The sequence below is a fragment of the Nothobranchius furzeri genome, chromosome 4 (genome assembly GCF_043380555.1).
Source record: "Nothobranchius furzeri strain GRZ-AD chromosome 4, NfurGRZ-RIMD1, whole genome shotgun sequence".
NCBI classification, from domain to species: Eukaryota; Metazoa; Chordata; class Actinopteri; order Cyprinodontiformes; family Nothobranchiidae; genus Nothobranchius; species Nothobranchius furzeri.
In genome coordinates, this window is record NC_091744.1 from 18,065,587 (window position 1) to 18,209,765 (window position 144,179).

At 42.2% G+C, this 144,179-nt stretch overlaps 1 protein-coding gene across 15 annotated transcripts; it reads right to left on the reverse strand.

The window, feature by feature from the left end:
• Positions 1–1,216: 1,216 nt before the first annotated feature.
• Positions 1,217–118,537, reverse strand: fat1a (FAT atypical cadherin 1a). 15 transcript variants are annotated; one of them, XR_008563865.2, is made up of 32 exons: positions 118,313–118,537; positions 112,292–115,581; positions 77,942–78,256; positions 65,691–65,752; positions 53,232–53,561; positions 49,128–49,344; positions 48,679–48,747; positions 45,221–45,360; positions 34,954–35,229; positions 34,610–34,820; positions 30,089–34,150; positions 28,857–29,053; positions 28,619–28,772; positions 27,345–27,578; positions 21,900–22,286; positions 18,721–18,935; positions 17,004–17,141; positions 16,686–16,829; positions 14,429–14,626; positions 13,283–13,879; positions 12,879–13,101; positions 12,658–12,789; positions 12,418–12,575; positions 10,949–11,417; positions 9,607–9,760; positions 9,412–9,522; positions 8,683–9,326; positions 6,387–6,524; positions 5,833–5,878; positions 5,292–5,351; positions 4,894–4,929; positions 2,741–2,841 (listed from the first exon to the last, which is right to left on the reverse strand). XR_008563865.2 is itself a non-coding variant. In XM_054743792.2 (31 exons), the coding sequence occupies exons 1-30, from the start codon at positions 118,465–118,467 to the stop codon at positions 4,911–4,913; spliced, it is 13,485 nt and encodes a 4,494-aa protein (XP_054599767.1). In that variant the 5' UTR covers positions 118,468–118,537; the 3' UTR covers positions 2,627–2,841; positions 4,894–4,910. The 15 variants fall into 15 exon arrangements, 9 of the variants coding, with proteins under 9 accessions (XP_015819350.1, XP_015819385.1, XP_015819368.1 ...); XR_008563866.2 differs by lacking the exon at positions 5,833–5,878 and adding an exon at positions 6,166–6,205; XR_008563867.2 differs by lacking the exon at positions 5,833–5,878 and adding an exon at positions 6,139–6,205 and having other exon boundaries at positions 2,826–2,841.
• Between the last annotated feature and the right edge of the window lie 25,642 nt (positions 118,538–144,179).

Genomic DNA, 144,179 nt, shown 5'->3' on the forward strand with positions numbered 1-144,179 from the left:
CCGGGGTGTCAAAAATGCGGCCCGCGGGCCGAATCCGGCCCGCAAACGGGTTAAATCCGGCCCGCGAGATGGTTGTGTAAACTTTATTTTCATACTTTACAATGTAGAGTGAAAATAAACTTATCTTTGCGAGAAAGTTTTCTCTGTAATGAGTATAAATGCAACAAAGTTGCGCTCAAGGCTCACACAAGAACTAAAATCACATCCTGAAGTTGGCCGCCACTCAGGATGTGACTTCTGATATTGATGTTCTGATGAAAGCTAAAAGATGTAAAGTAAAATGAGTCAAATATACTTCAAGTGCTGCACGAAACTGATCTAGCCATGTGATCTGTAAGCTCTTTGAATCACTAAGGAATGTTTATTTATTTATTGATTTTTTATTTTATTTTTCAAAATTTTCAAGTACACTTCAGGTGTTGTACTTGTACTACACTGTCCTCAGGCTCCAGCCTTGTTTTATATTGATTGTATTAAAACAAAGAAAACAATCTGAAGTTTTTTTTTTTACTTACCGGTCCGGCCCACTTGGGACTAGATTTCCCTCAATGTGGCCCCTGAGCTAAAAAGAGTTTGACACCCCTGCTCTACATGGTCAAGTTCCTCCCTATATTACTGAACTTTTAAAGCCTTATGCTCCAACCCGAGCCCTCAGGTCCACCCACCAGAACCTTCTAGAAGTTTCAAAGACCAGATACAAAAGTCGAGGTGATCGCTCCTTCCTGACTGTTGCACCCCGACTCTGGAATGATCTTCCTTTATCCTTACGCAGTGTTGACGGTCTGGACACTTTTACAAAACAGCTAAAGACCCTTTTATTTAAAGCTGCTTTTACCTAAAACTTTTATTTTCTTATTTTTAAACTCCAATGTTTAATCTTTCATCTGTTCATGAAATTTTATAATTTTACGACTTAGATTTTTCTGACGTTAATCTGATTCTGTTTTGAGAGCATTTTGATTTTATGATGTTAATCTATTTATGATTTTATGACTTAGTTTTATTTTGTTTTGATCTATGTGAAGCACTTTGTGATTCTATGTCTGTGATGAGTGCTATATAAGTCAAATTTACTAACTTACTAGATGAAAGAATAGAAAGCCGCACTGAGCCTTAATTAGCTCTCACCACTAGTTCTAGCAGAAACTCAGATGAATTCCACTCAAAACAATCAGTAGAACAAACAGAACAAATGAATGCACAAAGATCTTTGTGGTGTTTTTTAGGAATCATTTATTGCCAGTAGGAAAGCGTGAGCTTGTGGCAGTATTTGATAAAAACCTTAACAAGACCATAGCACTGATCCGACGCGCACAGACACATGAAAACGTCCCGTGTCTATGAAGAACTCGGCACTATAAATATTCTGGGTCCCATTATCTTGGTGGAAAAATAAAGACGCTCCAAAGTCAAAATGTACAAACAAATAAAAACAAAACACGAGAATATGCAGTCGCTCTTTGAAGACCCACTTTGAAATGAGCAAGAGACAATAAACTTTTAACGAGTACATTGTGTTGAGAAAAGCCACGTGCCTCTCTTTATTATCATTTTCTTTTTCTTGGTGAATGAAAGCACGAGAATGCTGATAACACACCATCGGACTCATTTTTCATTGAAAATAAAAGCATAAAATATCTACAAAACCTAGTAAACTTTCAAACCAAAACTGTACACAGAAATTTACATCGAAAACAAGGATTTGTATAAAAACATTTTGCTTGGTTTTATTTTTTATAGAAACTAAATATTGGTATGATTTTATTTTTTGTCATGGTGCCGTTTTTCTGTCAATCCTTCAGGAAATCAAAGTCATTCAAAGGGGGACGCATTATGCTCCGTTTAAACTCGACTACTTCAGCTGTGTTTCTGTTTGAGTAGTTGTGCTTAATATTAAAAAATGCTACTTAAAAAAGAAAATTGGGTTTAAAGCCAAAGTTTGTGTTAACTGTTCAGCTTTTCTCTATTTGACATTCCAGCATTAAGTTTCTGACAGACAATAAAAGCATAATATGTCCCCTTTAACTCAACAGTAACACCAGATCGAAGGGTCAGGAGCTGAACTACGCTACAGAAGACCTCCCGTACCTCTCTTGACCGTGTGTGCACGTGTGTGTGTTTAGTGTTGGTGATGAGGGCTACCATAAGGTGTAGCTGCGGGTTCAGGCACTTTTGTTTGGATCCAGTGTCAGACTTCAGTGTGCTGCTGGGAGCTCAGCATCGGGATGTTCAGCTGTTCGTCACCACTCTCGTAGTCGCTTATCATCACCTCAGACTCCTCGCAGCAGGCTGACATGTCCGAGCAGGAGGCCGTGGATGTGTACAGGGACATGGACATGTTGTCCAGAGCCGAGGAGTCGAAGTCCCGAATGCAACCTAAAGCAAAGCCCCCCCGGTAAGCGCCGTTACCCATGGTGGAGGCAGGGGTGACTGTGGCAGAGGTGGAGGAGGTGCCCTGGCCCTCAGTGTCACCCCCGTCTCTCGGGTAGGAGTGATGCGGCAGGTACTGGTTAAGGCTGTAGAGCTGCGGCAAGGCCGGGCGCTGGTGTGCCGCCCCGGAGCTGGTCGAACCGGACTGGTCCAGGTCTCTGCTGAGAGACCGCAGCGTGTCGCTGTACTCAGGCAGAGGAGGCGGTGGTAAGTCGTCGTTGGTGGGGAAGTCCTCTGGCGGCGGAGGGAAGTCGCTTTCGATGTCAAAACCGCCTGGGTAATAGTCGGTGTCGATGGCGCTCTGGTCGCCGAACTGAGGGGCGGGAGGATCAATAACCTCGTAATGCGGAAACTCCTGGATTTCAGGAAGTTGAACACTTGGCATCCAATCAGATGTGTCCCAGTGATATCCTGTTGGACAAGCCGAAGCACACACACAGATTAGAGCTCTGCAGAAAGATCGGGTTATAACGGGTGCCAATCATCATCAAAGCATCATGCAGGGGTCACACAACATTACTTGTTTTATACAGTCGGGTAATCCTGAATCAGCAAGTTATGATCAGGAGAAGAGCTTCAGTGCCATAGCAGTAATTAGCTTGGGTTAGAAGTTTGTCACACATGAAGTGCATCTTTACAGATTTTTAGCCATGGGTTGAATAACGACCCTCCCAACCAGCTGAAGTCAGGCGATCCTTTTACACTTACTTAGACAGGAAATGACACACGAGTGTAGAGCAGCTACTGGTGACGAGTGCTTTTGTGTAAAACGCTTCATTGGTTGGAGGAGAAAGTGACAGAACATGGCAGGATTTGGAGTCTTATTTCCTGGCATTTGGATATCTGGCCTCCGATTGGCTAACAGCAACACAACTCTACCACTGACAACATTTGCTTTGCAATGTTGACGTTTTATCTCTTCATATAATTCAGGCCTGAAGGAGTTCTGCTGTGTGGTGGAGTTGCTAATGCTAACGGTTAGCTTTTACTAGCCGAGACGTTCTCTGACGTTTTCTAGATGCTAATCCAACAACGGTCTTCCATGTCGCAAATCAAGATGAGTGAGTCTGTGAATGTTGACAGTGGAACGTAGATCTCCTTCCCCAAATCCACACCGGAGGCATCAGCGGTGCGGAATGGCAGCGGACTATCGCTGCCTTAAATACAAACCAGCACAGTCCATGGGGTTGATCCAAATCGTCCGCAGCGTGGAACATTTCAGGCGCATCCTACAAGCCGTGCATCACGCTGCTGAAGATAGGATCAGGTTCTGTTTTTGCCACGAGCTGCTTCTGGGACACCTCAATTTCCAGCATAGAGCTACCAGACAGGAAATAACACGATTTCAGGGTAAAATGTTTGGCAAATTTCTAAATAAGTCTATTGCAGTGATGCGATTTCTTATCTATATAGATTACATTAACACATGTGACCTCATTTACTCCCAGTATCTTTCAAGAAGAGCCATGGCGTGTTTTTATGGCTTTACTCCTGGCAGTGGAAAGGAACATTACATTTGACATCAAACATGATCTTCTTCTTCCTGATAGTAGATGGCGTAAACAAACTGACTTTTGAAGTCTCAAGGAATTTTGTGATGTCCCACGTCCAGCAAGGAAGATGGCGGCGAAGCTGAGACACTCCCCCGGTGTGGCGCCGAGGCCTCCAGTGTGGATTTGGGGTCAGGCTTTTTAAATCCTAGTGTTTCACGGTTTGTTTTCTCTCACATGCTAATGCAGGAGTTAGGTGGAGAGGACTACAGCCTGCATGAAACACTCAGTGATTGATTATAATTAGAAATAATAACTAAAAAAATGGTTTTGTATGAAGTTGACCTTTAAAAATTGGGCTCTACTTCTTCCATCGTTGAGAACCCGCGCGACGACAGATAACGACGCTGCACGTGTCCGCACCTCCACAGACTGAGAATAAACATGTTATTTAAAACCACTTTTGATTAAATCTTTAGTTTGTTCATTTGATTAATGACCTTGGATGTATTTAATGATATTTATTTGTGTTTAGTCTTTTGATTTTCATGTGATTTTCTCTGTGAAGCACTTTTGTGATGTGTGCTAATTAAACTTTGCTTGCAGTTTGTTGTTTTTCTCTAAAACCGCACGTCGCACAGACAAGCGTGCTGCCTTTGGTTTAACTAAACAGTGGCTGGGAGAAAACACAGCTTCATAATCAGAGACCGTCACAAGAGCTGTTTAAAACTTGTCATCGTCACAAACGCAAAACGAGAAAAAACCTGTTATTTATCAAATAACTTCCATCACACACGGTTAGGCCACTGCAGATTTTAAACCATGCAAAGACGTTTGTTTAGGGACCTTACAGACACAGAACCCGGCAGCGTCGCAGCCTTTCAGAGTTAGTGGTTACAAGTTAGGAGGACGGGGATTGGGACTGGGGGCTACACCTGTGACCAACAGACAAAATAAAGATATAAAAAGTCACCTCTTGGGTTCTTGAGATCATGAGCCATAAAAGACTCTTTACGCGAGGCAAGATGGAGGAGACAGAGAGAGAAAGAACAAGTCACATTAACAGTCTAAGAGAATAAACAATCATGACGCTGATCAGGGCAATGGGACACGTACGGAAGACGGGTTCATTAATAACAGCTTTGCCATTTTCTTAAACAGACGTCAGCTGGTGTCTGATCAGAAGTTGGAAACAATCAGGGGCTCGAAGGCAGCAGGAAAAAGCTGCTTTTTTACTCTGAACTTTTACTTTCTGATCAGCTGAGTCTAAAGAGGTCAGAGCTGGGTGGTGGTGTTTAAGATAATGGCAGCATTACGGCCTACACTTGACATCCACACAACATGAGCAGCAGACAGAAGCTGGAAGAGTACCTTCTCCCTCCACCGTGTCAACAACAGAGGTGACAAAGTGGATTACTGTCACAACGGAGGCTTGTGAGAGATAGAGGAGGGGATGGAGGTCAGAGAGATCCAGCATTAGTCAAAAAGGTCTTGTAGAAAAAAGAATAACAGGAAATGTGGTGGGAGTGATGGAAACATGGGCCCACACATCTCACTGATCGTGTTCAGACGCCCACGCGTTAGGTTTAATGGCTGAGGACAAGATTGTGTGTGTGTGTGTGTGTGTTCTGAGGAGATGAAGGGGGCTCTGCTTTTGCTTGTGCAGGATAACACAACACAACAACATACGGAGGAGCTGTAGGGCGCCACTGACGGCACAGATGGAAGAATCGGTGAAATTCCCCAGAGACGCGACATTCCCACACACGAAGAAGTGCGTGCGTGTTTTCCAATAACAGAGAAGAGGCTTCAGTCTAGTTTTTAAATCTGGACTTCAGATAAAGGTTTTGATGACGGGACTATCAGAAGGATGGGAGAAATAAAAGGCAGGATGTAAATGAAGCATCTATACCTTTGTGTGATGCTCTTTGATGTTTGCGTTAAACATCCATTTGTAGCTATAGTTTGAGAAAAAGAGCAGAAAAAGGAAAGCACAGCACGTTTTAAATAAAAACAAAGCAAACGATGATGTGGGTGATTTTCTGAGACGGTCATCAAACTCCTTTTGAAGCAGAACTCGTATAAACTTGAAAGCCAGAACAAAGAGTGGCCTTGGAAATGTTTTCTTTTCATTTTGGAATCAACATTCCCAGGAGAATTACAGTGTACAGGTGGTTGTGATTGCTTCCGTCTGCATCGACAGTGACTGAGGACTTACAGGCTGGACCCCCCCCCAACTTAAAACCTTGTTCTGGATCTGTGGACTGATTTGATCCATATGGGAGCTGAAGCCCCGCAGCGAAGAGAAAAAAAAAGAGAAGACACGTGACCCCCACAGCCACAAATAAGGCCATCCAAACTGCACAGATTCAGAGAGTTAGCATTTAAATAAACCAGTAAAAATAAACCAGTTCAGTCAGATTAGTTCCTCTTGAAACCACCCAAAGGACCTGACTGAAGGCGTACCATTATCGTCACATGACTCTGACTGGAAGGAGCTGAGGGAGTGGACCTCGGACATGCTGCCCCTGGTGTTGTAGGGATGGCCGGCGCTTTCCTCCACTGGCTTCTTGTTCAGGCACGGCTCCAGGTCCACCACTTTGGCTGGTAACAAAAGCACAGCTGGGTGTCAAGATGGAAATCAACCAAATACATTCAGATTAAAAATAAAAATTTCTCCTGCCTCTTCTTGTTAGGGGATGCATTTTTCCTTGTTTAATCCGCTAATAATGTGTGTCTAGCTAGCTGAATGCTAATCACAGCATCACAGGTGAGGTGAGTTCAGAATATAAAGTAATAAACTCGTCCTCACTACAAGTCAGACGGTTTCACACTCCCGCCCCAGGTACATTCAAACGTGCAGCGCCTGTTTTTTGCACCACATATCTGCTTCTTCGATGTTACTGCTGCAGATATGCCTACTTAGATGAGAGCAACTAGCATGCTTGTGTCTTATTGCAGTTATCCTCGCCACACCATCTCTGTCACACACAAAGAGGAGACAGAATGAAAGAAAAGACGATACAAGGAGAAAGTCTCACCAGATGTAAAGTAAAAGGATGCCTAAAGAGCAAGTCACCCCCTACCAGAGTCTTAGTACACACACACTTCCTGTGTGAAAACTACGCCAAGGGGAGGAGCTGCCTTACAGACTGAGGGAGCCGCATAGAGCCAGTGACACCACCCCCGCTGCCATGTGTAGAAATTTGTCGCTAACTAAAACAAACGCACACACTTTGCTCAGAAAGACAAACAGCAGCATCTTAGTCTGGAGGATTTCTTTTCCGCCTCCTTCACCAGAAGGGAACGTTTGGAGGGGGTGAGCCGTATTCTTTCATATCTGCTTGTGGGTTTCCCAGGCAACCGGTGCCGACCCAGCTGGAGGCGCAGACAAGACTCGGCTACAGTTATGGTTGAATTCTTGACTATCATTGGAATCACAAGAATCAGTTTTCAAATGATGGGAAATACTCGGATGTACACAGAACAAGAGTCGCAAAAAACAGGCAGATTTGAGTTTGCTATGTCACATCTATGAGACGAATTCATCGGCATAAAAGAAATGATCGGCTAAGGGCTTGGCCAATCCCCGATGGAAGAATAATTCATCCAATCGCTCAACCTTAGTGGGGATTTTCGTCACACGCACAAATAACCCATTTACATGTGGGACAACTGCACCCCCACAGCCGCAGACACGTACGTCTTTTAAAAACTAGAAGTTTGAAGAAATTTTTTTCTAAGGAACTTTGGAATTTGGCACAAATTATCCTTATATCTGTTTTATAGACAAGGTGATAAAAGAAAAATTCTCTAAATCAGTGATGAGGGAAATTATGATAAAACATCTATAAACAACAAACTCAAAGATTCTCCCACGTCTGAATCTCAGGTCATTTAATTACCAATAACTCGTTAAACTGTCTTGTATTTCCTAAATAAAACATTCACGTTGTCATCTTTAATATTTTTCCCTCCTGGCCAGCTGGCATTGCCGTTCCGGTCTTTAATGTGCCGCTTGATGCAGTTTCCCTAAAGAACAGCAGAGTTATGCAGCTTTAGCAGAGTCAGCTGGAAGCTAGTTGTGGGGCGCGTTTGAAATGCATCGCAGCGCGTCTGGTTGGAGCTCTGCTTAGGCTGGCCTCAATCTAATCAACCGGAGTGTAATTCATTAATCTCCAGACTCTGTCCCATTACATCGACTTACGGGGTGTAAATATGTTTTATGGCCCAGCAGAAATGAGATCCCATACATTTACCAGGCTGAGATGGGTTGTGTGTTTTCATTCTACCAGTGGAAAGGAAAAATAATTGAAGATTCATTTTAAAATACATTTTTTCACCGTTTCTTTGTTTTTGTGGAAGGCTAATGGTCCATTTGCTGGAGATTCCGCTACAAGTTTCCATCTTAAAGTTCACAAACAGAATCATTTCATATTCGGACTAAATCTGTGCCGAGTGCTGCCTCTAAAATCTAGAGCAGGGGTGCCCAATCCTGGTGCTGGAGGGCCGGTATCCAGCAGGTTTGTGCTTTTTCTGCTCCAACACACTTGATTCAGTAGTTGAATCACCTGCAGCAGCTCATCAGGGTCTGCAGAAGCCCGTTAATCACCTGCTGATTGAAATCAGGTGTTTTGAAGCAGAGGTCAAACTAAAACACTCTGGGAACCGGACATCCAGGACCAGAATTGGGCACCCCTGCTCTAGAGGGTGCTTCTTAAAAGTAAAAGGCGTCTGAGATTCCGGGTTAAGGTGGACTTACTGTCGTAGTCGTAGTCCCAGTTTGGTTTCTGGATGGAGTCGCTGTCGGACACGGAGTTGGATGGTGGAGGAGGGGGAAGGTTGGGCGCCACGCTGCACACCGCCACTGTCTTACGGTGTCCGTGCACAGAATCTGGGTTGAAGGTAGTAAACTCTGGGTGCTCTGGGATGGTTGACCCCTCGAACGAGTTTCTGTCCAAGTTGTTCCGCGAGTCGCTCGGGATGCTGGGAGTATAGGAGATGGGTCGCACCGGCACCTGAGGAGGGATGTCTGAATAGATGTTTTTGTTGAGTTTGGAGTCAAAGTAAGGTCTCTGGAGAAAGGAATGGGGCACACCCGAGCTTCCCGCGTGTTTGTCATCGTCATCGGTCTTCGACCTGCTGCGGCAGGCTCTCTTACGAATAAGGATGAAAAGGAGGACGAGTATGAAGATGCTGGACAAGAAGACCACAATGCCGACCACCTCCTCCAAGCCAATGTTCCATGAGGTGGAGACAAATTCGTTGGGAACCTCGACAGGGAACTCGCACACGTGCCCCCTGAAACCCAGAGAGCAGTTACACTTGAACGAGCCGTACGTGTTCTGGCAGTTGCCCCCGTTGGAGCAGGGGTTCTTGATGCACTCGTCGACGTCGCTCAGACACCTGCACACAGTAAGGACACTCAGGGGTCTGCTGCAGCAAAGAGGATGTAAATAAAATGGCAGGTGTTAAAAACAGACGGACAAACCTGTCGCCCTGGAAACCCGCCTCACACTCACACACTGGGCCGTCCAGGCTGTCAATGCACTTCCCGCTGTTTTTACAGGGGTTGTCTCTGCAGTACGGACCTAACTGGCACCTGCATTCAGAAAGAACATACTTGGTCCTACGCCTGAAAGGAAACAGAACATGTCTATAAGGAGATACTGCTGAGGGCGGATACCTTTGTCCTGAGTACTGGCCTCTGCACTGGCAGTAGAAGTCGTCAGCACGAGGAACACAGGTGCCACCGTACAGGCAGGGGTTGGAGGCACAAGGACTTAAGGTGACATCACAGTGTGTGCCCATGAACGAGGCAGGACACTTGCAGAAGTAGCCTGAAGAGTTCCCACAGAAAAAGGACGATGAGCAGAGCTGACTTGTTTTTTCAACCCATCTGCAGTGGTCGCTAGTATAAATGAATGCCCTGTGGGTCGATCTCTGTTGGACAGAAGCTCTGGCGCTCCTGTTTCAGGAACTATAAGCCACCGCAGCGGTGAAGTGAAGACGGCAGGATCTGGGGTCTTTACCACTGACTGTTTGCTCTGCAACGTTGATGTTTCATCTCCACAAATTACACAAGCCATAAGGAGTTCTTCTATGTTGTGAAGTTGCTAATGCTAACAGTTAGCTTCTGCTAGCCAACTCTGCTCTCTCCTGGACACTAAATCAACACCAGCTTTCCCCGTCACGAGCCAAGACAGGTGAACCCACAGATGCAGTCTTGACATTATGATATTTTGACGGGCGTTTCTAATGTGAGCATCTCCCCGTCTGTTGTCTACCGGCAGCTGTTACAGGAAACAGGTAGATGAATAATTATTAATATTATTATTATTATTAATAATATTAATAAACATTCATGTTTAGTCTGCATGTTAAACTCAGAGTGACCTTGTCTTTAATCATCACTAGGAATGTAAGCAAACATCCGCACTGGAATACTGAGATATTTTACATTATGATACTGTACTTGTATTTAAAAGAAGGTTATTGTTATTTTACTGAGAATTTAAATGCTCACATTTATTATATTATTTCTGAAACAATTCAAACTCTAGGTGGCAGCAGTTTTCACCATCTTCATTCTGATGGAACAGATCTCTTGATAAGGCTGGATGTGTCTTGGGAGAGTCTGGCCTGAATTTCCTAACTCAGTTCAGCCTTAAAAACCACAAATATCCTCAGGTTTTCACTATCGTGACACATCGTATCACCAGACACGCCAAGACACGCCCCTAATCAGAATGCTAATAATTTATATAGGAAGTTTGGCATTAGAATTACAAAATATTTGCAAAAAGCTGCTAGTGAAGGAAAGTAATAGTGCCTTAGTAGTACTGTTGGTGGGTCTAATATAAAATTAATTCAGAGATGTATTTGTTTTTTAAACCGATCTCTAGTGAAACTGCACTAAATGTTGTTGCATTATAAAAAACAAAAGGTGTACATTAGACGCCCTCTTCTATTTAAAATGCATGAAATCTTTGGGCAAAAGGAACGTGTGATGAGTGAAGAAGGCTCACCTCCATTAGGCAGCGAAGTGCAGCTTCCTCCGTTGGTGCAGGGGTTGCTGGAGCAACTCTCAGCAGGTGGGAGGGCACAGCCTGGAGCCACGTCCACAATGTCTTCCAGCACGGCGTGGGCTCGCCGGGCTCTGGTGTTGAGAGGCAGCTCCTGACCGTTCAGCGCGACGGCCTCCATGCAGCCTCGAAACCCGTTAGAGATGGGCAGACTGCGCCCAAGGCGGGGGGAGCTGTGCTGACGGAAATAGCCGCCAAAGTACATGGTGTTGTCCAGGTTGAGTGTGCGCAGAGTGCCGGGGGCAGTGCCGGAGGCGGCGTGCACGCGGTCCAGCACCAGTTTAGCGTAGTTACCATCCACTTCCAGGGAAACGGAGTGCCATTCGCCATCGTTGACCTGAGCGCTGTGAACGGACACCAGGCCCGGCCCACTGCCGCAGTCGAATTTATACTGCAGACGACCGTTCACGACCTGCATCAAAACAAGCGCTTCAGTCAGAACAGAGAAAATCTGATTTTCTGATCATAATCAGACTTCATTAGTATTACTCGTGCTGACTGATTTAATCAGTCACAAATTAGACTTTGACAGTCCTTCAGTCAACAACAAGCATTTCTTCTAATTTCACAAAAATTCACATTTGTCAGAAAAACATCAATATTCCAGCGTATTTTTAACCATTAACACAACGACTGCAGATTTATATGGCAGTTACTAATCACCGACGCTTCTCTGGTGCAGTCACGGTTTGAGCCTGGCATGCAGACGGCTTCGCCAGACCGACTCAAAAAGGAATGCTGTCCATTTCCCCACCACTAAAACAACTGGTGCTGTTGTTTTTCTCTCAGCTCACCACCACATTCCCATCGCCCCTCGTGTGTGTGTGTGTGTGTGTGTGTGTGTGTGTGTGTGTGGGTTGGGGAGAGGGTGGGGGTGGGGGTGGGGGGGCACAGTGTAGAATTATCAAAGAGGTTAAATGAAACAACTTTGCTTGTGAATTTCTCTTTTTACATGCTGAGAATCAGCTGTTTGTGTCATGACAGCTCCGGCTCTAAGTGACATCACACATGGGACCGCCCCTTTCACCATGATGGATGGCAGAAAACTGTTAATGCACATTGAAATTCCTGTGAAGCTGGTCAGAACAAGCCAGCTTGTAGCCTTAGGCGGATCATAAAAGACCATTTTACATTAAGGGTCCCTTTTATTAACGTTAATTAGTGTGTTATTAAGCATTAATAAACAAAGGAACTCTTTATCGACAATCCCAGTATTGTTTACTATTAGGTGTCCTTAAGGTTAGGACAAAGGGCCAGGAGGGTGTCTGCTTATGCATTACATAATATGGTTATGCAGTTGTTAATACATTAATAAATAGTTTATTACTGCCTAATAATGCACTAAGTAACATTAGTAAAGGGACCTTTATTGTAAAGTGTTACCAAGGTCGTTCCTTCTAAGCAGCACACACCTCGAGGATGCTGTAGTCAGTCCCTTTAGCGTACATGACCGTAGCGTGGCTGGAGAAGGTCCTGAGCCTCAGAGACAGTTTCATCAGCTCCTTGTTCTCGTTCTCCATCAGACGATACTTCACATAACCGCTTCCGCTGAAAGTCAGCGAGTGGCCATCTGACACGGTGAAACAGGTGGGAATACGGGTTACAGAGGACACGAGTCTGATTGAGTAAAAACACAGGAGATGGCTTCTTACCAGAGCACTTGCTCTTTTTGCCCTCAGGACACACACAGCTGTACACGGTGTCTCTGGGATCGGCCACGCAGTCCATGCCCTCTGGACACAGGTTGTTTTCACACACGTTGTTCAACACAGGGCATTTACCACCTGCGAGCCAAAAAACATGTATGAAGAAGGAAACGTCTGACAGGAACAAGTGTGTGTGTGTGTGTGTGTGAGAGGTTTGACTGGAGTACCTTCACACTGGCAGGTGGCAGCTCTCTGGTGTCGCGGGGTGACAAAGCTGAGGCGAGCTGTGCTGTAGGTGGACATGGTGCTTTTATCCAGCGAGATGACCTCATCACAGAAGTGCAGCGGGCAGTCCAGACCTGCACACAGCTTCTGAACCACACGCACGATACGAACCCCCGTCATCTCCTCGATCACACTGGCAGACGAGTTCAGCTTACGGAAGACAACCTGGACATAAACCAGAAGACAATAACTCAGGAAGTAAAAGCCGCCTTAATTATTTGACCTGAAAGGCAACAACGTGTTTATTTTAAGCGTCTAATTATTGATTCAATGATTCTTCTCACACTGAGACACAAGTAAACACTGGCTGCTTTTGTCCAGATTTGTTTCTCTTGTCTGGTCTCACCTCCTGGGACTGATACGGACTTCCAGATCTCTCCAGAGTCAGCAGGACATCCAGATCCCCCTGCTCTGAAGGTTGTAGGCTCACCAACTGAACTTCACTCCTCCGGACCCCCGCGATGTTTCTCAGCGCTCGCTGGAAGTTCCGCCAGTAGTCTCCGATAAATTCCTCAGGAGCAATGTTAGCAAATCGCACAGCGACGGAGTTATCCAGGGCCTGGCGCGCCGCTTGGCGCATGTGCACGTTAACGTCAGCGGGCGTTGTGAAGCGTCCGTCGCTCACGGTCACGTTGAGCGAGTAGTGGCCCACGTCGAGCGGCCGCAGGGCGATCACTTTCCCATCGGAGGCTGAAACTGAAAACAAGTCACCGCCCGGGTCCATGGGTGAGGATGAAGAAGGGGCGAGGCTGTAGGTGAGGGTGTCGTAGACGTCTTGGTCAGTGGCGTGGATTTTGCCTAAAACACCCCCAGGATACTCATCCCCAGCGATGGAGACAAAAATGTCCAGCGGGAGAACGGCGGGAGGGTAGACGCTCTCTTCGATCACACGCACGCTGATGAAGGTAGTGGAGGAGAGCTGAGGTTTGCCGCTGTCACACACCTGGATGACAGAGAGGAGAACATTTCATCTCGCTTGTCAGCAGCAGAGGGCAGTCTCGCAGCACTCCAGAGTTGTGCAGCATCCACACAGCGGAGAGAAACACACAACAACAAAACGTCCACATGATCAAACATCTCAACAAGCACCCTCACAGGAATGGGCTTCAGTTCAGCAGGAAAAACAACAAATCTGAGTGTGAATCTCTTGTGCAGAGCGACATCACACGTCCCTCCTGCCCACACGTTTCCCTCTCCGCTCCTACCACCGAGGTGACACGTGATCAAGCCAAATCAAAACCAGTGTGTGTAATTTAATCTGTATGATGCTCTCTAAAGCAGACGCGTTACTGTACGCCCACTTTAGCTCCACGTCTCATGTGGAGAAGCTCACAAGCTGCGTTTAAAGAGAACTTCAGGACGCTTTAGAGGACGGAGATCCTTAAAGAAATGAGAAAGAGGAAGAGGGACGGCAAGCAGCAGACAGCTGTGGCTTGACAGTTAAATCAATGCAACCTCTTGATTCTGGTCTGCTCCTGCTTCTGTGACTCACCTGTGCTTGAAGCAGGTACAGCTCTTTGTGTTTCCTGTTCAGCACCCCCACAGTCAGAAGAGCTCCATGCTGGTTGATGTGGAAGGCATCGTCCCCGTTCCCGTCCACGATGGTGAAGGTGAAAGGTGGGCCATTGTGAGAAGCATCTCGATCGCTTACTGTGAGCTGAAGAACGCTCGTTTCTTTGGGTCGATTCTCCTGTAGGAGGCAGGAGAAGGTAAGTGGGCCTATTAGCCCTCCTTTAGGTTTGGTTCTCTGTTACAAATATGCACTAACAGAGCCTCGCTGCAAGGATGACCCTCTGAAACAGATCTGCTCTAAAAGGTAAAACTCACATCTACTTTCTGGAGGAAGTACATTAGACTGACTTTGGTCTGAACCCTAACAGATCTTCTAGAAATCATGCAAAGGGGACATATTATGATAATTGATTAAATGGTGTTGTTGTCTACTTTCTTTGCACTAAATCCCTCTCACCAGTTTTATTCCAGACAGTTTCAGTACCTTCCAGAATGAGGCGTTTACTGCTCTCTCACATTAAGCAAACAAGCTGGAGCCGATCATGCCCGCCCATCCCCACCTCAAGCTGCTATAAGCTGAGAAGCTCAGATATCCAGGAGCAGCTCTCTCTCGCACTTGATACGTGGTTCTAATTTCCCCCGTTTGTGACATCACAAACGGGATCTTTTTGAAAGGGCTTGTTTTAGGCACATAATTCTTGAAACCAAACACTGACAGAAAATAGATCCGTAGTTTTTTTTCATGCTTGGAGTGTTTCTAAAGGCAGTAGAGACCCACATGGCACCACAAAAGAATGCAAGTGTGAGCTTTTTATAATGTGTCCCCTTTAAAGTGTTCAACCTGAAATGCCACAAAGCTAGCAATCATCTTATTCTTTCAGCTAGCATCAAAACTACCATTGTAATTACTGACTTTGAGTAAAAGAGCTTATAGAATGGAAAGACTTGGACTAACTCTTTAGACTCTGATAAAAACACAAACAAGACAAATTTATTGCCAGATTTTTTTTAACAAATATTATTTTTTTTAAATAATTTTCACACGTTATTCCAAGACCAAAGCCATGTCACTCATCCATCCATCCATTAGTCCAACTCCTTTTTAACTGTGATCATTTCTAATAACCTTTACAAGTTTAACGAATCAGCCAAAAACAAAGATGGCTGCTACTCCCGCCGCTGGTATTTACCCTCATGTTCTCACTGAACTGATCTTTGTGTGTTTGTGCTTGAATGTGACTCAGATCTTACGTTCTGTTGAATCTCGTTTTCTTCTCAAGAGTAAAAATAACCCGCCTATTGATCTTCCTGAGGGTGTGTGCAGTACGTGTCAGCTGTGTCTCCTTGCTTTGATTTAAGGAGGATTTGGTGTTGTACTTTGATCAAGCCTTGATGGTGAATCTATACAACCAGTAAGGATGCACTTCAGCTGGTTGTAATATATCTTGATCACATTTAATATAAAGTCATCAAATTAAAAAACATGAAGCCAAAGTTAAATTATTTCATTGACGGATCGAATCTAAAGTGATGACATTTAAACCGGGATTTAGGCCTCAGCATTTAGAAATGGTCCTGCCACTCAAGCAGCGCATCGCCCCTCCACCCGAGACAAGGACGTGATAAATACTTCTAAACCCAAGGTTGTTACACATCCTCCTTCTCTTTTGATGTGTGATTTTTCCCGAAGACTTCATGGTCTCAATCACTAACTTCACGTCTTCATTAATAGGGAGTGCTGACGAGGGCAGGACGCTGAAGCAGCTGAGTTGTGCTTACTATCAGCTACAGCAGCTGCCGTCAGGTCCATCGCTTTATTTGAACTCCTGGTTTCAGCGGAGGAAACAGAATCTTTCAAGCTTACGGGTGATGCACAGCGACCTCTGTTTGGTCAGCATCTTCTCCGCTATCCTTTTAGGTGTATCACATTTTATTTTCAGTCATTTATCATTTTTCATGTTGGTGCCATGCAGACTCAACTCTCCATCTATCCTGTTAGGTATTTCCCTGATCTACATCTGCACCCTCTCTCTTTCCCCTCCTCTTCTCCTACCTTTGTTCCTGCTTCATCCTTGCTCCTTGATATTCTAGTCTCACAGCCTTCCATTATTCCTCACTGTTAATCCCTCTCTGTGTCTGCGTCAATCCCTCCTGCACCCCCATCTCTTTCTTCCTCTCCATCTATCTTATTCTCTCTAATCAGCTATCTTCGCCAGCCGCCCCTCCTCCCTCCTCACCTGGATGATGAGGCTGTAGTTGGCCTGGGAGAAAAGAGGCGGGTTATCGTTGACATCTGAGATGTCGATGTTGATGGCAGCGCTGCTGGAGAAGGGAGGTGTCCCGTTGTCCGAGGCGACCACCACCAGGGTGTAGCCAGACATCTGAAGAAGAGCCCAAATCACCAAACATCAGCAAAGACCAGCAATGAAGCAGTGATCACTAAACAAGCCTCCTTATTAGGTCTGACATGAGTTTGATTGGATTTTGCAGAAACTGCAACTAGTTTATCTCTGGATGAAAGTGAACGAGGACAGTCGGCGTTATCTCTCTCTTACTCGCTCCCGGTCCAGCTGCCGAGCGACTTTGAGTTCCCCTCTGACAGGGTCGAGGGTGAAGGGGCTGCCTTGGTTACCGTCCACGATGGAGTAGTGGATGTGATTGTTGGAGGGCCCGTCAGCATCCTCGGCCATCACCTTTGGAAAAAAGGAAAGCAGAATTTATCAGTCATTAAGCAGCAGGGCAGCTTTGTTTCTGCGTGTTGAAAGAAATCCACTTCCTTCATGATCTGCTGGAAGCTACAGAGGTGCCTAAATATCAGCCAAAAGTATAAGAAATCTGTTTTTTCACACCTTTTATTTTCTGTTTTATTGATTCAGAAGCTGTGTGAGCTATTTGAAGCAGCCGGATAAACCCATTTCTGCCCTTGGGCCAGTGCACATTTCAAAATATCTAAACTGAAATCTGATTTTTAACACAAACCCACATCTGCACCTGCAGGTCACCTGAGAATTTAGCTGCCAATCAGTGTAATATTACTGCAACGGTCTAATTCATGTGCCATGCTGGCGTGGCAATGCACGACATTAGCAGCATTCGTTTCACCTCGCTTGGTACTAATATACCGATAACTGACTTTTAAATGCCGATTGCACCTTGGCGCAGCAGAGGGAGGAATCACGATCACGTGGGGAGTTCCTGCTGAGCTTCGGCTGCCAACTATGTTGAAACTGAAAGTAAACGCGGGCTTTTGTAAACAGAACCAGCTGAAACGGTAAACTGGAACGATGCAGAGCCTGAGAGCGTCTCTGTTACAGCTGAAGCTCAGATCACCAGAAAGTGCACGGGGACTGTGGGGGACAGACACCTTTAGGAGCGGTGTGTTAAAAAACTTAGAAAACAAGTTATGTCCAAGTTAAATGAAAGTCCTCGGCACATTGACGGCATTGTTTTGTAAAAACGGCTTCTGCAATAAAATAGTAAAAAACACTTCTTTAACTCAAAGTAACTCGAGATTTGATCATTTTACCTTCAACTCTACTCTTATTTGTATATGCTTTAGAGACAAGTTGATCAAATCATCAAAAAATATCATATCTGTTTCATCAACAGTGACAGTACTTGTGGGTTGTATCATTTCCACCATCCTAGCACACAAACAGGCACACACACCATCTTCAGGGCCAATAACTGTCAGATACTGACAGAAACCTCTGGGGAAATTAGGAGACAGTGAGGATTTACAGGTATGAAACAACAGCGAGCACTAAAATCTAATTTTCTGATGGATCATTTAAAATCAGATAGCTCAGATTCACAGCTAAATGGAGACATTTGTCTCCTGAGAGGAGAAGAGAGAAGAGGTAGTAAAAATGAGATGCTCAGGTGGTTGGAAATCCTTAGCCTAGATAAGAGGCTCAATGGGTCTAAGGGTATTTAATTATTCTGTTTGTGCATGTGTGTCAGGTTCTGCGCGGGAAACAGGGCCGCAGTGAGCATGAAGAGCATTTAGCTTCTCCACCAGATGGTGGTTTGCCACAGCTGCAGACATGTGATAGAGTGTTCAGTGGATAATGGGAAGGAGGGAGACGGGTCGAGAGCAGGGGAATGGAGGTGGATGAGCAGATGGAATCGGCTTCATGGAAATAAAGAAAGATGGGAAAAGCAGAGATGTGAAACCTTTCATATGGTTTTAGAGTCATTCTGGTTATTTCACCGTAACAAACATCTGCTGTGTAGTATACATAAACATGTCCCTGGAGACGGCATCCTCACCGCTAACACCGTCTTCCCCAGCTCCACGTCCTCACTGATGACCGTCGTGTAGACGTCCTGGCTGAAGACCGGCCGGTTGTCGTTGACGTCGGTTAGGTTGATGTTCACCGTGGCAATGTCGCTGAGCGGAGGGGAACCACCGTCTGTAGCCTCTACGGTGATGTAGTATTCATGAGAGAGCTCGTAGTCCAAGCCTTCAATCACAAAGATGTCACCTGAGAGCAAAGACAAGGAGAGAGGAGGGGTTAGCACCCCGCTACCACAGTCCACTTTAGCCCTGAGATTCCCCCTTGTTGTACAAAACAATTCATGTACCTCTACAGAGCAAATACACCTGTCTTCAGTCTAATAGTTTAGCTTAACAAGGAGGACCAGCTGGCTGGTTCATTAGCACAATATTGTTAAGTTTAACAACAACGAGCATTCTGAGTCGACTGAAAGCAAGAATAGATGAGGAAAGAACCTCGTTGTTGCAACATTGAACCCACATCCTTTAGTCGGTGTGATGTGCTTGTTGCGATTCAGCTGGAAAGAATGATGCTACATCTTCTGCTAATCTGGTTCCAGGTCAAGGGATCGGGAAGCCCATACTATCCTCTCCCCAGCCGCTTTCACCAGACCCTCTGGTGGTATTCCAAACTGTTCCCAGACCAGCCAAAATCTAATCCCTCGGCCTGGATTCATCCATCAATCTCCCACTCCATCTTTCTTCCACTTGTGAACATGACTCACTTAAGCTCCTCTAATTGAAGCGGGACCATGCCCCAGACCCTGAGCAGGTAATCCACCTCATGTGTATCAGTTATAAACTGTTGTAGGTATGGGCCAAGACTTATGATAACTGAAAGATGTAGGAGAATATAGATACACTGAAATATCGCAATATTTTATGTTGTGAAACTGAATCGATATTTAAAAGCAGTGTATTGACATTTAGTAAAAATTTACATCTAGACATGTACTGTAATTCTTTTATGGGGTTCAATAAAAAATTTGAATGCCTTGTTTCTGAAAGAAGGAGATCTAGCGATAACACCGGACGTGTCTAACCTGAGTTTTCTAATTAACTTCAGTCTTAAAAGTTGCACAAATCATCAGGCTTTAAAAATCACAATAAAACGCATCTTCTTCTCTGTACTGTGATTTATTTCGTATCGTGATCCACATTAAGCGATTTATATTGTATCGTCTCCCCTGTCTTGTGATACATATCGTATCGTCTCCCTATGTTGCGATGTATATCGTATCGTCTCCCCGTTTTGTGGTATGTTGGCAGATTCTTGCCAATGCACAGTACACCACTTATGGTAATCATTGTCTTTACTTATTAGTTGTCAATTCTAAAAAGGCTAGAACGTTTCTCAACAATTAGAATAAGTAATGTACCTATTTAGCCTTAAAAATATCAGGTGGTAAATATATCCGTTTCTGTTGCCACCCTGAAGTAGAGGACATTGAGGACTCGTTCTGATCCTACAAACTGCAGCATTTAGTTGGTTTCAGTTTTCAGCTTTGAATTAAGACATAAAACCGGGCCTTTATCATTTTCTCACTTTGCATTACACTTAATGAGCAGGAAAATTAAAACTAAGTCAAACACCACATTTGTAAATCTTACATAGCTCAGCTTTGTGAGTTTAATTAGCAAATGTTTTAATTGGTACATATCTGCCCTTCAATCGGTGTTTCAAGTTGGAAATTGTCTTCCGGCTCTTGGAAAGTACAGACGCTTTTTTTCTCCCTCCTCTCTATCTTATCCCAAGGCTCTTTGTCTGTCGTTGGGTGTACGGTGCTTCTGCATTTTTCTGGAAACTGGAAATTATTAGAAATGGACCTGGTCAGTTGGTCTCTAAGCGCCATTGACAAGATTTTTTCAACGATGAGAACGGGAGAAGGGGCTCCTGGATGCCCCTCTGGGACAGAGCCAGCCGGGTATATCATAGACTCCTGGAAACAGTGGAAGCTGATCTGCCTGTCTCAACTGTCTGTAGAGGATTCTGAAGACGTCTGGATATTTGTTATGTTGGTGTCTGGATTCCAGCTTTTTGGCCTGAGCCGTTACCTGGCTTACTGGAAAATTAATGAGCTGTCGAGGAATATTGGCTCAATCCTGGAGCTCAGGGATGGATTACACCGCACTGTGAACACACAGACTCATATAATTGTCGAGATGAGTCGTAAGCTTGGAACTTTGGCTGAGATTCAGGCTCTGGCACAGAAGGTGGATTCGATCAAGGAGCGAGTTGACGTATCAGCACGGATTGGGATAGATTAATTACACCATTATTGGATCTAGAGAGGTTGAGGACCAACGGAACTTTAAGGCAGAGAGGAAATTATCTCTGTCTGGCCCAAAACAAGTTCTTATCTGAATCTGGTGCCCTTGAGCCTGTGAGGCTGAAGTGATTACTCCCCCTCAGAAGAAATGTGGAATGCTGCCGTCACCATGGCAACTCTGTCTCCCTATCCCAGTCTGGGTGGGACTGAGACCGGTGAAGGCCGTTGAATCGTTCATGGAGTCACTGTGCTCTCTAAACCCAACTACCTCCCTCCCCTTTCCAAACAGAGGTGACGAGCGCTGCTCATTGCGGCTGCATGCACTGATGTGAGGAGAGTCTCTAACCCTACCTCCCCACCTAGTGGACACTTAGGTTGTGTGATGTCTGAAGTCTGTTGCATTTCTGTCTGAGGTGTTTTTTGCGTAGCAAAGCTGCCCTCCCTGTGGAGGGTAACTCTGGCGTGCCTTTTTTCCCTCCACCTGACTCAATCCTCATATAAACCCCTCTGATCTCTATTAAGGTAGCGCGACTCGGGTTGCGAATGACCACAGTCACCAATTCTTGTCATGTGTCTATGACTATGTATGTATGTCTGATCTCAGAGCTGTGTGTACTGAAACTCTAATTTCCCTCTGGGATTAATAAAGTATCTTTGAATTTGAATTGAATTTGAAATAAATGTATTTTATTCTACAAATATAGAAAAGAAGCATCTCAATAACAAAATGATGCTATTTTTGTTAACTTAAATTTGAACTCCTTTTGTTATTTCATTATTTTATTCATAATTGGTTCATTTCCAGTAAGACAGTTTGGTAGTTTTCACTCATAAAGCAATCAAAAACATCAACCATCTGCTTTCACCTCAGCAGAGAGCCATATGTTAACATTGACACATACCGGTATGAGGCTCCACGCTGAACAAGCCGTGCTCATTCCCACTGATGATGCTGTATGATATCTCTCCGCCAGCGTCTGCGTCGCGGCTAGCCGCCAGCACCCTGAGCACCTGAGTCCCCACGGCCACATCCTCGGACAAGGTGGCTGAGTATTCACGGTGCTCAAACACCGGCGGGTTGTCGTTGATGTCCAGCACGGAGATGACCACTTGGCAGAGTGAGGACAGACGAGGAGAGCCCTGGTCACTGGCCCGAGCCTGCAGCTCGTACACCGACTGCACCTCTCGGTCCAGGGGACGTTCCAGGCTCAACACGCCGGTGTGCTCGGCGATGGAGAAGAATCCATCGGCTGAGTCAGCCAACGAGTACAGGATGTCGCTATTAAGACCTAGAATGACATTTAAAAACAGATAACTCATGGATGTTTTTATTACACTCTTGACAGCCGTTTGTCATATTCATGATGTGACAGCTTTCAGTTTACAGTTTGTTTGAGTGCCTGGTCTTCATCACCCCCACCCCCCACGTCTCAGCCAGCAAGCTGCGGAGAATGATAACACTGGTGGCAACATCAACAGAAATACCCTCTTTTCAAGCCTGGGGTTAAAAATATATAGAATACAGAATTTTATTTAAGTTTATTGATTTTTTAAACCTCTTTTCATTCCAGATTGCTCATGATTCACAGAACCTCTGATGAACGTCTGATCCACCTCTCCCTCATAACTCACATACTCCCACAAGCACGATGATCCACGAAATAAGACAAAGACGGATCACAACAATAATCATAAAGCTTTTCTGCAGGTGGTCCCCATTTGGAATATGCTATTACAGTCCCATTTATCAGGTGAGCGCCCTCCATCCTCTCTAGATCTCATTATCGCGCCGGAGAGATGACCGTGGGGAACACTGCTACAGTTTCTCATCACTTTCATTTGGTCTGAACATTAATAAGGCGATTGCTTAATGATGGTTTGGAGATTTGCATTGAATTATGACTGCCTATATTGCCTTATATGCTGGCTTTAATGATGCTTATCTCCATCCCTGGGCTGGCTGGAATGTTAAATGTGAAACAGAGCTGGAAACATTTAGTCAATTTAACTGTTACTTCAAGGACCAGAAAATAAATCGGCAGCAAAAGCCGTATTTCACTAAAGGAGTTACAGGGGCTTTCTGAGAGGGGGAAGGCCACAGGGAAAACACAACGGCTGAGAGTCTCCACATATAACCGACCTTCTCAGGACGTTGCTGAGACGTCAGCGTACCGCGACCGTTTCAGCAGTGAGTGATGTCACTGACCAGTGCAAAGACATCTATGGACATTAATGGCATAATATTCTATCAATGCACACAATGTCATTTAAATCCATCCTGAGGACCTAGAGAACAGCTTTGTGATGATTGTTTGTTTGGCTATGTCTGCCAATATCATTTCCTACTGAGCCACAACCAATCAGCACCAGTTAACCCAGTTTAGCTACTGGGTTGGGCCCTAAAGATGATCGCACATGCACGTCGGGAAAGTCTAGTAAAATTATCTGGAAGTTCTGATAATGGAAACAGGCCTAAAGCTTTATGATGAGGATTCTCAGGAATTAATGCCAGAATTATTTTTGTATAATCTAAATATTGCAGATGGTTAAATACCCAAGAGATTAGCTAAAGAGCTACAATAGTAACACTACTTTATTAGAATCTAGACAGACCGCTGAAGCAAAATGATGTTGCACTGCATGTGGGTCTAACCATGCTGCATCAGACCAGTACTGTGTCTTGCCAATCACAGCGCTCTGTCGGGTTAATGGGCCAATCACAGCGCTCTATTGGTTTGGTGGGCAGGATGATGCTACGGAGTGAAACAACTAAGATGGCAGCAGATCGTTTGCAACGGCTTTGGCGTCAACCTTGGACTATTTAGACTTAGGCTTTGAGTCAAGAGCAGACAGAGGTACTGAAAACCGTTATTTAGGAAAAGGATGAGTTTGCATCTTCTTCAACCATGGATGGGGGAGTGCCCTGTTGGCTGACATCTGTAGTGGTGCATCTGTCACATATTACAATAATACAAGTAAATCCTTTAAATGAAACTAAACATTAGCATGCTAAACTTATTATTTCATGAGCAAGTGGCCAAGCCTTTTTAAAAACATCTTTCTAAATGCTTTCTGTGACCATCCTGTGATGCACAGCATGACTTTGACAATGCAACAAAAAAGACAAGGCACAAATCGTCCAAATGCCTCCAAAACGGTGGAACTTTAGAAGCCAAATGAGGGAAAATAACATGGCAGAGCGGCGCCGGGGGGGGAGACAGAGATCCACTCCAATCCAGGTGGTGAGATAACGGGACAAAGCCAAATCAGAGAGGGGAATTTAGAAGTTTATCGTAGATCAAGGGCACTAGTCTGGGTCTGCGCCTCTGTCTGCTTCATAACCATTCCACGCTGATGAGTACTGCCTCTCATGGATCGTAACGGGAGGCTGAACTGGGGAGCTGCTATGTGGGTGAGGATCAGACACCGTGGAGGGATCACAGAGGCTGTGTGTCACAGCAACCGCAGCCAAAAATGCGAGTCCGCCCTAAAATATGCAGAGAATATGGAGGAGTAATGAAACCATCTTGGATGGAGGGTTGCATTAGTTTTTAAAATGTGATGGTTGGCTGCAAAGACCAAAGCCTGAAGTAACTGGGTCAAAGCTATGGCTTTTCACATTTTACTTGTGCATTTATGCCCAAACTGCTGTAATTCAAGCTTTAAACTGAAATAATACCAGACAAACAGAGAAGAAAAACATTTTTATGTGTGAAACAGAGATCACAGCCCTGTAAATGATAGCTGCTGCCTAAAAGCGGTAGGCTTGTCCTGCATATGTAAAAGTAAAAAGCCATTTCTCTGCAGAGAGACGCCTTAATGCTAGCTTTCCTTACACCGTTTACCGTTTGTTACATTCCTTTCACTCTGTCAACCGGGGCCTGTTTAAAAAAAAGGGAGGAAAAAGAATAGGAGGAGATAGATGGTGTCGATTCTCTGTCAGTCAACAATCTGAAATGGGTCTTAATGCCTGGGTGTCCTGCTTCACTTAACACAGAGAGCAATCCGCAATAGCAGCTCCTCCGGTCTTCAAAAAGACAGAAAAAAAGAGAAAACTCTCATGTGATTCCAACGGCTGGTAAATTGCGAGGTTTAAGCTCTCAGACCCATCCATGTGTGAGCCTCTTGGTGATTGGCGATGTTTGCTGAATGGAGGAGACGCCTGAGATAAATACGTGGCCCCGCGGTGATGCGCTAGGTAAATGGAAAACTGCAATTCTCCCTGTTGAGAATTCAGCTCGAGAAGAGAGAGGAATTTCATTAGAGTGTAATAGAGCTTTTAATTTCAGGGGTTGATAAAATTTCACTTTTTTCCCATCCTTACCTTCTTAACATTTTTAGTGGAATGTGGTTCCACAGAGGACAGATAATAAGTGCATGGTGAGTCAACACCGTCCAGATGAATATGCGAAGAATGAGCTGGAAATTATACTCTTGAGTCCTTCCAGTTTTATTGTGACCCGGAGTAATACATCAGCTGTCCGTTAATTGCATTTTAGGCCCATTGTACTGCTGTTTGTAGGCTTATTTTCTACCAATTAACCTTCAATTGCCACGGCCAAAACAAACTTAATTAAAACATATTTACTTGAGAATTTCCCATTTCACTGAAGCTGATTGAAGATGTAGCTCTAGCAATTAGTTTGCAGCCATACTCAGTAATAGACTTTAAGAAATTCCAAACTTTTCTAACTAAAAAACCCCGAGGATAGAGTCCAGAGAAGCCCTGTGCAGTCAGCGAAACAGCAACGTTTGGGTTATTTTTATTCAATAATACAAAACTGTTAAGTTCCATCTCACGTCTGTTTTTTTATTATTTTATTTGTCTGAAAACTTTCATTTGGCACTTGTTAAAGTTTCTTTAAAGAGTAACTAAACCCCCCCAAAACTTTTTTTTGCTAATTAACTGTACAATTTGGTCTTTACAAATGCAATCTTTCTGTTTCTGTGAATGTTTTTACAGGTTTGTGTAAACTTGATTAAATCTAGAGCCTATGTCTAAAAACGTCTTAGCGCTGCCCCCTGTTGGTTAAACTGTGGCTACTGCATTTTAAATTGTGACTGACTGGGGCTGTTACACTTTCACCTCATCGGTACAGTCTCCTCCCACTCCATGCCTCCTGGCAACGCCCACTTTCATGGCATTTTTCAAATCTTGACTAGGGGTGAAGTTACGTTTTCTGATGGTGTACAGTCGCTCTTTAAGTATTAAAAGTTCTAGATTTGGACCCAATGGAAGCAAACAATGAAGAATTTTCAGCACACTTGAATGTAAGTACTTAATAGGGCTGGGCAATAAATCCTTATCGAAATTTCTGACTCTTATCGAGATAATTTTTCCCGTGTCAATAAATTTGATAATAAAAAATGAAAACATGTGTAGGTCGGCAACGTTCATGTCCCTTTAAGAAGCTGTTCCACCTTGAGTCACATAAAAATGTGACTCTACATAACACATTTGACAGCCCCATCTAGTGGACAACTTGTGTTTCTGCACATACCTGTAGTTATTGTCCATTTATCGTTATCGAGGTAAAATCCTCAATATATCGTGACATTGATTTTACACCATATCACCCAGCCCTAGTTCTTACCCAGGCTTTCCACCAGATGCATAACATTATAGACGTGTTTTCCATAAAACTTCCCACGAGGAGTGTTTCAGACATGCATCAGCACCAAATCTGTTCTACCAAATCACAGCAGAATTGCAAGATGACACGCAATTTCGACAGTTCACACAATATCTGAAAACTGCAGGATGTTTTACACGCTGCTGTGTTTGACTTTCTGTCTGAAACCAGCTGAGCCCCCCCCCCCCCCCGGACATGTGGTTATTAGCTGGGTATAACGCTTTGTGGACATTTAACAAGAAATACACACCAGTGGAAAGCAAAAGCGGGTAATTATGTTTTATCCACTATGCATGTCTGTGTGGATCTAGATCTACAACTGATTAACTTTAGGGATCAGCTCAATGCCAGGAGGCTACCAAAGCTAATCCATGTTAGCATACACCAAACCTTTTACAGGTGATGGGTTGAAAAGTGACATGTCAGTAGTTGAGAGGCTATGTGCTAGTTTACCAACGAGAGTAAACATAAAACATCGTCTGGGACCCCTCTTACAGGATTTTCATTTTAAAACTAAATATGATCAATTCATGAGACACGAGTCAGTTTAATGTCAGACTAGTTTGATCGTTTCTTCTTTTCTATTCAGAAAAAACAACGACCAGAGGCTAAGAATAAAAATACCTGCGTTTATCTTTTGGGAACCCACGTTTATTTAGTTTCTTTTTGGAAAAGGTAAGACAAAAAATACAATGTTAGAATAAATCTCCTTACCAGTGTCCATATCATGTGCCAGAAGTTTAGCAACAAATGTGCCAATCTCTGTGTTCTCAAACACGGTGATGGAGTAGGGATCCGATGAGAACTGAGGTGGGTTGTCATTCACATCCTCCACCGCGATGTGGATTTCTGCTTCACAGTAGCGCCCTCCTCCATCGATCGCTCGCATTCTGAACCTGTGCTCGCCCTGCTTCTCTCTGTCTAAAGGCTGGAAGGTCTTCAGCTCCCCTGGACAGGAGAAAAACACACAAACCGATCACAGTGTGTGTTTGCAACCAGGTACTGAACGCATTTAAGAGTTTAGCACCAAACCACAGCAACTTTTAAAAAAAGCATTCAAACCTAAGGAGATGGGAAGAGGGGGGCACAAAACTGAAGCACAGGAGGAGAAAGGTGTGAGGTGTGTGTGTGTGGGGGGGGGGGGGGGGGGGTTGAAGAAAGAAATCAGAGTTGGCAGTAACAAGCAGCTAGAGAGTATCTTGGGAAGTGAGGGAGCCAAGATTACCACAACCTCACTGGAAAGCTCCAGAGCCTCTGGGCGATCATAATCGGCGATACTCCTGCTTGTCTGCACTGTAAAAACGAGATCCTTCTCCACGGCAGTGGCGTTGCTGCTGGAAATTCAATATTGGATGCTACCAGAAGACAGCTGGATGGCATTTTGCCCTTTTTTTCCTTGTCTTTGCAACAACAGATGTGTTGTAAATCTGCTGAAATCTACCAGCTTAGTTTGCTCTGTCTTTCTATGCTTTTATTCTGAAATCATCCTAAAAACAGGTTGGTTTTGATTAACTGGAATTGTTTTTTTAAGATGACTTTTTTTCTACCTACAACCAGATGGAAAGTCTGATGTAGAGCGTCTCCCAGAGGAAATAATTTGCCGGCGAGAAGTTCTGCAGACATTAATTCAATATAAGTGTGTGACTCTGTATTTTAATACAGGCGGGAGGCTTTCGGCGCCCAGCAGGGAAATGTTCTTGGTTCTTTATAAAAATGAATAAGTAAATAACATCTGGGCAAAACATTTAAGCCTCCTCTGTGGCTAACAATATGTACACATGGAGAAACAAAAGCATTTTGCACGGGAATCACTATTTCCACGTAAGATTTTAGTGCTGAACTGCCTTTTGGATTTGCTATCGATTCCTAAAGGCAACACTTTTCATAACAGCCTTGAACAAATACAACTAATCAGTTATTTAAATAAGATATCTCATGTTTTCTGCTGTATACGGTTATGCTGCTATTGCTACGACACAGACACACACCTGTTTCAGAGTCAATCATAAACAGTTCAGCTCCAACTCCCTGGAGCTCGTAGGAGATTTGGGCATTCGAGCGGATGTCGACGTCTGAGGCGGAGACCTGCAGGATGAGCCTGCCAGCAGGAGAGTCCTCTGGGACGCTTTCACTGTAGACGGCCTGCAGGATACAGAGTAACAGATGTAAAATGTACCCAATGCACATTTAATAAGATACAGAAAATATAACCAAAGTGAAATCTACCTTTTCGCAAACGGGGTCGTTATCGTTGGCATCCAGCACCTTGACTTCCACGATGGCTCTGGTGGTGAAGACGCCATCGCTGGCGGTGATGTTGAGCAGATAATTATCCGTCACTTCTCGATCCAAAGGCTTCCTGACGGACACCTTCCACTCATTCTGAACATGCTCGATGGCAAACTGGCCGAGAGGGTCTCCTCCTGTGTCATTTCAAAACATAACATTTGTAGTGCGCAGAAGCAGGAATCTCTCTAATCGCTGAAAAATCTGAGTATTACTGAAACAAACATTGAAAAATTAACAGCAACTTTCACAAAACAAACTGTTGATACACAGTTATGCAAAAGAAGAGTGGAATCCTGAAATAATGATGACTCCAACTCCTAATTCCTCTTGATATTGTAAACTTGGCATATTTATTCACACTTGCCAATTAGCAACACAAAAGGACATTTTCAGGCCATTTAAAAGACTTCTTTATAATGAGTTAAACATTTGTCAAGAGTTTAGGGGACATTCATATATATGTTCCTCAATTATGACCTATTGTTCAGTTCATGATACCTTTTCTCTTTTTTCTGTTAGTTAAAGACTTCTACTCAAAAACTTTTCAACTCGGAGCTAATTAGGCAGCCGAAACCAATAAAAAATAGGGCCGTGCAATCTGACAATATCAGATCGTTAAGGATTAGAATGTGATGATGATTTACTGAAGCTCGGAGATCGTGGAAAAGTCTTTTTTGCATTCTATCACCCATCTGTGCCATTATATCCGGATGTGTCTATGGTCATTACACACATGCTCAAGCATTAGCTCGATCAGTAAACCTCTGGGTCAATGTTCTGCTCTAAACTTTGCATTTGCATTTGTGGCTTGTATTATTTGGTTCCGTTCATTCATGTTGCAGCGAGCCTTTTCACCATGGCTGCTGACCCGAGTTCTCTTTTTCCTGTTTCTGTAGAGAGAAGCAGCCATGGAGAGCAGCAGGGCCAAGATACTGGGAGTGTAATCCTCTAAGTAGAGGATGAAAGATATTGAAAGTTTTAGGATTCTGGAACATTTGATCCTATTTTCTTTGAAGGGGTATGCTTTTAAATTGATGTATTTTACTGGTAAATATCTTAAAAAACGTCTGAGCTGTCGAAATGGAAAAAAGTAGTGATAAAAACTTGATTTTGCAAAAATAAATAGTGATTATTTTTTTCCATATCGCCCACCCCTAATAAAAACTCACCTGTTATGAAGTAGTTCACTTGTTTGTTAATGTCTTCAGAATCATCATCAGTGGTGCTGAGAATAGCAATCACCCCACTAGGTAGCGGGTCATCTTCGCTCACTGTTCCCTTGTAGATCTCTGCGGTGAACCGAGGTGGGTTGTCGTTCACGTCGGCTACCGTTACCACCACTGTAGCGCTGGTGGCATGGCGGACCGTGTCGCCTTGGTCCGTGGCCAGGACGGCGATGCTGTATTTGATCATTTTTTCACGATCTAGCTCTTTCAAGGTGGTTATCCATCCAGTTTCTCTGTTAACAGCAAACAGCTCGGCGATTTCCTGGGACTTCTGCTTAGGGTCGAGGCTGTAGACGACGTGGCCGTTGGTTCCAGAATCTAGGTCGTTGGCTTTGATTTGAATAACTTGTGTTCCACTTGGAAGGTTTTCAACAACGACAGCCTTGTAAGGGTCAGACTCAAAGACTGGTTTGTTATCATTGACATCTTTAACCTGGATGTTCACAATTACTGGTGCAACTACTTCATCGGTTTGAGCAAGCAGAGTGAGTTGGTACCATTTGGTCGTCTCATGATCAAGGTTCTTCTGAAGTTTTAAGGCCCCGCTGTCTCTGTCTAAAACAAACACTTCGTGCTCATTGCTCTCAGGTGTGTTGCCTTTCACAAGGCTGTAAACGAGCGGCTGCGTGCCCTCAGCCTGAATGGTATCAATCTCTGTGCCAATGGGAAGATCCTCAGCAACAGTGTAGCGATAAAATGGTTCAGAAAACTTGGGGATAGATGTCTCTGATGAAACAATGCTGACGTAAACCTTGACCACTGATTGTTTGGGTGGATTCCCAGTATCCTTTGCTTTCACAAAAAATGAGTAGAGCTCATTTTCAAGCCCAATGAGGCTTTCTTTGGTAATGATGACTCCTGAGGTTTTGTGGATCTCAAAATTCTCCCCCACATTTTCAACATCTGCTTCAAGAGAATACTCGATGTCTGCATTACTCCCCTCGTCCATGTCTGAGGCAGCAACTTTAAGCACAGATGTTCCTCTTGGGACGTCTGAAGCGATCGTGGCTTTGTACTCAACCGCTCTGAACTGTGGAGCATTGTCGTTGGCATCTGTGACAATAACGTTGACAACACAAAAGCCTACTTTTCCACTCCCATCTGTAGCTATCAGAGAAATAGGAATGACCTTTTCAACTGGATTTTCACGATCGAGGCTTTCAAGAGTGAAGATCTCTCCTTTTTCATTGATGGTAAATCTGTCTTTTGCAAAATCATTGACAATCTGGTAAGTAATCTGGCCATAGATGCCTTCATCGTCATCTATTGCCTGTGCTTCAGCAACCAGTGTACCAGCAGGTGAGTTCTCAACCACCTCCACCAAGACGTCCATCTGTGAGAAGGTGGGGTTGTGGAAGTTGGCACCAATAACTTTCACCTCCACAACTGCTGAGCCTCTGAATACGCCATCAGACACGGACACATTAAGACTGTAAAGAGGCTGCATGTGTGGCTGGCGGTGGTTTGAGATGACAATTGCTCCAGTTTTTTTGTTGATGGCAAAGTTCTGCTCCTCATTTCCAGATATAATTGAGAACTCCAACTTGTCAGCATCTGAACTGTCGGCATCAGACGCCTGAACTTGGCCGACAAAGTGTCCTCGTGGGGCTAATTCACTGATGGTGCTTTTGTATGTGTGCTCTGTAAAAACGGGCGCGTTGTCATTCAGATCCATAACATCTACTGTCACAACAATGTCACTCGAGAGGGCGGGCACTCCTCCATCTATGGCGCGGACTCTCAGCTTGTGTTGCTGGATCTCTTCGTGATCAAGAATTTGGGCTGTTGAGATTACTCCCGTGTCCCGGTCAATGGTAAAATAATCTGAACTCTTCCCTCTTTCCTCAACCAGCCGAAAAAACACTTCTTGGTTGTTACTGGTATCAGAATCTTTTGCAACCACTTGTAAAATGGATGTACCAATCACAGAGGCCTCAGAGATGTTTGCATAGTAGGCCTTGGACATGAACACAGGGGCATTGTCATTCACATCCTCCAGTATGATATCAACAAACACCTCAGAGTGAGCGCCAGTCAGCGAGTCTGTGGCTCTGACGTTTAACTTATAGGCAGGATGTGTCTCAAAGTCCAAAGCCTGAATCACAGGAATGACCCCTGTGTTAAAGTCAATTGAGAACTGTTTGAAAGGATCTCCCTCGGAGATGGTGTATACAATACGAGGGCCTTCAGAATCACTGGCCTGCACATGGAGCACAGGGGAGTGCAGTTGAATGTTTTCAGGGATTTCAATGCTGTAAAAAGGCCTCTCAAACACAGGCATTGCTTTGTTCACCACTGTTACTGGCACTTCAACTTCTGCAGACAGAGGAGGTTCTCCATTATCCTTAGCCACAACGACTAGAACAAACTTTGTATTGAGGGAGTCCTTCTCAAATTTCTTTTTGAGCAAGATCTCTCCAGATGAGCTAATATCAAAGTGCTCTTGATGCTCCTTCAAATAATAATGGATTTCTGCATTTGAGCCCCTGTCTTTGTCAACAGCCATAACCTGTCGAACGATGTGACCTTCTTCTGCATCCATCTGTACCGGAGCATGATAAGGAAGATTGACAAACATGGGTTTGTTGTCATTTACATCTTCCACGGTCACAGTAACTAAAGTATGGGCCGCATCTTCAGATTTGTTTTCCTCTGTGACCTCAACAATAATATCATACGTGTCCTGTGCTTCGTGGTCAAATGGAATCCCAGTGGTTGAGATAACTCCAGAGGTGGTGCTGATTTTAAACCTGTTGTCAGGGTTCAAAATTCTATAGAACAAAGGTTTGTTCACTTGGTTCCCTACAGCTGCAATGACAACCAGAGCTTTCTTGTCAGAAGAATTTTCTTGGATGTAGGCTTTGTATGACTCCTGGGTGAACTTCATCCTGTTGTCCTTGCTCTCCTTCACAGTGATCTTCACAGTAGAAACAGCAGCGAATCTGCCATCAGAAACTCTAATCTTTAATTCATATCTGCTCCTGAGCTGTGTGACATTCTGAATCGAGATGATGCCTGTGACTGGATCAATTTTAAACTTATCACCAATATTTCCCTCAGAGATGGAGAAGAGAAGTTTTGCGTTGGGTCCAGAGTCTGAGTCTGAGGCATTCACTTGAATCACTTCTACGCCTTTGTAGGTTGGCACAATGACAGCGGCCTCATACAGCTCTTGGCTGAAAACTGGCGAGCAGTCATTAACATCAATTACTTCAATGGTCACATTGGTCGGCGTCTCCGCAAACAGCCGCGGCATTCCTAGGTCGTGAACCTGAACTGTGAAGCGGAAAGCGCTCCTCTGTTCGTAGTCCAAAGCTGCTGTTATTCTGATGGCTCCTGTACTCGAGTCAATGGCAAAATAGTTGTGAGCAAAAGGTTCAACTATTTGATAAATCAGCCTGGCGTTTTGGTCAGAATCTGCGTCAGACGCATGAATAACAAAAGGGGTGTTTTCACGAGTCAGAACAACGCTGTTGATTGAGGCAAGCTCACTGATCACTCCCTTGAATTCCTTCTGGGTGAAGACTGGAGAGTTGTCATTTTCATCCTTGAGGTGAATGAGAAGGGTGGTGTTACTGGCAAGTCCGGCCATGTTGGTTCCCTGGATGATGAGTTTATATTGAGAGATGGTCTCATAATCTAAAGCCTTTTGCGTTACAACCACTCCAGAGTTTGGGTTAATATCAAACGCGTTGTTAACATTGCCGCCTCTGATTTGGTAGAAAACAGACGACTGGCTGATGGCTGTGACCATGTTCACAAAACTTCCAGGAGGGGCCAGCTCGCTGATCTCTGAGGAGGATTCTTTTTCAGTGAATCTGGGGGCTGCATTGTCAGAAACGGTTACCATAATATTTACAGAGGTGGTGGTGGACAGCGGTGGTGCTCCATTATCAGAGGCCTTAACAATGAGTTCAAATGCTGCCTTGCTGCTACAATCGAGTTCTTTGGCCACTGTGATTATCCCGAGAACAGGATCAATAGCAAAAGAGTTTCCAACATTTCCTGTAAGACAGAAAGATTAAGAGAATCACGTCATGTTTTCTGCATCCTGAATGTCTTTTATGGGTTTTGACTCTAAACAAAGCAAGCTGCAACAAAGTCTCACAGACATCTCAGCTATTTCAGATATGCATATCTGCAAACAACAGGCTATCTGCAGCAAGCCTCCTGCAACTCAGTGTGAGAGAGGAGCATCATGGGAAACTCAGAGATGTGCCCATCACCCACACAATGGAGACCCTCTAAACAAAGACGTCAATATTTTCCTTCTCTCTGTGCAACATTTCATTCATGATCAGGATTCAGTGGGCAGCATGAAGGATGATGACTCATACATTTTTAATGAGCTGAGTTTATTTGTTTTATTTCACAATGAAACCTTTGTGCTATGTGAAGGAAGAAAAAAATGATTAGGGAAGCTGTGACTCATTTGAAAGGCAACGTAACGCAGTGGGAAACTACCTGACTCGATGCTGTAGACCACCTCAGCATTGAAGCCCATGTCCTTGTCCAGAGCAGTGACCTGCAGCACGGCTGAGCCTACAGCGGAAGACTCAAACGCACGGCCAGAGTACGGCGTGCCAATAAACCAGGGTGCGTTATCGTTAGTGTCATCCACGTCAACGATAATGCGCACGAGATTCCTCTTTACTGGGATGTCCTGGTCTCGAACCTGGAAAAATCAAATAATAAAGCAACTCAAACAGATGAAAAAAGTGATTAAAAACAAAGGGAGAAACCATTTAAATGTTTTTCTATTTTATGATAAGGAGGAAAGATGAACTCCCTCTGAGATGGATTCGTACCATAACAGTGAGGATGTGGCGGTGCATGGTCTCGTGATCCAGCCGTTCGGTGGTGAACAACGTGCCCGTCCCCGGGTCCAGCCGGAACTTTCGCAGGCTGAAGGGATCAGTGCTGCTCAGGAGAGTGTAGGTCAGTTTGTTTTTCTCATCTCTGTCCGTGGCACGGACCTGCAGGACCTCCGTCCCCGCGGGTTCATCTTCGGGGATGTTCACAACGTAAACCTGATGGGAGAACTGTGGCCGGTGGTTGTTGGTGTCAATGACTTGGATGAGCACCTGAGGGGAAAACGTTTACGTTTTTTAAAGGAATCACTACAGATTTCATGCACAAAAATGTTATTTTTTAAAATGATAACCACCAAATATTTGAAGCAGTCAAAGATAAGCCCAGTGTTTCACATTTTTACTCAACACGTTTTCATTAAATGCAAGTCTAAAGCAGGAATTCATTAAAAGTGAACATTCTGATCAAATCGGTGATATGGCAACCGCTCAATGTAAAATCATTTGTATTTATTTTTATTAAACAAAGTAAATTTCAAGCCAAGCACCTAAAATATCCTTTTGTATTTTCTTTTCACTCCTTTCTAATTCACATTTGAAGCCTCTGAAACCATTTTTCTGGGTTCTGCAGTAGTAAATAGCATGATCAAATTCACCATCAGAACGATACGCATGAAAGCAAAAGCAGCGCTTTAACTGAAAGCCCACTTGATGCTGCTTACAGTGAAAACAAAACTAAATCAATACTGACTAACCAAACACCTCAGTGAATTCTGTGTTTTGTGCAGGAACCGATTATTCATCAGGGAAAAGTAAGAGTCTAAAACAAATGAGCTGCTGAAAAGATAAAAAAAATAGTCATTTCATCAAGATGGATTATGATGATTAAACGTGCTTTAGCGGCCCTGCTGTGGAGTTTTATTACTCTGACAAGCAACTGCTTAGAGTGAAATCTATAAAACCATTTGCACACATGTGTGTTTTGTGTCTGATGGCAAAAAGTGTGTATTTGTGAGTGTGTGTGTGTGTTTTTTTATTCATTTTGTTCACCCTCAAAACAAATAATCTAACATCTCCAAACTGTAAAATTCCACCGGGAGCGTGCTTTATCAACACTAGCCACTCGTCTGCTGGACTTCCGACAGAGGATTATGGAGAGCTGCTGGAATGCCATCTTTGCTTCCCTGACCAGCACGGGCCTTCTATTGTTTGCCAAACATGGAGAACAACGGGATCAGCCCAGATTAGACACCTGCATACCAGACAGCGGGGGGCGTGTCCTGTAAGGACACAGCTTCAGCCGGGCTCTTTTGGACACTGTACACACAAAAGCGCCTTGCCCAAGTGGCAGCTCACTTGCTTACCTGCAGATTGGTCAGACTGTGGTCAGATCAAATGCCAATTTGAATTTCTTGTCACAACAGCGTTAGTTAAGCTGCGTGAACTAATATCATTTTCTTGGACATTTTTATTCTAGTTTCTCAAGAAAAACGGTTAATTTTTTTGACATTCTACTTTTCTGTTTCTGGTGCTGTGACGCTTGGAGGACTTTTTAGTGTTATTTTTTCACTTTTTGAGCATTTGTTATGATGGGTAACCATGGCAACAAGCTGGTTTACAATAGGGAACAGCTTATCAACATTGGAAAGGCTGAAATAATACCTCAACTGAAGCCACAAATCCCAAATAAGCTAAAAAGTGTGGGTGCAGAAGGGGAGCAAAACGGAGACGGAGAAAGAGGAAATTCAAACCATCTCTTCCATCGATCATAATGGGCAATGTGAGATCACTGGCCAACAAGATGGAGGAACTCCAAGCCCTTTCAAGGACTCAGCCAGAATTTTGGCAGTGTAGTGTTATGTGTTTCACTGAGACGTGGCTGCAGGACCTTATCCCCGATTCCAGCGTCTCTCTGCCAGGATTCCTGACTGTACGAGCAGACAGAGATCTGAAGAGGAGCGGGAAAAGTAAAGGAGGTGGAGTGGCAGTGCTTGTCAACAACAGATGGTGCCATCCAGGTCATGTTTCAGTGAAATATCGTCTCTGCAGCCCAGATGTTGAACTCCTGGCAGTAAGTTGTCGCCCATATTATTTGCCAAGAGAGTTCACCTGTGTTGTCTTGGCAACCGTTTATATTCCACCTTCAGCCATTGCTGAAAATGCATGTGATGCCATCAGTTCAGTTGGCGCTAAACTACAAACCCAGCACCCCGGTGCATTGTGGCTATATCTGGTGATTTTAATCATGCCTCGTTCTCTGCTACATTTCCAACATTTCAACAGTTTGCCAGCTGCTCCACCAGAGAAAACAAGACATTGGATTTGTGTTATGCAAATGTAAAGAATGCATACATGTCCAAAACAAGACCTCCTCTGGGACAATCAGATCACAATCTTGATTCCTCTGCTCAGAATACAAACCACTTGTTCAGAGGCAACCTGTGACAAGAAGAACTGTGAGAAAATGGTCACAGGACGCTGAAGAAGCACTGCAGGGTTGTTTTGAGACCACAGATTGGATGACTCTCTTCCAAGGATATGAAGAGGACATCAATGCCATGCCTGGATGTGTCACTGACTATATAAACTTCTGTGTGGACAACATCATACCCACCAGAACAGTGAGATGCTTTGCTAATAACAAACCCTGGATCACCAGAGAACTGAAGAATCTGCTAAATGAGAAAAAAAGAGCCTTCAAGGAGGGAGACAGGGAATTATTGAGGAGTATACAGAAGCAACTGAAGATCAAGATCAGAGACAGCAAGGACGAATACAGGAAGAAGCTGGAGAACAAACTACAGAGGAGCAATATCAGAGATGTCTGGTCAGGGATGAAGAAGATCACAGGATTCAAGCAGAGGAAGGACGCCAATGAACTGAACAAGTTCTTCAATAGGTTCAGTTCAGGAACAAGCCCAGCATCCTCCTCGCCTGTCCCCAGCCAGTCAGACATTCCATCATCCCCCGATCCAACATTTTCCTGTCACACGCCAGCTCTTTTGTCCTCTAACGCAGTCATGGACTCTTCTTGTTCTATAAATCTGTCTTCAACCAGGTCAGGAGATGCTGCTTCCCCATTTACCTCCCCCTCCTACCTATCTGTCTCTAGAAGTCTCTAGAAGAGACAGCTGGAGAGACTGAACAGGAACATGGCTGCAGGTCCAGATGGTGTCAGCCCCAGGGTACTGAAGGCCTGTGCAGAGCAGCTCCTTTGGATTCTGCAGCACCTCTTCAACCTCAGCCTGGCCCAGGAGAAAGTTCCAGTCCTGTGGAAGACATCCTGTCTTGTTCCAGTTCCAAAGAAAACTCGCCCATCAGTCAATGACGACTACAGACCGGTTGCCCTGACATCCCACATCATGAAGGTCCTGGAGAGACTCCTGTTGGTCCACCTGAATAAGCAAACTAGAACATATCAGGGCCCGCTGCAGTTTGCTTATCGCCATGGAGTTGGAGTTGAAGATGCCATCATCCAACTGCTTCAACCAACCCACTGTCATCTGGACAAAGCAGGCAGCACTGTGAGGGTCATGTTCTTTGATTTCTCCAGTGCATTTAACACAATCCAGCCTGATGTACTTTGCCAGAAACTCCAGAAGACACAGGTGGGGGCCTCAACTATCGCCTGGATTAAAGACTACCTGACAAACAGACCACAGTTTGTGAGACTGAAGAACTGCACATCAAACCAGGCGATCAGTAACATTGGAGTACCACAGGGGACTGTACTCTCACCATTCCTTTTCACCCTGTACACCTCAGACTTCCAGTACATATCAGAGACCTGTAATCTACAGAAATACTCAGATGACTCTGCAGTCGTCGGGTGTATCAGAGATGGACAGGAAGCTGAGTACAGAGAGCTGGTGGAGTGCTTTGTGGCATGGTGTGGAAACAATCATCTGACCTTGAACGTGAACAAAACAAAGGAGATGATTTTAGACTTCAGAAGAAACAGGGTGGAGTCAAACACTGTATCCATCATGGGAGAAGAAGTGGAGGTGGTTGAGGAATACAAATACCTTAGAGTTCACCTGGACAACAGACTGGACTGGAGAAAGAACAGCGAAGCCGTTTACAAGAAGGGGCACAGCAGACTGCACTTTTGAGGACGCTTAGGTCCTTCAATGTCTGTAGCAAGATGCTGCAGATCTTCTACAAGTCTGTTGTTGAGAGTGTAATCTCTTCAGCCATCGTCTGTTGGGGTAGCAGCATCAGAAGCAGGGACCTGAAAAGGCTCAACAGCCTAATAATTTAGGCTGGTTCTGTTCTGGGGACGACCGTGAAACCACTGGAGGAGATAATGCAAAGAAGGATTCTCCAGAGAATCAAGAAAATGATGGACAACCCTGAGCATTCTCTTCACAAGACTGTCCGACAACGGAAGAGTGTCTTCAGTCAGAGGCTTCTTCAGTTTGGCTGCAACACTGACCGCTACTGGAGATCCTTCCTGCCAACAGCCATTGTAATATACAACAACTCTTTGATGACTTGATTATTATTATTATTATGAGCTACTACAGCAATCAATTTCCCTCTGGGATTAATAAAGTATTTTTGAATTGAATTGAATTGAATCTGAGACAAATATGGACCCAACCTGACAGGACTGATAACATTTACAATCTGCTGTGTGCTGAGATGCTGGCAAGGCCGCTGAAGCCCACAGATGTCATCTTGCAGGGGGAGCACTGGGACGTGCGCTGTCGGTCGGAGTTGTTTTCTGGCTGTTTGCCACAACTCTCCTGTCACCAGCAACCCATATCGCTCTGCTAATCAGGAAGTGTAAAAAGTAGAACAAGTACATTTTCGTAAAGCGCCATTAAAGCTGAATAAGGTAAACTATTTCCAGCGTCAGAGTGACAATCTCGTCTCGTTCCGTTGCGTCTTCTGATGTGAAGCCAGGGATCAGACAGCACCTGATCCCTAATGTCTTTAAATCCACCTTTTATGCGCACGCACACCGAGACAAGCTCATAAATTGTGCACCTTCTCGTCTGCATCCACACAATGAGTCTGTGCAATGGTTCTCAATGTGGCCAGCTTCAGATAACACGTTTTATGAAAAGAGAGAAAGGTGGAAAGAACTGATAGTGCTGTAAAAAAGCCAAAAGGAACGGAATCAGGTCTGCAGCGTCTACATCTCTTCGCTGCATACTATTCCAGTGCCTTTCTATAAGGCCCACAAAAGGCTATTTACCCCTCACAAATACACACACACACACACACAAACTTGCCATTCCCTTTGCAAAAAAGACTGTACATCGCTTCAAAGGAACTTTGTCTCCAAACATTACAAAGCAGCGTGACTGCAGCAGAAAAACACTGGTGTGGAGAAAAGAAACTCTGTTGTCTTTGTGCACGGCTTCCAGAGGGAACGCTTTGGAACAAGACAGGACTGAGAAACAGACGTGACAGATGGAAATACTGAAAATTTAAAAAAATGCTATCAGAGTGAGAGGAGAGTAAGAAAGGCAAGTGAGAGAAGAAACTCACCAAAACTCAATGAAACGGTCAGAGCTATGAAAACACACACGTTTGAATTTAGAATGAAAGGAATACAGAAACAAAGAGATCTGAATGAGTGTAAAATACAGCAATCACCTTTGAAAGCAGCAAAACGTGTAATTATGGTGGATTAAAGTGAAGCCTTAAGTGAGACAAGGCTTTGTACAGGGGACGAAGATAACATAAGAAACAGGACACCAGGAACAGATTGTGAGCAGAACAGCTTGAGGTACTTTCTGCAGAGCCAAGGGAGGATGTCATATAGCTGGAGACGAGGAGGGGGGCGGCCGGGCCGAGTGCCGAAGCTGCCTTGTTGGCTCGGCTTCTGGCTACGCGGTGCCCGAGCTGGAATGCGGCACCCCTCGTCTTCATCAGCTGATCCTTGAGAGACAGACGCCTCCACAGAGCTACGGTGGTCAAGTAGGAAGAAGCACACAAAACCAGGCCAACTGTTTCCATTCCATCTCCCACAGGCCAGGATCTGATATACAGACGGAAGCCTCGGGAGTTGTGGGCTTGATATAATCTCACATCTTCAGCTCAGTTTGCAACTGTAATTTGAATTTACACAGATTAACACAAATAAAAAAAACGTACAAATGACTCTTTGAAAGGTGAAACCTCTTTGTGCGATATTCAGAACAGGACATGAGGGAGCACTCATTGTGTTTGTTGGCCTCCTGTGCCCCCCCTCCCACAAACACACACCCCGCTGCCAGGTGGCAGGTTCCAGGCAAGGGGAGGCTGCTGGCATGGAGCAGCGATCAACAATGTTCCCAAAGCAGATGTACCACTGTCCACGACCCAGAGAGGTTCAGCCCTTCTGTTTGCACTTTAAACTACACAAACAGAGAAATCATCGGCCCTGGACATCTGGCCTGTCTATGCGGAAGGGTCTGAAATATTATAAAATAAAGTTTAGCAAAAGAAAACCACAAGGAAACACAGAGAGGACTGAAGCACACAAAAAAGAAAGGAAACATTCCTAAGAGAGGAAAAACTAGGCCAGTACGTCTGGTAACACAGGCACCACATGACTTTGATCTGAGGAACAGATACGTCTTCAGCGTTCATGAGGTGCTCTGGGTGGGCGACAATGGACATCTCCGTTGGAGAAAAGTTCTTTCAAAGTGAATTACATTTGGAGTGAGAAAATTCTAATTAGTTCTCATGAACAAACAACAGATGAGCCCTTTACATGCTTAATCTACGACAACACCCTTAAAGTCAGCTGCCTGGTGATAACGCTGTCCGATATGTATAGGTAATAACAAAAAGCAGATGTTCGCCAGTGTTTTCATCTCTTTTATATTATGAGTCAACCAGCTGTTTCCAGTTGTCAAAGCTTCTGTGCGCATCTTTCAATCAACACATCTCAAGCAGCCAATTTTACAAAGAAAAGTTTATAGAGCATACAAAATGAGTAAACCCTCTCCCTCAACAGAAAACAGCTGAGCTACAGTAATCATCTGGGTGTCTGTTATCACACACACACACACACACACACACACACACACACACACACACACACACACACACACACACACACACACACACACACACACACACACACACGCACACACACACACACGCATCTTTCTTTCTATCATAGTGAGGGCCACCCATTGACTCCCATTCATTTTGTGACTGTATTATGCCTAACCCTAACCTACCCTAACCTAAACTAAAAGTGAATTCACAACGAACCTCTAAGACCAAGTTTTTGGGGGCTTAGCATTGTGTGGACCAGCAAAATGTCCCCACAATTTAAAAATGTCCGCACAGTGCAGGTTAAAGTTAAAAATTGTCCACTTAAACCTATAAAGACAAGTACACACACACACACACGCACGCACACACCTCCCAACAAATCTGATATATTCTCTGAAATCACATGGCAGTAAGGAAAAAGCTGCTGTTTCTTCATGTTGTTGAGCAAATGGACGTTTTATTGCTGTCGTTGACTTATTCATATAAACCAGTGTTATTTTGCTAATTTATATGGCACAAGTTACCATCTTCCATTGGAAAACTGATCAAACCAGTTCATTTTTTATTAATATTTTCCGAATAGGACAATTTTTGCAGAAAATTTGTTTCACGGTTTATTAACGTAAAATATAGTGGATAAGGTTAAGTTATCAAAAAAAAAACTCACAAATAAATCTTGTGTTAAAACAAGCACTTTAATATAATTTTGATGTTTTAGGATGTTCCTCATTTAGTAAAGACACAAAGTTAGATAGGATTACATAGAATGGATGGGTGTATGTATCGACCATCAGTGACAGTCAGAGCCATTCACCGATCATTTATTCACTAGCGATATTTTTTGCACGCCTATGAATTGGTCTCACAGATTGGGCATTTGATACTTCCATGTCAAATCAGCATCTTTTTTGTAACACTCATCACTGAATACTAGAAAGCTTGGGTTCTTGGGATTTCTTTGGTATATCCCAACCAAGGGTTAGGGTTGGATAATCATAACTGTAGACACAGTAAAGTAGGGATGCACAATATATCAGCATCAATATCGGTATTGGCCGATGTTAGTCATTTTTTGAACATATCGGTATAAACTGGGCCGATATTAACAACCGATATTTTTTCCATCTTGTTTCCATCTGTTTCTGAGGGTGAGTGGAGTGGCGTGTATGTGTTTAGTCATGTGACAGTGAATGTAATCACCATCTGTGTTGTGTGTACATAATAACATAAATTCAGCTTTAATAATGTTCATTCTATACAAAATTGTTGATTTTTGAAGCATTAATGTCAGTATATTGGTATCGGCAAATATCAGTTATCGGCCATAACCGTGATGTTGATATCACTATCGGCCCAAAAAGTTCATATCGGTGCACTACTACAGTAAACGCTTTGTCTCACCACTCAGGACTTCTAATGATCTCTAACCTTGTATCGTGGTCGGAAGACAAAACGTCTTCTTATGTCCACAAGGATCCAATAAATGTACTTCAGTGAAACACTCAGACCACAAGTCTCAACATAATACACTGAAAATATAACATAATACACAGTTGGCATCCTCATATTAGATTCAAGCCCCAGGACAGAAGGAAAGGCGTTTCAGCTTCAGATGCACAGAAGAAACTGTCAACATATGTGTATTAACTCTCAGAGGATCTACACGCCCGCACTCTCCACAAAAAGGTTTTTTAGAGGAATACTTTAACCTCTTCCTAAGTTGAAGATACCAGTGGAAACGAGATTCAGCCAAATGCAAATGTGTAACAAGTTCTGTGTTCAAATTACACGAAGTTTTCACTTTGTTTATATCCCCCCAACTGAGCATGCACCGGGTGGCCTGCGCCTATGGAGAGCACGGTCCCCTTTAAAATCACAAGAGCTTCAATGGAACTGGACCTAGGGCTGCATCCGCCCCGACCTTTAAGAGAGAATAATCTGAGTTAAAATGTCACTTCATGTGTATTGTTGAGAGGCTCTTAAAGAGTGTTTTCTTGCCAATGCTTTTGAGAGACTGCCTAACAGAAGGAAAACTCTGCAGCGGGTTTTAAGGTTTGACACCAAACTGTTTTGGTGGATGAGCTCCAAAATGCCAGTGAAGGCATCGCGTCCACCAAGGCTCAGTGGAGCACAACAGCCTGATGATGAAAGACTTCATTCATACAGAGTGACAACAAATAGATTATTTTCCAGCTCCAGTTCTCTGAAGCTCTGCCTTAAAGGACAAACCACTCTGAATGTCACAGTCCTGTACGACCCAAACTCCGATGTGTAAATATCAAAAATCTCACGGACAAGGCATGACCATCAGGACAAAATCCAAAGGCAGCTTGCATACTTAAGGAGCTTTTATTGTCAGCTTTGCTATCAGCTGGGACAAAACACAGCTCCACATTTAGTTATTTAAGCTATGCAGAAATACCACAGAGGCTAAGTGGTTGGGGGGGGGCGCCTTTAGTGAGATTGCACTATCACCTAACCCTATCAGAATCAAAGACTCACTAGCCTCGTGCAGAACACAATGTCGCCAATTTAAAGCAACGCCGCACGTGTTTTTGACAAGCCGCTCCAAAAGGTGTCTGTCCTCCACGGTCTCTGGTGATCTGACCTCCAGTCCTAAGGAAGAGAAGCTGCTGAAGCTCTGTGTCGCTCTAGTTCATCATCTCAGCTGTATCTGATTACCAAAGCAAAACTTACTGCCCGCGTTTACTTTCATTTTCAATATAGTTGCCGGCTGGAGCTCTGCAGTAACTCCCCACATGATCATGAAACCTCCCTCTGTTGCGCCAAGGCGTAAAATGCATTCACAAGTCCTGTGTTGTGGCAATATAACTACCAAGCATGAATGCCGCAAAATTCCCGCAATGCCATGCCACTACGGCACGTCCATATGACACATGGTGGCAGCAGTATTAAGCCGATTTGCCGGCATGGTGTGTGCTACTGAGGGACAGGTGCTGGGCTCTGAAATCCTTACAAAGCACTACAGTAAACTGTGTTTCCTAAAACTTTTTCTTTGATAATAAATGTTTATGTTTCTAGAATGAATTTGTCTTGATAAACCAAAGATTAGACTAATAAAATGTAGTCTTAAACAGCTTGACTTCAGAAACATAACTCTAAGCTACTTATTTTCTTCCTAAAAGACACGAAAGCATAATTAGACTTCAGCAAGTCCTGCCTTTTCTTGCATGAGGGAAAAAAAGAAAACCATGACAACTGCCTCATCAGCCTCCAACCGTTTCATTAGTGTTTCAATTACCTGAGTGCTGACAGTTCGTGTCCCATCTGTGGCTTCCACTGTCAGGTTGTAATTTGATTTCTGCTCTGTGTCCAGGGGCCGAGCGACAATCAAGGTTCCACTGGCCTTCCCAACGTCAAAGCGGCTGTCGTAATTGCCACCTGTGATTTTTTTTTCCCATGCAAACAACCAAAAAAGACAGAATGTTAGAGACGGACCATGGCACGGTTGTGTCCATGTCACAAGGTCACGCAAACATGAGATGGGGGCACAAAGGTAGACAAGAAAACATCAATTGTTTGCTCTGTGGTGTCAATAATAATAATAAAGACAGGCATATTTACTTTTCTACATAATCTTTGTCACTTGAATAGATATTTGGAGCATTTGATCCAGAAAACACAATTTACACGATTCTCTTCTGCAAAGAAAGACTGAACTAGGGGTGTAACAATATTGGCAATAACGTAAAATCATCTTAGTAAAATGGCCACAATATCGTTGTGGTCTTGTCACGATATTGAACAGTATGTCTAGAGGTAAAAATTACACTTCAAAGTCCATTCCACCAGAGCATAGCAAGGTTAACTTTGCTTCTGCGTCATTGGCCAGTGTATCAGAGTAGGACTTGTATCATAAAGGGATCCCTATCTCACTATCTGCTTGTCCTTTGAAGTGGTGGAGGAGTGGTGCAGAACCATACCCACTGCTGTCACTGTTAGCCAAGATGTATCTTTAGCCATTTTTACAAAACAATGTCATCAATTAGCTGCAACGGCGTGGCGGCATCAGGGAGCCTTAGGTCGTTTATGAGCGGTCAGATAATGGAGGTAATGTGGCGCAATCATGTCCTCATCACAAAAGATTAGGCGATGGCAGCATAAAGGAGGTATGGGGGCAGTCCCTGCACTGCCACGGACTTTTGTTTCTCTTGAGCATAACTTGCTTTTTATGCTCATTAAGTTTTTTTAACAAGCTGTAGCTAAAGGTGTCTGTCCCCATTAGTCCCCGTGCAGTCTCTGGTGACCTGAGCTCCAGCTCTAACAGAGAAAGGTTCATGAAGAGCTGCAGCACTCCAGTTTGCTGTTTCAGCAGATTTTGTTCAAACAGCAAAACTTAAGGCCTGTGGTTACTAGGGATGGGTACCTTTGACATTTGAATCGATCCGGTACTAATTACCGGTACCTACGAATCGATACCGGTACTTAACGGTACCAATTTTCGATACTTTTGAGTGTTTATTATTTTAATTCTCTTTTATAATTAAATATATCTTTTTCTCAATATATAACAATACTTGATAAATATCACGATAAATAACATACAACTGTTTGTATTTTAACATAGCCCTTGTAGTTTTATAAGGTGATAATTAAACTGAAGCAAAAATCTTTACTGTGAACTAAATTTACTGTGTATCTTCATTCCTTTTGCCATCTTTTTTCATTAGATTTTTCCTACTGGGAAGTTAGAATTTCCGAGGAGAATGCGAACGCACCGTTAGCTGATGACAATAGTAGCAATGGAAGCTAACGTATCAAGCTAACGATATCTTAAACAGTTTATTTAGCTGCTGGAGCAGATTAAAACGATACCTCACACTTAGATCGTCACTGGTTTCGTCTTCACCCGTCACATTTAGTAAAGTGAAGCCAAACTTTAGAGCGCGTTCATGTTGTTCTAGTCGGAAAATCGGAGTTCCGAGGAGAAAGCGAACGCACCATTAGCGAAACGGAAGCTAACATATTAAGCTAATTACATTTACCTACCGGAGCAGATTAAGATGAGGATGTCTCACTTAGATAGTTGTCGCTGGTTTCATCATCCAGTTACCCATCACATTTAGTGAAGTGGACCCAAGCTTTAGCGTGCGTTCTCTCTACCATGCTGCTCTGTTTACAACTGGTTCACAGCAAGCGACGACAAAACGCTCTTGCGCATGCGCAGCTGTCTTGGCAAGTTCTCGTTATGAAGGATGGGTACCGAAACGAGGCACCGTTTGAAATGACGTGAATCGGTGCTCGGTCGGTTCTATGGAATTCGGTCGGTACCTTAAAAAGTACCGAATTCGGTACCCATCCCTAGTGGTTACTTTCATTTTCACTATAGTTGTCGGCCGAAGCTCAGCATTAACGTACGTCATCATGACACCTCCCTCTGTTGCGCCAAGGTGCAATGGCCGTTTATAAGACAGACAATTACTGCAATATTACTACCAAGAGTGAGGCAGCACGAATACTGCAAAATTCGCACAACGCCATGCCGTCAAAGCGCGTTTATAAGACACACTGCTGCGGTAATATTCTGCCGATTTGCCTTGTAAAAAGGGCTTGTGTATACAAGCTACCTCCATACCTAATGAAAGGGCATTTTCAACAGCAGGGGACATTGTAACTGCTTAGAGATCTGCCTTCGTCCTCTCAGATGCTGACGTGTTCATTGGGGATGTTCACAACAAAAAAACATGAAACTGGAATAGAACTATAGGCTTACTGTGGCTTATCTTCCAAATCTTGTCCCGTTTGGTATTGCCTGGGTACTTTTATTTATTAACTATTAACTCATTCACTGCCAATGACGACTAAAGTCGTCATTTACATGTTTTTACTGTGTGGGAGTCGGAACGAGCCCCCGCACGGTGAAAACAAACATCTCAGCTCTAAAGCCGATCTTCATCCACGTACGTCACACGTGATCAGGATGCAGAACATCCATGTTTTAGGAGATCGTTTTGGGCCGCTGCTGTAAAAAAAAGTGAGGCGCGAACCAGAAAAGCTTCTGCCGATCACAATTCAACAACGGATTATGAATGAACGGATAACGCTCGAAACGCGCGGATTCTTCCTGATGTAAGAGGTGAGTCTCTGCTTTGTTTTGGTAGTTTTGGCGTCGACATCATCCTAGCGCTCAAGGTTCTGTGACTCTTAAAAAAACTGTAAAAATGGTGAGAAACGCTGGCAGCAAATGAGTTAATGACTAGGCAGTTTTGTAGTGTCTGTGTACTTTTATTTATTGAATGGGCAGTTTTATAATGTCTTTATTTTGGCTGTTTATTCAGTACTTGGATTACCTTTTCTTTAATAAATACATATTGAGTTGTTACTTGAATTTAGCACATTAGCAATGGCTTTCAGGGTGTTTATAATGTCATAATGGTAATTAATTAATGACACATTTACGAATGACCGGTCAAAGCATTTTATTTTGTTGGTTTTATTATTGTAAGCCTCCCCACAATATTGCAATAAATATCGTTTAGTGAAGTTCATATCGTGAGAATATCGTATCGTGAGATTTGGATATTGTTACACCCCTATGAAGAACACAAAATAAAGTGAGTTAAACGTGTCAGGAGGGTGGGAAATATGTGGCACAACACCAACCCCGTCAAACACGAGTCAACCAAAACCAACAGGCAGTACCAACGAACAGACAATCTCTTAATACAGCAGAGCCTATTAAGAGATCCCAGCAGCTACCTTCTGCTGTACAGTTGTGGTCACAAGCCATCTGAAGGATGTAAAACATCTCAGCATCCTCTGACCCGCCTTGCACAAATCCAACCAAACAGAATTGTCCACAGACAAGGAAGAAAGCAATGAAAGAGCACAAAGACGAAGAGAAGAAAAGGAGAGAAGTGTCAGTTGGACATTGATTAAAAGGAAAACAGGCTGGGAGGAAGGGAGAGGAGGCAAGCATTTTCAAAGGGAGTCAGTTTAAATCTTATGGCTGTAGTAAGTTAAAACAAAGCACATTAAGACAGAGAATTATTAATGAACTCTAAAAGACCTAAATACTTATTGAAATATTGGATGGTGGTTTAATGACATGCAAAAATCTGGAAACTTTGTTTAGTTGTTCTAACTACAACAGAGACTTCACACAAAGTGCAGAAACACAACAGGTATGCAAGTTACAGAGGCCGTACCTGTGATTTCGAACCACACAGGGACATCAGAGGACTCTGTGGCGACGACGCCCACCATGTGTGCCACAGGGTCGCTTTCCATGACGGAAAACATGAAGGGGGACTCCTCAAAAAGCAAAGGAGACGCATCAGCTGGGACCTTCGGTTTAGGGATCCATTCGATGTGCAGACGACAAGTGGAGGACCTCTGTGGACGGCCATTATCGACAGCTTTGATCTTAGGGAGGAAGAGAAATAAAGTCAAGGTAACAGAATGTTGTCAAACACAGTAAATGGTTTTGTGTGTTTTAGAACATTCTAACATTTCTGTGGCGCTGCACTTGTGACTAAACTTGTTTTCGGAACCGCACCACAAATTGTGATGAGCAAAAGCTTCTTGCAGCCAAAAATACATTAACTGCATCAGCAATTCTACTAGCTTCCTGTGGGAAGTAAAAGCAGAGTCTAGAAGACTGGGAGAGGCTGCAGCATGCATTTTCACACAAGTAACACACTGATTTCCCAGTAAACATTGAGATTTTCCAGAACTGCGCTGCTCTGGGTGGCTGCATGTTGGACTAGCTCTGTTGGCTATATGTAAGTTTAGCCTTTTCTTGGACATTTTTTCTTCTAGTTTCTCAAGAAAAACTGTATTTTTTGGACATTTTACTTTTCTGTTTCTGGTGCTGACGCTTGGAGGATTTTTACTGCTATTTTTTCATTTTTTGAGCATTTGTTATGATGCATAACCATGGCAACAAGTTGGTTTACAATCGGGAGCAGCTGATTAACATTGGAAAGGCTGAAATAATACCTCAACTGAAGCCACAAATCCCAAATGAGCTAAAACGCAAGAAGCGTGGGTGCAGAGCGGGAGCAAAACGGAGACAGAGAAAGAGGAAATTCAAACCATCTCTTCCATCGATCATAATGGGCAATGTGAGATCACTGGCCAACAAGATGGAGGAACTCCAAACCCTTTCAAGGACTCAGCCAGAATTTTGGCAGTGCAGTGTTATGTGTTTCACTGAGACGTGGCTGCAGGACCTTATCCCCGATTCCAGCGTCTCTCTGCCAGGATTCCTGACTGTACGAGCAGACAGAGATCTGAAGAGGAGCGGGAAAAGTAAAGGAGGTGGAGTGGCAGTGCTTGTCAACAACAGATGGTGCCATCCAGGTCATGTTTCAGTGAAATGCCGTCTCTGCAGCCCAGATGTTGAACTCTTGGCAGTAAGTTGTCGCCCATATTATTTGCCAAGAGAGTTCACCTGTGTTGTCTTGGCAACCGTTTATATTCCACCTTCAGCCATTGCTAAAAATGCATGTGATGCCATCAGTTCCATTGTCGCTAAGCTACAAACCCAGCACCCCGGTGCATTTGTGGCTATATCTGGTGATTTTAATCATGCCTCGCTCTCTGCTACACTTCCAACATTTCAACAGATTGCCAGCTGCTCCACCAGAGAAAACAAGACATTGGATTTGTGTTATGCAAATGTAAAGAATGCATACATGTCCAAAACCAGACCTCCTCTGGGACAATCAGATCACAATATTGATTCCTCTGCTCAGAATACAAACCACTTGTTCAGAGGCAACCTGTGACAAGAAGAACTGTGAGAAAATGTTCACAGGACGCTGAAGAAGCCCTGCAGGGTTGTTTTGAGACCACAGATTGGATGACTCTCTGCCAAGGATATGAAGAGGACATCAATGCCATGACTGGATGTGTCACTGACTATATAAACTTCTTTGTGAGAAACATCATACCCACCAAAACAGTGAGATGCTATGCTAATAACAAACCCTGGATCACCAGAGAACTGAAGAATCTGCTAAATGAGAAAAAAAGAGCTTTCAAGGAGGGAGACAGGGAATTATGGAGGAGTATACAGAAGCAACTGAAGATCAAGATCACAGGCAGCAAGGAGGCATACAGGAAGAAGCTGGAGAACAAACTACAGAGGAGCGATATCAGAGATGTCTGGTTAGGGATGAAGAAGATCACAGGCTTCAGGCAGATGAAGGATTGCACAGATGGCAGCCTGGACACAGCCAATGAACTGAACAAGTTCTTCAATAGGTTCAGTTCAGGAACAAACCCAGCATCCTCCTCGCCTGTCCCCAGCCAATCAGACATTCCATCATCCTCTGATCCAACATTTTCCTGTCACACACCAGCACTTTTGTCCTCTAATGCTGTCATGGACTCTTCTTGTTCTATAAATCTGTCTTCAACCAAGTCAGGAGATGCTGCTGCCCCATTTACCTCCCCCTCCTACCTATCTGTCACTAGAAGTCAGGTGAAGAGGCAGCTGGAGAGACTGCACAGGAACAAGGCTGCAGGTCCAGATGGTGTTTGTCCCAGGGCACTGAAGGCCTGTGCAGAGCAGCTCCTTTGGATTCTGCAGCACCTCTTCAACCTCAGCCTGGCCCAGGAGAAGGTTCCAGTCCTGTGGAAGACATCCTGCCTTGTTCCAGTTCCAAAGAAAACTCGCCCATCAGTCAATGACGACTACAGACCGGTTGCCCTGACATCCCACATCATGAAGGTCCTGGAGAGACTCCTGTTGGTCCACCTGAATAAGCAAACTAGAACATATCAGGACTAGCTGCAGTTTGCTTATCGCCATGGAGTTGGAGTTGAAGATGCCATCATCCAGCTGCTTCAACCAACCCACTGTCACCTGGACAAAGCAGGCAGCACTGTGAGGGTCATGTTCTTTGATTTCTCCAGTGCATTTAACACAATCCAGCCTGATGTACTTTGCCAGAAACTCCAGAAGACACAGGTGGGGGCCTCAACTATCGCCTGGATTAAAGACTACCTGACAAACAGACCACAGTTTGTGAGACTGAAGAACTGCACATCAAACCAGGCGATCAGTAACATTGGAGCACCACAGGGGACTGTACTCTCACCATTCCTTTTCACCCTGTACACCTCAGACTTCCAGTACATATCAGAGACCTGTCATCTACAGAAATACTCAGATGACTCTGCAGTTGTCGGGTGTATCAGAGATGGACAGGAAGCTGAGTACAGAGAGCAGGTGGAGCGCTTTGTGGCATGGTGTGGAAACAATCATCTGACCTTGAACGTGAACAAAACAAAGGAGATGATTTTAGACTTCAGAAGAAACAGGGTGGAGTCAAACACTGTTTCCATCATGGGAGAAGAAGTGAAGGTGGTTGAGGAATACAAATACCTTAGAGTTCACCTGGACAACAGACTGGACTGGAGAAAGAACAGCAAAGCCGTTTACAAGAAGGGACACAGCAGACTGCACTTTTGAGGACGCTTAGGTCCTTCAATGTCTGTAGCAAGATGCTGCAGATCTTCTACAAGTCTGTTGTTGAGAGTGTAATCTCTTCAGCCATCGTCTGTTGGGGTAGCAGCATCAGAAGCAGGGACCTGAAAAGGCTAAACAGCCTAATAACAAAGGCTGGTTCTGTTCTGGGGACGACCGTGGAACCACTGGAGGAGATAATACAAAGAAGGATTCTCCAGAGAATCAAGAAAATGATGGACAACCCTGAGCATTCTCTTCACAAGACTGTCCGACAACGGAAGAGTGTCTTCAGTCAGAAGCTTCTTCAGTTTGGCTGCAACACTGACCGCTACTGGAGATCCTTCCTGCCAACAGCCATTGTAATATACAACAACTCTTTGATGACTTGATTATTATTATTATTCTGAGCTACTACAGCAATCAATTTCCCTCTGGGATTAATAAAGTATTTTTGAATTGAATTGAATTGAATAAAGCAACTGCTGCATCACTGGGACACTGTGGCAACAGCCAAATGTGTGATGTCACATCACTGGCTCGTGGTAACAAAACCCACTCAGAAATAGTTCTGTTGGCTTGTGTTGGGGAAACATTCGCTAGAGCTTGAAGTGAATGCTTTGTAAGTACTTTTTCTCTACACGGGATTCTCTGTGTGTGAACTGATTAATGTCAAACAGACACTCTAAAAATTGAAAAGGCAGAGACAAAGACGGCTGAAGGAATTCGAGAGGGAAAGGAGGATAAAGCAGTAAAACACCAAACAGATGTGCTGTAAAAGGTTCCTGCACACTGAGCGACAGGTCAGTGTGAAGTGTTGTGATTAGACACTCACAGAGAGAATGTTGTATTCCCCAGCAGAGGAAAACTTCTTGGATGACACAAGGCCGGTTTTTGGCTCGATAAAGAAATTTCCGTGCTCGTCTCCTTCCTCGATGCTGTAAGAAATCTCAGCATTCGGCCCAACGTCGCGATCGGATGCAATGACCCGATACACGGGGTCTCTCTTTGTGGCTCGCTCTTTCTCCGGCCTCTCACGCTCAGGGAGCTGGATCTTGTAGATCTTCTCCAGGAACAAGGGCCTGTGGTCGTTCTCGTCGAGGACCTGGACGATGACCCGGACGGTGGTGGACTTGGGAGGAACGCCTTGGTCTGTAATGGTGATCTGAGGGGAAAGAACGAAGGCTTTAAACCAGGAAGACAACAAGGCAACAAATGTTATCTGACGAAGAGAACTATGAATCCTATCCAATAACTCTAAAAGCCTCTTTTGTTCTTTTATTTTCTGGAAGCAGTCACAAATCATGCTGTCAGAATAGCCAGAGAATATGTAAAACCAGGAAGAAAAAAAGTCAAAGTAAAGCTTATTCTCTCCCTTTGTTTTCTTTTATTTCAAACAACTTCATTCTCACAAAGATAACTAGGAGGAACTCTCACTGAGATTTGCTGTAAGACAACTTCTTTCATTAATGCACAGTGGTAACAGGACGTCTTTTACCCTGTCATCAAACCATCCTTTTGTTGAAGAAAAGAAGAAAGTCATAATAAAAGTCCAAATATTATAAAAGGAAAGAGTGCCTGTCAAACAATTTCAAACATGTGACTCAAGCTAAAAAATACAGAACCAGCTAATAATTCCTGTGCGTACGTAAACAGAAGGTAGGTTCTGACAGCAGTTTGGTCCTTCTCCTGCACAACAAAAACTGAATGTAAATGAGCAGCACTTAAGAGCTAATTAGCTGAACTTCATGCATAAATTCAGATTGTTAGCATTAGCTTTCCTGTCTCAAACGGTTTGACTCACGGCTGTCAACTAAAGGTCAGGAGCTTCTCTGATAGCGCACATATTGTGAAGTAAATCAAGTTTATTTGTATATAGTACATAGCATAGTGTATAGCACTTAAAGTGCAACAATGATGCCCAAAGTGCTGAACATGGACTTATCAAAACAGCAAAATATAAGCAGTCAATTAAGGACATAATAAACAGTGTTGGGCAAGTTACTTCAAAACTGTAATGCATTATTTATTACTTGTTACCCTCATTTAAAAGTAATTAATTACAATACAATATTACTGATTTTAAAAGGTAAGGCATTACACTACTTTTGCATTACTCTAAGTTACTTTCACCAATACAACTTCAATATGAATCTGGTAATCTGACGCTCAGTGAGCTCATGACATGTATGTGGAAGGTGATGTGGTGTCTGAGCTAGGATTGCTGTTAAAAACAGTCAGATATAATAACAGAGCTTTAAAATGATTGTTTATTAAATTAAAGCAACAACAATCTGTACTCTCAGCACGCTGCCATCTTATATTAACTGAGCAGGGAGTGAGGTGGTGGGGGCTCCAAGCCTATATTTGCCTTGGTCCCCAAATGCCTTGATACGGCCCTGGACGTGGGACTGACTTCTGGGGTGATCTGATTCTATCACATGTATAAATATTAAATGCTTATACTTTCCACTGGTAAAAATGTGTATTGAGGATAAATCTACCTACCTACTACTTTTTTCTTTTTTTTCTTGATTTTATTTGAATAATTTCCGGCCCTTTCTCTCTCTAACCTTCCCGCATGCTGCATGTTTTCTCCGTCTTCCAGAAAAAACTGTTTCCTAGATTTCCTACATTCTAACTAATCAGCCAAAGGGATCTACCGAACACACACACAAAAAAAAATAAATAAATAAATAAAAAGCTTCATATGCGCTGCGCTCCAGCAGCAATGAGTTGAAATCACCGGGGCACAGATTATGAACTCAGCTGAAAAGTACATGAAGTACCAGAGAATATGGGCTGATACAAACGAACGCAAACAAATTACTTTGTTTTGGTGGAGCGATTTTGTGAATATAACAGCGGCTGCACGCAGGACACAGCTGGAGTATTTGAGCCATCACCGCTGCGTCCACTCTGCTCATAGAATGCCCGCAAAGCTGAGTCCATAAAAGACGTCATATATGTAGATACTGGATCTTTTTTCAGGCTTCCCGCTATTTGAATTTTTAAGAAACCCACATCTTGATTCTGGGTTTAAAAATGCATTGTAATTTCCGCGTTACTGACCATTGTACCGAGTAAATATTACCATTTTCTTTCCCTGTAATGCCTTACATTACCACATTACAGCAAAAAGCAGTGCATTACAGTAATTAATTACTTTTGTACCACGTTACTCCCAACACTGAAAATAAAATACAAAAAACTATACATTCAAAGACATCAGACATATGAAATGGTAAAAAGCAGGACTACCAAGTCAACTAGGAATGTTAAAAGCTGTCGAGTATAAATAAGTCTTCAACAGATTATGCTTGCCTAATGGAGATGGTAAACATATTCCACAAAGTATGTGCAGACACCGAGAAAGACCTAAAGCCTCTTCTCTGTAGCCTTGCCCCAGGAACACTCAATCTATGCTGATCAGCCGACCTTAATCCACGAGACAGAATATAAGGTACGAAAAGTTTGCATAAATAGCTAGGAGCAAGGTCATTTCTCTATCAACGGTTAATATTTCCTCTGTTGTAGATAGCTCTTGGGACGTTCTCAGATAGAGAATTGATGAGCTAAGTAATGCACGGCATAACCGATATATGGTTGATATTATATAAATTTAGTCACAAGGGTGTGTTGTTATTGGCACTAGGGGTGGGCCATATGAAAAAAAAAATCATATCGTGATTTTGTTGTTGCAAAATCACATGTACCCTTCAAATCTGAGACTGTCTGGTTAGTTTTCTACTGTGCCCCTAGTGGAACACTCCAGTATTACATGCAGTGCAGCAGCAGGTATGTGAACAAAGACACAGCCTGCTGCCTGCATGAGGTTAAAAATCAGGCATATTCCAGGCCTAACTATAATGGCAGCCTTTAGCTGAGGATTACGCTTCACAAATGTCATGCGATTATTACGCATCCAGTAAAGTTAGGGTTAGCCTTTAACATACTAATCAAATCATAAATATCGGCTTCTCCAAACTGAGGTCTTTAAATTAAGTCCATACAACAGGTAAGATAATAGTTGTGCATAACCTTTATCACAGAAACCCACTTTAAATGATCCTAATAATCATTTTTACTTCATTATCAAACTGAAAAAAATAACATCTTTCATTTTATACAAAACACCAACTGTTGTTTGTTGCCCTTCAAGGCATCTTTTAATTTATTCCATGACTTAAAGCATCAGTGTGACTTTAGACAGCTGAGTGCATGCACTGTGAAATGTAATGAAAAAAAAAGTTAAGAGCCACGGGCTGACCTGGAAAAAAAATAAAAACTATAATTTTTTATTGAGTTCCCCTAAAAAACTGAAGTGGGAGATTATGCTTTGGCACTAGAGGACATGCAAGCATTTCTTGCTTCAAGCTGAAAAATACTAGCCTAGTGAACTAGACCAAATTATTGCTTTGCAAAGAATACATAATAATACAGTTATTTAGTCTGGCTTGCCAGGCTAGAAAAATACAACATGTAGAACAAATGTCACAGTCATTTAAAACCATCTGCTAAGTGCTTCCCTAGAAACAGTCAGGAGTCCAGGGCCGGGTACACACCATTTGGTACCATACTTCCAATTACTAAAGTAATGTGTTTTTGCTTTTCTCGCAGCGTCTGCAGCTGTCCGTGCTGTTCACATGAGCTGAATCAATTATACGAGCTGACAACGAAGGTTCAATGAAAACGTCTCTCCAAGGATGTTTGTGCTTTTCCTGCTCAGAGTCATGGAAATGTTCACGATAAACAAATTGGCTTCAGGAGTGTCTAACGTCACTTACTGTGTGAAACACATATGAGCCATTGTTCTTATGATATGAAAAATGTAAATAGTGTATAAAGGAGTAAGTTATTTATTTATATTTGCAGCAGCGAGCATCATTGTTTCAGAACAGAACTGCTTTATTAAGCTTATAAACCAGTAATTGACTTATTTTACGTATCTAACATATTTGACTGGACAAGTTAAGCGAATGCAGGAAATAGGGTTAGAAGACTATTTTCATGTTTATCCTGCATGAAAAACTGAAAAAGTTGTGATTTTTTAAAATTTATTTACCGTATTTCTTGTGTGTGTGCAATTCAAACTCCTACGTGGCAGCAGTTTTACCACCTTCATTCTGATGGAACAAGATCTCATCTCACAATAACACTGAATCTGTTGGAAGTGTCTGGTCCGAGTTTCCAAATAAACTCATCTGGCTTTTAGTATAGGGAGCCCAAAGCCTGATTTATACTTCTTCGTCAGATTGAGTGTGGAGCTGCGTACATGCGGAGATGTCTTTCCTTAGGATCTCTCCGTTGCCTCGGAAGAGTTACAAAGCAATTCCCCAACTGGACAACAGAGGGCCTAGCATTTTTCTAGGGTATCCAGCCAGTCCATGAAGTCTGTGACATCACATATGCAATGTCTGATTTGTAGTAAATTCACTTACAATTTTTTACATACAAATTAGGGCTGTCGCGGTAACCGCAAAAATGAAATATTGCAATATGAAGAAACCCACCGCGGTGCATCATGGGCCACCGTGATTACTGAACTTGGTTCAACTCAATGATGCATGTTGAGAAGGATGGCTGCACTGGTATCAAAACGAAACGTTACTTCGCTCCTTTGGGAGCACTTTGGTTTTCAGTACGTCAGCTGCTGCGCAGCCAGATTCCTTGGCCGAGACAGAGCTGCCACCAGGGGCAAAAATAAATAAATAAATAAACGCTCGGAGACCTGCTGAAGTCCCGGACAAGCACTGCTTCTGCAACCGTCCTGAAGAGAGTTTGAGCCGAGCTGGAGCTCACTCGCTACCTGCAGGAGGAATGCATCCACCCTAAAAAAAACCCCCTGACATGGTGGAGCAACAACCGGGAGAGATTCCCTTTGCTCGCCAGAGTCGCACGCAAGTACGTGTGCGTTAGCGCAACGAGCGCACCATCCGAGAGGGTTTTCAGTGTTGCTGCAAATGTTGCCACCCCTCTCAGATCCTCTCTCAACCCGTTTATGGTTAACATGCTGGTTTTCCTTGTGGGTAACAAGGACGTGACCGAGCTATAAAGCACCGTCATTCGTGTGTGTGAAAGTGAAATGATAGTGCACGCGCCCGGTACATGTAATTTTTTATGCTTGATTTTAAACAACTAAACAAAATGGGGACTTGTTTCTTATTTGTTAGATGCTGCAGCCAAATTTGCATTTAAAAGTTTAACCTCCTGAATTTTGTTGTTTTTAAGTTCAGTCGGACTCCGACTGTCGGAGAAACAAACGTTACTGCGATCTGTGTTGTTACTGCCCTTTGATCTGCATTCAGTAAAGTGTTATTAAAGAAGGCACGGCAATTTTTAACCTTTTTTAAATGTGTAAACATTATGTTTAGATAGTACTGCAATAAAAAAGGGCTGCAATAATATCGCACACCGCAATATTAAGCCACCCTGAATCACCGCAGGGGGAATTCCTCAACCGCGACAGCCCTAATACAAATAAATCTAAAATATGTAACAGACATACTCAAAACTAGAGGTTGACCAGTATTTGTGTTTCCATTGCCAAAACCAATGCCAATATATAGGAGGTATGGTCAGCCAATGGTCGATATGTACTGCTGATTTTTGGGGGCCAATATTCAAGGCCAATGTCTAAATATTTTCCACCTTATTTTCATGTTAAAATGTCACTAATAACATCAGCTGATGCTCAAACGTTTGGAAGCTGAATCAGTTTTTTAACACCGAACTGTTCAGTCTTAACGTTGTGCACTGCTCAGTAGTAAAGTCAGACATCTAAATAAAGTTAATTTAGAGTGTTCATATGCAGATGTTAGGAAAATTAGATTTGAATTAAATTCTGCAACAGCACCGAGCTGCCCAAGGATGCGCCTGACTTTAAATCAGCTTTACTAAGGACAAATATCGGCCCGATGCTGATGTGTTAGAAATGATAAATATCGTCCCAATACATCGGCCGACCGATACACAGACCTACCCCTAGACGAAACACATAATTATTTACCATTGAAATAGAAGTACAACATGTGTGTGACTCAGGGAGTAAGGCAAACGCACACTCCTAGTAATTAAACTAATACATGGGAATGACGCGTAAAAACAGAAACGGGGCTTTTTTTTAGTCCCATTAAGAAGATTTTAATCAAATAAATATTACACTTTTTCCATTAGGCCAGTAATTTTCATCAAAATAATACTCAGACCAAAAGAAACAGGGGGGCTGTTTTAGAAGGAGTTGCAGAGAAATGGAAACCTAGAATCTGCATGGCAACAACAAATGCTGATGTGCAAAAAAAATCTAATTTAACAAGTTTCCTCTTATTTAATATGATCTGTGTAATTTATCCATTAAACAGCACTATGGTTGGAGGACTAATGGTGTCAGGACCCCCTCTAAGGATCTAACTATCTTACCTACTCTCTCTCAGCTGTGGCTTGGTGAGGCAGAATTTGGCTGGACAATTCTTCAATGATTATCTTCTCTTTTAACCCTTTTGGGTGTTGGTTGGTTCATTAATAAAGGTGGACTGTGCCAGATTTGAACACAGGCCTGATTAAACTCTGGCTGCAAGCTGCAGATGTGAACTGCCCATTTACGTCTGCTTTAACATTACAATGTGTTTCCTACAGACCCAAGACCTGAATACTCGGCATGTCCTGGCATGTCCCACTTTTGCTATTTACCCACCCCCTCCCAGCATGGATAACGGCCTCTGATCCTTCCGCGGAGCCCACACTCCAAATAAGAGCAGCAGCTTTGCCTTTTCTGAAATTCCCCCACTGTTCTTAGGTCTGTCTCTCTCTATGCACACACACACACACACACACACACACACACACACACACACACACACACACACACACACACACACACACACACACACACACACACACACGACAGCTACCAACCCCCATGTGTCTCATCGTAAAAGCTGAAGGTTCCCCGTGCTCCCCCTCTACAGCCCCCTCTTCTTGGCATTTGGTACAAACAATGCTGACACAGCCCCCCTCCCACCCTAATTGCTCCACTCCTTTCCATAGAGCTCCGGACCCCACGTGACTCTCAGTTAGTGGACGCCATTTTGGCATGCAAAAAAGGTAAACAAACACGGATGCAACCATGAACATGAACGGGATCCGCTTGGATTTTACTTCGTCTGAGTTTACTTCACACTTTAAAAAAGAAGAAATCGTTTTATATAGTCAGAAATTAAATAGACTAAACATCTCCGACCCTTACCGTGCCCCTGGGATACTTTTTAAAAACGCCAGAAGCTGTCGGAGCGGACTTCTTACCGGCACAACACCGGACCTGGCCGGGTTCCCCCGGCCGGAGGAGCTGGGGAGAAGGTCTGGGACTCTCGACTCTACTGCCCGCTCCGACGCCAGAAGCTGTCGGAGCGGGCTTCTTACCGGCACAACACCGGACCTGACCGGGGAACCCCTTGGGATTTACCCGGAGGAGCTGGCTCCGGCGGCTGGGGAAAGGGAAGTCACGCTACTGCCCCCGCAACCCGACTCCGGATACGCGGATGAAAATGGATGGATGGACGGACAAATAACAGATTTACACGTAAGTAGTCTCTGTGAGACAGATAATAGAAATCCAAAGTGCTTTTTATGTGTGATCTGACAATTGATCAACCATTGCTTAAAAATTAAATACAGCTTAGCCAGTTAATTGCTGTCATCATCAAACACGGAAACGGCAGCACGCAGAACTCACGAGGCAACGTTTTACGTGATGTTTACTTGCTGCTATGAGTAATAAGACAGAAAAAGCCACGCCAAAATAAGTTTAGGAAGCCCACTAAGAATCATAATAAAAGCATTTAAAATAAACACCATACACAGTTGAGGAAACATTGGTTTAAGTACCTGATATGAAGCGGTCGCTGCATAAGTGAAAACCTTTACTCTCGGGATCCCACAGCTTCATTTTCGCCCGGTCACTAGTGCGTTTTATTACAATGATCCAACGTTTGCGGCGCTTTGGATCTTGGGGAATCCTGTAGATGGCCCATTCCTTATGTCGTCCGCGTCTGTTCTGCATCCTGGGGCACAACAGGAATCTACCATATTTCCCGTTTGATTGAGTTTTCTGACAATAACAAATAGTCCAGCTGCCGGCTTCTGCCTGCCAATATGGCGCTGTTTCGATTTGAACTGTTGCATGCCGGGAGAAGTGACATCAACTCCCGGAGCTCTATAGGCTCCAATAACAAGTTTTTGTGCTAAAATGGGAGGTGGCCACCACCGCCATTTTGACCGTGTCACAGGTTCCGTCCAGCCCAGACAATTCCAAAAAAGGGAAGAGAGGTGGAGCTGAGGGTGGGGCTGTAAGGCTGGGATCAACTGACGACAACCGGTCAAACTAGCTACAAGCTAACCTGAAGCTAACCCAAAGCTAACGCGGAGGTGGGAGCCGAGCTAACGGATGTTGCCACCTAGCTACAACCGGAGCTAACTCTGTGGAACACCCATCGACCGCATGGAGTTCAGGTGGAGGTTTGCGGCGCTTTTTCATGAGAAGTACCTTTCTGTGAATAAAAAATATTAAATCGGTAAGTTTATAAGTTATTTCCGTAATGAAAATATATTTTGCTTTGAGCAAGTTTTCACTATTTTTCACGTACCGTATTTTCAGGACTATTAAGTCGCTCCTGAGTCGCACCAGCCATTAAATGTATAATGAAGAAGAAAAAAACATATATAAGTCGTATTTTGGGGGGAATTTTTATTTTTCTTACAAAATCTGAGACAAAGCGTTTCACATTGCAAGACAAGTACCGGTAACAATACCCGAATAATGCGCCGCAGCAGCGCCACGGTCTCCAGCAGAGGAAGGTGGTGTTTGAAACCCTCCCAGCGGGACAGGGGAACTCATTCTTGGGTCGGAGTCGGCCCGCAGCAGCACGGTGTAGCCTACAAATTTTGTTATATAAGTCGCTCTGGAGTAGCAGGACCTGCCAGACTATGAAAAAAAGTGTGATTTATAGTCCGGAAAATACGGTAGTTATTAGTATTTGAGATAAATTAGCAGGCTAAATAAATTTTATATATTTCCAAAATGTAATACTTGTTTGTATCTTGTACAGCCAACTAGCCTTTATTCTGGACTCAGTACAATTCACCAAAAGTAAAGAGACATTATACAGATGAAGTAAGCACAAGATAACTTACTGGAAGACACGGAATTATTATCATGAGAACCAGAACAAGACAGCCTGATAACAGTCATGTGAAAATAACAGTTAAAAAGTATGTATGTGTAATAGAAATAAAAATATATTAGCAATCATGAAATGAGGTCTGGGAGTTTTTAAGTTTCATTCTTTTATTACATTTTTTTCTTAGATCTGTTAAAAGGTCACCATGGCAGCCTGTGTCTCCAACATCAGCTACACAACGCAGCAAGTGTAAGTTCCAAATACCTGTCTTGACCACTTCATGTATGGTTTTGTAGTTTAAACAGCTAGGCAAAACCTGTTATTTTTTCTCCATAGCCATTTGGATCATCGGTGACAGCTGAGTGAGGCGTGGTGCCCAGAGAGCTGCAGAGACCCTGACGTCCGTGTCTCCTGGTTCGGTTGGGGCGGACTGAGGTGGAAAGACCTTCTCCCCTTCTTTTTCAACTCCATGCATGGAAGAGCAGCTCCTGATGTCCTTCTCATCCACTGTGGCGGCAATGACATGGGGGTGGTCAGCAGTGTGAATCTGGTGAACATGAAGAAGGACCTGCACCGGCTTCACCTTCTACACCCTCATATCACACTGTTGAGAACTGTTCTTCCTTCACAACCCAATGTTCCACTCACTCTGCAGCTCTCTGGGCCCCTTTTATTATTTTAAGTATTTTTTAAATGTCCCGACACTTTGTGTCCTGTTATTTTATAAAATGTGATGTAAAAAAATAAATGTTTTTGCTCAATTACTGGAATTTCTTTGGTTAAGACAAAAAAGGAAGGAAGAATCATTTATGCCAAGTTGTTTCTACAACAGGCCTGTTTTAAGTCCAACAGTTTCTTAGCAGCCAATAGAAATGTGTTCTTTACTAACTTTACTTGGTTTAAAAATCTTACTAAAATAAACAGAGTGCTGTATTGCAAAACCAAATCATACTTGTTATGTAAATATTAGCTTTGTAGATATTTTTTACAGATAGATATTTGTGTGCTAAAAAAAAAAATAACTGCCCGAAGGCAGTGCAGAGTGATATTAGCTAAATTAAGTGAACCACGTCTCTCAAACTTTGGACTCTCTACGAGTCCGAGAGCTCCACGAGCAGTCAGCCCCGTGCGAGAGCCGCGCAGCAGCTAGTAGGCGCCGCATCGGTCAGACATGCACCGGGCTGACCGCCGGGGAGAACCGGGTGGAAGAATGGAACACAGAAGTGTCCCTCCAAGCGCTCCGTCATATTTCAACCCATTTTTATGTTAAATGCACTGGGTTTTACCTTTTTACCCATCGACATATGCCCTATTCATTATTTTACCGTATTTTACATCTAAATTTCATGGTTAAACAGTACATGCTACATGTTAAAATGATAGTTAGCTAGCTACTTCGATATACTCAGCTAGTTTAAAGGCGGCAGTGACCTAAAATACATACATTTGATTTAACTTACCGAAAAAAATGAAGTGGAGACTCCTTGGATGCTCTATTAGTGCAATTAATGCCACAGCAAGTCATTTTGTCCAACAATTGCACAAAAAATATCCAAAAAAGAATACACAAACACAGAGACTCAAAATCCCGGAACAGTTTCCAGGCCAGACCGAGGCTCTACTGAGGCCTGTCCACGGAGCTAGCTCTGTGGTCACGTGGGTCTGATGCTCATTAATTATACAGAATTTTAGGCTTTTAATACACTTAAACAGAAGAGTGAGAAAAAAATTCACCCCCCTCAGAGTTGTCATGAGTGTAAACCAGATCATTTAAACCTAAAACATGTTTTGGTACCAGGCTGTAAACATGTTTATTTCTGCAGCGAAATTGGTATTTTTAACATGGGAGTCAATGAGGATTTGCTCGCTTCTGACACCAGCCCCTAGTGGATGAGGGTGGAACTGCAACTTTTGGTACTTCCGGGTTGAGACCAATTTCTGAGCCGCATTGTGGGGGCTTGGTTCCACACAATGCAACGTGTTTTTGTTTCTTCTCCTACAACACGTTAGCAAAGAAAGACCTCAGCAATTATTGACCTGCCATGCTAGACCTAACTGTGTGTTTTAAAGAACCCCGTCACTCCGTGAATTCTGCTTAGGTTCAAATCTTCAAGGAGCAGCTAACAAAAACGTTACTAGCTACAGTGGTCTAAAAAGAACTCCAAGCCTTTGTGTAGTTGCTCACTAAAACTCATCATCCTTAAAAACTTTTCAAACTTTCAATCAGGATATTTGTTCATAAGTTTGATTTGAAATTTAAAAGGAGAGAGAAGAACGGGCATGTGTGAAGCCTACTAAATCCTTTAATCAAGACTACACTTTGTGAAATCTGATCCTAGATTTAGACATTTATAGTTTTTACTCACATGCTGGAAGAAGGTCGGTTAGGGTTAGGGTTATACTTCTAGAAAACCACTGCGTAGCGGAGCTTAAGGATTTCAAAACATTTAGGTGTTTTTCTTGGGCAAAACAGGGAATACTCAATCCTATCATTCCCTCCCAGTCCTGTAATGCAATCAGCATGTAGTGGTGTAAAAGCAGAGTGTGAAATATGATACGGTACAAGGCAGCAGCACTAACCGTCACCAAGAGATTACTGAACTGTGCAATTTCTAACAATAATTAAAAGGTGATCAATCTGCTCCCCGTCTGAGCCGGGAACACAATTAAAAGAGCTATTATGAACGGTGGTTCTGTGGTGCGAAGGAGGAAGGGGACTGTTGGGAGAGGAGCTGAGCTCAATTAAATCCCACAAGTTTAGACATTGGCCTGTTGGTATGACAGCAGTTTCCTGTCTCTGCCTGCTCCATCCGTCCACAAGACGGAACATTGGGAAAGAACAAAGGAGCAGTCACCAGGCTCTCCCCCACACACACCTCTACCTCCTACCCTGTCCGGAAATCAGTAGGAGTGAGGATTCCAAATAAACGTTCCTGCATGTATGTGAAGACTTTTCAGTTGGCAAACGTCTGGAATTTAGTTCCCATTGAGTATGTTAACCCTTTTCGTTTAGGATCCTTATAAACACGTCACAAACTCTTTTTCACTTTAGTTATAGATCTTTTTTACATTTAGAAATTCACAGTGAGCAATCAGAACTCCTTGTTTTAGGCATTTACCTCGAGTATGTGCTCATCCTGCTGCTCCCTGTCAAGTTTCCTGGAAGTGGTTGAAACCAGACCTGTTGGAAGACAGTCAAGCACAATGAAATCAATCAGAAATGATAAGGCAAGCAAAGCATAAACCAAACAGAGTTTGGGACAAAACATGGAAAAACTAGGTTTGGGTTTTTTTTTAGTCTAGGTTCTGAAGAAAATCACAATTTCGTTTGTATTAAATGAACTGCTATCAGACATGAGAAAGACACAACAAAGCAGCAATATTTGACTGAAAGTACAACTATTTCAGTGTTATCACTCGCTGTAGGCTACACTAGTCTGAACTCTGATGGTTATCTCATCTGTCAGCCTTGAGTAAAAACACCCGAGTTCTGAGGCAGCACTTTGCTTGTGGTCTTCCCCGCTGCCAGACAGCCCTCCACGCTGTCTGACATGTGCGAAAAATCACAAAGATTTGCAAACAGCACCCCAACAACAGTGCAGCCTTGACACCCTACTTTTAGTTTCTCCACAAGCTGAATAAATAGACGACTGGATGGCATCAGCACTTTATAGTACACACAGAGACATTCCAGAAAAGATCCTGCTGTCTGCTCTAATGTTTTAAGTAGCCTGATTGATGTCAAGTGACACTAAAACCAAAGGGAATGCTGATAATAGCAAAAATAAAGCAAGCTGGGGTCTGTGAGTTCCTGGCTAATGCAATTTTACACCGCGCTCACAAACAAGGCCAGATTGGATCAGCAGTTACATTTCTCCATCATAGGCAGCATTCAGCTCTCACTCCCAGAGTAATTGCAACTTTGTAGATGCTCAAATGTAGAGTAGGCATGCCAGCTCAAACCGCAGCAGAGTTTTTTTCTGCTAGCCACACTGCGTCCGATTAGCATACGTAAAGGACTTCGGAAACCCAAGCCCATCAATGGCACATACGCCTGCATCAGGAATAGCTGGCCACGACTTGTGGGTCCACAGAAATAACCCTACCCGTACTAAGATTGAAGGATATGAAAGAGGCACCCTTGCTCCCTCTCCTTTTTTAAATCCACTTCAATTCCTCATCTACTTGGCGATCATGCTTTGGCGATCATGCTTGCTCACTTGCAGCCATTTTTATATTTTACATCTCTTCTCACTAAAGAAAATGCAAAAATGAACGGTAAAAAAGAACTATAAAATAAACCGGGCCCATTTACCTACAGTTACAAATTCTCCCACCAATCAGTGAGCAAAACAGATGTCCCAACACTGACATTACAAATTGGGGTAAATAAATTTTGCGTGTCCAAGGGGGATTATTCTCAGGCGTGCTGAGCGTAGTCTGAAACCTCAGCGTGGCTTACACGAGCGAGCGTTATCATCAAAACAAATAATTCTGCTGCGCCACATCAAAACAGGCCACACTGACCAATTATTCATGTGCTTCAACAGGGCCGGAGATGATGGATGATAATGTTTTTAAGCTCCCCTGTGTGCTGCGTTAGGCAACTCTTTACATGTATTCCACAGCAGAATACAGATCAAAGCATTAGCTTCAGCAAGTCTACATGTCTTCTTTATTATTTATCTTCAAATCAGCTGCTTCACCAAACCCATAATCACAAAATGTTGCCTTTTGTGCAGCAAGAAAACTATTTTCAGTGTACCCAAAAGTCATTCTGGGGAGGAGGAAACTAGGCTAGTTTTAGCTTTTTATGAAAAGTGTTGAAAACTCAAGCTGCTTACACATATTTAGGAAATTTGTGTTGGTTAAGGCAGGTAAATGTTTTCCTTCAGTTAGTGCTTTTGATATGGATGAGAAATTGTTTAAAGTACACACTTATGTGCACATTACAAAGGAAAATAAAAAGTAATTGGAAAAGTATTTTTGCAATAGGAAATTAGGCTGAAGTCAGTCTAAGGACAGCTACATTTATCAGCAGTCTGAGAACATTTAAATCTAACAAAAATTTCAAACAAGTGTAAAAAAAACTTTCATCAAGGTTCACTTCTCAGCTGAAAAAAATCCCAGCATAGCTGTTTTGGTGCTGGTTTAGCTTGGTGCAGGATGGGATGCTGGTCTAGCATCTAACCACCAGCATCCCATCACCGAAACACAACATATGCTGTTTTTCAGCAGGGTTAAATGATAGTTTACACTGTTATTTCAGTAGGAATTTTATAAAATTCTATGAATTTCCAGCAGAAAGTTTTCCAACACCTAGTATCTTTTCCCTCAGAATGATGGTGCGTTCCAGTTGTCCTCGGAACTCGGAATTTCTGAGCAGGAAGTAGGGCTGGGCGATATGACGATTTTAGACCGTTTTACGATCCACACATCTGACGGTCTGTCATTTTTGAGAGACCGTTTTATCACGATTCACAGCTCTGCTGTTGAATTTCTGCCTCTGAATGAAAAGGGAACTTACCCCAGGCGAATGACACGCCTTTGTTTGACCCTTAACCAATCCGAGTGAGTCATAGTAATATATTAGTGCCCCGCTTGTTTTCATTTGTGTGCGAACAAACATGGCTTCGCCGCGGCTGAGCGACAACGAGGTTTTCGTTCCGAAGAGGAACGCAGGGTTTCCTTAGCGCGCGGCGCTAACAACTTAGTGACGTGACATGTCTCGGAGAAAGCGTGAAAACACGTTGGACGCTTCTTCTGAAGCAGGAAAATAACACCGCTTCTTAAGCAGAGCACGACGTCGCCTCGGCTCGTTCACCCTCTGCCGAGCCGGTGTCGGTACCGGACTGAGCTCGGTCACTGGGTCGCTGGAGCTGCCCCGTGACTGGCTGATGGAAAACCAGAGGGTTTCATCAGACTCATAGTTTCTTGTTTTTGTTGGGGACCCCCTGTATTTTACCGCTCCCTCCTGCAGTCTTCCTCTATTAACATTTAAAATGATTCTGTAAACTCCGTGTATCAATAGAAACAATCTCCGCCTCTGCCAGCTGCAGTAAATGTAGTCTCCAAATAATAAGAGGTGCATTCATCTGTGTATCTCCTTTGATCCGCATTAGTGATATTTTCAGCACCAGAACAGTGAAGCAAAGAAAGATTCCTGAGTTTGTTAGTAATTTTATTTATTAGGTGCATCTAACCTGTTCTATTTTTCTCTGAAATGAGATCAAATCAGTGCTTCTATGGGTTGTCTCCAATCTGCACTGGAAAATTTTACTTTATTTAGAGACTTGTTGCAGAAAATATTCAGAATGCGCAGTTTTTTGCTACCACAAGCGATCTCTGGTCCAGCCGCACATCAGAGCCGTATTTGAGCTTAACTATCCACTACATGAGCAACTGGGGGCTACATAGTATTTTGAACAAGTTAATGTTTGCACAATACGTTTGCAATTGACATGTTTGCACTTTAAATAAGTTTACGATTTTAATTTATGTTAAGTTACTTGAAAAACGAGAAAAACTGATTTTTGTAATTGTTTCTCTCAGGGCTTTTATCATCTCTGGTGTGAGTTTAAAATATAAGTATGTTAGTACTGTGTTGATTATCCCTAATATGAATAAATGTTTGTTTATTCAATGTTTCTCTTCTTTAATACGCAATTGAGGTTATGCTATTCATGGATAAAAAATCGTGATAAAGTCTAAATCGTGATAAAATATTGGAAAAATCGTGATATTCTATTTTTGCCATATCGCCCAACCCTAGCAGGAAGTGACGTAACGAGCTCGTTTTGCGGTCCAGCTTCCAACTCGGACAAAATGGATGCCACCAGTGTTGTTGAGTGCTAAACCAAAAGAATTATAAAACCAAGTATTCTCAGCATCTAAATGATAGTGACACACATGCCTTTCGACAGTTGCCACATACAACCAGAAAAACATTGCAAATCAAATGTAAACAACGCCAGGAGAAGTAAAAGCCATAAACTACTGTCAAATTTGGTGACAATGTTACAATTTTCAACAACGTAACTATTGATAACAACAATAAACAATTTACCAGTGCTGTTAAATAGCAAAAAGAAAGAAAGCAGAACATATAAATGAGAAAAAAATAAAGACGATAACTACTTTCTGGTAGCACTGGGGGCAGTCATCTTTAAATTTGACATCTCGGGGTCCTCTGAAACCTACGAGCTTGCAGCTCGGAATTCTGAGTTCATTGCGTCATTTTTGACTAGCTTATCTCGAAAAAACAAGTTCTGAGGACAACTTGAACGCACCATGAGTTTGAGTTCCTTGAAGGTTGTTTTCTTCCTGCACAAAAGCTTACATTTTGAGATGCATTGTATTGGTCAAGCAGCTGATTTTAAGGTCGACATCTAGACTAATACCTTGATCTGTATTCTACTTGTTTCAAAACAACAGTAACAGCAACCCTGCCATGTTTAGCTGTTAGCTTGTTTATCCGTTAAGAGCTATTGTATAAGCTGTTCATGTCTAGTTTTTCAGATTACGTTTCTGACAATAAAACAATGATGGCTGCTTTAATCACACCAAAACACATCATCAATCCCACTTGTTTGTTGAAACTTTTCTAGATTCTGCTTCAGTGTTTTATTGGATAAATTCAATTTTTTCATAGCTAGCCATGTTTTTTCTTTTGGTTATGCAGGGCATTGAGTGGTTGAGATGTTTAATGGATTACAAAATAAGTGGCCTTCCCAAAGTCTCATAGGTACTGTAATAAATGTAAATTATGGCAGTCTTTTGAGAAGTGATAGAAGAAAATAAAGATTCACAAATATTTAATAGCATTATTTTAATCCAAGAAGTTAGATTGTACATTTTTGACAAATGGGGGCAATACAGGCTAATTTAGTAAAAAAAATAAATAAATAAAATAAATTGTTGCCCTGAACAGATAGCAGATGTCCACAAGAGGAAAGTGGTTTCTGTTGGTGTGAAATGAAATTATAGCAGAGTTAATGCAAATTTTCTCACCAGCTGTGGTTGTCATTATATGATGGTATTATGCTAATTTGTTTTCAGGCTTGTAGATGCTCATATCTCCATTATCCAGGAGACTTACTTTTAGGGGTGAAATTAGGTGATTAGTTTGTTGCTCATTAATGCTTATTGGTTACTGCATTGCTGGAAATTAATGAGGATGCCTCCATATGTATTTACTGTACTGGATGTGTGATAGATGCTTTTATTATTTACCACTCTGGGTATGTGGACTGAACTGATAACTAGTTTAAAGTAATTTTAGTCTTGCTCCAAACCAAGTGAGCTTAGCTTTTTAACAAGAAATTGTCTTGGTTTTAGCAGTGCAAATGTGTCAGTTAGTCACATCTGCGACATTTTTAATGTCTGCATTAAGACTATTGGATTGTTTTCATTAAAAACTGTTGGCAAAAAACATAGGGGGTTGTTGTGGCCTGAAATTATGTTCTTCATTCTGGTTTCACTTTGTTTGACATGTTCCCAGCTCGCTTACCATGTGGTTATGGGGCATGCCTTCCATTTTACCATCCAAACACGCATATCCCTTTCAGAGAAAGAATTTACAAAGACACGTTCATTTAGCCACACTGGATCATCACTGGACATGATCCCTGGGTTCTGCTGGCACTACAGTTTGTCAGAGATGGTGCATACCTTTCTAGTACTACCTAAATGTTAAGAAACTGTCAAATAACTGGTTAGTGAGCCAGAGTTGGCCAAAGAAGAACACACACACAAACATTCCACACACTCACAGGCGTGGGCTGAGCTGGGCCGACAGTAATTACAGCCATGCTGTTTTGAGACTGGGAGTAAAGCAACAGCAAAGAAGCAGTGGCACTCTCAGCACTTCAACAACTGCTTCAAAATTGAGACCCGAAGGGGATTTAAGAGTTCGGAAGACTGTCAGTGTGGTTCACATTTGTTTACCGTTGCAGTGATTAGCTAAGGGAGTAATACAAAATAAAACTGTTGTATTACAAATAAAGTCCATACATGGATTGCCGCTGGTACTTTAGGAGAGGAACAGTTTGTCCTCCTTTACTAACTGAACTGAACAAAACACACTGATAACTGACTCCACTGAAAGGGAATGCAATGTTGGGGCTTCCCTTGAAACGTCTGTGTAGTACAACAAATATTCTGTCTCATATCAACTCAAGCAGAGTAATATACAAGCTAATTTAAACTTATTCATGTATAGATGAGACCTTTGCAAAATGAATAAAAAGTATTAAATAGGAGGATCTGTGTTCATCCTGGGATTGAACTACCTCAGCACCTTAACAGCTGCAAGACTTATCAGTAATTTGAACTGACAGTCATGTTGGTACAGACAAGTCTACGGTGGATTAGGGTTCCTATGTGTGAATATAATTAAAACTCAATGAATGGAACTTATTTTAGTGCAAATACACTTTTGACTCATGTTCAAATATGCATACATGAATGAAATATGGAATAAGCCAAGAATCATATTTTTATTCCTTTTTTGTTGGCTGTTTTTAGTTTGATGCCCTTGTTTTTATTCCACTTTGTCTTGTTTTATTATCTAGACCACTGTTGTAAAGCTCTTTGGTGCAGCCATGTCTGTGTTTAAGGTGCTTAAAGAAATTGACATTGACAAACAAAGTATAAGATTTCTAGCGTAGAATAGAAGCAGAATAATTTTGCTTGCATGTCAATCCCAAAATTCTCCATTGGAACCTCCGCAGCCCCGCCCATTATTGCAGATGGCCAATCAATTTATTTATTTAGAAAAAATTGTAATTTAGTCTTTTTCCCTGCTTCTTCCAAGAAGTATGGCAGACTGTCCTATTGATAGACATCCTTAGCGGTCCAATCACAGCACTCTCTTGGTTTGGTGGGCCAATCACAGCAAGATGTTGCGACTGAGCAAAACTAACATGGCGACGAGTCCGTAGCTGTCCAATCGGTCCTATATTGGTTTAGATGGCACAGCACTGTTGGTGGGCAGGATGTTACTGTAAAAACCCTAGATGGCGATAGGTTGTTTAAAACGCCTTCATCAACTTTGGAGTATTTTGACTTGGGCTTTCCTTTGAGTCAAGAGCAGATGGATGTATTTGCATCTTCTTTGGTGTAGTATGGCGGACTGCTCATTGACTGACATCCATAAAGGTGAGTTGTTTGTTATCCCATAGCATACAGAGAAAGAGTGACCAGACTATATTTTCACATAGGATGGGTTGCCAGGCTATATGATTTCAGCTTTCTCACCACTAGTGATGATTATAAAAAGGTATCTAAATTTATGGAAAATGCCAAGCCTTTGGTATAAGACCAAGATAGCATTAGTGATAATGATGCTGTTATTATTCAGAACCACAACCAACCAAGACACATTATTTGGAAAATTTTTATCGCCACTTTTTTATGACCAATAATCCACATGAGAGTTGCGACAAGTGTTTGCTCTGAAATCACTGGAAACATCAGGAAGTTGTTGGAAGTATCTGTTTCCTATCTCACTTCCTGTGATAGCAGCTGGGGCGTTGGTAAACCACTGATAAAACTAGCAAGCGTGTGTGCTTTGTGTCCTAAACCAAAAAGCCTGTACTGAAAGTTTATTTCATCTCTGACTGAAAAACTTCCCTTTTTTGGCTTCAACAATGAAAAATGCTCATTGACCAACATTTAGCTGGTTAGCTTTAATAAAGATTCATGTCAATAGTTGTGAAAACAAGACAATTTGCCTTCATTTCAGCTGATCCACCAAAACAATTTACTGCAAAATAAATCTTGTACAGACAGCCCCACCTGTTTAGTACTCCTGTAAAAGCTGAAACTACGTCATTTATGACCACAAACGTAGACAGGGTGGAGTTTTTAAGCATCAATCTACTCATCATAAAATTATGATAATCTACTTTCAAAAGTCAACGAATATTTTTGCAAAGTTCACGTACTGAGTATGTAGTACAATCTTTGCACTAGCTGTTCTTCCTTGGTGCAGGCATGGAAAACTTCCTGTGCCGTGAGCGTGTGTGTTCTGACTTCTTGTTCTGCCTGGTTGCTCTTTCCTAACACATTTGTGTTCCAGCATGAAATCTCTAGTTAAAGTCTGCAGCACAGCAGAAGCGTTTCGGAGGAGGCAGGAAATGATTCAGCTGGTAATGAACACGCCTCGCTCTCCCACAGAAAAGGTGGGAAACTCTAGGGAGACAACGTAAAACTGGATGGGGAACGAGCCGAGTGTCTCAAGTGATGCGTATGAAAATAATATTGTACTTTAACCTTTCACACACACACTCATACATATATTTATATGTCTGGATCCTGATGTGATCTATTGACAAAGAGCCTATCGCTCTTTATCCAGGAAATTCGATACTCTAGCAGCCAAATCAAGGCTGAGGAGGAGCTTAAAACAACTGTAGTCACGTCCCCGTGTAGGATACCATCTCAACCTGACAACTGCTTCATCTTTTTTCATTCTTTCACTTGAACGGTATTATTCAAATTTCATGATCTCGAGCTGATTTTGAAAACCTAATTCCTATGCTGCTGGCAGGCATAATAATCTTTTCTCTTTGCAGCTTGCCCTGGTTTATTTCTACCCACTTCAATCCTTTCCAAAAGAAGGTGATGTGCAAAAGTGCCTTCGAGATTGGAAGGCTGGCCTTGCACTTAAATGACAAAATCAGGCAACATCCGAGACTTGTTTATTTGGCAGAAATATAGTAGACCTAAGCTTTTGATCCTGGGCTTTACAGAACCAATGTGGGAATACGTGGAAAAAGGGGGCAACCAACACCACCCAAGGCGTAAAATTAAGTCTTTTTCTGTATTTGTTTAGGGGCTGAGCATTTCCCACCATAGATCCTGTTAGCCTGGAAGAAAAGCCTATGAAGTTTCATAACACACACAAAAACACAGGCCTCAGCATCTTTTCCTTTGGCCCCACCACTTTAGAGATCTTCTGTAGACGTGCCAAGATGGGGCCTATGCTTTCGATACCATTTTAGAACATGTAATTAGAGAGCCTTGCATGCTGTAAATTAAAACATTTTCACAAACGTGTAATATGTGGTGAGCGGTGTTGTATTGAGTTTAAAATGCAAAGAGATGCAAGGCTATTTTGAGCAGTTTCACACCACTGATTTAAGTAAATAAATCTCGTTTTATGTCTTCGCCAAATTTTCGAAAAAGCTACGAGTAAAAATCTAAACTTTCAAGCACGAATTCAACAAAGTTTTCTCTTTTCAAACTCGTCTTAGCTCTACATGATGCAAGCGGCAGTGATATCCCAGTGATAAAAATTTTAACACGCTTTGATATGCATGAATGTGTCTCATCCTTCTGCCTCTGTGTATTTCCCGCTTTTTTGTTAACTGAGCTCCACTGACAGTCATAAAAAATAAAAGACATATCAAAATTTCACTGTAAAGAGCTGCTGCCTAACATCAAATGTCACCATAAGCATTATTAAATAATCTGTTATCTATCGGTGGGGTAGGAGAACCTTATCTCACTACTAAATAAGCGATGCATTAACGGTTTACTGTCAGCTTTTATGAAAATCTGTATGCAATGAGAAAATAATACATTGTTTAAGTGCACTTCATCAAATAATTGAGTTTTAAAAATTGTGCAGTGATTGTAAGGAGTTTGTTGGGTACACAGAGACAGAAAACGGGGTGTGTCTGTGACATCATACAATGAGTTTTCTTTATTGTGTGAGATCTGCTCGTGTTTCAAAACTGTTATTTATGACTCCTCTGTTGGAAGATGTATAAAAATGAATTCATAGTGGTTTTCCTTTTTAACATAAAAGACTTCTTATCAGCCTGAGTAAGCACATCCTTTCATGCATGCAGACAAAACAAAAACCATATGGGCATACCACCGTTTTTTTATCTTTTCTTTTTTCTGTTCCTGTATAAGAGTAAAGACACTCCATGGGTTTTATTTTGGAGGAAGCTTAAACGATGAAACCTTATTTGGTCAGAAAATTCACATAGTCACTTCCAACAAAAATAACTCTAGTTTGGAGATGGGACTACCTTGGGAAACAAGACCACCCACGTGAAGTTGAGACAGACTGGAGCAACTGCTGCTACAATCCCCTCCCCATCTCATTTTTGGCTGAATTCAGAGAAGTGACCTGTGTAGCTCAGGCACAGTTGCCAACTTCAACTGCCTCAATTTAGAAGCATCTTAACTTCTTTTAAACTTTTTTGCTTTAGAAGTGCAATAAAAGCTGTGAACGTACAAAAAAAGTGTCACTGTGCACCTATCACAAAGATTTCTTTCTGCCACACCACTGAATATGGCCCATTCGATCCACTTTAAAAGATGTTAATGAAATATTAATCATCACATCACTTTCAGAGGACCACGTGAGGACACACTTTAGAGTGTTAGAGTGCAACTCGCCAAATATGCTGCTCATAGTGTTTAAAGGGAAACAGGAGCCCGGTTGACGCTTGTCTCTCGTCAGCCAGTCACAACAACGTAAAGAGACCTTTGTGCTTGGCTCATAGTATAGTTTAACCTTCCTGACCTTCCACTGCATATTAGGACCTCTACATCTGTGGTGGTTTTTAAAGCAAGCCTAAAAACTAACTTTTATGATCTGGCGTTTAACTAGTCTTTTATGCAATCTTATCTTATTGTATTCCTGGTTTTTATTTTGTTTTAACTTGTTTTTCTGTTCAATAGTTTTTTCAAAATGTTCTTAATTTTTATTGTTCTGTAAAGCCCCTTGGTGGTGTGCCTTTGTCTGTAAGGCGCTATATAAATTAAATAGCGTGTCCATGTTGTGAAGCAATTCTCTGCCGGGACAGCAGAGGGCGCAGCACTTTTCTGGCACATCCTGCTATTATTGCAGTCACGTCTCTAGTGTGTTTACATTGTCTCTATGTAGTTCAGAGATTTTTAAAACGGAACAACTTGCCCTCCACCTCTTCATCCAGGCACGTCCTCTAACTCACGCTTCCTGTAATTTCCTGACACAAATAAAAAGTTTGCTGCATATCTTTGTACTCCTTTGGTCACGGGTATATTAACGTTTATGCCGTTGGACTTTTTTTACGAGACGTTCTTCAATCTGCCCCGTGTCTGTCGCTAGATATGTTCTGCTCTCATTTTATTTCTTTGAAGCAGAATGGAGGTGCTGTTGACAAAGTTAAAGAAACGGTGTCCTGACCAATCACAGGCTGCCAATCTCCATTGCTTTTGACGGATATTTAGAAAAGTGGGCTCTACTCCATCTGTCCTTGCATGCCTGTTGGAAAGCTATTGCGACAATGGAAAATTGAGTTGCTTGTCTTCATACCGACGCAGACAGAGAAGTATAAACCAGCCTTAAGACCATTGCTAAAATAATGTGCTTTCCTAGCTTTATCATTAATGTCTTTGTATTGTAAGCATTCAGCTACATTTAGCCACAATTTGCTCTTTAAAACCAAATTCAACTCAAGCTGTGAAGAGGCATCCATCCATCTATCCATTCTTTTCTGCTTATCCAGAATCAGGTTGTGGGGGAAGCTGCCTTAAGGTTGGTTTATGCTTGACGCATCCGCGAGGTTTGCACGGCACCGTGTGGCAAACTCGCGTCATGTTAACAACCACGCCCCTCCACCGCGCCTCCGCACGGCCCAAATTTTCCGCACCGCGCACCTAGTAAATTTTCTAACCACGCGGTTACACACACGGAAAAACATGGCGGACTGGCAAGAACTAGTTATGGCAGAGGTTCGTAAATACAGACATTTGTATGATTCAGCTCTCAGAGATCACCGTGATCAACATGTTGTTAATAATTCTTGGAGAGAAATAGCTCACACTGTCGGAAAAGACGAGGACGCTGTTAAAAATGCTGGAATACCATGTTGTAAACAGTCATTTCTACTTCTACTATGGTGTAGTGTTGGATGCATGCCATAGAGCTCCATGCTGCCCCCTACAATTTGGGAGAATATTGGCTCACCGCAGAGACAAGCCGCATGAACCATAAACGCTGCAAGTTGTGAAGCGTGTTCCAGCCGCGAGCCGCATCACCAAGCGGAAAGTGAATGCGTCGAGCATAAACCAAGCTTGAGCACAGACTTCCCTCTCCGATACTCTCCGGTACAAAGCTCGCATCACTGCAGATGCAGCGCCAATCAGCCTATTGATCTTGTGCTTCAACTTTCAAGACCCCAAAATACTTAAACTACACCATCTGGGGCAGGACCTCATCCCTGACCTGGAGAAGGCATTCTACCCTTTTTGGACTCAAGACCATGGTCTTGGATTTAGAGGAGCTGATTCTCATCCCAGCTGATTCACTTTCAGTATGACAAAGCATCTTAAACAAATATTTTCATTCCATAAATTGTGCTCCTACCTGTCTTGGAGTTTATGGTGAAGAACCCCTGGGGATTTCCACTGGTGATCCTGTAGGTGAGCTTATCACTGGACTTGGTATCTGGATCAACAGCATTTATCAGGATGATGGACACATCTTTTGGTGAGTTCTCCATGATAGATGGGTAATAGACGGGTTCGGAGGTTTGAGGTGCATTGTCATTGACATCCTGGACCTCGATGTAAACCTCAACAAAAGAAGACAGCGGTACCACGCCACGATCCGTTGCATAGACTGTGAGCCAGTAGTGAGGTGTGGTCTCGTGGTCCAGCAGTTCTTTCGTTCGAATAACACCTAAAAAAAACAAAGAATGGGAAAGAGTATTCACTGTCTGAAATATCAGTGATCACTGAAATCCATTTCTAATAAGTAAAAAGAAAAAAAAACACAATGGTGAACAGCCTCTGGCTCTCAACCGGAAGTTGTATTGATTAGTTGAAACATGTCAAGGTGAAACATTAACAACTAAAAGCTTGTGTTGTTGTGTGCTTGTGTTTCTGTGTTTACACACCACTGCCATACAGAGGCTCTAACCTTCAGCTGAGCAAACAAAAGCTTTCAAACCAGGATATACGAGTACTACAGGAGGACAAAGAGTAAACAAAGTGGTGAATGAGGAGATCCTGTGAGCTGAAAGAATCATGGCTGTCTATATGACCCTGAAAGTGATGGAAATGACACAAAACAAGTATGATCCAATGTCTGCCACCTTCAATCAACAGCTTAGACACATGTATGGTTGAGTATGACCAGAAATGTTTCCCGTTGATCTTCTGTAGAAAAAGCTGACAGTAAAGTCCACATCCATGACTTGAGCTGTTATAATGCTTTTTATCTCTAAGTTCCACACATCATGCTGGCGCTTCTTTCAAACGTGAACGTGAGTCCGCTCGGTGTCGTTAAGCAGCTGATAATAACCGGGCTGACTCCGACACGTGCCGGTGAATCAACCCACCGTTAGCCCCAGGCTCCGGTTAGCTTCCAGCTAAAAGGCTACAGCTCTCTCCTCCCAGTCCCACCCTGCTAAAGAGGGCCTGGAAAAGTTCCCCCACACATTAAAGTGATTTTTCATTTATGAGCTTTTATAACCTTGTTAATCAAGATAGTTGATTTGTTGCTGCACATAAACTGTCAGAAGCTCTGCTAGCCGGGTATCTTAAGAGGAGCTAGTTCAGTTTGTTAGCTTGTTATCAGAATCATAGTTGCAGTTTCATCATCTGAGCTGCTTTTTAAGATCTAGGTAAACTTGTTTAATTTGGGGTTAAAAACAAACATTTTCACATATTTTCCATGTAGTTTTTTTTGCCAGTTCCTCTTCTGAAAGGTAGACAATTGTTTTTCTCTTTCCCTCAGAAAATCTTAATATTCTCCTAGTTTGGCCCAGCACAGTTCACTTCCCAATTACAGCAACAGCCTTATATCATAACCACATAAGTGGAGAAAATGTTCAGTAGCAATGAGAGAATTTGCTGTTGCATTTAAGTGATGTTAACTATTATTTAACATTTAAACTTATTTTCAGATATTTTTATTTATTCTAAAAACCCTGGTAAGGGATGTTTTTCTGTATTTGGAGCATCAGAAAAAGTTTTATGGTGGAGGTGATGTTTTAAAGTCACTGAGAAACTGCATGCATGCAGTTTGTTGTTTTGCTGCTAATACAGTAGCAGGTGCAGCTGCTAATACAGTAGCAGGTGCAGCTGCATGTTTCTGCAATGAAAATGTTATGTTGTAATGGAATTCATGCATTAGTTTTTGTTTGCTTTGACCCCAGAGCAGACATCACACGCCAGACGACATCAACACTGCATACTTTAGTATTTGTTCATTTATCGCGAGTAATATCGATATCGCAATATTAAGCACTGTTATCGAATATTGCAGGTTTTCCTAATATCGTGCAGCCCTAGGTGTTGAATTTTTCAGCAACGTAACTATTGATAACAACAATAAATAATTTACCGGAGCTGTTAAATAGCAGAAAGAAAGAAAACAGAGCCTGTAGTTGGAACACACCATGCAGTCCCTCTTTTTAAGTAGGGTGACCACTACACCAGTCTGCCAATTCAGTGGAACTGCCCCCGATGTCCACGCGATACTGCAAAGCCACGCCAACCAACAGAGCCCAACAACATCCAGAGATTTAAGGAACTCCGGGCGGATCTAATCCGCCTCTGGGGTCTTGCCACTAAAAGGTTTTTTGACCACCTCAGTGACCCCGGCCCCAGAGATTGGAGAGTCCAACTCAAAGTCCCCAGACTCTGCTTCCTTACTGGAAAACGTGCCAGTGGGATTTCGTCCACCGATCCACAACGTCCTGAATAGAGATCAGCAGCACCATCACCACTGTAAACAGTGTTGGTAGTGCACTGCTTTCCTCTCTTGAGAACCCTAACCCTAACCCTTCCTCCATGGTTTCACCAAACTCCTCCCACGCCCAGGTTTTTGGCTCCGTGGCCACCCGAGTCCTATTCCGCTTGGACTCCCACAGGTCAAAAAGACCTGATAGGACTTCTTCTTCATCTTTACAACATCCCTAACCACCGGTGTCCACCAGTGGGTTCAGGGGTTGCCAGCACCACGACAGGCACCGACAACCCTGCTGCCGCAGCTCCGGTTAGCTGCCTCAACAATAGAAGCACGGAACATGGCCCACTCAGCAGACCCTAACAATATGTTTTGGCCTGCCAGGTCTGACCGGCTTCCTCCCCCACCATCGAAGCCAACTCACCACCAGGTAGTGGTCAGTTAACAGCTCTGCCCCTCTCTTCATCTGAGCGGTCAAGACATGCGGCCGCAGATCAGACGAAACGACAACAAAGTCAATCATTGAACTGCGGCCTAAGGTATCCTGGTGCCAAGAGCTGGAAAAGGCAGCTGCATGATAAGTAGTCTTCAAATTTACTTTCTCCTTCGGCTTTTTTCCCTTCAGGCATCGCCCCAGCGAATCATCGGTTTGCATTAAGTCCCAGTTCACAGCTGCATCTCTAACAAAAACATGGAGGCAGCCAACAGGGAAATAAACACAGAAGCCATGTCCGTCTGCAATTTCTCTCATTCTGCCGCACCTGAGCCGAGCGTGCCGGACCGCCGGTAGCTACAGGTGTTATGCAGATAAAAGTTAGCCTGCCGGCCATGGCGCTACGTTCCTCCACCATCACGGGAATGTGCATCACTCAATAGAGCAACATAATGAGAATGTAAACAATTTCAAAAATGAGTAACTCTACTACTTTTAAACATATCCATAATTTTAAAACTTTTAATGTTAAAGTACTTTCTTCATAAGCAAGTGATGTTTTTGGCTGATAAACTAAGGAAATTACATAAATACAGAAATACAGAAAGAAAGAAGTACCTAAATAATAATAATAAAAGAAAAGTAAAACTTTTTCCCATTTTTTATTCGTAAGGTGGGATGGCTTTGATGATTAAATGAACGAATGAATGCAGTAAAAGGATAACTGCTACATTCTTACTTTAGCAGATTTAAATCTACAAAGAAAACGTAAGGAATAAAAACACTCTTGAAGGACAAAAGCTTTGAGCTATTGAGAATAAAACAACAAAGTATTATTTTACGAATGTTGTCCATGTGGGGTTCCATTATTTTAACAGCTATAATCTAACCATGAAGGACAATATAGAAACAGAAATATTTTCTAAGCAAATGCAAGCCTTAACGACTCTCTCCCATGAATAACCTGAATAACCTCTATATAACTCCAATATAATTGTATTACTATATTTGACTTTGCTGTTATCTAAAACCAATAAAAATGATCATGGTGTGGGCACATCATTTGCAGATATGTGTGTTGTTAAATGTCTTTTATTTAGGCTGAATTTGTTGAGACTCTCCCAGCCACTGGTGACTCAGATAAGAAGCCTTTTATGAAATAATAAAAACACATTTGTAATAGTTTGTACAGACTGCCTTTGTGCCTTTGTTCACTCACTTTAACCTGAGGAACTATGATGTTTTGCACATTAACATTTTTGGCTCTTGAGAACCAGACTTCTTCTAAAAGAGACAAACTCCAAATGACCTGGAAAAAAATTCACAAATTTACCTCAGCAGGGGAATTCAGATCATTTATTTAATGTCTCAGCTTCTTTTTACCTTTCACATATTTTGGTTTTCTTGTCATCAGTCATAATGACAGTTCTCCCATCTTAGCTTGAGGCATGTAATCTGAAGTGTTGCAAGGCAAAAAAAATTAATTAGGTCCCAAAGACTCTGCAAAATCAATAGCTTCAGGCAAGAAATACCTCCAGAAGGTAAATGGGATGCTTTGGTACCATGAGGGATGTTTTAGCAGTGGCAAAGAATTCCTGTTTCATGTCTAAAGTTCTATCAGTCCATCTTAAAATTAGTTGCTTTCCACCCGCATAAAGCTAATTAATGACCACCGTGTCTCTGATACTCATTGACATTGAAAAACTGATCCATCAGTCCAAAGATCAATGTATTATTTGCACAAAGTTAAACTGTGTTACTTTGAAAGTAGTAAACAGCATATCCTGTTTACATTTAAATTAGCTAAGAATGTCTTTTTCATGTTGTTAATTGAAATAAAATAGCACTTGTATTCAATAGCTATGGCTTTTGACTAAATTCTTGATATCTTACTTTTAAAATTGCCCTAGCACCTTTGGCTTCCTCTGTTGGTAATTTGGCCTGGCAACATATTTGTGAAAAGCAAACATATTTCTGGGAGTGAGACTGGTCCTCACAGCCATCGTTTAAGATGTGGATCACTTATTTAATCAATACATCTGCAGTGGTCCCCAGTAGGAATGAATGACTTGTAAGTTGTACTCTGGGGAAACAAAGCTATGATGCATCATTTTCAGGAAGTAGAAGAGAACCATATTAGAGTTGAGCTACAGACAGCAGGATTTGAAGTCTTATTTCCTGATATTTGGGCATCTCGCCTTGAATTGGATGACAGCAACATGACTCTACCCCTCACTCAGTTTGCGCTGCAACATTGATGTTTTATTTCCACAAATAACACAAGCGTGAAGGAGTTATGCTGCGTGGTGGAGTTGCTAATGCTAACAGTTAACTTTGTGTGAAGGTGTGTGTGAATGGCTGAATGAGTGATTGTGTTGGGAAGTGCATTGGAGGGGATGTAGAACCCTAGAAGGCTGGTGTTTACCCTACATAGGCTCAGCCATGGCGCTGCAGTGCGGCTACAACGCCCCCACGGACAAAGCACAGAAGCAAAATGATCCTCGCGTACAACCTCCCTCCCCGGGTCAACTAGCACCACAGCTGGTAAAACATGTAGGGGAAACACTTAAGGCACTATACAAACACAGGCCATCTACCACTACCATTTAATGTCTAAATTAATAGTTTTAAATTTGGTAAAACTAATCGATAACAGACCAAAACAGGTTGAATCGAATCCTGATAGTCCATTCTAAATCTTGAGAATCATAATTGAATTGATTCTTGAAATATAGATAAATACCCAGCACTAACTCAAATGCCAGTGGTATTATAAATGAAGAAACCATTGCCCTTTATAAAAGACACACCTTGCTGGCAAATCAGCTTAATACTGCTACCACGGTGTGACTTACGAATGCGCCGTGGCAGCATGGCGTTGTGGGAATTTTGTGGCATTCATGCTGCCACGCTTGGTGGTAATATTACCGCAATGCCGGACTTGTGAATGCATATTACACCAACAGAGGGAGGTGTCATGATCAAGTGGGGAGTTGCTGCCGAGCTCTGGCTGTCAACCATACTGAAAATAAAAGTAAATACGGCAGTAAGTTTTGCTTTTGAAAACAGAACCAGCTGAGATGATAAACTGGAGCACCACAGCGTTCCAGGAGCGTCTCTCCATTAGAACTGGAGGTCACATGACCAGAGGCTGCACAGGAACTTTGGGGGCCAGAAACTTTTAGGAGTGGCTTGTTAAAAAAAGTTGATGAGCACGGCTTCGATTGCAATAAGTTATGTCCAAGTTAAATTAAGTCTGCAGCAGCACACAGACCACCTCCCCCCCCATACCCCCTTTATACCACCAAAGCGTAATCTTTTGTAAAAAGGACATAATTGTACAGCATTACTGTCATGGTCCGACCATTTAGAAACAACCTGAGACTCCCTGATGCCGCAACAGCGTAGCAGCAAATTGGTGGCATTCTCTTCAAAAAGAGCTCTTGGTCTGGATAATGTAGGTGTTTGTTAACGCAACTCTCTAAAGGAAAGATGCAAGTAACAACCATAAAGAAGTCACTGCTGTTGGCTGGTCATCAATCTGGGAAGGGTTAAAGGTCACTTCCAAACACTTCTGAGTCATCATTCCACGGTGAGAATAATTCACAAGCAGGATTATTCACCACAGTTCCGAAAATTTCCAATGAATGGGCATTTCAGCAAGTTCAGTGACAACGTTGATTTGGGCTCATCATTTATTAACAGAACCTGGGCACCTGGTCGCTGAATCCACTATGAACTCTTTTTAGTTTTTAGAGTCACAGGAATGAGATCAGGTTACAGACAATGATCCCAAGCGCAGCAGCAAATCTACAACTGGAAAAAGAATCAATGTGCTGCAATGGCCTAGTTAAAGTTCAGACTTCAGTCTGATTCAAATGCCGGGATAAGACCTTAAAGGAAAAGCTCGTACAGAAACAAAAAAAAAAAATCTAAATTATAAGATAAAGCAAAGTTGTAAAAAGATCCAAAATAAAAGTGTGTTTTTCTCACTTATATAAAATTAAAAATAAAACTTGTAGGGGATAAAAAAAATCACATACAAATGATTACATAGACACAGTTCCATTAACAGAATGATTTTATCAAACTGTGATCTCACCGATGTAAACACAGTTTATGATGGCTGCACAAAACTAGCGTTGAAGAGAGATTTTAACATCGCCTAGCAGTATGTGTCACAAGTTAATCTACCTGTTCCTTCTATGGCTGAGACGTGGCAAGCAGATAGGTGTGTGTGTTTTAGATGTGGCAGAATAGTCTAGAAGTCACAGTGGTATAACGGGTTGGTGAACAGAGAAGAGTGGTACTTATGCCCTGCTAGCAGTTGTCATATTTTTCCTCCTCTGTGTCCGTTTTCTTAGTCATGTTTTTTTCCATATTTGATGCTTAAAAAATGGTAAACGCTATGTTATAGATCAATTTTATTTTAGTAGCTAAACAATATAATAATAGAGCGTAACATGCTTTATCCTGCCCTCAGAAGCTCTTGTTGATCTGAAAAGCCATGCAGCTAATTGTTATATGTGAGAGAAACAGGTCATTATTGTTTGCAGCTCTTAAATAAAAGCCCTCCGTTACGTTCACAGTTTAAAAGAAGAATGAATGTGTCAGCACTCAATGTAAAGGAAATCTTATATTTCAATGTGGACAGCTGCAAAGAATGACTAACAGCATAAAAACGTGATTTAAACATTGATTGTTTACACAAAGATGAACCCTCAGCGCCATCACCCGTAGGTTTCTTTAGAGCTAAATTGAAGCCCAGTAGGCAGTGTCCACAACCATCATCTTGGCCACATCACATGTCTTGCCACTCAAAGAAAATACAAAAAAGGAGATTGGGGCTGTGAGGGTGGGGGTATATGGAACTAGGATTAGAACAATATTACATGTAACTTGTACCAAGTTTTGTAACTTGTAACATGTTTTGTAACTGTGACTTACGTTTTGTAGCATGTAATTCATGTTTTGTAACATGTAACTTTTGTTTTGTAACAGGTAACTTTTGTTTTGTAGCATGTAATTCTCATTTTGTAACATGTAACTTTTGTAACAGGTAACTTTTGTTTTGTAACATGTAACTTTTGATTTGTAGCATGTAATTCTCATTTTGTAACATGTAACTTTGTACGTAACATGAAACTTTAATTTTGTAACTTGCAGAAAATTTCAATTTACAAGTTTCAAATCACAATTTTCAAAACACAAATCTCAGTCTACATTTACAAAACCTCAAGTCTACAAGAACATAATATTACGTCCCAATTCTAGCTTGCTTCTAAAAGAACCAATCAAAGGCTTTGTCTTATCAGTCAATCGTGTGTCTCAGATTTCTGTCCGATCATGGCAAGAGTTACATATTAAATGTTAATGTTACAATGCGAAGTTACGTTTTACAAAACAAGAATTGCATGCTATAAAACAAAAGTTACAGTTACAAAACATGCTACAGGTTACAAAACATGGTACAAGTAGCAGGGTTTCCCTTACATAGGCGTAGCCGTGGCGGGCCGCCACGGCTGAAATCCCACCGCCACGCCTACAACATCCCAAGTTTTATTGATGGTTTTTTTTTTTTTTTTTTTTGCGCCGTTTCCCTAAAGAAGCAGCGGGAACTACTGTGTTATTGCTTGTGATCACAGCTGGCAGGTAGCAAGGAGGAGGAGGCAGGGCAGGGTGGTTACAGCTATGAGCGTACGGATAAAGCATTTTTGACGAATACGAGCAAGAAACGAGTGTAAAACTCGAAAATATCTGTAATCGTGCTGAATGAAATTCTCATTGGGTAACTGACTGTCTTCACGCTCACTGATTGGCCAGTCAGATAGAGCGCCTGCCCCTCCCTACACACAAAACTGCAGCCGGGAGCTCTGTCAGCTCGGCCCAGGCATCAACGCACACACACAGACAGTAAGCCGGGCGTACACTGTGCGACTTTTTCACTTTTTTGAGCCGATTTTCCACTCGTGCGAGAATCCACAAGATCGGGGCGAGGTTTGCGCTGAGCGTCGTGTAGTGTACAGGGGGTTACGAGAGGCAATTAACACCACGTGACCAGCTACTGATCAGCAATCGTGAGCTCGCACGGACTTCTGGAGTGTTTAATATTTATCTCGTTCCTCATGAGGGTTGAAGCGGCGCTGCGAGCAGCTGCGACCCAAAAAGTACCAGAACCACTCTCGGCGCATTCGCAATCCTGCATCAACTCCGCTCGCCCGCTATTTCCCCAATAACACACGTTGTTCGTTTTTATTTCTACACTTTTTTTTTTTACTCACAATGATTGTCAAGAAAGCGTGTTTGTCGTGTTCATGTCAAATTAAACTGATCACAAAACACAGATTTACTTTCTTTATTTCGTTTCCTCATCCAACCCCCATAAATCCCTGTGTGTCCTCCTGCAGCACTCCCGAAGGACAACAGGCAAAACAAGACAAAAAAGTCTGACGTGTTGTGTAAAAACTGCTATTTTTTAGCATATTTTAGGTCCGACGTGTTGCTACCAGAGGTGCAGTGTGAGCACATGACTCGTGAGATCTACCCTGCGCTGAAGTCGTACAGTTTGAGCTGAAGCTGTGTTACGAGTGAAAAGGTCGCACAGTGTCCGCCCAGCTTATTATAATGTTCACTGTAATGCATCTTGATGTTCTTAACAAATACATTAAATCAAAGATATTGGCCAATAATGCCAAATATGTAAATTTGTGTTTCAGTCATTTTTATACTGGCTTAAAAATACTTCATTAAATCTACTAAACGGGGTGTAGAACGTGTTTAAGAGGGCCAGCCCAGTGATGATCTTGGACCAAAATAAAGGGGACAGAAAGTCAAATAAAGGGGGCAAAAGAAGATGTTTTTCCAGACGCCAAGAAAAATTAAATGCCAAATCCACCTTGCAAAGTGTGTCACTGAGAGTTTAAAACAGAAATTATTATTGTGCAAATATTGGTGTACTCACCTTTAATACTAGTTATTACAATGCAGCAGTCGCTGGATTGGTGCAGTTCAAAGTGGAGTGCATCAAATAAAACAATATTAACATAAAGGTGAGATGTGTCATAACCCCCCACCCCCCACCCCCCCCCCCCCCCCCCACACCCCCCCCCACACCCCGCCAAGACCACCTCCACCGCAGCTGGAAAAATTCCTAGGGGAAACACTGAGTAGCATGTACTACTGTCCCAATCCTAGTTCCATATGGGCAGATGATTGACACCCATCAAACTCTGACACAATTTAGCTACGTGTTAACTTAGTTAAATGAAGCTAACTATGGTTGGTGGACAATTTTAGCCTGAAAACCGAGGTTGAGCAACTCTGTTACTCTCTGCCTTCAAGACTAACATTATAAACGTGAGGTCAAGGTGGAATAATTATAATTTCTAGCTTTCATTATGTCTAAATGTTATGTCAGTGCTAGATACAGCAGGGCTTACACCAGTTGTAATTCCGCTTTCAACCAGTAGGACAGAGAAGCAGGAAACACTTTAGTGTTGTTTTAAAAATTGTTACAAAAATCTCTTGAACACCCCCACTAGTGGTATGAGTAATACAGTTCCACTAGTACCTCCTCAGTGCAGATCAGTGTGGTTTCAAACCATTTCCATTAGTAACGGGTCAGTGGCTGCATAACCCCAATTCAGTACCTGCTTTAATGTAGCTCCATAAACCAGTTTTCCAGGAGCACTAATCAGTCTGAAACAGCTCTGTACAGCGTGGTTTGAATCAGCCCATCTGAGTGTTGTCTTGTTCCCATGCCAGCTCCATGACAGAATGTGGATGCGCCCCTCATAGGTCTGAGGGGAGGAAGGAGGGGGGACCCGCGACACTCGCTGGGGGGGAATAGATGCGCAATTTTTACTCATGACAAAATAACATGGAGTGACCAGTAAATAGTGTTGGGTAACTTGTATGCTTCAAAGGAACAACTCAGCTGAAAAAAGGTGTTGCTGGACATTTTGTTGAGTTTTATGGCTTATTGTCAGACTCTGAACCAGAAAATGGCTGCAGGCAGTGAAAAAGAAGGCAAAAAGCTCCGGTGCAACCAGTGACTCCGCCCCCTAGTCAATCAGAGGCCAGAATCACGATGCCGGCCCAACTCAGCTTTACCAGGTACCTCAACAGAGCAGGGACTAAAAATAGGGGAGAAAGTAGAAGGAAAATACCAAACTGTGCCTTTGGGAACAGTGGTCGGTCCGAGTTACTCTGTAAAACTACCTCAAGTGTACTGAGCCAAGATGCAAATGCGCCGTCAGAGACTGTCAGTCACTGACTGGCTAGGGCCTGGAGGAGTCACTGGTTGTCTTTTACACCCCTCTGTCCACATCCATTTGTAGGTCTCTTATTTTCAAAGTCTGACACAAAGCCACCGACTGTGAAGAATGTTCAACATCACTACCATGTCTGTCATTGTTTAGATGTGTTTTTGTGTCACATACCAATCACCATAAACTACTTCTGCGTTGGGTAGTCACCGTGCTATGGTGAATCCACCCACTAGAACTGTTTCTCAATTGTAATGGACAACCACCCGCACCGTGTTGAGTAGAGTAGAGTCAACTAGCCAGGCTGAGTAGTGGAAGCCCCCTTTACTGTTCTAAAGACGTTCAGACAACAATCAAAAAAGATCTACAGGAAACAGATCCTAAACATACTTTTCAGGAAATGTCAAAGCTTTGTCGTCCATCCTTACATTTTTAGGATATTAGAACAAAAACAAAACAATAAATGGAAGAATGAGAATGAATGAGTAAAAGCAAAATCTCTAAGAGGCTAACACAAAAATAAGAGACACACGGAAGAATGTAGCCACTTGCAATAAAAAGACAGTAGAAGAGGAAAACAAGAGACAATTGGGGAAAATATGAAACTTCTTTTGTGCCTCTGCCAAGGAGCTGCCCATGCTTGGCTGCTCAGCTATTTGAGCAGCTCACACACTAGCATAGAGCAACAGTTGCACTTTAATACTTTGTGCCTTTTGTTTTTTAGCAAAAGAAAGATAAGTTCACAATAAGCAACAGGGTTACTGTTGCACCTTTTCAACCATTTCTAACAGCATTTGCATTCACGTTTTTGATAAGAGAAAGAAACTGACATAAAATAACAAAAAAAGCACAAGTAAAAATCTATCCACCATAGCTTGCAGGTGAATATTTTCTAACAAAGCACATGAAAGATGAATCTGAATTTAGTTGTCACACCCTTTCTATATACCTAGTCTACCCAGTAAAGCAAGAGCAAAACCTGCCCTCCGGCCACGAAAAGGAAAAGAACAAGAAGGCCATGCCGGATTTCTCTCTCTCTCTCTCTCTCTCTCTCTCTCTCTCTCTCTCTCTCTCTCTCTCTCTCTCTCTCTCTCTCTCTCTCTCTCTCTCTAACACCCCCCCCCCCCCCCCCCCAGCTTTGTTCTTCAAAGCTACTTGAGCACAGCAGCAGAGCACTTGAGTCTTCAGACAGCCAACAGATTTTCAGCTATCAGGACCAGCAGGTATTTATGTGTAGGCATACAATCTATGGTTTCTTCAACAAATTCTCAAGAGTCTAAAGAGGACACTATTTGATGGTAGTGATACGCATGTCACAAGCTGAAGCAACACATCCTTTTTGGGGAGTTTTGCCACATGGGTAGAAACAGATCTTAGCAGTTTGGTAATAAAACACCTGACCTCAACAATAAATAAATACAATGAGCTAAACTTTTCTGCTCACTCTGCAGCTGACACGTTAGAAGTTTACTTTGACCAACCTTTGTTAATTTCACTCGCCTCTACCCCACATTCCTCAGCCTTCACAGGCTTCAGGCTCACATGCTTGCTTAAACTTTTGCAGTGCCCCCCACCCCCCACCCCAAAGCCCTGGCGAAATGTTTGACATTCCACTACCTCGCTGTTGAGCCGAGTGTAAAAGAAAGAGTCCTTAACCGAACTTTCTCTTCCCCAGAAACTTGATAACGCATCACCCCAAAGTTCCAGACATCTGTGGCTGGGATCTGTGTTTTAAGGATATTAAGGCCTGAGACCAACCCAAAGATCTGAAGCACGATGTTCAATGTGGTTTATTATAATATAAATCATATTATCAGTAATTGGATCAAGTCAAACAATGTTTAACTCACACGCGACTAAAGATTTGTACTTTTTCAGTTCCATTAGTTAAAATGTAGTGCTGCGCAAGATATTAATGAATGCATGACCAGACTTGTTTGTAACCTCATCTCAACCTCAGAAGACAAACTAGTGATGTTGTTTCTTATGATTGCACCATTACATCATAATTGTCTAAGCAGATTTTAGTGTGTTTAAATCTGTAATAAAAAGGGTGCTTCAGTGCTGTTAATTTACATAAAAAATGTTAAAATCTACTAAGGCTTCATTCATTGCCACGGTAACAATGACCATGTCAGTACTGATCCCCAAGGTTCTGTGCTTCATGATAAATTTACACTCCACTTGACCAGGCTGGCTGAACGTCCGTTTTCCGTGCTATTTTCAGGAACTTTATCAGGAGTACCTGATCAGGGGTAGGTACTCGGAAATGCAGGCAAGTCACACTGATTTGTTGCAACTCAGTAGGACATTACATCAGCAGACGTCGTCCAAAAAAACCGGCAACAGTAAAATTAGAAGAGTTGCTTGAGAAGAAGAATGAAAGCGAAAGGAAATAAACACCAATCGTAAAACTGCAGTTACCAAACGCCCAACACCAGAAATCACGGCAGATTTCCCCACGACAACTTCATCACAGGCCTTTGTTTTCACAATTTTTGATGTTATTAATGTTACTGTGGATGCTTTTTGGAGCTGATCAGTGACATCACTCACTGCCGAAGCAGTCGTGATATGCTGACGGCTGAATTTAAATGGAGACACAGCAACTGAGGGCCATCTAATCTACCACTCCCAGAATTTTCTCTGAAGTTCCGACAATAGAAACACGCTTATATTTTGGCACGGCGGACAATTAGTGCAACTGTAATATTTTGCCAAAATTGACCTATTGTGGGAAAGTTTTGTGGCTATTTCCTGTGAGAACAACTTGCAGTGGCACTCTAGATTTCTGTTTATGCACAAAGTTCACTTAATGGAAAGGAAATCCAATCATACAATGAAAACTGTGAGAACGTGATCACAATTTTACTGCTTATTCTATTTTTAAAAAAGCATGCTAATTATATTATGTATGAGCTTATGGGGAAATAATGGTTTTAATTTTTTTAGTATTGATTTTTTAAAATAAAAATGAAATATGTAAACTGAATAGTAATAGTTAGTAAATGAGCAAAGTCATTTCAAACATGTATTTTATCATATAATATACTTTACTTGCAGTTGTGAAATATAATTCAAATCATTATATTTTAAAGCTTTTTTATTATTAATAAATCATAAATAAGAATTTTTTTAGCATTTCATTTTTTACATCTCACCTTATTGATAAATATATACGTTTTTCTCATTTAGAAAAACTTTTCCATAAGGATCCAACTACTCCTTAAAGGGTAATCTGAATCAGACCTAGTTTTGTCAGTTTAACACATTTCAGTCCAATGATGTGTACACAAAGGATTAGCAACACAACATCAAATAACCCCCTTATGATGTATTCTACATTGATGTTTATTGCAGCCATGATGACAGATTAACATTAAGCAGATCTACTTTAAAAATACAAGCACGCATCAGCTGCTGGAGATCATGCAAATGCAAGCAGACTTGATGTGAGTACAGTGACTCAGATAAATTCCCCTGGTTTGTTTGGAGGGCGCAGTGAGGTCATCGTACTGGGATTGGTCTAAGAGATAATCCTAATGATGATAAAGATTCACATAAAACCATGTCTCTCATATCTCCCTCAGCATACTTGACAAACTACCACAGCCTATTGAGCCAGTTCCACTTCATGCATCACTGGACACCGGTACTTGTGACAGAAAAATGGCTGTCAGCAGCTGGCTTATAGGAATGTTTTTTTTAGAAATGTATTTGTGGTGGGAGTGGGAATGAAACACAAGAAGGACTGGTACTAGCATGGCATTTCAAATAACTTCGTCTAACATGATCATTATCATGTACATTAGCTGAGACACTTGAAAATAGTCTTTATATTACGTATAAATATATTTCCTATATGACCAAATAGATTTCCCCTCCCACATTAAAAGAAAAGCCTTTTAATTCCAGCTGAGATAGCTTTTGATATTTAATTGACGATACAAAGCGTCCATTGTTACTGAGAAAGCTGTTCAAAGGTCTTTCAGGACGGCCTCAAAGAAATCAAACTCACAACTTCAGGGCAGTTGACTACCTCCGAGCCGTGAAAAGTGCTCTGCCTGATCCCCTAACAATGAGTGCATATCAGTTTGTTCCTGTAATACACTCCAATAAACGACTTTAATTTTCCAACACTACACAGCTGTCTACTTGAATATCCGTACTCAGTACATGATGGTTTTCTGCAAAACACGATCAAGGGAGGTACTATGATGAAATGTGGGCAAGATTTCACAAATGCTGTTAATGTTCTACTTGCGGACTGTTAAGGTGATTGACAGTAAGTATTATGTTACACCCAAAAGCAAACTAATTAACACTATATCTGGCTTTTTTTTTTTCAGGTTGCCTGGTAACATCAAATCCACACAATAATAATTTCAGTGACTTCAACACAGCCATTCAGTAGTTTATTGCAGTGGTTCTCAATCCTGGTCCTTGAGGGCCAGTCCGGTATTCAGCATGTTTTAGTGGTTTCTCTGCCCAAACACTTTATTCAGTGGCTGAACCACCTGCAGCAGCTCATCAGGCTCTGCAGAAGTCTGCTAATTACCTACTGATTGAAATCAGGTGTGTTGAAGAAAGGTTAAAACTAAAGCGTGCTGGACACCGGCCCTCCAGCACCAGGATTGACCACCATTGGTTTACTGGATAGTTAAAAAACTACAGTACCTAAGTTTACAATTACTTTTTCTGTAAATTATAAAAACATCCAATGTAATATTATCTTAACCTTAGAGATGGCTGTAGGGGGTTTCTACTTTTAGAAATAAACCCAACTGTAATGTTTGAACCTGGTAATCACCTCTGTCCTATAACTTTAAGGAACATTTCAGATCGTTAGCAGTTGTGTTTCTATGGAAGTGTTATAAACAGTTAATATTTATAATCTAGTGCATAGCTCTTTGAATGTTCTTCGTTTGGAGAAACAGAGATTAGTTCTGATCAGATTACCAGGCTAACAGCTAGTCACAGTTGACAAGCTTTGAAAGCAGATTACAGACATCCTTAAAGCATCAGTAGTAGGGCTGCACAATATATCGAAAAATTATCGTCATCGCGATAACACGACGTGCGATAGGCCCATCGCAAAGCACGTCAAAAACAGCGATAAATGTTTGGTTCAAACATTTCCATCTGTGTCATACATCAAATTTGTGTAAACCAGCTCTGTTTTTTATGCGGAAGTATTATTTGACCAATCAAATGTAGTCCTTCTGACATGCGGCCAATCAGATGGGTCCGTTCACGTAATACGCCCACCCCCTACGTAGACCCTTATGGAAGAGCTGCCCCGCGCTGCTCGGCTGTCTCCATCCGAAGGTTGAGATGTTTGCCAGCCACCGCTCTTGTTTTCGGCACCACCACTTCCTCCGCGCGCTGACACCGGAGCGTCGGAGACGGTGCTGCCGAGCGGAGCTTCCCGGGCTGCGCTTACTTTGGGCCGCCGTGCCGCCACCTGGTTCACCTGCTCCAGCACAGACTGTATCCCCAAAATTCCACTATCTCCGCTCCGCCCCCGCTGCCGCTCGCTTACCTTGTTTGTCATGCTGGCTAACGAACGCACTTTGTGCTGAGGTTTCAGGCTCTGGTTAGCTTCCAGCTAAAAGGCTACAGCACTCTTCTCCCAGTCCCACCCTGCTAAAGAGGGCCTGGAAAAGTTCCCCCACACATCAAAGTGATTTTTCATTTATGAGCTTTTATAACCTTGTTAATCAGGATAGTTGATTTGCTGCTGCACATAAACACTCAGAAGCTCTGCTAGCCGGGTATCTTAGAGGAGCTAGTTCAGTTTGTTAGCTTGTTATCAGAATCATAGTTGCAGTTTCATCATCTGAGCTGCTTTTTAAGATCTAGGTAAACTTGTTCAATTTGGGGTGAAAAACAAACATTTTCACATATTTTCCATGTAGTTTTTTTGCCAGTTCCTCTTCTGAAAGGTAGACAATTGTTTTTCTCTTTCCCTCAGAAAATCTTAATATTCTCCTAGTTTGGCCTAGCACAGTTCACTTCCCAATTACAGCAACAGCCTTATATCATAACCACATAAGTGGAGAAAATGTTCAGTAGCAATGAGAGAATTTGCCGTTGCATTTAAGTGATGTTAACTATTATTTAACATTTAAACTTATTTTCAGATATTTTTATTTATTCTAAAACCCTGGTAAGGGATGTTTTTCTGTATTTGGAGCATCAGAAAAAGTTTTATGGTGGAGGTGATGTTTTAAAGTCACTGAGAAACTGCATGCATGCAGTTTGTTGTTTTGCTGCTAATACAGTAGCAGGTGCAGCTGCTAATACAGTAGCAGGTGCAGCTGCATGTTTCTGCAATGAAAATGTTATGTTGTAATGGAATTCATGCATTAGTTTTTGTTTGCTTTGACCCCAGAGCAGACGTCACACGCCAGACGACATCAACACTGCATACTTTAGTATTTGTTCATTTATCGTGAGTAATATCGATATCGCAATATTAAGCACTGTTATCGAATATCGCAGGTTTTCCTAATATCGTGCAGCCCTAATCAGTAATGTAAAAAATATACTATTTCATGTGAATGTTACACACAAACAAGGTTTATTAGATATACAGGTTTTGCATTACTGTTATGTATGTAGAATTTTAATGTTAGTTCTGAGAGAATGTGCTGCAAAGCTAGCCACAACAGTTCTAACTAGGCTTATTTTATTACCGTCTAGCTTCCTCCACTTTTTACCAAGGTGTACGGTTTTACTGGGACTAATTTAAAAATGATGACGTAAGCCTGAAGTGAAATTACCAAACTGTTGGTTTGGACCTTCACCGTTTAGAAACTGAATAACAAACACTATTGCTAAAACAATAACAAGATAACACACATAATATTAACAACTTTAATAAAACACAGCACAGAAAACGATTTTATGTTTAATGGAATCTATATATATATAAGTACTAAATTCCTTTAAATTAAGATTCAGTTGCAACAGTAAAGAATTGGGCTCAATGGTCAGGTCATACACAATAACGACATTGCCTATCATACTTATGCACATGACATCGAGATATACCTAGCTCTATCACCTAGTGACTGTGGTCCCCTAGTAGGGTAGGGCAATAAATCGAAATGTATCGTTATCGAAATTTCTGACACTTTTTGAGAAGATTTTTCCCATGTCAATAAATTTGATAATAAAAATGTGTGAAATGAAATGAAAAGATGTGTGTAGGCTGACATAATTTATGTCCCTTTAAGAAGCTGTACCACCTTGAGTCACGTAAAAAATGTGACTCAATGTAATACATGTGACAGCCCCATCTAGTGGACAACTTTTGTTTGTGTGCATTCCTGTAGTTCTCGTCCATTTATCGTTATCGAGGTGAAATCCTCAATGTATCGTGATATTGATTTTAGGCCATATCGCCCAGCCCTATCCCCTAGACTCACTTTGTCAGTCTTTTTAACAAGTTAATGATTGGATGCAATCGAACTTCCTCCACTTAAACAAAGACAAGACTGAAGTTATTGTCTTTGGAAATAAGGAAGATAGGATGGAGGTTATTGCTCAACTTGGTTCCAGAGGAATAAAGACAAAAGACCAAGTGAGAAATGTTTGTCATAATTGGCTCAGACCTGAGCGTCACTGAAGAAGAAGAAGAAAATATCATTTCTATAGCGACTCTCAAGATAAAAATCACGAGGCGCTGCACAAAAACAAAAACAAAAAATATAAAAAATGTAAAAATATAAAAAAGCATTTCGAAAATGTTTAAAAATATATTTAAAATGAGCAAGAATAAGCAATTGCGATTTAAAAGAAAAAATGTTAAGAAAGAGAGAGTGTGAACAGGAAAGAGGGAAATCAGTGGATCCTGAGGAAGGTGGAATAGGTGGGGAGAGCAGAATAAAGAGAGAGTGGTGAAGAAGGTCATACAAAAGCCAGCTTGAACAAGTGAGTCTTCAGCTGCTTTTTGAAGGAGACCACTGAGTCCACTGATCTCAGGCTCAGGGGGAGAGAGGTCCAGAGTCTGGGGGCCACAGCAGCAAATGATCTGTCACCTTTGACCTTTAGTCTGGTGTGCTGCACAACCAGTAGGCTTTGATCACTGGACCTCAGGGACCTGCTGGGGGTGTAGGGACTAAGAAGATCACCAATGTAAGATGGTGCTTGTCCATGTAAGGCCCTATAGACCAGAACCAGGATCTTGAAATGAACCCTGAAGTTGACTGGCAGCCAGTGAAGCTGGAGGAGAAGCGGGGTGATGTGGGTGTGTTTGGAGGACTTGGTCAGAAGCTGAGCACAGGCATTCTGAACCACCTGTAGACGGTTCAGGGAGGTTCTGCTCAGACACGTGAAAAGAGAGTTACAGTAGTCTAAGCGTGAGGAGATGAAGGTGTGGAGAACTGTCTCAAGTTCAGAGCAGGACAGATTGGGACTCAGCTTAGCAATGTTCCTGAGATGGAAGAAGGAAGAGCCAACAAGAGAACTGACATGACAATCCAGGGTGAGAGCTGGGTCAAAGGTCACGCCAAGATTCCTGACGGAAGGTTTGGTGTGGGAAGCAAGCTGACCAAGAGAGTCTCTAACTTTGGGAACCAGCTTGTCTGGGGCACAGATGAGGATCTCAGTCTTATCTTCATTCAGCTGAAGAAAGCTCCCAGCCATCCAGGTTTTGAAAGTCTAAGCAGGTGTGTAACAGCTGCAGCTTAGACATCTCATGGGGCTTAAAGGAGATGTACAGTTGGATGTCATCTGCATAAAGATGGTAGGAGATTCCTTTGAAGGAGCTCAGGATGTGCTGAAGAGGAAGCAGATAGAGGAGGAAGAGTAGAGGCCCCAGCACAGAACCTTGTAGGACACCATGGGTAAGAGAGTTGGTGGAGGACCTAAACTTGGAGACGGTCACATTAAGGCTGTAACTAGATTAGCGTTTTATCATCTTCATTAAATAGCAAGACTCAGAGGTCTCATGTCCAGACAAGACCTTGAGAAACTCATTCATGCGTTCATCTACAGCAGGCTGGACTATTGAAATGGTTTTTTGACTGATCTTCCCAAAAAAGCTGTGATGCAACTGCAGCTTATTCAGAATGCTGTTGCTAGAGTCTTAACAAGAACCAAGTGAACTTAGCACATCACTCCTGTTCTTAACCCTCCCACTGTCCTAATGGGTGTGACCCCGCGAGGAAAGTTGACTATTGAGCAGGGTTGATGGTTTATCCCTTGGGTCCATGTGGCAGGGGTGAGGAGTGAGCACCACCTCACCCCTGCCATGTGGACCTCAAGGGATAAACCATCAATCCTGCTCAATGGTCAACTTTCCCCGCAGGGTCACCCATAAAGACAGTGGGAGGGTTAAATATCTACATTGGCTTCCAGTAAACTATCAACTTCAAAGTGCTTCTACTAGTTTATAAATCACTCAATGGCCTGGGGCCAGAATACACGTCAGATCCCCTTCCAGTATACATGCCCAGCAGGGCTTTCAGATCCTTAGGAACCAGTCAGTTGGTAGAACCTTGGGTCAGAACCAAACAGGGTGAAGCTGCTTTTAGCTACTATGCAGCTCACAGATGGAATCAGCTTCTTCATGACCTCAAATGTGCTCCAACTCTAGAAACATTTAAATCAAAACTGAAAACCTTCATGTTTTCATCAGCCTTTGAATGGTTGTTTCTTATGCTGCACCGTCTGCACTGTATTTGCTCACCCTTTCAATTTAATTCAGTTTCTTTTAAAATTTTTAATTGTTTTTTTGTGTCACATTTATTTTATTGTTCTTGCTATTCTTGCTAATGAAAAGCGCATCAAATTGCCTCTGTGTGTAGTGTGTTTTATAAATACAGCCGTCTCAGCACTGGAAGAGTGTGTAATAGATCTTATATATGAGTGAAAGCTTGCATGACAGTGAATGAACACATAATGAGGTACATCCTGTGCATAAGGCAGCTCTAGGTTTCTTCAAACAGATTTAATGGACTGAAAGAACAACATACTTTTTACTGGGGAAAGTGTGTTTTCCATTTAGCAACCTACAATCAACTTTGTCCTGCTGTGCATTCCTGGTCTCATCTCCACAGTAACGGCACTCAACCAAAGACTTCTCGGAGTCATGTGCCACTTGGCAGTCCAAATTCCATCTTAAATAAAATAGAAAATGAGGGACACGGGGTAGTATTATCTCCATTAAACCTATACATGATGCCAAGGGACCAACCCTAATAAGAATGCTGTGTATTATTTTTTTTTTTTTATTTATTAAAATCTTTGTGACTTTAATGTGGAGCGGATGGAAAAAGAAATGGAGGACTTGGTCATTATTCATCAAACTGTTACATTTACTCTCACAAAGAACGCTTTCACAGCCAGGCTGCAAACAGCGTCAAGTGAAAGGGCAATGCATATTTTACCCAAGAAGGAAGGGCAACGCATACATTATACAAAATCAGCGTCTGCTCCTCATGTACAATGACTGGTCACCTTGTATGGTGGATCATTGAACTTCAAGCCAAGACGCAACTTCTTAAAACACAATTTAAAAAAAGGTTCTCATCACCATGCCATTTTTTTATTAAGGAACAGCAGTATGATAAATATAATTGGTGCGGAGGATCAGGAACACGATGTATTTCTTGAAACGCCTCCTTTATCGATTCCAAACGGAGTCAACTAATGCTGCTGTGAAAGAAGTCCCTTTACAAGCGAGTCTTTTCTCCTTTCACCCCGACTCACCCGTAGCTACACAGCCTTCTAATTAGGACGCAGCTTCTCATATTGCAGAACATCTTTTCATTATTCCACGAACAGAAAAAGTCCCTTATCTAACATTTCAAACTTATGCTCGCATGGCACTTCTTTAGGTGTTTTTCCTTTATGATAAATGTCATCCCTAATGATTACGTAGCTTCCTAATGTACAGACGCTTGAATGTAATTTGCTTGACAGCAAAGTGTTAAGCTAAAAGCCTAACAGTACATGTATAGAGGAATAGGCGGTGACTCACTGGAGGAATACGTTCTTATCTGTAAATGGTTGCCTGGTGTACAGGTGTGTCAGCGTGAATTAGGTGTACTTTGAGCAGCGGAGACATGCCCAGGTTCATCAAGATTGGTTTTATTGCTCTCTTCTGAGCAACAGGAAGGGTACCTCATGTTAGCTTTTTACTTGTTTATTTTATAAATTTAATTTCTTTTGATAGGAACCCTTTTTTGAAGGCTATATTTCACCTAGTTAAGAGTGCGACGTTTGAGGAGTTATACAAACAAGCCTACATACTGACATACATACAGTGAGTGGCTTATTCTACAGAGATGCTCTTAGCTAAACAACATTGTTATTGTGTGTGTCGGAGGTAGGGTGGCCAGGAGTCAAAATATAAACTTTACACTCTTGTCCCACATTCTTTTATTTTCTTTCTTTTTTTTTTTTTTTCAAAAACCACGATCTCATCATTTTAGATCACAGAAAGGAAAACCAAATGTGGGGGTGGGAGGGTGTTCTGGGAAACTCAACAGATAGTTCTGTATCATTTTGCCACCCTGGATCACTTTTCTCACAAGTCATTTCAAAGTTTCCCTCCTCACTTTGCACCATTATGTCTTTGTTGTGATTTCAGCGAGTATTAAGGTTGAATGTTCCACAAAATCTTCAACTTTAGTGAAGCACTCATCTGATTAGTGGTTCAGTTCCCGATGTCGGTCTCTCCAGACAGCAGACTGGTGTTTTTCATGTGAAGTCTTGACAAAGTGAGTTTTAAAAATAGAGGAAAAAAAAATAAATAAAACTCTTAAAGTTACTATATCATTCCCATGCTAAACTAAACAGATTCCAAAACTTCAAAATCTCATATTAGTACATCTCAAAGGGCCTAACAAAATAATCAGTAGTAAACAATATATGGGATAAACTCAGTCAAATTCAATGTTAAAGAGCAAGTCACCCCCTACTAGAGTCTTACTCCACTCCCACTTCATGTTTGAAAAATGCAACAAAGGCTATTGCCTGGCAGACCGTGAGGGCAGAGTCGCTAACAAAGACACACACAGGCTCACGACATTGTGACATCACATGGTACCATCTAACATCATAGGGTACCTCTTAGCCAATAGTGGTGGCAGATTTAAATTCAAATGCAGTCTTCTTTACCTGAAGATGGTACAACACTGACAGTTTTAGGCAAAATATTTAAATTTTAACTAAGATGCACTAAAGTGCCAAATTAATGACAACATGTCTTCAGCATGATTAGACACTCATTTATATAAAGTTGATTGGGGGGTGACTTGGTCTTTAAGTTAATATTGATGTTTTTATGCAAAAGACACTATCAAATATTGAATACATCTCTCAACTAAGGTACAGGCACTGTTCTAATTAAAAACCTGACACAGTTAAAGAGTTAAGTTTATCTGCTTCTCTCTCTACTAACTAAAAATATGGTGAGGTAAATTTGGTCTATAGTATGGGAAGGAAGCCAGTAAAGAGCCTTGATAAGAACGTTTTAAATTAAGATGGCAAAGATCCAATGACCACAGAGCTTTTAATAACGTGGCGAATGTCTGGACAAACAGTTGCTATGAGCTTCCTGAGTAGACTCACAGCAAGAAACCAGAATGCAATGAGAACAACACGGTTTCTTTTACTTATGCTTTTGCACATGAGCTCAGCATAGTGTTCTGTAAACAGCTATAATTACTCATTTCAAAATATGACCTTGCATAGTCTGATATCTTCAGTGCATGTTGCCTGTTTGGTCTACTGTAAAATCCCTCCTTTGTTCAGATTACTTAGATGTACGGTACCTACTTGGGGCGATACCTACTCTATAAGCAGCAACCAACTCAAGAGTGAAAGACTTTCAACTGCTTCCTATCTATATATAGTCATAGAGTTATTGTAACAGTATTATATTGGGATGTCAAAGGAACAGAAATTGGATTATTATGTGGTGACAGAACAATAAAATGCATCATAAATAAAGACTCTTTCCAAGTAAATATGTGTGGGTTTAGCATAAAAGTCAGACAGGAATAGACATATTTAGTTTTCTGCATGCTAAAGGACATATTTCATAGCCGAAGGTGTGTGGCTTCTGGCAGATTTCCTCTCACCACTTCTCCATTTGTTTTCTAACTTTAAACCATTTTAAAACATTCTGGTTAAAGTTCACAACATGCAGCTGGAGCATATAACAGGGTGTTCACCCACTGCCTATATATATTTTTCTTTTGAAAACATAATAATCTTAACACATATGGTCTTTAAAAGAAATGCCTCACCCTTCATCTAGTGAAATCATGGGAGGGGCATCACCACCTTGGCTGTAGTTAGTCGTCTACTGACCTCGGATCTAATCCATAATAACAGGGCCCAGCCCAGGACAATCCCATCATTGCACCTCTTGATAATCACTTAATAGAGGCCTCTGGCATTAAGTAGAACATCAAACCTGCTTCCCAGTATCTTGACTTTGCTAAGTCTCAGATATTCATCGCGCTCCATGAAAATGTAATTAATGCACTAACGTCACACAGCTAGGAGACTAAATACTTTTTACTGTTCACACTGAAGGTATGGCAAGAAATATGCGATCATTTGGTTTTGACTCCAGAAATTGCAATTAAAAGCCTAGCATGGAACGAGTAGCCTGGCAAGCCAAATACTGATGTCAAACCATAGTTCAATAAAGGCAAAGCAGATGCCGGAACACACATGGGGGGTTGACAAGTAATTAAAATTGCTCCCATATTTTCAAAGTTAACACACATCTATTTTACCAACGCTAGCGAGCCACCCCACCCCCCCCCCCCCCCCACCCCACCCACACACACACACACACAGCAGCTCCTAACTCACTGATGCGCCTGCGGCCTCTCAGAGTTCCTGCTGATCTAAACATTAAAATAATTATTTCATTTTCTGTTCCTCACTTCTGATTACCTTCAGTGGTGTCTGTTTGTTGCAACCACCAGGTACAAAAACTAACTTGTTTTTATTTGACTATTTTTCTGTCCTGCCTGTTTATTATCGTCCTGCATCTCCTCTCAATCCTAAAGTAAAACTGCTGCCTGGGTTCATATATATTCACCTTATGAGTTACCTTTGAACTGCAGTTTAAAAAGACCTACCGACCAAATATAGCGGAGTGCACGTCGCGCGCAGACCTCACCGGTGCGGTGAAGTCATCGGAGGATGAAACAGGTGATGCGCTCCGCTCTTTGTTTTTGAGGTGGTGACACTTTGATAATGTTATTGTGGCCGTGCTCAGGACGCATCTGTCTGGAGCGCATCAACAATCAGAGCTCTGCGCCTCTCAGCTCAAAATAATCCCCGGAGAGTCCACATAGATACTGTAATATTAGTAGAATCAGATGGTTTTCGGGCTCTCCCTGGGTGTGTTGAGGGCTTCCAGGAGCTCCCTTTAGCTCACCTGTAATTCGAATCCTGCGTATAGCACAAGTTGGTTGCTTGAGTTGCCAGAACCTAGCAGACAGTTGCCGGAAAGGTCCTTTCAAAATAAGATAAATCCCGGATCTTGTTCCAGCAAGATCTGGCTGAAATTAAGCCCTGCATTTCACCCATTGCCATTCACCTACAGTTTTAAGCTAAGATTGTCTTTTGTTGAGAAATGATGCAGTTATAGACATTTTGGTTTTATCTTATTCAAGAGTATGTTCTGTTAGCTCCCAAAGAATGTGTTGTCAACGGTTCTTTGCCACCATTCCATTAAAGTTTGACCCAATACCTGTAAAACTGGCTGAGTTACAGCAATTTTAGTTTATGCTCATTCGACTAAGCTATGGTGTCCATCTTGTCAGATCTTGTGTTGACTCCTAATGTGATTCAGTTGTAGACATATATCCAATAAAGTATATATTCACAAAAATAATTTCAGAAGTAAAAAAACATTATCACTTGCCATTTGCCTCATTAAAAAAACTGACAGTAGTACCTCTTAAGGCTGATTCATGCTTCTCCGTCTGCGTCAGTGCGGAGACACGCAACGCCACTATCCGTCCTTGCGTAGGGCTGCGGCAGGCAAGCAAGTACGTACGGAGTCGAGCCCACTTTTTTAAACATCCGTCAAATGAGACGGATTACGCAAGCTTATGATTGGTCAGGACGCCGCTGTTTTTTACAGCGCCGCCATTGCACCCTCAAAAACATAAAGAGAGCCAAGGATAACTAGCGGCAGACACGGAGAAGCTTGAAGAATACCTCGTGAAAAAACTCTAAAAACATGAACGTTTAATTCCCCGTGACTGGAGGAGTGAAAAGATGCGCAGCAAGCGTTTTATTTGTGGACAGAAATGACAGGAAACGTGGGTTTAGAGGTGGGGAGCACATGAAGAGCTGGAGGAGGATGAGAGAGAAATATGTCCGTGTTAAAAGTCTCTTATACACAAAAAACACAATATACACACACGATCTTGGACCGATACATGACAGGATACCACAGAACAGTGCTACGCCCTCTGCTGTCCTGGTGGGGAATTGCTTTGCAACACTCCCCAGGAGACGAAGAAGTCTGAGAGCAAAACGCTTCCGTCAATCCGTGCGTGTCTGTCCCTTGCGAAGCTGACGGAGAAGCATAAACCAGGCTTAACCTTTCAAAGCAGCACAGTATTTCCCGCAGCTTTGCTATTCTCATTTGCAAATGAAGTGTTAATGTGCAATAAACACCGATGCAAAGCAATGGAAAATCACTAGTTTTTCACTTCCTTTGACGTCTTTATTTTCAATTAACACCTTGTCAAAAATCATTTCTAACAGATAAAAAAAACACAGCTTTAACAAATCCTAATTGTAGAAGAAAGTTGATAATGCTTCTAAGGTAGATACATTCTACTTTTTGTCGTGAGAAGTTATACAAGTTGAATGAATCGGTCCACTTAGGCTTGGTTCATATGGCAGGATTTTAAAATGTCATGATGTTTTTGAATGATTTTCAAAACATGAGAGACCACACACGTGGAGATGAGATAAGTCAACACTCTCAGTTCTTGTCCACACTGCAAAAACTACACACTACAAACCAATTTCACACATGATCATTCCCTGATCAGACATGAAATCTTGTAAAACCTCTTGAGATAAACTTGACTTCGGAGTAAATAAACATGGCGGAGGAGCATGCAGCGTACTTCTGTCACCTTACTTTTTGATTGACTAGACAGCACATTCAACAAGCAGCAGGATTGACAATCCAACAATTGGAAAATCCTCAATTTATGATTAGAGTGGTACTGAAGTCCTCACAGCACTCTTAGAGTGACAGTGTGTATTTTTCCTGGCAATAGGGGGCAGTAGATACCTAAATCTTTGCAAGCAAGCAGTATTTTTGTGTTGGATTAAGACCTAACCAAGGGATTAGCCTGGCCTGCCAGACTCGTCCTCTGTTTAAGTCTGCACAGAGAAAGAGTCTGGTAACTCACAGGCAGAGAGGCACATGAGGGGTGGGACTAGGCAGCTCAAAAATAACCAATCAGAAAAAAGACAGAAATGCAGACTGTACTGCGTGACGCTGTAGTTTTTTAGCTGTAGTAAAAAAAAGGTATCTGGCAAGCATCTTTATTTAGAAGAAATGCTATTAGCACTCCTACTTGTGGTTTTAAAGACAAGTCATTTAGAACAGAGGAAAGAGTCGCAGCGAACTCAGCTTCAGTCACCATGTTTATGACAAACTCAGTGTTGTGGTGTGTAACGTACTAGGGTTGTCACGGTATGAAAATTTAACCTCACGGTTATTGTGACCAAAATTATCACGGTTTTCGGTATTATCGCGGTATTTTTTAAACGGTGTTGCATATGTTCAGAAAGCATTGATTGTCCTGTTCTACACAAACTGAAATAGTTTTGAAAAGGTTTAACAGTGTTTATTAAACCTAAAATAACACAAAGCCTTAGCAAAAGTGCAACTTTTCACAAGTAAAGGAACAAATAGCTTCTTTTTCTGGAACTTGTTACAGTAGTCAGTGCAGGTTTAAATTATACAAATCCAAACATTCAAAACATAAACAATATGTAAACAAATCAAAGAAACACCACTTGTTTTCTCATATACTTGTTTTCTTCATTATCAAAATGAAAATCTAAAACTCCAGTCCACACTTGACTTGAGCACTGTACAAGTCAACCTTAAAAAATATGTATTTAAAACAAATAGCCACTTTAAACAAATTACTAAAATAACTACTACACTATGTAATCAAATCCAAATGTCCAAGTATAAATGGCATTGAATAAGTAAACAAATCAATGACAAGGAACTAATTGTATATTTCTCTTCATCAACAAATAAGATGCTTCATCCAGCAACAGGGTGTCCGTGACACGGTTTAAATGCTGGCAGAGGACGCTGCGGCTGCAGTAAATAGTGACTCGTTGCATTCTCCCTCAGCCAAAAGTCCTCACGTCATGCATTTAAGCTAAAATGCTAATGTTAACGTACCTTGCACTGGCTGTAGAGACGTGGGTGATGGTCACGCAGATGTAGGGATGAGTACCGAATTCGGTACTTTTTAAGGTACCGACCGAATTCCATAGAACCGACCGAACACCGATTCACGTCATTTCAAACGGTGCCTCGTTTCGGTACTGCCAAGACAGTTGCGCATGCGCAAGAGCGTTATGTCGCCGGTCCCTGCGAGCCCGTTGTAAACAGAGCAAGCATGGTAGAAAGAACGCACGCTAAAGCTTGGGTCCACTTCACTAAATGTGATGGGTAACTGGGTGATGAAACTAGCGACAGACAACGATCTAAGTGAGACATCCTCATCTTAATCTGCTCCAGTAGGTAAATAAAATGTTTAAGATAACGTTACCTTGATTTGTTAGCTTCAGGTTAGCTTCCGTTTCGCTAATGGTGCGTTCGCTTTCTCCTCGGAACTCCGTATTTCCGACTAGAAGAACATGAACGCGCTCTAAAGTTTGGCTTTACTTTACTAAATGCGACGGGTGATTGGGTGAAGGTAAAACCAGTGACAACGATCTAAGTTTGAGGCATCATCGTTTTAATCTGCTCCAGCAGCTAAATAAACTGTTAAAGATAACGTTAGCTTGATATGTTAGCTTCCATTGCCACCATTGTTATCAGCTAATGGTGCGTTCGCTTTCTCCTCGGAAATTCTAACTTCCCAGTAGGAAAAATCAAATGAAAAAGGACGGCAAAAGGAATGAAGATACACAGTAAATTTAGTTCACAGTAAAGATGTTTGCTTCAGTTTAACTATCAGCTTATAAAACTACAAGGACGATGTTAAAATACAAACTTGTAAGTTATTTATTGTGATATTTATCAAATATGGTTATATATTGAGAAAAATATATATTTAATTATAAAAGAGAATTAAAATAATAAACACTCAAAAGTATCGAAAATTGGTACCGTTAAGTACCGGTATCGACTCGTAGGTACCGGGAATTAGTACCGGATCGATTCAAATGTCAAAGGTACCCATCCCTACGCAGATGTGCCATTAGATTCGAAGTGTTGCTGCCTTTTGCAGACACTTGTTTCCTGCACGTTCTGCAAACGGGATAGCCGTCTTCTATTAACTGTCCCTCAGCATTTTTCAGAAATCCAAAATATGCCCATACTTCCGATTTAGTCTTCTTTGAGGGCTGATGGATGTCCTGGGCGCTGCCGTCTCCTCCTTCGGCCATTATTTCAGCTTCAAAGTTTTGGTGCCGTTGCAAACTAAAAAGTGCGTGTGCGCGCCGCGGGAACTTCAGCTGAAGCGACGGTGGCTGGTAAGGGTCACCGCGCCAAAACCGCGGCCACGGTAAACCCACCGAGATAATTTAGTTTTTTAAAAACTGGACGGTTATTTTTATTGTCAACTTTTTACTGGGGTTTACCGCTATACCGGTTACCGTGACAACCCTATAACGTACGCTACTCAGCGCTGATTGGCTCGGTTAGAATTCTCAGGGGGTGGGGTTATTTGAATAGGAGTCTGGCAGGCCAGGCTACCAAGGGATGCCCATTAGGGTCAAAAAACCCAGGGCAGTGCAAACGTTAGCAAAACAACAAGCACATCAGACTCCCTTTCATCACTGGCAACAAGTGGGGGTAAATTTGTAAAACAACAACATTTAAGAATGATGAAAGTTTGTAACCATTTGTAACAAATCAGTAAATGCATTTTGTCCTGACATGCTCCTGTAGAAGGAAACATGGCTTCAAATATGCCGTCGCCCAGAGTCTTAGACCCACTCCCAAGTATTTTAGACCAGATTTTTCTGGTCATATGCTACGAAGCCGCTGTTACCAGCTAATGTCACAGGGTACCTCTTAGCCAATAGCAGATTTAAATTCAAATATAGTGCCAAGTTTTTACCTGAAGAGAGCGCAACACTGACAGTTTTAGGCAAAATATTTAAATTTGAACAAGACGCACTAAAGTGCCAAATTATTGACTACATGTGTCTACAGCACAATTAAACAATCCTTTACATTAGGGATGCAAATTATCGAGTAATTCATTAATCAATAGTTGTTTCATCTTATCGATCGATGATCAATTAATTGATAAGCGGCAATTTTTCTGAAAATTTGAATTAAACTCTGAATAGGTTCCATCTACTATATATGCAACATAAAATGCCATATTCTATATGATATGAAGAAAAAATGCAAATAATATTCTAGGGCTGAAACGATTCCTCGAGTACCTTGAATAATTCGAGTACAAAAAATCCTCGAGTCAAATTATCTGCCTCGAGGCTTCGTTTAATTCATGTTTAATGCATGGCTTTGCAATCGCCCGGGGTCATGTTTCACCCGGACCGAAATAAGTGACGCACATGCACACTGCACTGAATGCACACGTGAGTAGCGAATGTAACCTAACTTTCTCTTAAGCCATGGCGGACAACGTGGACCCCGGTGGAGTGCGAAAAAGACACAAAATGCCAAAGGTGTGGGACCATTTTTCACGTCGTAAGGCGGAAAACGTACTCCAGTGTAAATACTGTAAAATGGATTTAGCCAAACACACCACCACATCCTCCATGCTGCAGCACCCGACCAGGAAACATCCACATGTAAATGTCACTTCTGCAAGCGGACTCGGAGCCTCCACAAGATAATGCATTTTAGCCTGTATTTCTATATATTCTGCAGACACTGTGCACTTAGTTTCAGCTCACACCGTACATCTGGTAGCAACACGTCGGACTTAAAATGTTCTAAAAATAGCAGTTTTTACAACACGTCGGACTTTTTATTGCGTTATTGATGTCCGTTGTCCCTCGAGATTGCTGCAGGAGGACACGGGTATTTATGAGTGGCGGAGGAAAACAAAAGAAAGTAAATAAATGTTTTGTGATCAATATGATTTGACATAACCACGACAAACATGCTTTCGACAATCCTTGTTAGTGTGAGAAAAAAAAGTGTGGAAATTAAAACGAACGTGTGTTAATAGGGAAACAGCTTGCGAGCCATGTTTGCGCGTGCGCCGTGAGCAGTTCTGGTTCTGTTTGGGCCGCAGCCGCTTGCATTTGTTTACTGTGAAGCAAAGTTGAAGTGCTGAAGTTTTGAAAACTAATTTTGAATAAAACTTGAATAAATAGCAATTGTTTTCTCATTTCAAGAGGTCTTTCATATTTTATAACGTGCTATTTGATATAATGGTTTAAAACGCAAAAGAGTAATTTATTAGAGTACTCGATTAATCGATAAAAGATTCGATAGAGTACTCGATTACAAAAATATTCGATAGCTGCAGCCCTATAATATTCCTTAATCAAAGATTTATTCTGGGATAAGGTGACGGCAGGGAATAACATTTGGTCGCAGCTACTCGAAATGAAAATGCATTTTTGCTTCTCATCTGCGACATTGGAACATAAATAGCAGCAGCATAAAATATACATTCCTGAAAAGAAAAATGGAATACAGACTCCTTTAACATAGTACACTGTTTCAATGAATAATAATAAAATAAATTCTGTAAAGCAAATAAAGTGTCGCATGTGGACCATCAGCAGTATTTATAATCCCTTTTTAACTGGGAAATGTGACAATATCACAATTACATTGGTAAACCAAAACTGTAGCTCTAGTTAACTTAAAATATAGGCTCCCTGATGACAGTCTTCATAAAACAACCAACCAAAACATCCCTGGTGCTTCTCATAGCATAGATAGACTTCTCTATTTTTGTTCAAGAATATCAGCAAATCCACATGGTCAGAAGTAAGTCGTGTGCGCAGCCTGTTAACAGTCAGGCCAGCTGCTGAGAATACTCTCTCAGAAGAAGTAAAAAAGTTGACAATAATAATAACCGTCTTGTTTTTTTTTTTTTTTTAATTATCTTGCTGGATTAGCGTGGCTGCGGTGTAGGCGCGGTGACCCTTACCAGCCACCGTATCATCTGCTGAAGTTGCCGGCGGCACATGTGCACTTTGTTGTTTACAACCAAAACTTTCTTGAAGCTAAAGCTGAAATAATGGCTAAAGGAGGAGACGGCAGTGCTATGGACATTTATTATCCCTCAAAGAAGACAAAGTGGGAAGTACGGGCATCTTTTGGATATTTGAAGAATGCCGAGGGACAGCTGATAGAAGACGGCTATCCTGTTTGCAGCACGTGCAGAAAAAGTATCTGTGAAAGGCAGCAACGCTTCAAATCTCATTACACATCTGCGTGACCATCACCCACAACTCTACAGTCAACGCAAGGCAAGCTAACATTAGCATTTTAGCTAAAATGCGTGATCCGAGGATTTGGGTTGAGGGAGAATGCAACGAGTCGCTATATAAAGCAGCCGCAGCGCCGCTACCTGCATATAAACCATGTTGAAATGACGCTATGCATTACAGGGCTCCCAGGGGCAGATAAGAGTTGGTCTCTCTCCGAAAATAATTATGAATTTAACAATGATTACTGCCTGATGACATTTTCCCACATCTGCAAAGCTCACTGGAACACAAACCGAGGACAATATTTTCCTGATATAGGGTTTATTACTCAAGTAAGGGTAAAAAAGTATCTGATTAGAAGGCTACTTGAGTACTGAGTATCATCTGGTCTAATATTTTTAAATGATGACATCAAACAGACAAAAAATAAGAAGTTATGGGCAAATATTGGTATTTTAAAGACTAAAGGGAAAAAATGTAAACAAATAAACAACATCATTACAAAATAACACATTTGAGGCAAAATTTAGACACAAACTGAGGACAATATTTCCTGACATACAGGGTTTATTTAATTGTGTGAAAATGTAGCATGTTTAAAAAAAATACCGCGATAATACCGAAAACCGTGGTAATTGTGGTCACAATAACCGTGAGGTTAAATTTTCACACTGTGACAACCCTACCCACAACACATTAAAGCAGTTGGTGACTAGACCAGGGTTTACATACTGCAGCATCTATCTTCATTAAAAAAAATGATCTAATTACAAATCAGATGTACATGCATTATCACAGAAACAATCACTGCAGCTGATAAGAAAACCTGGAGTACAGATCTTTCATGAAAACTCTGTGCTAAATTTACCTGGCAAAAACATGGTACGTCCCTAAAGGTTTCCTGAGACTTCCTGTCAAGTTATTGAATTATTCAGATGTATGTTTCTGAATAAACACTAACCTGGAGGAAGAAACCTCTTCCCAAAGAGAATGAGCAGCCAACTGGAAAATTGCATTTCCAGGTTTCTTATATAGATTTTGGAGGTTACATGCGCCAAGCCAATAAAATATGCAAAAGGTTTCACCGATTCAGAGTTTGAATATGCACACCAGAAAAATTAATTTATGTAGGGCAAGGAGAGGGGCTCTGGTTAAGACGCCTTGGCATAATTATGGTTACTCGGGTGATTGTTGGGTCCTGGGAAAGATCTATCGTGATTCTAGACAGCTTATTTTGACTTTAAGTCAGATATCTGAACAATTTCAATTGAGGAATCCACACACAATTTCCATGGTCAATGCTATAATGAAAGCATGCACTTGTTAAAGCCACTCGCAATCATGAAAACCATTCCATCAAGTGTGTATGGTGAGGGGGTGGTTCAGGAAGAGAGTGTGAAGTCAAAACTTTTCGGCACCACGGCGACTAATAAGGAATGTCCACAACGATCTGAGAGGCAGATGGTCCATCTGTTCCTGCCATCATCCCCCCCCCCCCCCCCCCCCCCGCACACACACACACACACTCACACTGGAGTCAAGATCTTGCTTCTTACACCCTTTTTTCCACACATCAGAAAATACCTGACTCACCTTCAACACAACTTGTTATTGATGTAATAATGCACGTCTACTTCTGAAACTAATACAAGCGTTAAAACAGATTCACACAATAAGGTAACTCACCAGTTTGCTCATCAATGGAAAATATTCCTAGCCCAGAGCCATCCCTGATGGAGTACCGTATTTCGCCATCTTGCCCTGGATCCTCGTCTTCAGCTGAAACAGTCATCACAGAAGTCCCAACAAGGGCGTCTTCCTTTATAAATCCCTTTTCCACAAACGATCGGAACAAAGGCCTGTGGAGATTCTCATTTACGTCCACCACATCCACCTCAATGAAGCAGGTTGATGACAGAGAAATGGGTTTCCCTTTGTCTTTGGCTTTTGCTGTCAGATTATACACCTGTTTAGTCTCATAATCAAGATTCTGAACAATCCGAAGAGCACCGCTGAGTTTGTCTACTTCAAAATTCCCGTCTCCGTTGTCAGTAAGACTGTATCTTACTTGACTCGAAGGTCCAATGTCAGGGTCATGAGCCTCCAGCCACATGATCACAGTACCAACAGGAAGATCCTCCCTCACTTTCACACGATAATTGGGAGGAACAAATTTAGGTGGATTATCGTTCACATCTTCCAGAGTGATTTTGAGTGGCACAGTGGACACTAGCTGAGGCTCAGACACTGCCTGATCACGTGCAGCAATCTTCAGAATATAAAATGGATAGCGCTCGCGATCCAGTGGTTTGGTCACAGTCACTACACCGGTTTTCTCATTGATAGCAAAATGATCCGTTCCTCCCAAAATTGAGTACTTAACAATTCCATTATCACCCATATCCTTGTCTGTTGAGTCGACCTGAATGATTTCTGTTCCGACAGGTGTGCTCTCACTTATCTCAACCGAATATGAATCTTGCAAAAACTGCGGGCTATTGTCGTTTGCGTCTAAAATTTTAACATCCAAGAGACGTGACAAGGATTTCTGTGGAATTCCAAGGTCATAAACGGTAATGTTGAGGGTGTAGTGGTCAGTTGTCTCCCTGTCAAGCGGAGAATAAACCAAAAGCCAGCCAGTTTCCATCTCTAAATTAAAGCGGCTCTCTGTGTCTCCTCCTGAAATAACGTATACCAGTTTGCCATTGAAGGCACTGTCTGAGTCTGTGGCACTCAAATGGACAATCCGAGCTCCAACAGGTAAGTCCTCCTTGACTTCAATAACACTTGGGAAAGATTCTCCAAACTGAGGAGTGTACCGGTTGATGGAATAAATGTCCACAAAGTTGTCGTCTGGCTCAGTCTGCGTGTGGATTTTGCTGCCCTGAAGCAGCTTTTCAGCCAACATTGTGGCGACACCCGTTTCGACACATTTCACTTGGACGGGCTTACGTGCCGTGATGACGGTTATGTTCATGATCATCGGCTGAGTCTCGTGTTCGCCGTCAGTTGCAACAATCTGTAAACTGTGAAAAGATACTTTAGCTGCCTCGCCCTCACTCAAAGTGTGCCTCAGAGAAAGCAGACCTGAGTTTGGGTTCAGTTCAAACAGATTAAGATCATTCCCAGCTTTAATATAGTACCGCACTAGCTGCAGTTCATCGGCATCTATGGCAGAGGTCGTTGTTATCTGCTCTCCCACACCGTGATCGCGGGGCACAGTCACTTCACAGTCTATGTTTTCAAACAAAGGTTTGTTGTCATTCAGGTTATTTAAAGTTATGGTCACAAATGCTTCCACCTCTCTCCGGAAAGGGGATCCCCAGTCCGATGCTCTGACTTTCAGATGGTATATCCTGGGCATGAGCTCATAATCTAGCTCCTCTGAAGTGCTGATGACACCAGAAAAGTAATCAATAACAAATGGCTGGGGACTCAGATTGGTGATGCTGTAGGTCACATAGCCATTCTCTTCCTTGTCTAAATCATTGGCTTTTACAGTCACCACACTAGTACCAACGGGTGCATTCTCATCCACACTGGCTTTGTAAGATGTCTGCTGGAACTCCGGTGCATTATTATTTACATCAACGACATCAACAATCACTTTTGCAGCTGCCTTCTCGTCACTGGTGATAACCTCAAGCTCAAATTTCAAGGAAGTATCAGCACTGATTGACCCCGCGGTGGTAATTAACCCAGTATCTGGGTTGATATTAAATCGATTTTTGTCAGAACTGTGTTTAAAAGCATATTTTAGATGGGGATACTTTGGCAGAGCTGTCACCATAGTGACAGGTGTGTGAAGAGGGGCAAATTCGCTCAGATTAACTCTGTAAGCAGCCTTTTCAAAGGCAGGAGGGCCATTATGGAACTGTGCTGAAGAGACATGTACCAGTTTAGCTGATGAAAACTGAGGGGGGGTGCCTTTGTCCTTTGCTTGTAAGGTGAGGTTGTATCCAAATGGTTGGCTGTCCCAGTCCACATCTTTGACTGCTTTAATTTTGTACTCTTTGCTCCCTGGGCTGGTCCTTACAGCCTTAAACTGCAGAAGAGGGTCACCGGCCACTATGCTTAGAGATGCTATCTCCCCGTTTGGTCCCTGATCTTTGTCCTCCACTGTCACAATGGCATATGTGGGGTCCTGATCCGCATCGGAGGGTGCCAAGGTCACTGCGGTAATTACAGGTGCATGCTCATTGGCTTGTTCCACCCTGACTGTGAGTTTGGCCATGCTACTGAAGCCACTGCTGCCGTACAGCTTCATCCCTCTGTCCACTGCAAGGATCTCAAGTTCATACAGCTTTGTCTCAGAGTAGTCTAGCTTGCCAGTCAGTGTCACCACACCACTCGTAGGATGAACAGCAAACATGTCCGTCCACTCCCTGAAGCTATAGTAGTATTCTCCATTCGTACCGATGTCTGCATCAGTGGCTGTGACCTTTGCCACACTTGTGCGTATGACAGCGTTCTCCGGCAGAGAGATGCTGTAGGATGTTGGTGAGAAAAGAGGCCTCAGATCATTTGTATCCAGTACCTGCACCTTCACTCTGGTGCGACACTCTAGGTTTGTGCTCCTTTCTGAAGCTTTGACAGTGAGCATATAGTGGTCTTTAACCTCCCGGTTCAGGATAGCAGTGCTGCCGCCTTTGGTCCTTATTCGCAAAAAACTGAAATCTCCCACCTGGTAGTCCTCTGCTTTAAACAAGTTCTCATCATCTCCAGAGATGATTTTGTACCGTATCTCCCACGCTGAGTCTGTGACAAAGATCCCCATCTTGGTGTGACTCTCTAAGTAAGTCTTAGCAGCAGAGTTCTCATATATGGTGGCGTTGTAAACTGAGTGGGTGAACTGCATGGAGGAGGCTCTCGCTATCCTGTGGCTTTCTGCACAGCCACAGAAAAGCTGCAGGAACAGAGCGAGCAGTATCACCCAGCGCTTCCCCATTATCGTACCGTGATCTTCACAGCACCACCTGGGAAAGAAAGAAAAAGATAATCATTGAGACTTTTAGTGTTAACACCAGATAAACACATCAGCTGAGGCTGCAGTTAAGAAAATTACTGCAAAAATAATCAGACTGCTTTCAGTGAGATGTCAAGTGACGGTCGGAGAGGCTAAACTGATTTCATGTGGAAATAAGATGAAGAACATCAGTCAGTCAAGTGACACGATCTGAGCTGGAACGAGTCCCGTTTCTGCACAATGCCAGATGCTATTTTTATGTGCACTGCATAATTTTTCCAAATCTGACCTCTCTAGGCTTAAAACATTGGCACATCAACAAGTTCATCTTTAATTTCCCTACAGAACAAAATATATGTTATGTTTCTATGGAATGAAAACACTGTAAATAGACTGGTAAGCTTCACTTGCACAAAGAAAAAAAACACGCCATTGGCTACTAAACAGGTTTATAATAACCAAATCACTCATTTACAGCAGCTTGGTTTGCACAAAGGCTAATAAAAACCAAAACGTTGGTCTCTGCACAAGAATGCATTATTTACTTTGGTGTGTTAAAATGACCTCAGATGGGTTTAATTATTAATGCTTTATGTGTGGTTAATAAGTGACTTGGTTGAGCCCAATAAGTCCACCTTAAATCTGAAACCACCGCCTGCAGGTACAAAATCTCCTTTTAAAATAATAAAGAATATTAAATACATACAACACTTGTGTCTCCTTTTAGGAAATTCTGTAAAACTGTAGAGAAAGGAACCGATAACGCTCCTTTAAATGAATCTAACTGTTAGGAGGGGGGATTTCACTGTAATAGAAATAAGTTACTTTTTCTTTCATCCCCATCCCCCAACTACAACCACTCGGTGCTTGAAACGAGCAGCCGTGCTATGGGGGCAGAGATTTGAAAAGGCATTCCGCACCTCTCCAACACAAGATAAAACAACTGCAAACCTCCAAATGAACGCTGGGAATAAGAATGAGTGATCAGGCGCTGTATTAGTTGTATTAGTATTAGTTAGTTTGTAGGGAGAAAACTTCCCCATAAAGACAGAGAAAGCATGCAGCAGCCGATGGTCTCTCAGCCACACCGAGCTCAACTTTTTTCTTTTTGCTCTAACAAAGATGCCGAAAGCAGCCCGCGGGAATACAACATCCACATACCTTCATCAGCAACGTTAATCTCGTAGATTAGGAGGTTTTGCATTAAGTTTATGTAGTCCGAATCTCCGCATGGTAATTCGTGGACTTCTCTCCTCTCCGTTACTCCATCTGCTACCAGTAGGCAGGGTCTGCTTTTTTCTCCCGCTTCACTCACTGCTCCGCTTTCTCTCCCACCGCGCGGAGCGATCCCTCCGCGCGGCACAGCTCCGGGTCTACTTGGCGCCTGGCGGCGGCGGAAAACCGCGCGGCTCTCTGGGGCAGCTCCGCTGTGGTTTCTTTATGTTTTCAGACATCATTTGAAACTGGCCGAGCTCTGCCCTGTGCTAAACTAGTTTCATTTAAAATGACAGCCTGCTTAAGAGCTCCGCTTTCACCTTAAAGCGCTGCAGGCTACTAACACACCTGTGGAAAACGAAATGCTTTGGTTCAAATTAGCCTTGAAACATTTCTTTGGTCTTTAATGGATCTCTTCTTCTAAAACAGATCAGTTTGATGTATTTTTAAAATAGCATTTTACCTTTAAATATAGTAATTGATCAGTTACTATTCTATAATAAGAGTATATTTAATACACAGGTGGGAAATGGCTTCTGTGTAATAATAAATTATTGGGCTTTACCCCATTTTTTTGTTCGTTTGTTTTTTTCTTCTTTTTTCTTAAATGGTTTTTTTTTTTTTTTTTTTTTTTTTTTTTTTTTTTTTTGCTGTGACAAAGAAATACAGCTATCTAATTTACTATCCAACCTTTTCCCTGATGAAACTATGGCATGTTATTTGCTGACAGCATTTAGTTAAAATGAGCTGAACAAGGCTAATTACACTTGTGGGTTATGAGTTGGACATTTTATTTGTTGCTTTATAAATTATAATCAGAGTTCAAAGAAATAGATTGCAAAGTCATGGGTTAACTTATTATTATTATTATTATTATTTTCATATGTTGATAAGCTTAGTTTTTGTAATAAAATTTGTAATTAATAAATGAAAAAACACTGTTTCTAATTAATACGTTGATTTCTTTAAGTTTGTTGGATTTGTTTGTTTTTATCATGCTTTAAAAATGCTGTAGATCACGCACTTTGCTGCTCCCACCTCGTCGGAATGTTTTCTTCTTTTCAAACCAAACCACAGCTACCTCCTCTCTTGTTTCTCCACTGATGGCGCTGTCTCCCTGCTCTTGTCCGGAATGCAGTCGTCCGGCTGGAGGAGCGCCTGCAGAGAAGGCTTCTGCACGCATCCTGACAACCTGACAACACGCACGGCTCCTGTTTGATTCTCTCTCTCTCTCTCTCTCTCTCTCTCTCTCTCTCTCTCTCTCTCTCTCTCTCTCTCTCTCTCTCTCTCTCTCTCTCTCTCTCTCTCTCTCTCTGTGTGTGTGTGTGTGTGTGTGTGTGTGTGTGTGTGTGTGTGTGTGTGTGTGTGTGTGTGTGACGCGCGCGTATTTGCGCGCACTAAATTTAGTGAAAAACGCGCATCAACGCTTTCACTCGGAGATCTCCCAGTCTAAAGTTTTAGAAGCCGCTATACATAATTTCCTAGCAACTCCACCAGAAAGAATCGTTACATAGGTTTATACTTACTGGTAATAAACCCCGGAGGACGCTGGCCGTCGCTCCAAAGTTTGCTTCACACAAATCCGAACAATTTCCCCCGAATATTTCCTGCGATCATCTTTCAGAAGATGCTCCGTTCTGCTGAGTGAATCAGTGACTTTATTCTCCCTCCGCTTCCACATCGGATCTGCTCAGTTGTCACATGCTTGGTCCAGCTCTCCTCCACTGAAGTACAGGTGGGGTGGCATCGCTGTTGCTGCCTTCAGGTGATGTCGGAAATATTGCGATCCTCACAAGGAGCCAGGAGGCAGACGGGAATAACAGAGATGTAATGTCCTCAGGCTGGTTGTTCTGTAGGAAATAAAGCTCCACAGGGGCGGTGATGGTAAACGTGATGTGTGATTTTTAGCTCGTGTGTTTTTGCTCTACTCAGCTTATCTGATCTTTTGTGAAGCAGATTAATCCCTACACTTAATGCAGTCATTTAAATGGATATTTTCTACTCCTGCTCAGCTTCGAATATTTATTATATGCAATATATATATATATATATAGAAATCTGGGTGTTGTGATTGATGAACACCTGGGCTTTAAAGATCATGTTGCCTCTGTTGCTCGTTCATGCCACTTTGCGCTGTATAACATATGAAAGATCAGACCATACCTAACACAACATGCCACCCAGCTCCTGGTGCAATCTGCCGTCATCTCCCGCCTCGATTACTGCAATGCCCTTCTAACTGGTCTTCCAGCCTGTACTCACATGTGAGACCTCTTCAAATGGTCCAGAACGCAGCGGCGCGTCTGGTCTTCAATTAGCCAAAAGAGCACACGTCACCCCTCTGTTCATTGAGCTCCACTGGCTACCGCTAGCAGCACGCATCAAATTCAAATTGCTAACACTAGCATACAAAGTCCGAGATGGTACGGCTCCCATCTAACTGAATCCTCTTGCAAAGGCTTACGTCTCGGCCCTGCCGCTCCGGTCATCACAGGATCGTCGGCTAGCAGTGCCTACACCACGCTCCGGACAATCCAGACTCTTCTCATGCATCGTTCCACAAATGTGGAATGACCTTCCAAGCACTACCAGAACAGGAGCTTCCTTTTCAATTTTCAAAAAACTCCTGAAGACCCTGCTCTTCCGAGAGCATCTTCTTAACTAGCACCCTGCCTGCACCCGTCCCCCCTTCTCTACTGTCCACTCCTTTGTTCCCTCCTCTCCATGACTGATGTCAAGTTGTTGTTGTTATTGTTGTTGTTATTAGCCTTAAGGGCAACATGCCGATTATCACTTGTAAGTTGCTTTGGACAAAAGTGTCTGCTAAATACATAAACATGTATATATGCATATATATTCAGCTTTGATATCATAAAATGTGACAAAGGTTCTTAATTCTACCCTAAAACTGCACAATTTCTCCCTTTAGACATTTTAAGTACATAAATCCAGAAACAATTTCTGTTTTATAGCCTTTAGTTCTGATTCTCTTTATTAATTGTGCTCCGGTGACCCCACAAAACAACCATCCTGATTTAATGGTGATCACTGAATGCACTTGAGAGAAGCAAATGCCCTTGTTGGACTCCTTGAACATGTGGCTAACGGCTAAACTTAACACCAAGCTGTGAAGTGGCTGCCAAAAATTGCCAGAGCGGAGCGTCTAGTCGGAGCCAGCGCTCGAGCGTGAGAATTTCTGCCTGATGTCCATTCAGCTTTGGCTCATTAAAGTCACATATGCCCACAGGCTGAGTAAACCAATGAGACCTGTGTGGCTTGGTGTGTGGATTTGTAAAACAGAGCTGGAGATGGAGAGAAAGGGCATTTGTGTCAGAGGGCAACAGTGTAATATTTGATCTGTCTTCTCTAAACTGGTCTCTCCATGTTCTCACACCAGGTTTTTACCTCTTTGTTGCTGTTTTCTTTCCCAGGCTACACTATGATCTGCCTGTAAAGCTTTAATTGAATTCAGGTCAGGTGACGCCCAGGGCTGGTTCCACTGCTTTGATCTCATAAAGTGTTTGCAGTCCTGGTTGCTGGGGGTCGGGTCCCGATGCCTTGTGCACCTTTGTACGTATAGTAGGGGAGTCGTCCAGACCCTGAGTAAGGGGTTTAATCAGCCTCAAACTGCCAGATCACTTCAGAATCACTGAGCAGAGATGAGAGAATTATACGTCTCCTAAGACGTACTTGAAAACGTTTGCTAACCTAAGCAGGGAAGGATATTAGGGCTAAATGACAGCAGCAGCTGAAACCACAAAGATCACACACACACACACACACACACACACACACACACACACACGCACACACACACACACGCGCACGCACACGCACACGCACACACACACACACACACACACACACACACACACACACACACACAGACACACACACAGACATACACACACAGTTTCTTTACACACTTCAAGATTCAAAACATCAAAACTGATGAAAAAGTAAAAATACATGAGTTTTGTTCGGGAAATACGTAGTAAATTACATATACTGGTTATAGCATATATAGGGTTCTACAACCCCCCAAGATTCTTTACATCGCAATCATTCATTCGCCCACGCATTCACACTGTGGTAGTGATGAGCTACATTATAGCCACAGCTGCCCTGGGCCTCACCAACAGAAGCAAGGCTGCCATACTGGCGCCGCCGGTCCCCCAACCACCACCATCAGGCAAAGACACAAAAGCAGTGATCCTTCCGATTACGGGTCGGATACTTATCTCCTCTACTACTGTCGCTCATGATCATGAGAGGAAAAGCAAAAAAAAAAAAAAAAAAGCAAAAATTTAATTGAACTACCCAAGAAAGTTATTTGATTTCATGTAGAAAATGGGTAACATGTTGTCATTTCATCCTTTGAACTGTGAATTAAAGAGAGGTGAAGTCCATGTCTCCTTTAGCTGAGACTGTTGGCAATACAGCATTTGCATAACCTAGAAATCTAGACAGATCTCTTCCTCTGCAGGTCAGTCTAGCCATCAAGGGCGTCAGTTTGTTTTCAGAATTGCTGGGGACAATAACCATACACTTGAGTGGGGTTTAAAAATTGCTGGGGACAATAAAGTAGGCTAGCACAGGGGTCGGCGGCTCTGTAGCCACATGCGGCTCTTCCATCCATCTGATGCTCTGTGCTTGTAAAATAATGAATGGATATTTAAATAAAATACGTTATATTTTACTGCATTAATTTTACATCTGTAAGTCAATTCTAAATGTAAAGATTGTCTGCGTAAACCTGAACAGGTCCAACCCGGTCTTACTGTGAGACCGGGTTGACGCGTCACGCTTGTGCGTAATCATAGGCGCTTTCTGAGCTGGAGGATGTGAGATTCTGGGATTCTCCTCAGACGGCTCCTGGATGCGTCGCCACATTGGAGACAGGAACAAGCACTATTCAGCCAAAGTTTCATAATCAGGGAACATTTTCTAAGTGACAAGTCTCTCTGAGAGACAGGGTTTGGAAAACACTCGCTTCAGTGGGAGGAATCTTCCACATGCGCTCTGGTTCTGAGAGCCTGGATTTGTATTCTGAACAGTCTAAACATGTTTTAAAAAGAAACGTATGACAAAAGTGGCACCTGCTCAGTAAAACCACCAACAGGGTGAAAAATATCAAAATATTGTAGCAGAGACGGGCTACAACTTCTGGATCATCTTTATATAAATCGTTTTATTGATTATCTTCTTATGAAAGATAACTTTGACGTACACCAGCGACCAGGCGCGTTGCAAGATTTTCAAAAGTGTGGGGGATGTTGTCTGTGCCTAAAATAAGTTCATGTTATTCATCTTGTTAGTTTAATTTCCATAATAGCGGAGCAGGTGCGAATTTTAGACGCGTCATGCATGTCTCCATTTTAAACATGTTTAAACTGTTCAGAATACAAATCCAGGCTCTGTCTAGTTAGATTGGTGTAACTAAAGTTTGTACTGAATGAAACTTTACATTAAACCATGTTGAAAAGAAAAGGATCCGATTAAATCATTTCCCCTCCTTTACAGTCACGAAGTGCAGTGCGCATGGCTCTGGGGTTAACCAAGTTTAGTTGTTTCTCTTTGCAACAATCTTCACAGGAAGGCAAAACAGTTAAATGGCAGGTTACAGATATTTATATTAGACTTTTATTTTGATGGATAAACTCAAGGATGCTGGCTGTTTTGAAAGAATTACCCCGACGCACACTGATGCGCATGGATGAGCTTGGAAAAATGTTATTTTTATGAAATTATTCATCTTTGGCTGAACAGCGCTTTTTCCCCGTCTCTAATATGGAGACGCATGACGCATCCAGTCTGAGGCAGAATAGCAGCTCAGAGAGCACCTGTAGAGACATTTGATCATGCACAAAGTTTATGTGGAGCAGAAGCGGTCGGGCCACGGCAGGTGAAATGTTCCTAGCCTACATGAAGTGAAACTGTTTAATTGTAACATTAATATGTTACTGGACACGCTGGTCTGGTTGGTTAGACCAGTGTTTGAAGTGGAAAACACACACACACACACACACACACACACACGCACACACGCACGCACACACACACACACACACACACACACACACACACACACACCAATTAAAATAATGCTGATAGCGTGGATAGAAGACAGGTGATGGTTTACGTATTTAAATGATGATCAGGCTGCTGTAAAATGTAATCTCCATCCACATCCAGACACAATTATCCTCTATTCTTTCTCTAGTTGCTCTGCTCTTGTCTGGGCTGACGTAGCTGATGGTGCGCGCGGCGCGCCTAACTAGCGGCTGATGCACATTTTACGCATTTGGAGAGATGGGCTGGATGCTTTGCTTTTACTGGAAGATGGTCCACTTAACGCACGGGTGTAGACTACATATTAATGACAAATGAATGAAAATTAAATTGGGAGTTTTTACTTCATATTTTAGAAATTAAAATGATGGGGGAAAACATTTATGACATCTTTTTAAACGAAATTTTCTAGCGCGACCTGCCTGCTTCACTTAAGTCACTGCTTATTAAGGTCCGTCCAGAATGACCGTGGCCCACCCAAAAATGAAAACCTGGCGCCGCGCCTGTTATAAACCTCTGCAAATGGTTGTTCTTCACTTTATCAAACTCAGACTTTGTACAGCTAATGTCAAGATGTAAAATTATGAATTCAGTCGAGCTCTTCCGTCCCTCCCTCTCCTGCTCTCCTGGAAACCCGACATCGGCTGTCAGAAGTGGGAGGTGAAGAAGGAGATGAGGCAAACAGAGTGAGTGTGCGACATAAAGAAACCAGACTGGTGTGGAGGTGAGCAAACAGCTGGAAAAATGTGGGTGTTGAATCCCGCACGGGTGCGACGCCCATGCGAGCGACCGGTACCGGCTGCTGTCATCTGTTGTGAGCAGCTCTCTGCTGTCTGAGGGTAGGCCCCGCCCACAACTCTGTGGCTACTGCAGTGTTTTCTTTACTGTGGGAAACGGGTAATAATGGCTCTTTGATGGGAACAGGTTGCCAACCCCTGGTATAAGATCTGAGCTGGTAAAACAAAAATCCTCATCAGCAGGCTTTTTTGAAAGTGGGGGGGGGGACACAGCTGCCAAACACAAATTTGGCCGGGGACATGTCCCCGGCGTCCCCGGTTAAAATGACGCCTATGCTAGCCATGCTACATAGCCTCAGCAGGTCTACCATTGGCCTGAACAATTTTAGGTCTGGCCAATCACAGTGCTCTTTGTCTGTAGAGAGACGTTGGGCGAGCTTAGCATCGGAGCTGCGATAAAGAAAAACTACAAAAATGGCGTCGGCTCAGGAACTGTGCTTGTGTGAAATGGCTTTGCCATCAACTTTGGATAATTTAGACTTGTGCAGAAACTTTTTGGAGCTCCACGCCCAGATCCACACTGCTCTGATTGGACTCAACGATTTTTGGTCTTTGCGGAAACCTTGCATTCGATGTGAACGAGGCTTAAGGGCCGTGATATACTTGCTGTCTAACGATGCGAACGCATGTTTTAAATCGCTGCATTACGTGCGTTTGTTTGTTTGTGTGCGTCCCCCGAAAGTAACGCGATGCATTTGAACACTGCAATGTACAAGTAACCAGTAGGTGAAGTTGACAAAACGAGTGAGACACGCTCACCATGGTGATACCGCTGCTGACGTTTGTTTTGGTTGTACCCACAAACCCGTCTCTCTTTCTGGCCTAAGTTATCTAGTGCGCCCCTGGTGGCACACTCCAGTACTACATGCAGTGCCGTGCCACGTAGCAGAAAGTCTGTGAACAAAGACGCAGCCTGATGTCTGCACCAACACGAGGCTAAGCAGCAAGCATATTCCAGTCCCAAGAGTTCCATTGTCACCAGAGGGATGGATGCCCATCTGTGTCTCACTCAGTGCTGGGAACGTTACTTTTAAAAAGTAATTAGTTATAGTTACTGATTACTTTGTCAAAAAAGTAACTCAGTTACTAACTTAGTTACAAGATTATAAAAGTAACTAATTACCAAGAAAAATAACTACTTAGTTACTTTTTTCATTAAAGCATGCAAGAATTACTACAATAGTAAAATATAAATGACTAATGACTGGAACATAATAAAATGTATGTCCAAATGTTTTTTTATAAACCTGAATAATTTAAATAAATAAGCACTTAACAGGAGGAACTACTAACAGGAACATTACACTTATCTAGACTATTAAAAGGTCACTGTGTGATATTTAACAAGACCCCAATCAGTTAAAATTTAAAATTGCAAATAGAAACACCTGTAAAGGTTCCCGAGCCTTTAAATGGTATCTCGGTCTAGTTAAATTACAGAAATAAATGTAATTTTGCACAGTATTCTAATTTTTCCAGCTTCACATATTTGTGTGTTTTTAGCAGCATTTCTGTTGCTGGTAATCTAGTAACGGTTAAATAAATAAATAAATAAAATCCTTTAAAATGACACTAGAAGAGGCACAAGCCTGATGGAGGACTTACATTTACTAACTTGGGTCAGACCCAACCACAGAAGAGCTGAAGCTGGGTGGTGAACACACACAGGTAGTTCTAATAACACCTGAGCTTCATGATGTCTGAGACTGATGCATCAGTGTTACAGCAGGACTAAAGACATGATCAGAAACAGGTTACAGCTGGATCATCTAGGAAGGTAGAAGATCAGGACGTCTGAGCGGTGGACAGGTGAGCGGACCTTCGGGACATCCCGCTGTCACTCTAAGAAGGGCACGGCTGCAGACCCGCAGATTCGCTGCTGCAGATTCCCACCTGCAGCAGCGAATCTGCGGGGGGTCTGCAGCCGTAGATATTCATCACGTCTTCCTCGTTCTTCACGGCCGTGATGCACTTGGATGAAAACATCTGCCTCTTTAGCTCCTGATCAGCTGATGACAGCTTCAACACACCGCGCTGCTTAACGCACGCATTTCCTTATCAGTAACAGAAACAACGTTTTGTTAAAAGAAGACGGTAATTAATTAGTTTGCTTGTTACTGAAAGAAATATGTTTTATTAACGCGGTTATTTTAAACAGCGTTATTACCATTACTTGCTGTGTCTAAACTACAGCATGCAGAGACTGAGACAGTGAGAACACTGAGGGTCTCCGCCCACCCGGCCAATCATCATCGTGTTTGTAAGTGCGTTACCGACACCTCTCTCTCCCTGGCGGCAGCTGAAGTGTGGCGGTCAGAAAGCCTCACACTGCTGCTCAACGTTCGACAAGCACATAGTAACGCACAACCTTCCGTCCCCAGTAACGGTAACGGCGTTGCAACGGTGGGAAAAGTAATTAATTAGATTATTCCGTTACCTATAAAAGAACGCCGTTAGAAACGCTGTTATACTTAAACGGCGTTACTCCCAACACTGGTCTCACTTCATATATAAAAGAAATACAGTGTGCTTATGTGAAGGATTTTCAGATGTGTGTCACTTGGTGGTCTTTTTGTAAACTAGTGACAAACTGTGTGGCAAAAATGTGTCGCTGATAAGTCCTGAATTTCACAAGCATTTGAGCGACTGCAGCCAAAAGTTTGTTCCTGATTATTCTCCAGCACAGCAGGGAGATGCTGCTCATGGTTGCTGTGGATCCGTTTCTTACATGGAGCTTAACATCTGTGTGTTTCTGAGTAGATGCCAGCCATTCAAGGGGGTTTAGGAGCATCTTCTAAGCAAGCCAGGTTCATTTTGGCGAGTGCTAATGCAGGTCTGAACATCACTGGCTACAAACTTTCAAAATAATTTAAGATGTTTGGAAAACACACACGGGTTATAACTCAAGTCAGTCTTACAGACATGCACTAATGATTTAGTGATAGTAACCAAGAGTCAAGTGCTAACAGATTGCTTAAAATTTAGTGGCATTGCATGTCAGTGTGCATGACCTAATTTTCAACATTTACAACTGATTTAGCTCCTTTACAACACGAGCTAACATCACCATGCTAATAAATGCATCGTGTGAGCTTGGTTGGTGTTCCATGCATCCATTTTTTGTTGTTGGTCCAGGACTGGGTTGTGGGGTCAACAAAAACTTCCTTCTGTCCAGATACCTAACCAGGCCAGATGTGGGATCTAATCTCTCCAGTGGGTCCTGGGTCTGCCCGTAGTCTCTTGGTGGGTCAGGCTTGAAACCCCTCTCCTCTAAGAAATGCCAGAGCTTTGTGCCAAGTGCTGAAACTCATTTTAAAACTGCTCTGCGTAGTTTGCAGAGTGCACCATGTGACTGTTAGACAAGGAACTCATTACATAATCAGGTAAATTTGAATCAGAATCAAAAGGGTTTTATTGCCATATGTGCGAGAATCACAACATTAGGTGGTACCCATCGACATACATATATGGACAATGGGTTTCCATAGGCTCCAATAATAAGTTTTTGTACTAAAATGGGAGGTGGCCACCACCGCCATTTTGACCGTGTCACAGGTTCCGTCAAGCTCAGACAATTCCATAAAAGGGAAGAGAGGTGGAGCTGAGGGTGGGGCTGTAAGGCTGGGATCAACTGACGACACCCGGTCGAACTAGCTACAAGCTAACCTGAAGCTAACCCAAAGCTAACGCTGAGGTGGGAGCTAAGATAATGGAGGTAGCAACCTAGCTACAACCGGAGTTAACTGTGCACAACACCAGAGCTTCTGAGTCAGAGATACGCCGGGCTGACCGCTGGGTAAAACCGGGTGGAACACAGAGGTCTCCAAGACCTCCACAAGCCGGCAGCCGCACAGCAGACAAGCGCCGCTGCGATCTGAGATGCGCAGCGCTGCCGCTGGGGAGAACCGGGTGGAAAGGTTTCCATCCCAGAGCTCCACAAGCCGGCAGCCCCGCGCAGCAGACAGAAGCCGCGATCAGACAGAGATGCACCGAGCTGCGGGGAGGGGAGAATGGGTGGAAAACATCGGTCTCCCGAGAGCTCCACAAGCCGATAGTGGGAACCCAGCTCCACCAACATGTTATATTTGAACCCATTTTCTAAAGAGCAGCATTATGTTAAATGCACTAGGTTTTACCCTATTACATTTAAATTTCATGGTTAAACAGTACATGTTAAAATCTAAGCTCAGCTCGGCAGTGACCTAAAATACATAAATATAATTTTACTTACCAAAATAAATGAAGTGGAGACTCCTTGGACGCTCTATTAGTGCAATTAATGCCATAGCAAGTCATTTTGTCCAACAATTGCACAAATAATATCCAAAAAAGAATACACAAACACAGAGACTCAAAATCCCGGAACAGTTTCCAAGCCAGACCGAGGCTCTACTGAGGCCTTTCCACGGAGCTAGCTCTGTGGTCACGTGGGTCTGATGCTCATTAATTATACAGAATTTTAGGCTTTTAATACACTTAAACAGAAGAGTGAGAAAAAAATTCACCCCCTCAGAGTTGTCATGAGTGTAAACTAGATCATTTAAACAAAAACATGTTTTTGTACCAGGCTGTAAACATGTTTATTTCTGCTGTGAAATTGGTATTTTTAACATGGGAGTCAATGAGGATTTGCTCGCTTCTGACACCAGCCCCTAGTGGATGAGGGTGGAACTGCAATGTATGGTACTTCCGGGTTGAGACCAATTTTAGAGCCGCATTGTGGGGGCTTGGTGGTACCTAATGTGGTACCTGGTGCAAAAAAGGAATATAAACATAAGAGATAAGAGAAAAAAAGGAGGCAATCACGGAAAGTTATCCTGGGGACGGCGAGCCAAAATCAGATTGGCGTGTGAAGTTTTCCCATTCCATGTCCTGGTTCTCAAAAATTAGAATTTTATTACAAGGCATGATGTGCAGCACTGCAGGCTGCCTATGTTGCACGACTCTGGGCCACACCAGGAGGACATGCCGCCTCACAAATACTAAAGATCCAGGCTGGGATTATTAGCCTTTAGGGCCACTTCTGAACATCCAAATTGGCCATAGCCATCAGGAAGAGCAGCCGAGCATGGATGCAGTGAACCCTGCTGAATTAACAGCTTAGAGGCCCACTCCTGGTTGCCTAGCAGGTCCCTGAGGTCCAGTGATTAAAGCCTACTGGTTGTACAGCACCAGGCTAAAGACCAAAGGTGACAGATCATTTGCTGCTGTGGCCCCCAGACTCTGGACCTCTCTCCCCCTGAGCCTGACATCAGTGGACTCAGTGGTCTCCTTTAAAAAAGCAGCTGAAACCTCACCTGTTCCAGCTGGCTTTTGTGTGACCTTCATCACAACCTTCTCCTTATTCTGTTCTTATTCCGCCTTTCCCGGGATCCACTGATTTCCCTCTTTCCTATTCATTTCTCTCTCACTTTCCTTACAATTTTTTTCTTTTCTTCTTTTAAACACATTTTTTTTTTTCATTTTAGAAATTTTTTCATACTTGAATTTTTTTGGGTTTGTTTGGTTTTGTTTTTGTGAAGTGCCTCGTGATCTTTATCTTGAGAGGCGCTATATAAAAGATCGTCTTCTTCATCTTCTTTGATCTAGGTCAGAACCAGGAAGACCAGAGGTCTGAGTCAGAAGCAAATAACGAGGCATGGCAGGATGTATCTTCAAAACTATGTTTCTAGCTACTATCTTAGCTTATCTGGCAATTATTTGAAGGAAAACACAGCCGCCTTGTGAATGCACAGAAGTCACAGCCTGAGGTGGTCCATCCGTCCGTCCGTCCGTCCGTCCGTCCATCCATCCATCCATCCATTTTCGTCCACTTATCCGGAGTCGGGGTTGCAGTGGCAGCAGCCTAAGCAGAGAGGCTCAGACTTCCCTTTCCCCACTTAGAGGGAATGCTAAGACATTCCCTGCAGCGTGTCCTGGGTCTTTCGTTAGGTCTCCTAGTTGGACGTGCCTGGAAAACCTCATCAGGGAGGCGTCCAGGAAGTATCCTAACTAGATGACCAAGCGACCTCAACTGGCTCCTCTCGATGTGGAGGAGCAGCAAATCTACTCCAAGCCCCTCCTGGATGACTGAGCTTCTCACCCTATCTCTGAGGGAGAGCCCAGCCACCCTGCAGGGAAAACTCATTTTGACCACTTGTATCTGCGACCTCGTTCTTTTAGACAAAGCTTGTGACCATAGATGAGGGTAGGAACGTAGATCAACTGGTAAATCGTGAGTTTTGCCTTCAGGCTCAGCTCTCTCTTCACCATGACAGACCAGTACAATACCCGCATCTCTGCAGATGCAGCACCAATCCGCCCATGGATCTTGCGCTCCATCTTTCCCTCACTCGTGAACCCCAGATACTTAAACTGCTCCACTTGGGGCAGGACCTCTTCCCTGACCTGGAGAAGGCATTCTACCCTTTTCTGACTAACAAACATGGTCTCAGATGTAGAGGAGCTGGTTCTAATCCCAGCTGCTTCACTGCCTGAGGTGGTAACGACTCAAACACTTTCAAAATAATTGGAATTGCTACTTTTACATGCAATCATAGCAAAAAGTACTAGATTCAATCTTATGAACAGGAGATGAAAAAAACTGGGTATAGATTTGAAAACAGTTTTATTTTAACAAAAAATATTACATAATGCAGCTTTAAGACAAAGAGCAGCAACTCTCCTTTGAGCTCCTTGCCCTATCAATGAGAGTGAGTCTATCCTCACTTCAATAGAACGCCAGCTACTTGTACTCACAATTCCCCTTTTCAGTCATCGTTCACCTCTGGACCATGGGTGAGGACTGGAATATAGATTGATTGGTAAATGTACAACTTCAGCTCAGCATTATCCTCATCGTGACAAAACAAGAGTTGACAATCTACTCTTTTCCGGTTGAGGACAAAGGCCTCGGACTTGACGGAGCTAAAGTCCCTGTTTGATTAGGTACACACTCTCTGCCTCTTGCCTTGTGTTGTTCACCCAGATCAGATGCAGTAACTTAGTACTTAGATTAACCTTGATCATCTATATAACTAGATGACATATTTTTTGTTTATCATTTTATTGTATGCATTAGTGCAGATGGCTTCATTCCATTTTAATCAATTTAGAGTTTATGGGCTACAGCTAGAGACAGATTAATTACCCCAGCAGCTGATGGAGGAAGAAGCACGTGTTAATTACATCTTGGTTGTAAATAGTAACTTTACACATACTGAAACATGCAAACAGTATTTAACCTAAGATAAAAAAAATACGTCTTGTTCCGATTTGGAAATAAATGGCACATTGTCAGGAGAATACAGCTTTATCAACAAACACCTGACAAGTTTAGTTTGATTTTGAAACAATGCACATCTAGACGTTCCTTAGGTTGTGTAGAAGTATAAGGCACTTTCCTGTGACTAACACCTTAAGCTGTACATTCCCTGCATCTTGAAAGTGGAGGGAGATCTGGAGAAGATACAGATGATTTGTGGTGTGCCTGCAGGAACGAAGCACCCAGGTATCGGTTTTCCACCAACCTATCGCTTCAGATAGAATCAGAATCCTGAGGCAGAACTTAACTGTAAGTGAAATTGAAATAAATCAGTGTGCATCCTTCAGAAGTGTCCCTATGTAAATAAACGGACCCTTTAAGAGCTGAAATGACCCGATGTGCAGAAAGGCTAAATGAAGAATCCATTACAAGCAAAGAGCTTCTTATTTATCTTGTTTAGAAAAATCATAAAAGACATTTAAATGAAATTATATTAAAAAGCAATTGGCATTCCCACTCAAGCTAAAGACGAACTGCTATGCTCTAGAAATAGTGAGACGCTTCAAGTAAAGTGGGAGATTTGCTTAGCAAGCTGCAGTGGCTGTAGAAGCATCTAATTACATAAAAACAGAACAAAGAACAGACAAAAATATGTCTACGTAGACCAACCAACATTAACATCATGCTATTATTTATCAGTGATGCTGCTTTAGAAAGAGAGTAGGAGTGAAAGGTTCAATAATGCTAATGCTACGTGTCCTCAGATAAATTATGATGGTTCAACAATATGCAACAATGTGTAGTTTTTACCCATAATCTCTGGACGTATCCATCAAAAAGTTGTTGAAAAATATTGGAGGCTTCGTAACATAAAACCGTAAAAATCAGGTCTAAATTACATGGAAGCGGGTCCAAGTCTCTGGGTGACGCCATAATGTTTCCTTCTATGGAAGCCCCTCAGGACAAAATGCATTTACTGATTTGTAACAAGCGGATACAAAACATAAACGTTGTTTTACACATTTACCTCGTTGCTCGTTGCCAGTGATGAAAAGGAGTCTGATGTGCTTGTCGTTGTGCTGGAGGTTGCGCTCCCAGGGATTTTTGACCCTAATGGCCTTCCGTTGGTAAGTTCTTATTCCAACACAAAAATACCTTGCAATAATTTAAGGTATGCTCGTCCCCTCTCGCCAGGGAAAATACACACTGTCGTATTAAACTCCACATTTGACTCAGATTGCCTCTTTATTATTCACTGCTTTATAATTCAAATACGATGGCTGTCCTTCAAGATGCTCCAGTACTCTGGAGATGACTAAAACACGTCATGTGTGCTTCATCAGCCCTCAAAACCAAGTCCCATCTCTAAAACCAGTAATATCATAAGTGATCATTTACATATTTAAAAAAATGTCTTTCCTTATTATCTTAAACACAGTTTGGCAGGAATTAAAGAAAAACATCATATCAAAATAGTGAGCTGACTATTATTCCCAGTAAAGCTAAGCTGATACTCCTTGAAAATCTTATTTTCACTAGTGTCATTCCACATTTCTAAAAATCCGATTTGTTGTCATTTATTCTGAGCCCAATTTTTTCCCAAATAATCCACAGATTGTGGCTGGAGGCTTAAAATTAACAATTATGTCACACACTAAGCAGGTAATAAGCGTGGTGCTTACTAAACAGATGCCGTACTGTAATGGTTCACGCTGCCTACACACAAATTCTGGATGTGATTCTCCTCCAAACATGGAGGCTGGCATTGGCAACAAGGACTTCTGCACATCTGTGCATGCTTTTAAATTAGTTTTCATTCAAAAATCCACAAATGGATCTCTTAAACTGAGAGGAATGCCATTTGAAGGAGTCATACAATTATTAGTTCTTTAAATCTGCTGTGTTCTCTAGTATGGATGAATGCCTTGGGAGTCATTTTTTGTGGAAGAAAGCTCTGGTGCCCCTGTTTCAGCAAGTCGAAGTTAGTCACATGAGTGGAGGGCAGAAAATGACAGGATTTGGAGTCTTATTAAAAATCATGATGCAAAGACCTTGTCTCTGATTGGATAACAGCAATGTGACTCTCCCACTGCTTAAGCTTGCTCTCCTATCTTGGGTATAAAATGCAATGTTCAGGTTTTATCTCCAAAAATAACAGAAGTCTGAACGTGTTCTGCCATTTTGTGGAGTTGCTAATGCTAACAGTTAGCTTTTACTAGCGGAGACATGCTCTGCTCCCTCCTGGATGCTAAATCAGTGCAGTCTTCTGTGGCCACAAGTCAAATTTTAATGTTTGACTTAGAGCTGAGTGGCCTATTCTGGCCTAACGTTCTCCCCATCTATTAAACACACACACACACACACACACACAGACACACACACACTCACACACACACACACACACACACACACGCACACACACACACACACACACACACACACACACACACACACACACACACACACACACACACACACACACACACACACACACACACATTTTATGTGACGACCTAAATAAGCTTGTTAGGGTAATTGAGAAAGAGTTGGCAGTGTTAAAATGATGGTTTGATCGCAATAAAATTGATTGCAGTAAAATTTCTATGAATGTTTCCAAAACAGGTATAATGTATTTGGAAATGGAAAAATTAATAACCAGATTATCTTAAAATTAAATGGTATAGAAATCGAACAAGTACACACATACACATTCTTAGGAATCATTATTTATGAGAAACTGAGCTGGAAGCCACATATAAATTATACAAATTTTAAAATATAAAAACTATAGACCTTATGAGTAGAATAAGATTTGTTTTAGATATAAAATCCCTTCATGTAATTTATTCTCTCATATCTGAGCTATGGTGTTGAAATATGGAGAAATCATTACAGAGCAAATATTTATCCTATAAACTTAAAAAAAGGCAGTTCAGATCATAGCTCATGCTAACTATTAGACACTGACAAATCCCATCTTTGTTCATTTAAAAAGGTTTAAATTCCATGATATTGGTGATCTGCATGCTCTGGCTGTAATATATCAGGCATATCATGCTAACCGTCCACCTTTAATCCCAGGGATGTCCCGACACAAAGATGGTGAATATGGTTTAAGAGGAACTGATTTCAGAATAAAGAAAGCAAGAACCAATTAAAAAAAGAAGATGTGTTTCAGTAAGAGGGGTAATTTTATGGAAAAGCCTTGATGACAGTTAAAAAAAATTCTTACTTGTTGAAAATATTCAAAAAGCACTTAAAAAAACTCTTTTGGAAAACACTGTGTATAGCAAAAAGAAAGTTTGACATACATTTATACTTCCAAGTTTTTGTTTTTATTTATTCTAAGATGTATGCAATGGCTGTTTTGTCATAATATGTTGCTTTGCATGACAGTGTAAACTGTTTGTGATGATTTAATGGGTCGGCTTCAATACGTTTACCTTCGGCCTAAACCATTTCGGTCAAATGCAAAGACGTTGTTTTTATTTACAAGAGGAAGTTGGATTGTGTTTATGATTATTATCGGTTTTATTACATTTTGTTCTCTCTCTCTCTCTCTCTCTCTCTCTCTCTCTCTCTCTCTCTCTCTCTCTCTCTCTCTCTCTCTCTCTCTTGTTTTTTATGATCAGTCACTATAAGTGATAACACATCAATGTTGCATTTTCTTACCCAAGAAAGATGACTAATATATAAATAAATAAATACAGGCCATTTACAGGCCAAGAAAGAAGAGAGAATGGAGGCAGCAGAAGAGTTGCATTGCTTTTAGCCAATCAGAGGCCATACACTTGCATATTAAATACATTAATGAGTAAAACTGAGCATCCTGTTGTTTGCTGCCACACCTCTCCTTCCTCTAGCTAACTTCCTGAAACAGCAGCGCCAGAGCTTTTTTCCCACCAGAAAATGACACACAAGCCATTCATTCATACTAGAGACCAATTAATTAATATTGAAATCATGAGTGCATGACTTCTTTAAGTAAAGTTAAGCTGACCTGATATTAACGGAGCACTTTGAGCTAACTGATTGATATTGGTTGAATACTTCTGTAACAAAACAACTTAAAGGAGACATAACATGCTTTTAAGTTATTCCTTTTTACATCTAAATCCTTCAGTTGGGGGTCTAAATACAGTGGAACTGCAGTTCTTTGGTCTGATTTCCTCATTATTGTTGCTCTACAGACCCTCATCTACCCCTGTTCTGAGGAGAGTCTTGAGAACGAGCCGTTTTTGGGTACTGTCTCTTTAAACTGGAGGAGGAGCTATAAACTCCACCCCCCTCCATAGTGCAGACCTGTACTCTCCTCCCCCAGCCGGACTTTGTAGTTCTATAGAGAAATCATTATTTAGCATAGCAGATTTAGCATAGCATATTAGCATTTTTAAAACATGTGGGGAGAGTAGTTCATCAAGCTGTTTCAAGGCTGCTAACTCTCTCATGCATTTGTCTGTAGTCACTCACACACACCCGTCACGGCCGACGGAGGACAAGTGAGCAGGCACGTGCGCGCACACACACACACATCCGTCACGGCCGACGGGACAAGCGAGCAGGCACGCGCACGCGCACACACACAAGGAATGCTGCTTGCTTATTTATTTCTATAAAATGTTTTAAAAAATGATACAGCTCATTAAAACACCATTAAAATATATTTTATTAAGATCTCTATCTATATATATACATACATATAATTATAAATAATTTTATAAGTAGTCTTATTTAATATTGGGTGTCTTAATGGCTGAAAATGGATAAAAAGCAGTTACATTTTAATTTAAAGATTTGAGATTCTAGTCAAAAATAAAGAACATTCCTCCAAATGTTCTTTAATGTGATCATTATAATTCTAATGCTTAGAACTTTGTTTTTATTGTCTGCAATGTGTAGCCTATATCTTTATTAAATATGCATTTAGCTGTAACGTGGTAATTCTCTCTAATGTGTACACAGAGGTGGACATCAGTGCTGCAGTGAAATTCCCAAGATCAGTCTGCTTTGCTAACAAATATAGTTAAATCTTACCTGCATTCTAAATAAATACCGTTAGGTGGAAACATCAGTAGGCATTGAGTTATTGATACAATCCCTAACAGCCAGAATGGAAGAAGAGCATGCTGGGTCATCCTGGATCTGAGCCTGTTCTGTGTATTTACCTACAGGATGCAATAAATGTCTACAAGGCTGAGTTTGGACCATTACATCTAAAAGAAAACATACAATCAGTGATTTTTTTAAATTGTTTACATTAATATACAAATTTTCTAAGTATTAACCTCACAGCAAATAAGTAGAACAATATAATAAACAGGTTTTAGTAGTTAAACAGGCGTTGTGCACACAGGTGCTTTGTGTCTCGGTGCTGGTTGTGTCTAGGTCTCAGAGTTCCTGTCCTCCTGCCGTCTTCTGTTGTCCTCAGGATAGGAACTGATGTTTCCTGATGATGAGGGAGGGGCAGTATGTGGGCTTCAAACTGGTCCTGGATAACAGTGGGAGACCTCCGTTGTCTGAATACTGAGACCAGAGAGTTGGTGAGATGCAGATCTTCTCTACCTCATCTAGAAACGGAGTTGGTTCAGGGAAAACTTTTCCAAAGACCAGTTCCATGATGTCATCGCCATATTCTGCAATGATAGACAATAACATTAGTGACATATTTTGTTTACAAGCAGCTTTAGGAAAGTTGTTTCTTTAGCTTTCATGTTTATAGTCACGTTTGTGTTGCTGCAGTGACTTCATATTCTTACAAATGTAATAAAATAGTGACACTAAAATTATACAAATGATTCTTTATGAAAGGAAGGTCATTAGAGAGCAGTGCAGACAGACTTACTACATGCTGCAGCTGTTTTTACAGGCCAGCTGCTGCTGAATTTGGGGAAAGTTATTCTGCACACATCCAGATCAGATGGTCGATTACAGAAAATAATGTAATTCAATAATTTCTAAACAGACTAAATAAGTAAAACATCAAATAAATCACTCTGCTGTCATCAGACGGAGTGATTCAGGGGGTGAGGTGTTCTTAATGATGAGGGTGGCTGAGGTGTGTCATCACTCACTTTGGTCTGGTCCAGACCATCTCTTTACTGGTGGGTCTCCTTCCTCAGTAGGTGACATGAAGCTCCAACATCTGAGCGTTCTGTGTTCCTTAGAGGAGAAGAAAAGTAACATTAGCAAGCTGGCTAAATTATTTTTTACTAGCATCTCAAGGACTTGGAGAAGCAGATCTTCACTTACCTAAACATCAGACCAGTTTGTCCCAGCTGAGCTCATCAGGGCTTTAGTCTGACAGCCTGTCAGTGAAACACGGCTCCAGCCTTCTGGATGTGGACTGTAAAAAGCAAAGGAACATTTTTACTTTGTTTTAATTATTTTACAGCTGATTTGATCAGCTTTCCGATGCTCACGCTCATACAGACGGTGAGCTTTGCTGCGTCTGACTGATGCAGAGTTCGTTTTTATATCTGCAGTGAGACAAAAAATTAACCTCACTTCACTCAGAGATTGTTCTTTAAAACTCTATTAAATCCACTGTGTTGACGCACTTTAATGACTTTGTCACGCTGCATTTTAGCTGATATGGGACTTTATTTACTGGGACTTTATTTACTGGATGCTAAGATTACATCACACTCACGTAAAATAACACACAGGCTCTCTGCTGCTACAATCAGTGGATGTACATCTGGTGTAAAAGAAGGCGTTGATCAGAAATCACGTTTTATTCCACAAAAATCAGCCAAATCCACATTAATCTGGGTGCTAACTTTACTAGCATACTGTGCTAGCGATAGCAAGCCGGATGCTAACGCTTTAGTGCTGCTAATGCCCGTAAACCTAAAGTAAAGTTTGTCGACATTTTAGAGTTATATGAAGCTTACCGCTCTGCTGCTGTGTCCCGGTGCTGTCACATTCAGATGGAAATGACTCCTTTTAGATAGATGAAGCCCTCGGTACTTACTAGCCAGGAGACACGAACGAACCACGCGCGCGCGCGCACGCACACACACACACACAAACACACACACACACTACTTTTTCTTCTGTTTTTTTTTAGCAGTAGTGTCATCAGCTCCTGGGTTTAAATACTGCCACACCACCCTTCCTTAAAACGAGGAACAGTTTTGAGCTGTGTGTGGCTAAAATAACCAGACATTCTGCATTTTTCCAATAGGACTACAAAAAATCTTAGCGAGATGAAAAAAATGGCGGATTGGCTCTGTGTTTAGCCGAGGGCCATTACCATATTTGGTAGTTATCCTGACGAAATAAATTACTGATGTAATAGATAATTTGAAAAACTGAACGGGTGGACAAATATGCCCAAAACTTAATTATTAAATATCTAAATAGCAACTCCAGTGAATAATATAAGCCTTTTTGCTCACTTAGACACTTAAAATGTGAAACACACCGTGTTAACGGATAAAAAAAGTGGGTTTTTCATGTTATGTCTCCTTTAAATGATGGTCTCATTTAGATTGTCCATCTGAAATGAAGTACAGCATATTTTACTTTCCTTCTTAGGACACGTCACTTCTGCTCCAGCCGACACCGAGGTATGCTTTGTCACGGACTGGTAGAGCAGATGGTCTGGGAAGATAATAGCTTGTTTCTGAGGTGTACTAAAACTTATTATGACTTTGCATATAAAAAGCAGCCTATCTTTGCAGCACAGAGCAGAACCGTAGACCGATGCAAAATACAATGTTATGGTTGTTTGGTCGTCTCGTTCTGCACAGCATTGTGGATTATTTCTGCATATCATATCAAAGAATGAGATTTTGGGTAAAATTTCTGTGGAAAAACCTCCTCCCTCCTTTCAAGAGGCCAGCTCTTTGAAGCATATAAACACAGGCTGGGATGAATCACAAACTGAACACTGATAGTTTAGATGTGCTGTATTCCAGCAGTCCTAAACCCTAATCCAACAGAAACTGTGTCAGGATTATACACAAAAGGCGCATTCCGGATATGGATTTGCATGGATGGATTAGCACAGTCTTGTAATAGAGGCTGGAGTTTGTTGAATAAGAAAAAAAAAAAGCTCTGTCTTCTTGTTGCAGCTTGCTGAAATCATGCTGAGCTCCACTTTTATGTTTACACGCATCATCTCCCTCTGCAGGACAACAGCTCATTTCTCATTACTACAGATGTTGGGAATTTGGGTGTATCGGTGAGAAACAGACATCCAAGTCAGGAATGTTCATCACACATCAACAAGCTACTCAGAAGCACTAAAAGCCGATGCTGTGTGTTTGCTGTGAATTCACAGGGTTTAAAACCTGGAGGACAACTCTTTACTGTCATCAACTAACAGAGGTGTTTACACCATCCATCCATGCACCGCTTCTCTGCTCAGCCACATGTTTTCTATAAAAAAAACTAAACTAATCATAGCTCATAGCTGTCCTGCATTATCTGTTTACATTTTCTTATCTGGTAGAAGCCGTGTTACAGGCTGAGAGACTGACCTGAAGCCATCTAATCCTGAGATTTGGGGAAACATGCGATGAGTCTCGGGATAAGAAGGATCAAAGTTTCTTCAGTCATATAAACGGGAATGAGTTCATCACTCAGCAGGAATAACGTCATTTTCATGTCCTGGCCTCAAGAGCACATGCAAATCCTCAGGTTTGCCTGCAGACATTTGGTGCGATCACACCTCCAGTCTGGAACCAAAACCTTTTGCTCAGCAGGTGAAAATGTTAATGCACAGTTTCATTTGTCTTGTTGCTGACACGCTATCGATGAGTCACCCGCTGGTTGTCACCTGCGACCTCCAGAACTCTGGGTCAGTCAGTTGGTGGTTGCAAAAAACATCAATCCTCTCTAAGCTGCAGGTCACTGTACATCAAAATTCAGATGCCCATCATTCTACTGCTGGGTTTCACATGGCATAGCGTCCATGTCACCAAATGCAGCTGGGGGACAGGAAATAGCCACCGCTGCACAGCACCTTATTTACTCCGTTCCCTGAGCATCAAAATGTCCAAATTCTGTGTATGGTTGTTAAAAACACTCTAATGGGGAAAAAGACAAACGTTTTTGTTTTTTCGCGTCCCGAGTGAGGTGTACCACAAAGGTTAATCCACAAAATTTTATTGAAAGAAGAAGGCACAAGTGCTGGATCAGTAATGAGTTTACTAAACTATTTTATGGCATTTTATTTAACGGTTGCTTAGAAACACAGCCATTACAGTGGCAGGTACACAGTTTGATACAGTTCTGTGTGACCTAAATATAACACAAATAGCTAGCAGTTAGCTTAGTGTTGTAATATGGTGTTAAAACCTTATTAAAATCAAACAAATGTACCATAATTTGGATTTAAATTTTTAAACAGCAAATTGCAGGTTAGAGACTCCCATGAACCAGGGCAGCAGGTAAATTAGCGATGTTAGCTTAAACTCATATGCTAACATCATCATGTTGTACAGATTACTATAATGTACCAGACAATTAAAATAGTATTGGTCAGTTAATTTAATATTAATACTTGATAATAATAATAAACTAATTAGAGTCTGTTAGCTGTCTCATCATCATCATCATCATCATCATCATCATCATCATCATCATCATCATCTTTATTTATAAAGCGCTTTCCATCAATGAGAGATTGAACCAAGGTGCTGCACACACAACAAAGATATGAAAAGTACAACAGCAACCATGCAGTGACTAAGATGAAACAAAATGGATTAAAGCAATAAAGACATTAGTTAAAAGACAAGATAAGAATGACTAAAAGAAGGCTAGTGGAGCGTCAAGGTGTAACAATGGGTCTTCAACCTGCTCTTAAAAACTGGCAGAGAGGGTGCTTGTCTGATACTCGTTCATATCCGTTTGTAGTTTAGTACTTAGAGGGAGGGAGAGAGACGCCTGTGATCCTGTTCTGGCGCTCATGCGGGCTTCTGTGAGCTGGATCCGACCCAGGTACCAGCAAGCCAGTTGAGTTTGTATATTTAAAGGCTGTGCATCCTCTCCTGGTGGTCCAGGCGACAGTTCTGATCTGGTTCTGACCCGGAAACCAGCTCCTTTGGCCCGCTGAGTAGTCTCTTCTGGTGGTTGGTTCTGACCTAGTTCTGACGGTGATCTGAGCTCCAGAAATCCACAATTTTTTTAACCCCGCCACGGGTCTCCAGAGCCCAGCACGGACCTCCCTGTCCCGGTACCGACCGATGCGGGCTACAGAAGTTCCGTCTTGTCAGCTGCACAATACGTCCTCGGGCACGGGGATAGAGGCGTTGTTTCTCTTGTCTGGAAACCCGGGGACTCGATGTCCAGACAGGCTGGAGTTGGTGCAGCCTTCACACACTCTAGTTTATCAACATGAACACAATCCAACACTAGTAAACACCAGTGTTGGGAATGTTACTGATAGTTACTGATTACTTTGTCAAAAAAGTAACTCAGTTACTTACCGAGTTATGAGATTATAAAAGTAACTAATTACCAAGAAAAATAACTACTTAGTTACTTTTTTCATTAAAGCATGCAAGAATTACTACAATAGTAAAATATAAATGACTGGAACATAATAAAATATATGTCCAAATGTTTTCTATAAACCTGAATAATTTAAATAAATAAGCACTTAACAGGAGGAACTACTAACACGAGCATTACACTTATCTAGACTATTAAAAGGTCACTGTGTGATATTTAACAAGACCCCAATCAGCTAAAATTTAAAATTGCAAATAGAAACACCTGTAAAGGTTCCCGAGCCTTTAAATGGTCTCTCAGTCTAGTTAAATTACAGAAATGAATGTAATTTTGCACAGTGTTTTAATTTTTCCAGCTTCACATAATTGTTATTAGCATTTCTGTTGCTGGTAATCTAGTAATGGTTAAATAAATAAATAAAATCCTTTAAAATGACACTAGAAGAGGCACAAGCCTGATGGAGGACTCACATTTACTAACTTGGGTCAGACCCAACCACAGAAGATCTGAAGCTGGGTGGTAAACACACACTAGTTCTAATAACACCTGAGCTCCATGACGTCTGAGACTGATGCATCAGTGTTACAGCGGGACTAAAGACATGATCAGAAACAGGTTACAGCTGGATGATCTAGGAAGGTAGAAGATCAGGATGTCTGAGCGGTGAACAGGTGAGCGGACCACTGGGACGTCCCACTGTCACGCTAAGAAGGTCACGTGCAGATCCACACCTGCAGCCATAGATATTTATCACGTCTTCCTCGTTCTTCATGGCCGTGATGCGCTTGGATGAAAACATCTGCCTCTTTAGTTCCTGATCAGCTGATGACAGCTTCAACACACCGCGCTGCTTAACGCACGCATTTCCTTATCAGTAACAGAAACGACGTTTTGATTAAAGACGGTAATTAATTCGTTTGCTCGTTACTGAAAAACAAATTTTTTTTTATTAACGCGGTTATTTTAAACAGCGTTATTCCCATCACTGCTCTGTTGGGTCTACAGCATGCAGCGACTGAGACCGTGAGAACACTGAGGGTCTCTGCCCACCCGGCCAATCATCATCGTGTTTGTAAGTGCGTTACCGACACCTCTCTCTCCCTGGCTGCAGCTGAAGTGTGGCGGTCAGAAAGTCTCACACTGTTGCTCAACGTTCGACAAGCACATAGTAACGCACAACCTTCCGTCCCCAGTAACGGTAGCGGCGTTGCAACGGTGGGAAAAGTAACCAATTAGATTATTAAGTTACCTCAAAAAGAACGCCGTTAGTAACGCCGTGATTTCAAACTGCGTTATTCCCATCACTGGCAAACACACACACTGACTGGATAACATGACCTCTCTACCCTAAAACTACCCACTCTTCACACTGAGCTGAGGCAGTGCCTAGCTTCTAACTCCCTTTGGTTACGTCAGAGGTTCAGATTTAGAAAAAAGAGCCTTTTTAGAAACGTTGCTGTTATGTATTTTAAAACAAAATATCCACAATGGGCATTTCAAATGGTATTTTTGGGATGGCATTTTATATGAATTTGAAAAAAAAATGTAACCTGAAATTTTCTCTTCAAGTTATTTACAAGTAGATCCTAGCATATAAACATACTCGTTGTTAGCGTTAGCTATAGCATTATTATCATGCACAACTCACTACTTACCCAGGTAAAAACAAGACAACAGCCATTTAAAGCTTCTCTGGATCATTAAATGGTTAACCCAACCTGAAATAAGATAGTTGTAGGCTTTACAGTGTAATATGAGGTATGCAACATGAAATGGTTTGTCATGTTGATTGCTTCAATGCTGTATAAATCCCCCAGAGTGCATAAAAAGTCTGAGTTTTTTAAACTATATGTAACCAAGGTTTAGGAGAAATCTATTTTTATATAAAATGTCATCCCATTAAAATGTGCTTAAATAATTATATCTGACATAAATTCATTGAGGAAAAACCATCAAATAAGTAATTTATTGACTGAGTGATTTAAACTGTCAAATGAATAAGACTTCACTGATTAAAAACTGCTATTTAATGGAATTTCTGTCGAAATATGGTGTTACTACGGTTCCCATGATCCCTCGGGAGAACCGACCAATTGGAAGGCTAAAACAGACCAAGGTCATGACACTTCCAGTTCCTTACTTCCTATGAGTGAAACAGAGCCTCGTGTCATCGCTAGGAACTGTAAACTAAAATCTTCCGCCATCCGCATGAGCTCCGGTATTGGCATTCAGTCGGCGCCGATGCTGGATCAATCTGAGAGACCCCATCTTGACTTGACGGTCAGGTTTTTTTTAGTATTGGACAGATCCGGATAGAGAACCTTGAGCTTGTTCGGTTGAAGCATCCCTGCAAAGTCTCATCAGATCCTGGAACCTGAATCCTTAGAAGACTCCCAGCGGACGCTGGGTGGCGAGCCAGTGGAACCTCAGGACGGAAGAGGGTGTGGCACCCTCCCTTTTCCTCTGCCTATGTGGTAGGACAATCAAACTGTTGCATTGGACACAAACCAGTGACAAGGGAAAAGAGAAAAAAAGGGCCCCAACGATTGAAGGGTATTAAATTGGGTTTAATACTTTATTTTTCCTGGTTAATGTACGTATTGCCGGCCAATTGTAATTTATTTTTGTTCATTGTTCGGATGGTAGGGTTGCACTACTGTGTTCAGATTGTCAACTGTGTTTTGTTATAATTGTTGACTGCACATAAAGAAAAAAACTTACCTTGTGGCATTCATTCATATTTAAGTTCACCTTGGCTCTCCTCACGAATTTATATCTTCTGAGACTGGTGCAGAATCGTCTTTTATTATCAAATAC

Excerpts from the sequence above, each read along its gene's own strand:
- fat1a (XM_015963864.3), bottom strand. The coding sequence starts at position 118,467 with ATGTGGAAGCGGAGGGAGAATAAAGTCACTGATTCACTCAGCAGAACG. Across the intron at positions 14,627-16,685 it reads ACTACAGCCTCATCATCCAG|GAGAATCGACCCAAAGAAAC; the intron begins GTGAGGAGGGAG and ends TGCCTCCTACAG. Across the intron at positions 9,523-9,606 it reads GGCCAGTACTCAGGACAAAG|GTGCCAGTTAGGTCCGTACT; the intron begins GTATCCGCCCTC and ends TTCTGAATGCAG.